This window comes from Hyaena hyaena, unplaced genomic scaffold (assembly GCF_003009895.1).
Source record: "Hyaena hyaena isolate Hyena2069 unplaced genomic scaffold, ASM300989v1 scaffold_330, whole genome shotgun sequence".
In the NCBI taxonomy this organism is placed as follows: domain Eukaryota; kingdom Metazoa; phylum Chordata; class Mammalia; order Carnivora; family Hyaenidae; genus Hyaena; species Hyaena hyaena.
The window spans coordinates 1,156,779-1,300,957 of NW_024080961.1; the positions used below are offsets into that span (position 1 = coordinate 1,156,779).

General features: G+C 39.4%; 3 protein-coding genes across 8 annotated transcripts in view; all 3 read left to right on the forward strand.

Moving 5' to 3' along the window:
- The first annotated feature begins 8,017 nt into the window (after positions 1–8,017).
- Positions 8,018–65,919, forward strand: PTPN22 (protein tyrosine phosphatase non-receptor type 22). Of its 2 annotated transcripts, XM_039249114.1 has the most exons (21): positions 8,018–8,219; positions 21,156–21,264; positions 21,536–21,612; positions 21,771–21,866; positions 22,292–22,330; positions 24,151–24,222; positions 24,339–24,398; positions 25,612–25,754; positions 26,258–26,324; positions 27,370–27,447; positions 29,975–30,061; positions 45,098–45,171; positions 45,306–46,111; positions 48,231–48,314; positions 48,466–48,512; positions 50,842–50,869; positions 54,278–54,361; positions 54,752–54,867; positions 56,063–56,093; positions 60,713–60,790; positions 64,630–65,919. In XM_039249114.1, exons 1-21 carry the CDS (start codon positions 8,133–8,135, stop codon positions 64,692–64,694), a joined length of 2,328 nt encoding a protein of 775 aa, XP_039105045.1. In that variant the 5' UTR covers positions 8,018–8,132; the 3' UTR covers positions 64,695–65,919. The 2 variants fall into 2 exon arrangements, with proteins under 2 accessions (XP_039105045.1, XP_039105046.1); XM_039249115.1 differs by lacking the exon at positions 29,975–30,061.
- A 937-nt stretch (positions 65,920–66,856) lies between these two features.
- RSBN1 (round spermatid basic protein 1) lies at positions 66,857–109,642 on the forward strand. Its single transcript, XM_039249102.1, has 7 exons — positions 66,857–67,562; positions 77,747–78,420; positions 99,549–99,686; positions 99,977–100,119; positions 106,792–106,959; positions 108,100–108,208; positions 108,834–109,642. Exons 1-7 carry the CDS (start codon positions 66,857–66,859, stop codon positions 109,302–109,304), a joined length of 2,409 nt encoding a protein of 802 aa, XP_039105033.1. The 3' UTR covers positions 109,305–109,642.
- Positions 109,643–115,330: 5,688 nt separating this feature from the next.
- The window catches only part of PHTF1 (putative homeodomain transcription factor 1), a 59,106-nt gene continuing 30,257 nt past the window's right edge, over positions 115,331–144,179 (forward strand). For 4 of the 5 annotated variants that reach the window (XM_039249113.1, XM_039249109.1, XM_039249112.1 and 1 more), the window contains exons 1-5: positions 115,331–115,830; positions 116,158–116,232; positions 116,855–116,911; positions 143,625–143,694; positions 144,177–144,179. The exon at positions 144,177–144,179 is cut by the window's right edge and continues 156 nt beyond it. In XM_039249113.1, coding sequence (XP_039105044.1) covers positions 116,188–116,232; positions 116,855–116,911; positions 143,625–143,694; positions 144,177–144,179 — 175 coding nt within the window. In that variant the 5' untranslated portion in view covers positions 115,331–115,830; positions 116,158–116,187. The remainder of the gene's footprint in view (positions 115,831–116,157; positions 116,233–116,854; positions 116,912–143,624; positions 143,695–144,176) is intronic. The other variant, XM_039249110.1, reaches the window with a different exon arrangement.

The following is a 144,179-nucleotide window of genomic DNA, read 5'->3' on the forward strand; positions in this document are numbered from 1 at the left end:
TATTCCTTTGTCCCTTACATTACTGTAAATTCAACAGGATGGGTTTTGTGGTGTCTTACTTCTTAGGTCAAATCACTATTTTCACTTTGACCATGCTATTTTGTTCATGAAATAAAGTCGTGTCTATGTATTTGAATGAATTCTCAGCAAGTGCAAACTAAATTGAATGATACAGGAACAGAATAGATTGGGGGTTGCCTAGGGCAAGGGGTAGTAGGTGGGGGAAATGGGTGAAGGTGGTCAAAGGGTATAAGTTTCCAGTCATAAGATGAAAAAGGTCTGGGGGAGTGATGTACATCATGGTGACTATGGGTAACAATACCATGTCGTGTATTCAAAAGTTGCTAACAGAGTCAATTTTTAAAGTTCTTACCACACCCACACCCACAAAACTATTTATTTATCTGTCCTATATTTAAGTATTTATTTAAAAAAAATTTTTAAAGTAATGTCTACACCCAGCATGGGCCTTGAACTCACAACCCTGAGATTAAGAGTCATATATTCCACTACCTGAGCCATCCCGGTATCCCGAAACACATTGTTTTACTAGGCAAGGTGATAGAGGTGTTAACTAACCTTACTGTGGTAATCATTTTGAAATTTATACATATATCTAATCATTACGTTGTACACCTTAAACGTATACCATGTTATATGTCAATTCTCTCTCTCAGTAAAGCTGAAAAATAAACGATAAATGTCAGAGGCCAGCAGCCTCCCCTTTGTCTTTTCTTTTCCCAGCTCGCTCTGCCAGCTCCCTACACTATCCTACACTGTCAGTAACACATCCGGGTAGGAATCGGGGCCAAGGACGCGTACTATCTTGACATTGTGCCCCTGGGGATTATACCCAGTAAGTGGGTAAAGCAGCTGTGGCTTGGGTGTTGTGTTTGTTCCCAGGAGAGCTGAAGTTGGGGGGAGGCAGGGACAAGACACGGCAGTAGCCCAGAGATGAAGACATTCATTCAGATGGTCTGATTTTAACAACGTAGTTTCACCAAGACTCATCAGTGACATTGGGCAAGTACTCCCTTGGGCCTTAGTTTCCACATCTTACAACAGAGAAGACCTGGTAGCCAATTCATAGGGCTGTGGTCAGGGATAAATGGAAGAATACACTGTGTAAAGGGCTTAGCCCGGTTTCTGGACTGTTCCAAGCACCGTGCCATGAACAATGCGGGGCCGCTGTGATTCGGGGTTTATCAAAGTCTCACTTGACTTTTTTCTCTCCACTCACGCTCTCTCTCACAAAGGTAAGCCAGTCTTCTGGCCTTACTCTCGCCTCAGTGTGGGTGATTCCTAAGATCCCTAAGTCTGACTTACTAACTCCATACCCATGAGCTCTAATTCTTTGTTATCGATAGAGCTTCCTTATCCCTACACTTTCTCAGCTAGCTCAAAACCAGCCATTTCGCCCCTTTTCCCTGCCTCCAGCCCTACTCACCCAGTCGGCCTTTCTCACTTCTCCCTTCCTTTTTGTCCAGATTCTCTCCGGGAGTTTGTTACCCTGTGCCTGGACTTTTGGTAACGTCTCTTGGGCTGTTAGCTGGCGGTCCTGTTCCAGGCGTGCACATTTCAGTCTGTTGTATATGTGGCCACCAGACTGACCAGAGCTGTGGTTTCCTTGTCTAGGCTTCCGAGTCATTTTTAGATATAATTCACTTTGAAATTTACATACTACTGAAGTTGATTATGAGACTTTTAAAAAATTTATCAGAGTGGCCATTTCTTAAAAAAAAAAGAAGTAAAGAAAAGAAGCATTGCTTTGATTGCCATTTTTTGAAGATCTTCCAGCAGAACTTTTGAAGCTGATTGGTTATATTCACTGTTTTGGTTGTAGGGATGGTTTCACAGGTGCATGTTATGTTTCAAACTTCTCAAGCCACACACGCTGAAATGTGTAGTTTGTTGTATGTCAGTACTACCTCAGTAAAGTTGTTATATTTATTTTATTTTTAAAAATGTTTATTATTTTAGAGAGAGAGGGAGACCGAGTGTGAGTGGGGGAAGGGCAGAAAGGAAGAGAGACAGAATCCGAACCAGGCTCTGAGCTGTCATCACAGAGCTTGACTCAGGGGCTCGAACCCACAGGCCGTGAGATTGTGACCTGAGGTGAAGTTGGATGTTTAACCGACTGAGCCACTCAGGCTCCTCCACTATAAAGTTGGTATTAAGAGAAAACAAAACCTTCACTGGTTTTCCATTGCCCATCAAACAAAGCCTGACTTTGTAGCCTGGTATTCAAATTCCCTCAGGCTCTGTCTCCAGCTGCCCTTTCTAGCCTTGTCGATCTAGACTCTTCTCTACATGACTAATCGTCCAGCCAGACTGAGCTGCTCACTAAGCTCTCCTCCTCCTGCTGTTCTGTCTCTCAGGTTCTTTGACATATTCAAAACCCAACTCAAAGGTCGCTTCCTCCATGAAGGCTAGCCAGATAACCCAAAGTGATCTTTGCCTTCTCAACATTTTGTTTGCATAACGTTTATGGTCTTACCACAAATGGCCTTAAGTTATAGTTATTTGTGTACTTCCCCCCGCCTTATTAGAATAAAAGGTCCTTGAATGAAGACACCTCGTTGTACACATCTGTAGCACCCCTCTTCCCCATTCTCTCACATACATATGGATCTCATAAATCTTCATTAAAGGAATAAATGAATAGACTCAATGCTGAGTCAACAAACAAAAGATTTCAAGTTTGATTATGTTTTGAACAAGATGCCACGTCTCACCAAGAGTCCCAACTCTGTCCTAAAAAAAGGACGCTGGGTCAATCGCAAATTCTCAGTTGACTTTAGCCTCCTGAGGACTGTGTTTCTGAAACCCAAGTCAGAGCACGATTCCCTGTGGGTGGTGGGAAGCTGACCATGAGGGCGAACGGGAGAGGCTGATGAGGCCTCAGAAAGCTGTAGTGACAAGAAGCCATCATGACAAGAAGATGGGTGGGGGACTTTCCTGCCGTGGCTGATGGTGCACCAAGCCTCATCAGAGGTGTTTTATAAGCCTCTTCTATGTCCATTTGTAAAAGGGGAAATGGATCTATTCTGGAGATAAAAGGGTTGTTTTTTCCTGGCCATTATGGCAGCACAGAGCTGCACGCTACTTTGGTGGTGGCCACCCCATTCTTTCCATAACAGTGGCCCTGCTGCTCGGGCGGCAGCTGTCAGGCAAGTGCTCTCTGCCAGGTCCCAGGACCTCCCTGTAGGGAAGGCCCATCTGCTCCTGGCACAGTGAGAAGTGCCCGGCCAGAGGCAGGCATGCTCTGTGCCAGGCAGGAGGCCTGGAGTAATTGGCAGAGACAGTGACCAAGTCAGGGTGGGTCTCCCACCAACACCTCACTGCATTATGCAGTGTACTTGATCACAACAGGTGTATTTCAGGTGTGCTTAAGGCTGCGCTAAGCATTGTGGGCACACAAATGCACACGGAAGACACTGGCATTGTCTTTGATCGATTTAAAACTACAGGGGGGTGGTTTATGTGTTTTCTTTTGAATGAGCTCTTTTAAACACACGCATAGAGCACAAGAAACATGTGAAGAAACAAAGCAAGCTTCCACAGATGACAATAAAGACTTTGGCCGGAAGGAGGCAGACAAAGAGAAGGCCTGTGGTGAGACGGAGTTGGGGCGGGAGTTGTGAAGAAACGCTTTACGGCTTTATTTTCATCTTGGGGAACATGAGGGGAAAGGTGAGAAGTAGCAAAAGAGGTGGCAGTAGAGAGAGTAAGGCCTGTGGCTGAAGGGGTGGGTCCCCCAGGGAGGGGCTCAGTGATCATCTGAGGAATCTGGATGGGCATTAAGTAGACCACCCGTCACTACTTTGGTTCTTTAGCATTTAAGAGGAGTTTTAAGAGCTTTCGCCCACCCTTGGTTCCTAGGAGATATAAGCATAGAATAATACTAGGAGCCTGTTGCTGGTGGAACCCACGTGTGACAAAAAGGGGGCAGAGGTCAGCATGGGAATGGAAGAGACTGGTTAAAGCTATGAGACATTGAGGAGAAAGGATAAGCAGGCCTTGGTGACCAAGAGGAGGCTCCCGAAGAACTGTGTGTGACACAGATAACACAGAGCCCGTATCAAATCAGTGACCCTGGGCGGTAGACAAAGGCAGGCCTAGTAAAACCTAAGCAAACATTGGTAAGCGGCTTCCCTAGGGTAAAACAGTCCTCCTCACAGAGAGAGAGGATGTTCTGAGAAACCTCCTGAGCGTATTTTCTATTAACCGATAATAAGTGTCCTAATGATCTCCCCTGATACTCTCTTTAGTTAAAGTGTTTTGTTTGTTTGTTTGTTTTTGGGGTTTTTGTTTTTTGTTTTTTTTTTGTTTTTTGGGGTTTTTGGTTAAGTGTTTTTGTTTTTTGGAGTTTTTAAAATTTTGTTTTTGGGTTTTTGTTTTTTTTTTTTTTTTTTTTGTTGTCTAATTCCAACCTCCATGACGCTGATGTCGAACATTACTCGGACACACTCCCCTCTTGTTGGCGCAGGTGACTACAAGGGGCACTCCTCTCTGCTGTCATTCACCTTCTGAATCAACAGCAGAACCACGGGAGGCAGCAGTGAGGTGTTCCTTCCTGGCTCTTCCTCAGGTGCTCATTCACTTTTACTTTCCACTAGAACTCGCCCCGGTGGCCCTGACAAAGTGCTCATGGGTCTTCCACTGCATGGAATTGTTGTGTTCACTTAGGGCTTATGCCAGATCAGCTTAAATGTTTCATCGTAAATTCGTCAATCCTTTTACGTATTTGCCAGTCTTCACTGTGTAACATGTTCCCCCTCCCCAGCTCTTGATCTTCCCACAAGATATAAATGAGTCATCAGAATCTAAATCAAAAAGCGCGATGCTCCTATTGCCTTCCCGTATCTATAGAAGGAAGTGTGAAACATTAAGTAGTGGCTTAGATTTGTTACAAATAAAACTGTTAATAAAAGTTTTTCGTTTTCTCCTTCAGTTGTGTTTTTTGCTTGCTTGAGTGGTCTACTCAGGAAATGGTCTTTCAGCGAAGTGGGTTTTTGAGGTTTGGTTATTTCACGATGTTTCTGTCTCTTTTGGTTTTAGTGTGGAACAGGCTCCTGAGAATTGCTGCTTGCTTTTGAAAAGAAATCTGCACTTCGGCTCAGACACTATTTTTAGATTTTTATACTTGGGGTAAAAGGAGGGTGTCTCAGTGAGGATTTCTCTATCTCGTAGCTATCACTATGTTAAGCTCTCCCTAAAACGAGAATAAAGTCAGACATTGTTCTGAGATATGAACTTGAGAAACATAGATTTAAGTCCTATTGTATTAGGTATACTTTTGCTTGTTAATTAGTAAAGTTCTGGTTTCGTTGGAAGTAATTACATTCTAAGGGGACAGAGGGATTGTGAAACTATCTCTCTTGTTCAAATACAGAAAATCATTTTTCTTTTAGGGTTATGCTTTGCTACTCTGCAAATTACCCAGTTTGGAACGTTTAAAAAAATTTTTTTAATGTTTATTTATTTATGAGAAAGAGACAGAGAGAGAGAGAGCACAAGTGGAGGAAGGACAGAGAAAGAGATGCGGAATCCGAAGCAGGCTCCGAGCTGTCAGCACAGAGCCTGGTGCAGGGCTTGAACCCGTGGACCACGAGATCATGATCTGAGCCAAAGTCAGATGCGGAACAAACTGAGCCACCAGGCGCCCCTAATTTGGAACGTTTTTATTTTAATTAGTAATTACATCCATGTCTTAGTCCTGAGATGCTTTATTAACCGGTTATGGGTGTTTTTCACTCTATTCTGGCTTGTTTGCTATTGTATATCCAGCCCTAACATAGTACGTAGCATTTAGTGGGTACTCAGTAAATTTGTTGAACAAATTAATGGATTCTTGTTTTTTTATTCTTTAAAAAATGGTGTTCAAGAATTTTAAAAAGCATCCTTAGGGGCACCTGGGTGGCTCAGTTGGTTAAGTGTCTGATTCTTGATCTGAGCTCAGGCCTTGAGCTCAGGGTTTTAAGTTTGAGCCCTGCATTGGACTCCATGCTGGCCATGAAGCCTACTTTAAAAAAAAAAAAAATCCTGGGGCACCTAGGTGGCTCAGCCGGTTAAGTGTCTGACTTCAGCTCAGGTCATGATCTCGCGGTTTGTGAGTTTGAGCCCCACGTCAGGCTCTGTGCTGACAACTCAGAGCCTGGAGCCTGTTTCAGATTCTGTCTCCCTCTCTCTCTGCTCCTCCCCTGCTCATGCTCTGTCTCTCTCTATCTCTCAATAATAAATAAAAACATTTTAAAAAATCCTTAATTCTAACACACAGTTCATTTTTTCCTGTGCCGTTTAGTCTTCATTTAATCATGTACATACTTTTACACGGTTTTAGTTATTGTGAACTTTCAATTTCATACTTTTATTTATTTTTTTATTTATTTTTATTTATTTCTAGGAGAGAGAGAGAGAGAGAGAAAGACAGCGTGAGCGGGGGAGTGTCAGAGAGAGAGGGAGTGACAGACTCTGAAACAGGCTCCAGGCTCTGAGCCGGCAGTCAGCACAGAGCCCGATGCGGGGCTCAAACCCACGAACCGCGAGATCATGACCTAAGCGAAAGTCGGACGCTTAACCGACTAAGCCAGCCAGGCGCCCCTCAATTTCAAACTTTTAAAATTTTTCCCATTTTTTTATGTCTTGAGATAGGCAAATCAAACACTGCAGTATTTAGTACCACAAAAAATTCCCCTTTAATGTTAGGTGGGGATTGAGAAATACTATCCTGCTTCACTTTAATTTATTATTTGGACTGGGATTGAAATTCTTAACTAGCTTCACATGCAGGACCCCTCAAAGACCTTTCCTTTCCTGCTGCGAGGCTCAGTAAAGTGGATGTAGCTGCATAGTGTCTGGAATTTCCTAAACAGAGTTTAAATAGTGCAACACAGAAAAGATTGCTAATAGAGGAAGTTCTAATGGCACATCTCCCAGTTTTCTCCAGGTTTATTTCAGACTAATTTTGTTAACAATTATTTACGGAACTACTGTCTTCAAACAGAGATGATACGCTGATCTGGGGTCGCTCTCACTCAGCAGGGGATAGTCTTAGGAAGGTTTGTACCCATTGAGGAGGGGATTTGTGCACGCTGAGATGTGGAAGCTTCTTCTAGAACAGCTTGTCTGTCAGGGACAAAATGCCACGCGCACAGCGTGGCTTCCTGAAGCAATGGCCTTTTCCAAGGCACTAGTTGGATAGTAGAACGCCTTCTCTAGAAATGATGCTTCAGGCTTTAAGCCTTGAACATTATACTGCTGCCAGCAAGGTGGCTGATTTTACTCTTTTTCTGTTCCTTTTAGTTTACTAGCATTGCCTACAGGAGATACTGTGCCGACTTCCTGGTCAGGTGCTTCTCATGGGGGCCACTGTCCCTCCTGGATCTTATACAGACCAACACTCAGTCCTGAAATCAACAACACTTCCCGTAATGGAGGTCCGCACTTCCCCAGCCTCGGGAGAGGCACAGACTGTCAGAAGCAGCTGACTTTGCTTCATCCAAAAGAGAGTTTGAGATGTAGATGGCAGACATGCCACTGCTGAGTAAAAATGCCTTCTCTGATGAACGGTAATTTTCCACAGATCGCATGGACAAGAAATTCTGGGGAGGACAGTGCAGGTGGAAGACGTCTGACCCTAACTGAACTTCACTGAGTTCATCTGGGACACGAGGAAACAGAAGGGACCCACAGGGCCTTTGTGTTCATGGAGGAAATGGGGAGAGGCAGACCCCATCCATCAGACCTGTAATTCTGCCCTTTCTCTAGGAAACAAGAAAAGGGGTGGCTTTGACTCAAAGATGCTGGAGTGGAACGGTGTCAGAGCTAAGCAGACCATGTGTTATGCTCTGGTTAGCCTTCTTGTTTATTAGAACTTGAGTTGTAACCAGGTTCCTTTCTTGAGAAGGAAGGCACTAGGGCCCTGGAGTGATGATGGCTTTGTTGTGTGACCACAGAGCCTGGTTGCGTACTAATTTCCTCTAGAGCTTGTGATGAAGTCAGTTAACCACAGCCTTCAACATGCTCTGCTCTGGCGGCAGTAGTGGCTTCTTGGTGATACCTCGGCCATGACATACATTTGACATGCCCTCCCCTAACCCTCTGAAACACAGCTTCTCTTGCCTTGCAGCATGGACCAAAGAGAGATTCTGCAGAAGTTCCTGGAGGAGACCCAGACCAAGACACCGAGCAAAGAAGAGTTCGCCAATGAATTTCTGGTGAGTCTTACGGGTGACACTCTCAGGAGTGGTGACACAGACTGTTTAACTGACCTGGATTGTCTAACTCTCCTAGACCAAACTGCTTGTGGGATGGAGAGTATCAGACCTTGCAGGGAAGAAGGGAGGAAGGCAACCTAGAAGTTGGGCTTTTCTGAGCAGTTTGTGTGTTTTAAGTATTCTGTCCAAAATAGGGTTTTATACATAGTGTTTGCTAGTCTTGGAGTTGGACCAGCATTCCCACGGAGGATGTACATAATTCCAGGTGTATAAACATTCATGGTGATTGCTCATCTGGAGCCCCCAGATTTCCGAGTTGTGGCTTATGCTTCAAATGACTACTTTTAATGAAGAGGAAGGAGACCAAGATTAACAACTCGTGTAGCATTAGGTTGTTAGTCCCCCATGGACTCCCACTCGGAGGACAAAGGTTCAGGAAGGGCACCAACACTACCTGCTGCCATGTTTCTTTATGGTTTCTTTTCTTTTTCTTCTAAGGAGGAAAATGAGAACACGTGTTTTTGCTGTTAAGTAATGGGGTCTCCGTGAGCTTCTTTTGCATGGAGGGGTGGAATTGGGTGACAAGTAGAGACAAGCGAGAGACGTGGAGAAGTACCAGCTGGCCTAGGGCCGGCTTTATCAGACCTTCCAGGGGAAGCCTGCGTCTCCTCGGAGGGGACTGTGATGATGGACGTGCTAGCAGCCTCCTGTAACCTCACATGTCCGGTGACATAGGATATCTGATAGTGTTACGTATTTTGGAATACTTACTTCCAGCTGTGGTTTCAGGGCTTTAAGAACCTGAAACCTTGGCTCTTCAGCTGTGAAGGAGTGGGAAGAACAAGGGAGTGGATGCAGAAAACCCGAAATCCAATCACGATTCTCTTGTCAGCCAGATTAGCAGCTCTTTGACCTGTCCCTTCATTCCCCCAAGTCTTCATTTTCTAACTCCCAAAATGGGCATGATCCCTCATGGCCTACCTGTCCTCACAGGCTGTTGTGATGATCCAATATCCGTGATAATTAAACGCGCTCCTCCATTCCCGTAATATGTAGCAAGCATCTGCTGTGCTCCGAGTTTGGTTCTAGGCATTAAGGGGACAGCCATGAACAAGACAAAGCCTGGGGAGCTCATGGAGCTGACATTCTGGCACCAGAGAGCAGAGGTGAAAACACTGTAAAGTCCTGGGTGATTAGATATCATGACTGAGTTATTCTACGTTATGACAGAGGCACCTGTGTCAACTCAGATAATATTCTGGCATTGTGAGAAATGTGCTCTCAGTGCCACTGGCCAGACAGTGTGAGTCCCTCTCAGTGGAGCTACCAGGGAGGGAGGTAAAGGGAAGTCCTGGCCTGTGTGTCTGTTTAGACATGTGTCTGCCTCTGGACTCTCCACACCTGAGCCAAATTCACCCAACGCACAGAGGCAGAAAGTGACTTGAGGGAGTAGTGCCAGCCTCTGTTTTCTTTTGGTTGTATTAAAAAGAAAAAAAAATATATAGACTATATCCCTAATTTTTTACCTTTTCTTACCTTGGTCATTATAATCTCCCACCAAATGACAGCAGCCTCCTCACCTCCTGTTTTCTCTGCCTCTAGGCTTGCCTCCACCTTCAATCAACTTTCCATTGAACACCCAAGTGATCTTCTAATAATAACAAATCTGGTCATTTTCCCCTGCTTCAAAACATTGTATAGTTTTTAATTTTTTTTTAGCTGTTTAAAATTGTGAAATATAAGACACGTTTAGAAAATTACATAGAGCATCTGTAAGCATAATTATAAAGCAACCACCGCAGAGGTCAACAAATGAAACATTCTCGGACCTGGGAAAACCTCTATATATCGCTTCTCAGTCAGGTCCCTCATCCCCACCCCCACCCCCACCCCAGCCTGCCCTGCCCTGCCCAAGGATAATCACTATCCTGACTTTTATATTAATCACTTCCTTGCTTTTCTAGCTCTTGGTTTTAAGGACCTTGTTTTTGGGTGGTGATTAAGTGGAACCTCACTGCTCACTGACTCATGTCCTCCAGTGGAAAAACAGAGTCTTGCCCTCAGCCCCACCTAAAGGCTCAGCTGAGATACCAGAGACATTCATTTTGGGGGAGCTAGGTAGTGGTGAATGGGGCTAGTTTGCTTGCTTGGACAAGGTAAATGCTGCTTTCAAATTGAAGGGCTTTCCATCTGGTCATTTCCCACTTCCAACCTTAAGCCCTTTAATTTCCCAGGACTGGATGTTTTTGGGGTTGGGTCACTGAATCTTTGACCCCAGGCCACTGCTAGCCTAAATGGCGGGTACTTTGTGGGAATGATGGAAAGTTTTCGCTGGTTCCAGGCATCCAATCTGTGCACCTTGCCCCACTGCCAGGTCAGTGGCTCGGATTTCAGCCCACACCTCCCCCTGGCTGTGTGGCTCTGGGCTGAGCAGTAGCCCTGCTAGAACAGCTGAAGGCAGCACCATGCTGCGTAGGGCTTTTCCTGGGCCAGCACTAAACCTGATTGCGTTTCTGGAGTGGGGGCTGCCAAGGGGTCCTGTAAGGTCTTCATGTATTTATCCACATGTTTACTGAGTGCTTACTACATGCAAAGCATTGTGCTAGAGGCTGCAACCGTATGCAGTGCAATCCTCGATTTGGTGGGGATTTCTAAGACACTAGAGGATGTCTTAGAAAGGCAGACGTCAAGGGCGCCTGGGGGGCTCAGTCGGTTAAGCGTCTGACTGCAGCTCAGGTAATGATCTCACGGTTCGTGAGTTTGAGCCCCGGTTCGGGCTCTGTGCTGACAGCTCAGAGCCTGGAGCCTGTTTCAGATTCTGTGTCTCCCTCTATCTCTGCCCCTCCCTTGCTTGTGCTCTGTCTCTCTTTGTCTCTCAAAAAGGAATAAATGTTAAAAAAATTAAAAGAAAAGAAAGGCAGACATTAAACAGCTTATTACTCTAGGAAATATTTAATTGTGATAGTCTTGGTGGAATATCAAGGAAGCATCATATTCATTATCTTACTACTCATGACGTGGTTATGTTCTCTATGATGAGGAATGTCCTCTCAGATGAGGAAACTGAGGCTCTGAGAGGTTAAGTAATTGGCCTAAGCTCGCTCAGCTGTTCAGCCATAGACATAAAATTGAATCCAGATCTATCATTGCAGAGCCTGCGAAATTAATCTTTGTGTAATAAGTGTCTTGCTTCAGCTAATAACACCGAGTCCCTCGAGGGGTCTAGCCCGAGGGTAAGTCCCTGGTTAGTATAGTTTCTACACAGCAGACACAGCAGTATGTAGCCATACTACTGAAAATTTCTATTTTTTTAATTTTCAAAAATTCCTCTATATTTGTAAATGTTTATTTATTGTGAGAGAGGGAGAGAATGAGAGAGACAGAGAGCGGAGAGTGAGTGAGCGAGCTGTGTGTGCATGGGGGAGGGGCAGAGAGCAAGGGAGAGAGAGAATCCCAAGCAGGCTCCATGCTGTCAGCGCAGAGCCCAATGCAGGGCTCGATTCCATGAACCGTGAGATCATGACCTGAGCCAAAAGTCAAGAGTCAGATGCCTAACCGACTGAGCCACCTGTGCGCCCCTAAAAAACTTCTTAAGGGTGCTTTTAAAAAAAGTCCTTATCATTGTTACTCTTACACAACAGGATTATTGCAGGTTAAAAGAAAATAAATTCACCATAGTACCAATATCCCAAAAAGACAGCCTTTTTGGTATGGGAATCCTAGTTCTTGTCCATTTATATACTGTCTTTTACAGTTTTGTAATTATAGCATAGATACAATTTTGTATTCTCATGTTTTCACTTAATGTTATACAAAAAACTATCATGTTAATTAAAATCTATATTTACAGCTTCTGCTGCAACACGGTGTAATGGAAGCATAATACTCTGAATAATAGCTAATACTCCTATGTCTCTTACAGAAATTATTCTAAACACTTTTATGTATCAACTCATTTAATCCAGTGAGGAAGGTACTGTTATTATTCCCATTTTATAGATGAGGCAACTGAGACAGAGAAGTCAATTGACTTGCTCAGGGTCATGTAAGTGGTGGAACAGAGATTCAAGTTCAAGTGGTCTTGCTCTGCCATCCATATTTGTAACAAGTGTGGAATCGTACAAACCGAAGTTTCAATGTAGGTTCTATCATTAGCTGTGTGACCTTCCACAAAGTCATTCAAAAGGGGGAACAAAGAAATAGTCACATTGCAGAATTGCTGTGAAGAAAATGGAGTGAATATATGAAGTGCCTGACATGTAGCAGGCACCCAAGTAATTTAACTTTTTATTTGACTTAGATTATTTCTAACTTTTCATGACTATTGATATAACATGCAATAAGTATGCTTGTCTATGTGGTTTTCCCCTTCTTTTGGATTATATCCTGAGGCCAGAGCCCCTAAAGTGTCATAACTGAGTCGAAGAGTATTAGCATCTAATTGACTACGTATAGCCAACTGGATTTTTCAAAGGGCTTTTCGACTTTGCAAAGTCTGAATTTATCATCTTCTCTACCACCTTCCTGGCCTTAATAACTCTGAAAGAAAATAAACAAATCTTTTTGACTGCCTACCAGTAGATTAGGCAATAAGTGGCTTACAATGTATGATCTTATCACTGCAACAACCCCAACAGCAAAGTATTATCTTCATTCAACCCATAAAACGGCAAGACCAGGATTGAAACTGGTCTGATTCCAAAACCTCTTAACCTATAAACATGTCACAGCAGGCTTTTATTCCCCCTAATTTACTTAGTGTAAAATAATACTTTGTTATGTTAATTTTCTTTATTTGATTTCAAAGCTTGAAAAATATTCAGGGTTCTTTTCTTTTTCTTTCTTTCTTTCTTTTTAATGGAAGTACAGCGGCACACAGTGTCACATTAATTTCAGGCGTACAACATGGTGATTCCACAGCTCTATACTCCATAGTTATTTTCAACCTGCTTTTTCTCATGTGACTTTTCCGTTCATCCATGTTCAACAGTAGCTAACCCATGGAGCTGTGCTGATGTGCTTCGCAAACAAAACCTCATTTGCTTCCCGAAGAATCATTTGCAATGGCTAACAGAGTCCTGAAGGGACCAGCCCTCAAGTGCTTCTGAGCAGCTTCTTACAGCATATTGAGTTTCTTGTCCTCGCCATGCTTCTTCTGCCACAGGGCCTTTGCACACATGCTGTTCCCTTTCCTTCAAAATCCCCCATAAGCCTCTTTACCTAATTAATGAACACTTCATAATTTTTCAGATCTCAATTTGGTGGCCATATCCTCAGAGAGGTCTCTCTTGACCTTCCCATAGATCGAATCTGTAACACGTTCTCATTGGCACCATCTGTCACTTATTTAAAGTTTCTTTTTTGGCCCCCAGCCTCATAGCATTTTTCACAGTTCAATTTTACATCTATTAGTGTGTTTATTTAATGTCTGCTCTCCGGTTAGACAAAGGGGAGGCTCATACTTAGTTCCCGCTTATCTTGGTATCCTCAGTGACTAGCACTAGCACGCCTTTGGCAAATAGTAGACCCTGAGGGACAGAGAGGCTAAACAGCTTGCCCCCGGCCACGCTCTTCATTAGGTGGAGGAACTTGGACTTGAAATAGAGCTATCTAACTGTTGAGCCTTTCCTCTTAGCCCTCCCTCCGACCCCCGACTCTATTGCCCCCAACTTGTGCGTTAGTCTTAGCCTTTTAAACTTAAAAAAAATTGTAGAATATAACATACACACAGAAAAGTACTTTAAACACACATATGCAATTTAACAACTAGTAATAAAGCAAGGCACCCATTCAAGCACCACTCAGACAGAGAAATAGAACGTTGCCCTGCACCTCAGAGATCCCTCCAGTGTCCTGGAACACATCTCCCTCACCTCCCACTGCCAGCCCCGGTCAGGTTACAGGTAGATGTTGCCCTGAAATGGTGATGATTTTTATTTATATTTTATCCCCTTCGCCTGTTTTGCCTATTCCCCACCCCTCCTCCCCTCTGGCAACCTCTAATTTCTCTTTATATTTATGAGTCTGTTTCTCTTTTCATTGTTGTTAGTTGTTTGCTCTTTTAAGATTCCACATCTAAGTGAAATCATATGATATTTGCCTTTCTCTGTGAAATTATTTTCTTTGTTTTTCTGAATAGCTTTAAGATATATACATGATATACACATGCTATATATGTCATATATCAGATATATGATATATCTTATATATAAGATACATATGTATACATATACACACACACACATATATACACACACATACACACACGTATCACTGAACAGTACAGGTTAATTTTACCTGTTTTGAGACTCTATGTAATGAAATCATGTTACGTATTTGGTTTTTCTAAAGGTCTTTTTCTTTTCACTCTACATTATGTTTATAAAATCCTTCCATTTTGTTACATGAAGCCAGGTCCTGATTTTTTTCTAATAATTTTTATGAATTCCATCAAGGTCGAATATATGCAATTACCAAACTGTTGTGATCACACAGTGCATTGCACAAGATCATGTACTCGCTTAAGAACTATCTTGGATCACCACAGCTTTAGTTTTGCTAGTCTAAAAATTCAGTTTTGGGGCGCCTGGGTGGCTCAGTCAGTTGAGTGTCCGACTTCAGCTTAGGTCATGATCTCACGGCTTGTGGGTTCAAGCCCCGCGTCGGGCTCTATGCTGACAGAGCCTGGAGCCTGTTTCAGATTCTGTGTCTCCCTTTCTCTCTGACCCTCCTCCCATGCTCATGCTGTCTCTCTCAGAAATAAATAAAACATTACAAAAATAAAATAAAATAAAATAAAATAAAAATAAAAATTCAGTTTTGTCACTATGCCCAGAGTTGATCATCAAGACTAGGCAAACATATAAGAAATTCACCAGAAACAAGATTGAAGGAGAAAAATTTTTCTTTCAAGGAGAAAAATCACCATGACAATAGAAGTTTGCATTGACTGACAGCATATCCCATAGTTTGGAAAAAAACTTACATGAGAAGCCAACTATAATCAGAAAGTTGTCTGCTGAGCATAATTATTTTGGTGGCCTCCACTGTGATGCCATGGTCTCTACGTCCTTGTCTGGACCCTCAGGAGTGGCTACCACTCTTTTCTGGACAAGACTAGGGACACAGTGACAGTGTTGGGCGTCTTATCTGTCTTTTAGGCTTAATTGGGACCATCTGCTTCCATTAGCCCATTCTTTATCAGATAGATTACAATTAATAGGCATCCCCCTTGGCCAATTACTGCAACTGATTGTGGTTTTATGATATGTACATTTCAGCCATTGTATTAAATATAGGTTAAGGCTTGGTTATATATATCACATGTTGGCCAATTTGCTGCATGTCTGTGTTTAAAACTCCTTTGATGTACTTTTCTTTTTCTACATTGGAGGTAGTTGCAGCATCTTCATTTAGAAAGCATGTGTAAAGGGGCACCTGGATGGCTCAGTCAGTTGAGTGTTCTACTCTTGATTTTGGCTCAGGTCATGATCTCACAGTTTGTGGGTTCAAGCCCCACATCAGGTTCTGTCTTGACAACGTGGAGCCTGCTTGGGATTCTGTCTCTCTCCCTCTCTGTCTGCTCCTCCCTCCTCATTCTCTCTCTCTCAAAATAAATTTTAAAAACTTAAAAAAAAAGGAAATGTGTAAAAGTATGAATTGTGTATAAAAAGTGAAAGCTTAGCAAATGTCAAGTATTGTGCTAAATATGCACATATGACCTCATGGATGTCTATATGTATTTGTACAAAGACTGGATGGGAATGCAGAAATACAAACATGGCTTTGTGTAGATAGGGTAATTTGATTATGCCACATCATCTTCCTTCTAAAAATATGTTTTAGAGTGAAGAAATTGCAAACAGAAATACAAATAACAAAAATATCACCAATAGATGTGCTGGGTGGCTCAGTCGGTTAAGTGTGTGACTCTTGATTTTGGCTCAGGTCATGATCTCACAGTTGGCGAGTTTGAGCCCCATGTTGGGCTCTGTGTTGATAGTTCGGAGGCTGCTTAGGATTATCTGTCTCCCTCTCTCTCTGTCCCTCCCTCATCCCTCTTTCTCTCCCTCAAAAATAAATAAATAAGCAGTAAAAACAATAGAACCAATAACATTTAACCTATCAGATGGATCTATACTTAAACATTATAGTCCTAATGTTGGTCAGAGTTCAGAAGTATGCAGTTTCATACATTGCTGTTGTAACCTTTCTGGAGGCAAAGTTTGTATACTATTTCTCATCTATATTTGATAATATGGATCGAAAGCCTTTAAAGTAGGCAAATTCTGGGTGCCTGGGTGGCTTAGTCGGTTAAGTCCAACTTCGGGTTCGGCCCCATGCTGACAGCTCAGAGCCTGGAGTCGGCTTCGGATTCTGTGTCTGCCCCTCTTGCACTAGCACTCTGTCTCTCTGTCTCTTTCTCTCTCTGAAATAAATAAACATTAAAACAAATTTAAAGTGGGCAAATTCTTTGACCACTCCTAAGAATTCATTTGAAGGAAATAGTGAAAGATATTTATATAGGTTTTGGCTACCTATAAAAATATTGTTTAGAACTATGGTTTAAGAAGATCGGAAGCAAGTTAAATGTGCAATATTAATATAAAGGAAGAGATTAAGTAATTTATATTATACTCCATAGTATGCAATACTCTACCATCATTAAAAATGTAGAACACAAATTCATAAGTAAAGTGAGCAAGTTGAAAACCTTTCTATACAGAGTGAGCCCATCTTTGTTATGCTTATAGATAAAACATTGGAATATAATATAAAATATTAAGAATGATTAAGTCTGGGTAGAGTGGAATATTAGGTGATTTTTAGAATTTTTTTTACTTCTCTGTATTCTAAAATTTCTTCAATGAATATACATTACTTTTTTATTTAAGAAATCTGTATTTTAAGTGTTGCTTTAGTGTTGTTTGATTCCATTGAAAACATAAAAAGAAAAAAGGGGGGTGAATTTTATGTCTCTTAGGGATGAGGTATATTTGTAGAAAAGGTAAATACTGTATTCATTAAATACAAAGAGATATTTATTAAATATGAAGGATTCGATGAACCCTAACAGAAAGAACATGTGCAGTTCTGAAGGCCATGACGGTGTTGGTTTGGAACACACTAGAAAGAAGTCAGACTGGTATTGTAGCAGCTTCTGGAGACTCATCAGAGACCAGAGAAGGCATGGATACATTTTTGTTCCACAGACAACTAAATATATCCTAGTTCTATATTTATTTGTCTATAAATAAATACACTGGGGTTTGGGGGTGATAGGGGGTTCATGGGGTCTGGAGTTGAAGCCAAGAAAGAATTCTTGAGACGTCTTTGCGGCAAAAAGGTGATTTGATGAAAGCACGGGGACAGGACCTGGGGACGGGGTCCGTGGGCAGAAAGAGCAGTGCCCAGGCTGTGAAGAGTGACTGGTTTTACACCATGGAGTTGGGGGAGGTAAAGGTATCAGGGAGGCCTCCAGAAGGACTTTCATATACTAAAGGGGACTCTTAAGATACCTGAGGCCTTGCTATTGTCAAGCTAAGGTTGTTTCCCCTCTAGTCCGGCACTAACCTTACTACAGTAGGGGTTCCTGGAGGAGTGTTCTACTCTGTATTTGCCTCAAGTATTTGTCAATAGGCTGCGGGCTATAAGGAAACTTAACTTTACCAGCCATTTCCTTCTTGCCTTTGTTCACTTCTATCACTATGGAGAGGTGATGCTGGGGCTCCAGGAACAGTCTACAGGCTTCTGGAGATGAGGCTATTGATAAGATTGCCTTTTTCTCATCATTTACTAAGATATTGGTAAACTGACGGAGACCCATGTCCGCTAAGACTGTGGTCTCTGTCAGCTGGCTATTTGTTTTCCCGTTTCCTTTGTCCTTGGGCAGGCAGGAGTGCCTGCGGAGTATCGCACCCCCCCCACTTGGGGCCGGGGGTGCGTGCACTAGCTCACACTTTGTCCTCAGCCCGCCCCACGCTCCCTCATCAAAATGACTCATTTGTGTGAACCGGTCAATTGCTTGAACATAGTTATCAGCATTTCTTGACTTTTGTGCATATTAAGGTGATTTTTTTTTTCTGCTACTGATGCGGTTTTGGAGTGGTGGTGGGGGTCCGGAGCCGAAGGCCAAGAAGGAATTCTTGAGATGTCTTTGGTGCAAAAAAGTAAATCACTTATTAAAGCACCAGGACAGGGTCCGTGGGCAGGAAGAGCCACTCCGGGATTGTGAGGAATGACTGATTATATACTTGAAGGCAAAGGGAAGTTTCCAGAATGATTTTCATATGCTAGAGAAGTCCAGCTGAGGTGATTTCTCCATCTAGCAGAGCACTAACACTAAGACAGTGGGGGCTCCTGGAGAAATGTTATACTGTGCCCGCAGCCAGGATCTGCCAGTGGGCTGCTGGTTGTAAGGATGTTTACTCTTACCTACCATTTCCTCCTGCCTTTGCTTCCCACGTCACCAGCACTGGAGTAAATACATCGCATCACAACTCCATCCCCAGCCTCTCACTAGGAACCATCAAGTCCCACATTTTCAGTTCTTCACAGGACACACACACACACACACACATACACACTTCTTGTCACACCCTCACATTTTAAGTATCTAAAGTTGACCTGATTCACTCACCCCACTTTGGACACTGCTTACCCACCTGCTCACTTCCCTGACTGCTGGACAGCAACCAAATCTCCAGACACTTGGCTGGCAAATTGGAGCAGATTGGAGGCTTGGAATAGATCATACTGAGTTGTAGTTGTAGGCCTTGCGGAACTACCTTGAGAAACATTTCCCCCGGTTCCCCCTCTCTCCTCTAGCATGGGGGGAGGGCTAGGTTTATCCCGCCCTGAAATGTAACGTACGCTGTGTCTTCTATACCATGAGGAAGTCCTCCAAGGCAAAGACTTTATGGTCGTATGCTTTCTTTTTCTTTCTGTTCTCTTTTGGGAGTGACCTTAATCCATTTATTAGCAATTAACTTGCTAGTCAGTGAGAAGTACACGCAAATGGCTCTGTCCTGATTTCTATTTTTATGGCCAGGAGCTTGGTTTTCCTGTCTTGAAAAGAAAAGGATAGTAGAGACCATAAACCAAATGCGCTTACTGCTAGCTCATCAGGCTTCATGCGGAATCTGGTTTGACACGCATCCCAACCAGTCAGGGCCCAGGAAGGGCCATGTCTTGTTCTCTCAGCAACTTTCCCCCTGATTTCTCTTGCTGGTGCTGCCTCTAGTGAATGCATATCCCATCCCTTGGGGTTGGCAGAGAAAAGCCTCCTGCCTTTGACCTATCCTTTCTCCCTCGGCCCCAGCCAACCCCATGGCCATACTTTCTCCCTTATGCCCTTTTGCTGTCTACTCGCAACACTCCTCCTTTTCTGGTGAGGCGTATCAGTTCCTCTGTCTTAATTCTGCTCTGTGTTGTTCTCTGTTGGGGGGTTTGAGCCCGTGGGTCTGGTAGGGAGAGAAGGGTAATTAATTAAAAAAGGCCTTCATGGTGGTCTGAGCCCAAGGTAAGAGGTCTAAAAACAAAACAAAACAAAAACAAACAAACAACAACAACCCCCCCCAACTTTCACACTTTCCAAATTAGTTGTTCCATAGACATTTCCTATGTGATATTTTGCTAAAAGAGCATCATCTCCTTCTGTCGTCCAGCAGGATGACTCCCGGAGGAGGAATGAGTGGGAAGGAAAAGGCATCCTGTTCCGTTGTTGAAGGCGTCAGTCAAGACGGCTAAACTAGCACAGGCTTATGAGCGCATGTGCACACACACACACACACACACTCACACACACACACACACACACTCTTTATCTGTGACATTTTACCAAATTAATAGAGGCACATCTTACTAAAAAAAAGAAGGGAGGGAGCGCTTTTTGCCTATAGCATTCTCCCTAGAAAACATTCCACAAATAAGCAAAGCAAAACTAACAGGTAGAAATGGTGTAACAAGGACTATGCTCAGGCTCAGTTCTGGAGATGTCAGAAAGGAACAGTCTCGGGACTTGACATTTTTTCAGCAGCGGGGAATCAGTAGCAGCCTCAAAGTGATCATTCACTAGTGCTTAAGAGCAGAGACGGCTGAAAAATCTGGTGTAGCTTGAGTGGAATTTTTTTGCCTTATTTTTAGAGAGAGAGTGCATGTGTGGGGTGGAGGTGCAGAAGGAGGGGGAGAGAAAACCTTAAGCAGGCTCCCTGCTGGGTGTGGAGGGATCTGCGGGGCTTGATCTCATGACTGTGAATTTAACTGAGGACATGCCACAGGCACATGGGAGACTATAAAAAATTTCCATTCAAGGCGCCTGGACGGCTCAGTCAGTGAAGCATCCGACTCTTGATTTCAGTTCAGCTCCTGAGCTCACAGTCGTGAGATTGTTGTTTGTTTGAGGGGTCAGCTTGCAGTTTGGGTCACAGAAAATTTTAAAAAAGACCGCTTCTGGGGACTGAAACCTTTGAAATTTTGCTATATATGGAGAGATTTTATTTGGCTTAAGCTCCATTTCTACTTTTTTTTTTTTTTTTTTTTTACAAATAGTTTATTGTCAAATTAGTTTCCTAGCTCCATTTCTACTTAAAATAACCCTGTAGTAGCTGTAGAGAAGGTAAACCTTTAATATTTGATGTTTGTCTGGAGCATATAGTTAGTTTTCAAAAAGACATTGGCTTTTAAAATATTCACTAGTTTCACCTCTAGGTTTTTAGCTATTTGTGGCTCAGCTGCAGTTAAGTGTGATCTTTTCACTTCTCCAAACTGAAGTCTGCTGACCTTATGCTCGGGGGCTCTGTCCTGAATTGGAGGTAGTTCTAGAAGATGCTACAGGGCAAAAGTGGACTGTTTGAGCCAAAGAGAAGGGATGGTCTCTACAGATAGCTTCTTACCTCTCTGCTCTATGAAGATTTAATTTTTGGAATTTTATTACAGAAGCTGAAAAGACAATCCACTAAGTACAAAGCAGACAAAATCTATCCTACAACTGTGGCTGAGAGACCCAAGAATATCAAGAAAAACAGATATAAAGATATCTTGCCCTGTAAGTTTTTGTTTCTCCCTATGAATTTGTACCTTCACCCCAATTCAATCATTGCTATTGCTTTTTACCCATTGCCTGCTGTTCCTAATCCTGGGACAATGCTTTGACAAATTAGTTTGTACTATATTCAACCATCAAAGAGCATGCACTCACTGACTCACCCATCCAACACTTTTGAGCATCCACGATTCACAGGGCTAGTTCCTGACTTACAGTAAACCCTCTGATCAAGCCCTTTTGGTTTCTACTATGTCTGTCTTTTGTATTATAGATGATCATAGCCTCGTAGAGCTGTCCCTGATAACCTCGGATGAAGATTCCAACTACATCAATGCCAGCTTCATTAAGGTACAGCCCGTATTCTGTGGTTCTCTAGATATCTAAAAAAGGGTGGGGATACTAGACCATATTTCTTTAGGTACCTAAAAAAGCGGTGGAGGCAATACTAAACAAGAAGAAAAGGATATTCTCTGTAGCCATCCCATATAATTTCTGTTCCCCTTTAGGGAGTTTATGGACCCAAAGCTTATATAGCCACCCAGGGACCTTTGTCTACAACTCTCCTGGACTTCTGGAGGATGATTTGGGAATACAGTGTCCTGGTAAGGGCAGAAATGCTTTTGTTACTATATTCTCTAGCTTTTAGAGATGGAGGGAGGAGGATATCAGGGTATGTGACTGAGGTTTCCTTTGTATTAAAATCAGTGACTTTTTGGGTCAGTCGCTAGATTTTGGGTGTTCAGGTACATTTTTGCCAAAAATCACAATGTCACCTTTATTCAAGGAAATGAAAGTTCTCATCTTGACAGGCTCATTTGTTAACAAGAATTTACCAATTTGAATAGAGAAAAGGGAAGTAAGGACAGACAGAAGAGTAGGGGCCACCTTTTAAAAATGTATCAAGATTTCTTTTTTCTTTCTTTGTTCAGCAACAAAGACAGAAAAATCAGTGACTCTGGGACCCATGGGTTAACGGCCTTTTCTAACCATATCGATGCTCAGGTTTCTATCTATTTCAATCCCACAGATCATTGTTATGGCGTGCATGGAGTTTGAGATGGGGAAGGTGAGTGAAAGATAAAGGAAAGAGAAGGGGGAAACTTGGTAGCAGATCTTTCCTTAAGTGTGCCTATGTGAGAATTATTCTGGGACGCCTGGGTGGCTCCGTCAGTTATGTGTCTGACCTGGGCTCAGGTCATGATCTCACGGTCCGTGAGTTCGAGCCCCACATCGGGCTCTGTGCTCACAGCTCAGAGCCTGGAGCCTGCTTCAGATTCTGTGTCTCCCCCGCTCTCTGCCCCTGCCCCACTCACACTCTTTCTCTCTCTCTCTCTCAAAAATAAATAAACATTAAAAAAAATTATTCTCATCTTCCTAGCTTTCAGTTTGGGAATGCCAAATGACCCACAAGTCTTTTTTTTTTTTTTTTTACCTCTAAGAACTCCTTTTGTCCGTTTGCCCAGTAGGCTTTATGTTTTTAAGTAAAAAAAGATATGCTTTTAAAGTAACAATTCATTTTCCCATTTTTCTTAATCAGGCATCTTTAACTGGCACTTCTAACTCTGTGCTGTCCAACATGACATCCATTAGCAACATGTGGCTATCGAGCAGTTGAAACAAAACTAGTGTACCCAAGGAAATATTTAATTTAATTTAATTTAATTATTTTATTAAGTTTAAATAAAAAAACTCTCAGTTTTCCAATTCAGTAATTGGAGAACTTTAAGCATGATTTGAACCACTTAGGTACAAGGATCTTTTTCAACTATAAATTTTATGAACTTTCAACTATAAATTTTGTGAACTTTAAATGAAAGTAAAATGTTCTGATGAAAATTGAGTGTATTAACTGAGATGTACTGTAAATATAAAATGCACACTGGAGTCTGAAGACTGAGCTAAGAAATGTCAAATATCTACTGTCTGTTTTATCTGGGTAACGTGTTTTGATTGGACTAAGATGTATTATTAAAATCAGTTTCATATTTTGATTTTTTAATGTGGCTATTAGAAAACGTAAAATTGCGTGTGAAGCTCCCATTATGTTTCCACTGGATAGCACTTATCTTACCTACTGTTGACATTCATAATTCCGTTAAATCCAAGGAATTTGATGTTCCACTTAGCTTGTGCGGCTTTGTTTTAGCAGACATGATTTCTGTTAACCCTTTTGAAATATGTAGTCCCTCCTTATTCTCGTGGGATACTCTCCAGGAGCCCCTGGGAGTGCCTGACACCACAGATGGTACCAAACTCTACATCCACTTTGTGTTTTCCTGTACGTACATACCAATGGTAAAGGTTTATTTGTAAATTAGGCACGGTAGGAGATTAACAACAACAATAGTAAAATAGAACAGTTGTGACAATACACTATAACTTAGTGAATGCGGTCTCTTTCTTTCTCAAAACATCTTACTATACCATACTCACCCTTCTTCTGATGGTGATGTGAGATGATCAGATACCTGCACAAAGGGAATGACGAAGGTGCTGTGACGTAGGGTTAAGGCTACTACAATATATAGTATCGCCAGCAATATGTCCCAGGCTGTAGGTACCTGAAAGACCGTGGGCAACTGAAGCCATGGAAAGCAAAGCCGTGGACGAGGCGGGGCTACTGTACTGAAAATGTCTGATCCCTATTACTACTTTTTCAGACTTCTCCGAAGTCTGCAATATACAGAACCTGTAGTGTCTTCCCCATCCTTGAAGATTCCAGACCACCATGACATTGGGGCTGAAGCCCAAGGGGGTAGGACGTTGTTAACCTGAGGTGAAGGACACAGAAGCTGAATTTGCTTCTCAATGAGAGGGTGGGTTTTGTTACCCTGGAGAGACTAGGATATATGGACAGAAATCATTATGTTCTGCTTTGTGTGACAGAAAAAGTGTGAGCGCTACTGGACAGAGCCGGGAGAGCTACCACTGCAAGTTGGCCCTTTCTCCATATCCTGTGTGAGTATGAGGGCTGCTTCCACTGTGGTTGAGCAAATGCTCCAGGATCTACTTTATAGAGACTAGTTTTTGAATATTAGTCTCTGACGTAACTAATATTTTAATTTACTTCTTAGGAAGCTGAAAATAGAAAATCTGATTATATAATCAGGACTCTAAAAGCCAAGCTCAATAGTGTAAGTATAGAACAGGAGTGGTAAACTCAAGAGCCTACAGAGGTAAAAACATATGTGGGGCGCTTGCGGTGGCTCAGTCAATTAAGTGTCTGATTTCGGCTCCGGTCATGATTTCACGGTTCGTGGGTTTGAGCCCTGTGTTGGGCTCTCTGCTGACAGCTTGGAGCCTGGAGCCTGCTTTGGATTCTGTTTCTCCCTCTCTCTCTGCCCCTTCCCTGCTCATGCTCTGCCTCTCTCTCTCTCAAAAATAAAATATTAAAATAAATTTTAAAAAACCATACGTATGTGACTCGGGCTGGGCATAAGACAATGAGGAGTGGTTGGGCCTTTGATGTTCTAGATAAATCTTCAGATGCAAAAGAGACCTTTTATGTAATCTCTGCTCTCCAATCTACTACACACAATGGTACACATATAAAATGATAATATCTGTAGGATGAATAGAGGCTTTGCAGTGAATAGAGACTGGGAATTGAGAGCCCACGCTGCCCAGTCTCTCTAAGGCAAAGGGATTTAATATACCAGCAAGCCTGTGAGCCACTTGGAGCACACCAGTTGGAAAGCTCTGGTATGGACTAGCTCCTCTTGTGAGTGGGGTAGAGAGGGACACACCAAAGGTCAGTGACCTAAAAACACTTTTTAAAAAAATTATAGTTTATTGTCAAGTTGGTTTCCATATAACACCCAGTGCTCATCCCCACAAGTGCCCTCTTCCATGCCCATCACCCCCCTCCCCCTCTCCCCTACCCCTATCAGGCCTCAGTTTGTTCTCAGCATTCAAGAGTCTCTTGTGGTTTGTCTCCTTAACTACATTTTCTCCTCCCCCTCCCCTATGGTCCTCTGTTAAGTTTCTCCTGTTCCACATGTGAGTGCAAACATATGGTATCTGTCCTTCTCTGCCTGACTTATTTCGCTCAGCATAACATGCTCAAGTTCCATCCACGTTGCTACACTTGGCCAGATTTCATTCTTTCTCATGGCCATGGAGTATTCCATTGTATAGATGAACCACATCTTCTTGATCCATCCTGGAAAACACTTGTAGTTGTTCTCAGAAAGCACATGGGCACCAGGGACCTGTAGGGAGGAAGGCAGCATAAGTTGCCAATGGGACAGAGATGCTACTTAGGACGTCAGAGTAATCTTGTGTTAGAATGAGCTGGGGAATCTATCACTGAACCCTCCCCTTATTCTGGCTATTTTTTTTTTATAGGAAACCCGAACTATCTACCAGTTTCATTACAAAAATTGGCCAGACCATGATGTGCCTTCATCTATAGACCCTATTCTTGAGCTCCTCTGGGATGTGCGCTCTTACCAGGAGGATGACAGTGTTCCCATATGCATTCACTGCAGGTATGACGCTGTTCTTCGAACCTTCTACGCAGAGCAAACCAAACATTGTGGCCTGGACAGAACTCTTGCTGTAAATGAAGGGAGGCTCACTTTGTTGGAATTTAAGCTGGTGCAGGCATGTAGGATACAGGCTCCTGACCCTTGTCTCACTTTCTCCAGTTGAGTAGAAAGGAATGAAGCTGAGAAATGAGAGTGATAGGAAGAGAAAGGCCAAGAGCAGAAACAAACCATAATACATTCAATCTGAGCATTACATTATTTTCTGACAAGTTGCTTGTGAACAGTGCTGTTCAAGAGACTCTTGTGAGAAGTTTCCGAGGATCTATCCTGAGGTTGGGTGGGTGCATGTGGAAGCTGACACATTTGCTCTGGGAAGTGGTGGGGTTTAGCATGTTCCACTGCCTCTAGGTTTCTTCTTCCTCATTCTGCCGGTGACATTTCCAAGATACTGTCAACGATCCACTGTCTGCAACTGTATGTGCCACTGTGATCTTTCGTTTCAGTGCCGGTTGTGGAAGGACTGGTGTGATCTGTGCTATCGATTATACCTGGATGCTGCTGAAAGATGGGGTGAGTTCCTCTCAGCAGGTGCTTCTCATTTGCCAGCCCTGCTACATGCAGACTTGGGAATTGTTTGGTTCTCCCAAACATCTATCTCCACGACTCCTCTTTTCTAGTATATTCACTTGTAGACCCACTCTGTCAGATGATTACATTAGTCCCTAAGTTGGTGGTCCTCAAAGTGCCCTTCCCAGAGAAGCAGCATCGGCATCACCTGAGAACTTGTTAGCAATGCAAAATCTCGGCCCTACCTTGGATGGACTGAAGCAGAGACTCTGGACATGGGGCCCAGCAAGCTCTCCAGTGCTTCTGATGCTGTCGAGTTTGAGAATCACTGCCCCAAGTTACACAGCTACCCTTCCTTTATCCAAATGGCTGTGATGGACGGATTCAATCTACCCCAATCAACACTGGTGTTCCAATCTATAAATGATTTTTTAAATAAAATTTTAATGTGTTGTTTATTATTCAGAAGAGAGAGAGACAGACAGACAGAGTCCACATGGGGGAGGAGCAGAGAGAGAGGGAGACAGAATCCGAACCAGGCTCCAGGTTCTGAGCTGTCAGCACAGAGCCCGACGAGGGGCTCAAATTCATGAACCGTGAGATCATGACCTGAGCTGAAGTCAGACGCTTAACTAACTGAGCCACCCAGCTGTCCGTATAAATTAGCTTTTAAAGTCTAATAATAGGAGGTGAGAAGTCTGAAATGTGGGAGTTACACCTATCCACCAATTTCTTTTGTTTCATAAAATTCTCATATTTGCTCACCTACTGAGGCTCTGCTTTCATTATACGTTTAACGTCAGACCTTTGGTCACCCCATGTGAAATCATTCTCAAGAGTTTCTGCAGTCTTTTCTGGGGAAAAACACCAGGCTCTAAATCATGACACAGTGACGAGAAACCTCATTCATTTTAAAAATGCATTCTTTTTCTGATATGATCAGAATGTTAGGAGAACAGATACCATAGGGGTAGCAAGACCGTGAGAAATAATTTCTTCACAAAGCTAGGAACAAAGGAGTAAGATACTTTTTCCTTTTATTTGATAGATCATTCCTGAGAACTTCAGTGTTTTTAGTTTGATCCAGGAAATGCGAACACAAAGGCCTTCATTCGTTCAAACTCAGGTATGCAGCTCTTGTGAATGGATGTGAACATGTCTCTGAGTCTTGCTACGTCTCTCTGTTTAATAGTCAGGCACCCCAAAGTAGCTGACTATTAGCTAAAACACCAGCTTACTATTAAGTGCTTTAGTCCATTTACATTTCCTCGAACTCTGAATATATCAACATTTTTCCTATATCCCTTGCGTGGGTCAAATTCCTCTCACTCCTTATATTTTACTATCTGTTCAAAAAATAGGAAGAAAGCAAACAGCTTTATATTTCTTATAAGGGATGTTGAAAAAATTCAACAAGCTGTTTGACTTATTAAAAATGTAATACCTGGGTGAGGTTAACTTGATGGTTTGTAGTAGTAATTCATTTCTGAAACAATGGAAAGTCAGAGACTAGTAATTTCTACGTCAGGAAGTGGTAACAGAATCTGAGGAATGGAGTCTATATACTCATTTTTTGATTTAATGAAAAATAAAAATAAAATCAACCATAATCCTATCACCTAGAGGTAGCCAAGATTATTATTGTTTTATAGTCTCTCCTGTTCCTTATTGTATGCATACTTAAAAAAACTATAATCCTACTATATATGATTATGTATATGTGTCACAATATGTATATATTATGTATGTATCTCATATATATGATCACAATATTACATGCATCACAATACATTATATGTATATGTATTATGTGTGTACATTTGTATGTATGTATCACAGTATTTTAACCCACCTGAAATTGCTCACACTCCTTTACTCCATTAGGAGTGCTCTTCCTTGGTTTCGTCCTCTCCTCTCCCACTCAAGGTCCCCCTCCTCGATGAAACATTCCCAGCACAGATCCCTCACTCTCTACGATATTACTTTCACCCAGGTTTCTACGCCAATAATTTTACCCACATTTCTAAATAAATGGTCTCCAGCTTTAAGATGGAGTTTGGCATTACCCGTTCATTATTCACCACGCATTTATTGGTATTTATAAAGTAACAGACACTTTCACATAATTTGTTACTACTACCTTTTGCTGCTTAGAGAGCAAGACCCTAACGTGTTTAAAGCACTTACAAAGTGAACTTGCACGTACATTTGGAGGTAAAATAATTGACAGTAGCACTTTAGATATTTTCATCTAGCATTCATGAATTGGAGGGGAAAAATGAGCTATTATAATACAAGCCTTTTGTTTGGCCCACACAGGTTTTCCACTAATAGCTAGTGGAAAAAAACATTTTTTTTTTCATGTGTTGACTGTAGGTGTTTCTATATTCAGCTTGTAAGGGAAAAAGTTTCTGTGAAATGTAAGCATTGGCTGGTTTAGTGCTACCAGACTTAAAAGAAGGCTGATCCAGATAAATGTATAAAGATTCCAGGAGGCCTACATCTTAGTTGTCGAATATTACATTGTGAAACTGCATCAAGAAATACCACTATACCCCGTTTCAGAGAAAGTTAATTTCAGGTCTACTTGTAAGAGTCAGAAGACAGCCAAAACGATTTCAAGTTAGCCTTCCCATGCTGGCACTATCGACAGCTAGCTGAACAAATACTTTACCAGTCGTAGCTGCTTTTTCTGACACTACGCTAACCAGGAAATCGCACTGTAACCAGCTGGTTGCTTCCTGTCTGATTTTTCTCTGTTCTTAAAAAAAAATGGAAGAGTGTACCAACAGATGTGTTGAATGATAGACTCTGTTGTTCCTTGCTAAAATTGTACTTGAAAAAGGTTGTGCTTTATTTGTATAGAATTGTGTAAAGTGTCAGGGGAAACCCTGTTTAGGCTCTTTCAGATGAAAAGTAGATAGAAAATCAAGGGCTCGGTCAGGTATGGCAGCAGAAACCCCACCACAAACCTTGTAATTGCGGTGGTCTAATTTTCTATGGTGACATCCTTTTACAAGCACAAAGCTCCAGACTCCCTTCAGTGCTGCTCGACATTGTTGCCGTTACCTCTGCCAGGAGACCATTGTAGCAGCTTGATCCAAGTGCTCTAAACTAAGAGTCAGACCATTCAAATTCTAATCCAAGTCTGGACTTTACTTCTGAATGACCTTACACGAAGTGCGAACAGAGATAATAGGCTACCTATGTTACAGATCCATTGTGAGGGTCAAGTTTGAGAGTACATATCTATGTACCTATCAACCACCATTCTGTCTAACTTTTTCTAGAAAAGAGGAAGGTGGCTTACAAAAAAAATGCCCAATACAACTTTTAAAATGTAAGCAAGGAAAACAGAACCGGAGGGATGATGGTGGACGGAAAGATAAGTGAGAAGGTGGAGTAGAACATAAAACATGTTGGAAGACCCTTGTATATTTAGAGGAGACCAAATATTTAACTGTGTGTAGCAGCCTACAAGTGCTTTGCAGTCTGAAATGGGCTAAGCAAACATAAAGGCACTGCAATTGAACTGCTATTGATGGTCTTCAGATTGGCTCTACTGGGATTTGACTGAGGTGCGTACTCCCGCATCTGTATTTCACCAAGTCTTTTGTTTATTTTCTCTCGTTCCGGCATGTGATGCTCTACAGGAACAGTATGAATTGGTCTACAAGGCTGTATTAGAACTATTTAAGAGACAGATGGATGCTACTGGGGGTAAAAACTCAGGAACGGAGGTAAACATTCAACTTGATATTTTCTCTTTCCTTTTTTTTCATATTTGATTTTGGTCAAGGGATCTCAGATCAGTTGTAGGACTTACCTAATGATCTGCTGTCACAAGTAAATGGGAGTGTCAGGTGTGCATGGGGCTATGCCGCCGATCTCCTGTGGAGAAGACAAATTAATTGAAGTACTTCAATGTAGGAAATGAATCTCTTGATTCACCTGCTGTATACAATTTTCAGCGAAATTTAGAAACCATAGGAGTGAGTGACAGAACAAGTGTATATTCTCTTTCCACGTTAAATAGCTGTGTGGCGCGTTAAAAGTGAGAGTGACAACTCCAGAGTGAAATCATAGTTGAGTACTGATGTGGATTTTCAGGTTCTTCTAGCTGCATTTTGACTGCATATACCTCATCAAATTTTGTGGAGATTTTAGACTACGTAGAGGATTTTTAGCTGAAGGTCTTAGGTATCAAAACAATTATGATGTAACCAAATTTCAGTTAAGAAATAATGAGCATTCTAGGATGTGCTACTTTGATCCCATCACAAAAATTGATAAGTCAAGTACTTACTCTAAACATAGTTATAAAGTATTGGGTTCTGATCAAACTTTAAGAAGACAAAATTACTGTTTTACCTTCCAAGGCTATATTTTGTTATATATACATATTAACTTAATTTTTAATATCACATTTTGGATTCTTCGTAAAAATTTGTTTTCAACATTTATTTATTTTTGAGAGAGATAGAGACAGAGACAGAGAGAGAGCGAGAGGGGAAGGGGCACAGAGAGAGGGAGACACAGAATTGGAAGCAGGCTCCAGGCTCTGAGCTGTTTGCACAGAGGCTGATATGGGGCTTGAACCCATGAACTGTGAGATCATGGAATTAGGAATACAAAGGAATACAAAGTATAGAAGACATGATTCTGATGGTAATTCCTGTCAGTGGAATGCTGAATCACAGGGAAAGGAAAGAGCCAGAAAAACTGTTGAGGCTTGAAATGGACTAAGTAATCCTATGGTTCGTGTCAACTTCAAGGAAAAACAACATGGTGGAAGGACATGGAAATAAGAGTATAGTTTTGCCAGAAATTGTTACTTGTGTCCCATTTATGTCTACTTCATAGGCCAGTGTTCCCAGGTTAAAGGATAGAGGCGATTAGGGACAACCAAATTTTAATGGAAAAGATTTCTCATGTTTCACTATGAAGCGTGATGTCAACTTGGAGACATTTGTTTGTTTGTTTATATCTTTAATCTATGTCACCCTTCCCCCCCACCCGCCCATGTCTCCCTTCTGACAACCACCATTTCTACTCTATAGTTAAGAGTCTGTGAGTCTGTTTTTGTTTGTTTATTTTGCTTTTTTGACTAGTGAAAGGATATGGTATTTATCTTTCTCTGTCTGACTTATTTCACTTAGCACAAAATCTCTAGATCCATCCATGTTCTCACAAAAGGCAAGATTTCATTCTTTTTTGTGGCTAGTATTCCATTGTATAAAAAATATATATATTATTGCATGTAGCTGTCCAGTTTTATACATATATATGTGCACATGTATACATATACATGTATATATGTATGTGTGTGTATATATATACATACATATGTATATACACACCACTTCTTTATCTATTCAGCTATGAATGGACACTTGGGCTGCTTCCATAATTTGGCTATTGTAAATAATGCTGCAATAAACATGGGGGTGCATGTATGCCTTCAAATTTGTGTTTTTATATTCTTTGGGTAAATACCTAGTAGTGTGATTACTGGATCAAATGGTAGTTCTATTTTTAATTTTTTAAGGAAACTTCATACTGTTTTCCACAGTGGCTGCACTAATTTACATTCCCATCAACAGTGTACAAGGGCTCCGTTTTCACCACAACCTCTCCAACACATGTTGTTTCTTCTGTTTTTGATTCTAGCCATTCTGACAGGTGTGAGGTGGTATCTCACTGTGGTTTTGATTTGCATTTCCCTGATGATTAATGATGTTGAGCATCTTTCTTGTGCCTGTTGGCCATCTGCATGTCTTCTTTGGGAAAATGTGTATTCATGTCCTCTGCCCACTTTTTAATCTGATTTTTTTGTTTGCTTTTTGTGTTGAGCTGTATAAATTCTTTATATATTTTGGATATTAACCCCTTGTAGATATATCATTTACAAATACCTTCTTCCATTCAGTAGGTTGCCTTTTTATTTTGTTGATGATTTCCTTTGCTGTGCAAAAGCTTTTTATGTGAGTATCGTCTCAGTAGTTTATTTTTACTTTTGTTTCCCTTGCCTGAGGAGACATATCCATAAATATTTTGCTAAGGCCAATGTCCAAGAGATTACTGTAAGAGGTTACCTATATTTTCTTTTAGGAGCTTCATGGTTTCAAGATTCACATTTAGGTCTTTAATCCATTTTTACTTTATTTTCTTATATGGTATAGAAGAGTGGTCCAGTTAATTCTTTTGCATGTAGCTGTCCAGTTTTCCCAACACTATTTATTCCCCATTGTGTATTCTTTTTACCTTTCTCAAGCATTAGTTGGCTGTGTAAGTGTGGGTCTGTTTTGGGGCTCTCTATCTGTTCCATTGATCTATGTGTCTATTTTTGTGTTAGTACCATACTGTTTTGATGACTATAGCTTTGTAATATATTTTAAAATCTGGGATTGTGATACCTTGGCTTTGTTCTTCTTTCTCAGGATTGGATTTGACTATTTGAGGTCTTTTGTAGTTCCACACAAATTTTAGGATTATTTGTTCTAGTTCTACCAATTGCTATTGGTATTTTGACAAGGGATGCATTGAATCTGTAGATTGCTTTGGGTTGTATGAACCCACATGTTAACAGTATTAACTCTTCCAATTCATCAGCATGGTATATCTTTTCATTTGTTCTTATCATCCGCAGTTTCTTTAACTAATGTCTTATAGGTATAGGTCTTTTCCTCCTTGGTTAAATTATTCCTAGGTATTTTATTCTTTTTGGTGTAATTATAAATCTGACTGGTTTTTTAAGTGTTCAAGAGAATATTTATTCATTTCTATTTGATTAGGAAATTTTAGAGAAGGAATGTGCATATTTTTGCACTCATGGAGTGAGCACATGGATGTTCCCCTTTAACCTACTGATACAGTCATATCATTGGATTTGGTGATATCAAACCATCCCTGTACTCTTAGAATTAACCCTTCTTGAACAAAAAATATTCTTTTAATGTGTTGCTGGAGTATGTGGGCTAATATTTTGTTTAGGTTCCCACAAATGACAATACTCAAATTTAGCCTGGTAGGAGTGTCATGGCTGCAGCTGAGTTACCTGAAGTGGGCCTTTAGTCAGTAAATGGGAACATAGGAACACAGCTCAAACTCCCACAGAGGGAATTGGTTAAAGTTAACTGAAGAGGATTTCTGTTTCTGGGAAGATCAAGTAGACATACTTCCTCCCCACCTCCACCATTCCTCCCACTAGGTGCAACTGGACCAAACAATTGACATTATAAATAAAAAACTATAAGAAGGCTCTGAGTTATAGAAAGAAGACAGACCAGCTCAGGACTTTGGGACCTGAAGAAAGACATGATGATAAGTTCCTTGGGTTTTCTTTTGCCTCATTTTCCCAGACTTGGAACTGAAAGTCAACAACCCAGAAATGCCGATGGTACAGACAAAACAAACATAAAACCAAAAAGAAAACAAAACAACAAAAGCCTGCTCTGTCTAGGCAAAGAATCAGTAAACGGGCAGTGCAGCAAGATAGAAAACTTTTAGATAGTCATCATTCTACTTTAGTCAACACCACAGAAAATAATGGCCCACAACCCCACCCTTGTCAGCAAAGGCTGAGTGGGATACTAGATTTCCAATTCTTTCTTTCTTTCTTTCTTTCTTTCTTTCTTTCTTTCTTTCTTTCTTTCTTCCTTCCTTCCTTCCTTCCTTCCTTCCTTCCTTCCTTCCTTCCTTTCCTTTTTTCTTCTTTCTTTCCTTCTTTCTAAGTTTATTTGTTTATTTTGAGAGGGAGAGTGAGCACAAGCAGGTTTGGGCAGAAAGGAGAGAAAGAATCCCAAGGAGACCCACACTGTCAGTGCAGAGCCCAATGTGGGGCTCAAACTCATGAACCATGAGATCATGACCTGAACCGAGATCCAGAGTCAGATGCTTAACTGACTAAGCCACCCAGGCGCCCCCTAGATTCTCACCTTTCTAAGACTGTAGTACAGTGCTGAAGTGGTGTCAGAGAAGGTCCGGTAAAGAGTGAGGACTCTCATCCCCATTGGCTTCCATGGTTTCCTGCATTGTGAGTTGGGGTGGGGACTGAATGGGGAGCCCGAGCTTCCACCAGAGAGTAACTTGGAAATAACACGCTCCCCACTGAAGTAGTGTCGGAAGAAGCCTCGAGGAGAGTTGGAACTTCTACCATCATCCATCAGTAATGAGGCCACCCCCAGCATGGTGTCAGGGAGCCTCTCCTGGTGTGTCTCTGCTTGGGTATCAACAGAGGCTCAGTGAGGAAACTGGGGGAGGTAAATTCTTTGTGGCAATAACAAGGCAATCATGAGGCAGCACCTTTGCTTCCCCTGTCAGAATGGAGTTAAAAATAGAAGAACCCAGTTAAAAGAGGCTTAACTAAGATCCAGAGCCTCATAATGATACAGAAATGTCTAGGTTTCACTTGAAAACTATTTGTCATACCAAGAATCAGGAAGATCTCAAACCAAATGAATAAAAGACAATCAATAGTTGTCAGTACTGAGATGATAGAGATGTTAGAATTTTCTGACAAAGATTTTAGAGCAGCCACAATAAAAATGCTTCAACGAGCAATTACAAACATGCTTCAAAAGATTTTAAAAATGGAAAATCTCGGGGCGCCTGGGTTGCTCAGTCAGTTAAGCATCTGACTTTGGCTCAGGTCATGATCTCACGGTTTGTGGGTCTGAGCCCTGCATCAGGCTCTGTGCTGACAGCATGGAGCCTGGAGCCTACTTTGGATTCTGTGTCTCCTTCCCTCTCTTCCCCTGCCCTGCTTGCGTGTGCATGTGTACTCTCTCTCTTTCTCTCTCTCACACAAACAAATAAACATTAAAAATTTGTGAGAAAAAAATAAAAATGGAAATTCTAGCAAAGAATTAATTAAAAGTTTCAGAAAAGAAGCAAGATATAAAGAGGAACCAAATGGGAATTTTAGAACTAAAAGAGGTAGTAACTGAAACAAAATAGCTTCGTAGATGGGCTCCAAAGGAAAATTTCAGGGTACCTACAGAATAAAAGATCTAATGAACTAGAAGATAGAATAATAGGAATTTCCCAGTGTAAACATCAGAAATAAAATAGACTGGAGAAGAGAAAAACAGTGCCTTAGAGAACTAAGGGACTATAACAACAACAACAACAACAACAACAACAACAAAAAACCCCTAACATTTGTGTCAGCAAAGTCCAAGAAGGAGAAGAGAAAAGAGTCAAGGCTTAAAAAAGCCTAAAGACTCATCATAATTGGGGCACCTGGGGGCGCTCAGTAAGTTGAGTGTCTGACTCTTGATTTTGGCTCAGGTCATGTTCCCAGTATCGTGGGACCAAGTCCTGTGCTGGGCTCTGCACTGAGTATAGAGCCTGCTTGCGATTCTCTCTCTCTCTCTCTCTCTCTCTCTGTCCTTCTCCCCTGCTCATACTCTGTCTCCCTATCAAAACAACAACAAAAGATTCATTATAATGAATCTTCTAAAAACTAAACAGAAAACTTCTATGACGCAGCCGGAGAAAAATGATCTTCACTATAGGGGGAAAACAATTTTAATGATGGCAAATTTGTCATCAGGAACATGGAGGCCAGAAGGAAGTGACATAATATTTCTCCAGTGCTGAAAGAATAATTGGCAACTCAGAATCTCACACCCAGTGAAAATACCCTTCAGGAATGAAGAAGAAATCAAGACCTTCTCAGATGGAAAAATAAACAAACAAACAACAACTACCAAAAACTAAGAAAATTTGTTAGGTAGACCTAGCATAAAAAAATGGCAAAGGAAGTTTTCTAAACAGAAAGGAAATGATGAAAGAAAGGAGAATATGATATGCAAAATCATGAGTAGATGTAATAGGTTTTATTTCTCTTCTTGAGCATTCTAAATTGTTGGATGATTGAAGCAAGAAAGTATACAGTCTTATAGGGTTCTAGATGTATTGGAGGAAATATTTAGGCCAATATAAACAGGGAAAGGTTAGGGACATAAAGGGAGGTTTCTATACTTGAACTAGTGAAACGATAACGCCTGTAGTCTGTGATAGGTTACATACATATAATGTAATACCTAGAGCCACCACCACAGAAACTATACAAAAACACACCTTAGAAAATGCTATAAGGGGGCACCTGGGTGGCTCAGTCAATTAAGTGCCTGACTCCGGTTCAGGTCATGATCTCACAGTTCGTGAGCTCAAGCCCCGCATCAGGCTCTGTGCTAACAGCTCAGAGCCTGGAGCCTGCTTTGGATTCTGTGTCTCCCTCTCTCTGCCCCTCCCCCACTCATGCTCTGTCTCTCTGTCTCTCTCAAAAATAAATAAACATTTAAAAAATTAAAAAAAAACCACTATAGGTAAATCAAAACAAAATTCTAAAAAATGCAGGAAAAAGAGAAATGAAACAGAACAAACAGAAAACAAAAAATAAAATGGCAGACTGAAGACCTAACATATCAATAATTATGTCATATGTAAATGGTATAAGTATACCAATTAATAGAAAGATTGGGGGGTACCTGGGTGGCTCAGTTGATTAAGCATCGATTGATTTCAGCTCAGGTCATGATGCCAGGGTCATGGCATCAAGCCTGGCATCGGACTCTGTGCTGAGCATGGGGCCTGCTTAGGATTCCCCTCTTCCCCCTCTTTCTCTTCCTCTCCCTAAGCTCCTCTTTCCTCCTTGTACACTTTCTCTCTTTATTTATTTTTTTAATTTTTTTAATGTTTTATTTATTTCTAGGAGAGAGAGAGAGACAGCGTGAACAGGGGAGGGTCAGAGAGAGAGGGAGTGACAGACTCTGAAACAGGCTCCAGGCTCAGAGATGGCAGTCAGCACAGAGCCAGACACGGGGCTCGAACCCACGAACCGCGAGATCATGACCTAAGCGAAAGTCGGACGCTTAACCGACTAAACCACCCAGGCGCCCCACTCTTTCTCTCTTAAAAAAAAAAAAAAAAAAAAAAGAGAGAGAGACAGATTGGCAGAGTGTATTGAAAACATAACCTGACTATATGCTGTCTATAAGAAACATAGTACAAATATATAGGTTGGTTTAATAATTGGAAAAAAGATATATCATTTATTCCTATGAATATGAATGAAGGAAAGCAGGAGTAGACTAGCTATATTAATATCAGATAAAGTAGACTTCAGAGCAAGAAGATTATCACAGGCAGGAAGTGACAACATATAATGATAAAAAGGATCAATCCACCAAAAAGACACAGATAGCAGTTCTAAGTGTGTATGGGCCAAACAGAGCTACAATATTTAAAAATGGACAAAACTGAAAGGAGAAATAGACAAATCTGGTTATAGTTGAAGACTACAGTAGTGATAGAAAAACTTAATAGAAAATCAGCAAGAATATAGGATAACTCAACAACATCATCAAATTGATATTGATAGGACACTCTAATCAAAAACACAAGAATACATATTTTTTCCAAGTGCTGATGGAACATATACTAAGATCAATCATATTCTGGGCTATAAAACAAGCTCAAACGTTTAAAAGAATTGAAATCATACAGAATGTGTTGTCTGACCACAGTGGAATCAAACTAGAAGTCAAAAACAGAAAGATAACAGGAAGAGATTCAAACACTTGGAAACTAAACTACATTCTTCTAAATTATCCATTGAGTGAAAAAGGAAGTTTCAGGGGAAATTAAGAAAAGCCCACATTGAATAAAAATGTAAATACAACATATTGAAATTTGTGGGACAGAGCTACAACAATGTTGAGAGGGAGGTTTATAGCACTCTGAATACAAACATTAGGACACAGAAAAGTCTCAAGTCAATAATCTGAGCGCCCACTTTAAGAATCTAAGAGGGATAGGGAGAGAGTAAAATAAACCCAAAGAAAACAGATGGAAAAAAAACAATGAGCAGAAATTGATGAAATTGAAAACAGAAAAATAAGTGGAGAAAAGAGCTGAAATGATCCATAAAATTGACAAACCTCTAAGACGACTGACTTTTTTTTTTTTTTTAAAAAGGAGAAGATAAAAATGACCAATATCAGGACTGAAATGAGATAGATCTACAGGCTCTGCAGATATTGGAAGGATAATAAAGGATAACAAACACCTATGAACTTGACAACTTAGACAAAATGGATTACTTCCTCAAAAAGAAAAACCAAACTCCCACAGCTTACTCAACATGAAATAGATCATTTGAATAGCCCCATCACAGTTAAGGAAACTGAAGTCATAATTTAAAAACTCCCCAAAATAGAAATCTCCAGGCCCACATAATTTCACTTGAGTATTCTACCAAATGTTTAGGGAAGAATTATCACTAATTTGACACAATCTGTACCAGAAAATAGAAGGAAACACTTCCCCCATTCATATTTTCTATTGTGGTAAAATATTTCATTTTAGCACAATGGAACAAATTCCCATTTTAGCCAATTTTAAGAGTACAGTGCAGTGGCTCCAAGTACCCTCCCTATGTGTGTGACCATCACTACTATTTATTTCTAGAAATTTTTCTTCATCCTAAACAGAAATTCTCCATTGTCCCTACTCCAACCCCCAGCAACTTCTATTCTACTTTTTGTCTTTATAAACTTGCTTATTCTAGGTACACCATGTAAGTGGAGTTGTGTATTTGTTCTTTTATATCTGGCTTTTTGATGTGGCACATTCTTAAGGTTCATCTATTTATTTTTTAGCATGCGTCAGACTTTCATTCCTTTTTACGGATTTACAATATTCAATTGTGTGTTTAGTCCACATTTTGCTTATTCATTCATCCACCAATTGACATTTGGATGGTTTCCCCCTTTTGGCTACTGTGAATAATGCTGCTGTAAAATTGATGTACCAATATTTGTTGAAGTCCCTAATTTAAATTATTTGTGGTACATACCCAGAAGAATCCAGGAATTGCTGGATGATACAATGATTTTAGGTTTAGTTTTTAAAGGTACTACCATACTATCTTTTTTACAGTGGCTGAAAAATTTTATATCCCCACTAGCAATGTACAAGAGTTCCAATGTCTCCACATCTTTGCCAATACTTGGTATTTTCTGTTTTGTTTTGTTTAGATACTAGACTTCCTAATGGGTGTAAAGTAGTATCTCATGGTTTGATTTGCATTTCCCTAATAAATAGTGATGTTGAGCCTCATCTTGTGTTTTTATTGGCAATTTTTATGTCTCCTTTGGACAAATGTGTGTCTGCAAGTCCTTTGCCTATTTTTTTTCATATTTTTCAAATTGTCGTAAAATATACATAAATTTACCACCTTAACTAAGTCTATGTGTATAGTTGAGTGATACGATGAACATTCATTTTGTTGTGCAGTTGTGACCATCATCTATTTCCTGAACTCTTTTTATCTTGGAAAACTGAAATTTTATACCTATTAAATAATAGCTGTCCATTCCTTCCTCCCTCCCAACTTCTCCACTGCCCTTATCAACTGCTATTCTACCATATCTATGAATTTTACCACTAGGTACTTATCAGTGAGATCACATGATTATCTGTCCTTTTGTATTTGGCTTATTACACTTAGCATAATATCCTCGAGGTTCGTCACTATCATAACATGTGTCAGAATTTCCTTCCCTACTAAGGCTGAATAATATTCTGTTGTATACCATGTTTGGTTTCTCCATTCTTCCATTGGTGATCAGATGGTTTACTTCCACCTTTTGGCTATTGTAAATAATACTGCTAAAAGCATGAATGTATAAATATCTTTTTGTGTCCTGTTTTCAATTCTTTGAGGTATGTATGCAGAAGTAGAAATGCTGGATCATATCATTCTATGTTTAATTTTTTGAGGTACTGCCATTCTCTTTTTAACAGCAGTACACCATTTAATGTTCCCATCGGCAATGTACAAGGGTTCCAATTTCTCTACATCCTCACCAGTACTTGTTATTTTGTATTTTTGTTTGTTTATGGTAAACATTCTAATGAGTATAAAGTAATACCTCATTGTGGTTCTGGTTTGAATTTTCCTGATTAGCAATGTTGAACATTGTTTCATGTGCTCACTGGCCATTTATATACCATCTTTGGAAAAATGTCTATCAAGTCTTTTGCCAATTATTAAATTGGGTTTTTGTTGCTTTTGAGTTTTAGGAGTCCTGTCTATATTATGGTTATTAGTCCCATGCCAGATATGTGACTTGCAGATACTGTCTCTCATTCTGTATGTTGCCCTTTTACACTGTTGTGTACTTTGACACATAAAAGTTTTTAATTTTTTCAGAAAGTTCAGTTTGTCTATTTACTGTTATTGCTAGTACCTTTGGTGTCATTTCCAGAAATCGCTACCAAATCCAATGTCATGGAACTTCCTGTGTTTTCTTCTAAGAGTTTTATAGTTTTAGTTTTTATGTTCAAGTATTTGATCCATTCTGAGTTAATTTTTATATATGTAACGTAGAGTCAAACTTCATTCTTCTGGGGGCACTTGGGTGTCTCAGTTGGTTAAGTGTCCAACTTTGGTGCAGGCCATGATCTCATGGTTCATGGGGTCAAGCCCCACAATGGGCTCTGTGCTGACAGCTCAGAGCCTGGAGCCTGTTTCGGATTCTGTGTCTCCCTATCTCTGTCCTTCCCCTGCTTGCATTCTGTCTCTCAAAAATAAATAAATGTTTAAAAAAATGTTTAGGGGCACCTGGGTGACTCAATTGGTTGAGGGTTGACTTCTGCTCAGGTCATGATCTCATGGTTCATGGATGTGAACCCCGCATTGGGCTCTGTGTTGACAGCTCAGAGCCTGGAGCTTGCTTCAAATTCTGTGTTTCCGTCGCTCTCTGCCCATCCCCCACTCACACTGACTCTGTCTCTCTCTCAAAAATAAGTGAACATGAAAAAAATTAATAAAAAATGTTTTAAAACTTCATTCTTTTGCATGTGGATGTCCAGTTTTCCCAGAACCATTTGTTGAAGAGTCTTTTCTCTACTGAATGGTCTTGGCACCTTCACCAAAAGTCAATTTCCCACAGAAGTGAATTTATTACTGTGCTCTCTATTTTATTCCATTGATCTTTATGGCTATCCTATGCCAGTACCATAGTGTTTTATTACTGTACCTTTGTAGTACATTTTTAAAAAGTAAGCTCAATGCTCGATTGGGGTTTGAACCCATGACTGCAAGGTCAAGAGTTACATACTCTACTGACTGAGCCAGCCAGGTGCTCAAGTATATTTTGAAATCAGGAAGTATGAGTCTTCCAAATTTGCTGTTCATTTTCAATATTGTTTTGGCTATTCAGGGTCCCTTGAGATTCCATATGAATTTTAAGATGAATTTTTCTATTTCTGCAAAACACCATTGAGATTTTTACCAGAATTTGATTGACTCTGTGCATCACTTTGAGTACTATTATTATTATATATTCCTATGAACAGAGGATGTCTTTCCCTTTATTTATGTATTATTTAATTTCTGTCAGCAGTGTTTTGTAGTTTTCAGTATATAAGTCTTTCATCTCCTTGATTAAATTTATTCCTAAGTATTTTATGATGCTAATATAATTAGAATTGTTTTCTTAATTTTCTTTTCAGATTGTTTATTGCTAGTGTATAGAGATGCAGCTGGGTTTGTTGTGATGATTTTGTATTCTGCAACCTTGCTGAATTTGTTTATCCTAGATTTTCTGTATGCATGTGTGACTCTTTCAACATATGAGATCATATCAGAACAAAATTAATGTTACTTCCTCCTTTCCAATTTTGATAACCTTTCTTTTTTCTTGCCTAATTGCTCTGGCTAGAATTTTAAGTACTAAGTTGAATAGAAGCTGTAAAAATTGGCATCCTTGTCTTATTCCTGATCTTAGGAAAAAAGCTTTTAGTTTTTCACCATTGAATATGATGTTAGCTATAGGTTTTTCATACATGGTCTTTATCATGTTGAGGACATTCTCTTATATTCCTAAGTTGTTGAGTGTTTTTATCATGAATTTTGTCAAATGTTTTTCTTCTGCATCAACTGACATGTCAGATGGGGGTTTTCCCCTTTATTTTATTAATTCGGTGTATTAGATCAGTTGATTTTCATATGCTAATCAATCCTTGCATCCTGGGAATAAGTCCCAGTTGGTCATGGTATATAATCCTTTTAATATGATGCTGAATTCAGCTTGCTAGTATTTGGTTGAGGACTTTGCATAATAATCATAAATGATACTGATCTGTAGTTTTCTTTTTCTTATAGTATCCTTGTCTAGCTTTGGTATCAGTGTAATGCTGGCCTCATAGAATGACTTAGCAAGTGTTCTCACCTATTCAGTGTTTTGGAAGAATTTGTGAAAGATTGGCATTAATTCTTCATTAAATGTTTGGTGGAATTCACTAATGAAACCATCTGGCCTGGACTTTTCTTTGTCAGAAGGTCTTTTGATGACTGATTCAGACTACTTACCAGTTGTAGGTCTATTTGGATTTTCTATTTCTTCTGGAGTTAGTTTTGGTTGATCACATGTTTCTATTTCATCTACGTTATACAATTTGTCAGTGTACAATTGTTGATACTATTGTTTGTAATATTTTTTATTTCTGTAAAATTGGCAGTAATGTATCTACTTATATTTTTGTAATTGGAGGTTTTAGTAATTTGAGTCCTTATCTCTGCTCTAATCTTTAATATTTCTTTCCCTCTGCTATCTTTGGGTTTAGTTTGATTTTTTTCTAGTTGCTTAGGTATAAAATTATTGATTTGAGATCCTTCTTCTTCTCCTTCTCCTTCTTCTTTTTTCTGAAAGAGAGAGGGAAGGGCAGAGGGCAAGAGAGAATCTTAAATAGGCTCCATGGCCAGCACAAAGCCCAACGTGGGGCTCGATTTCACAACTGTGAAATCGTACATGACATGAGCAGAAATCAAGAGTTAGATGCTTAACTGACAGCCACCCAGGTACCTCAAGATCTTTCTTTTTTAAAGAATTAGTGTCTATAGCTATAAATTCCCTCTGAATATCACTTTCATTGTATCCCATACATTTTGGTATGCTGTATTTTTATTCATTTCTAAGTGTTTTCTAATTTCTGTTGTGATTTCTCCTTTGACCCATTAGTTGTTTAATTTATAGAATTTGTGAATTTTCCAGTTTTCCTTCTGCTATTACTTTCTAGTTTCAATCCATTATAATTGGAAAAGATGCTTTATATGATGTCAGTCTTTTAAAATGTATTAAGACTTGTTTTGTGTCCTAACATATGGTCTATCCTGGGCAGGGTTCCCTATAAATTTGGGAAGAATGTGTATGTTGTTAGGTGGAGTGTTATATATGTGCTGTTCGATCGAACTGGTTTATGGTGTTGTTCATGTCTGCCTTCTATTTCCATATTATCCTCTGTCTGATGTATCCATTATAGAAAGTGGGGTATTTATGTCTCTCATCAGTTTCCTAGGCTTGCTGTAACAAGTATCACAAACTAAGGAGGACTTAACACAAATTTATTTTCTCATAGTCCTGGAGGCAGGAAGTCCAAAAGTCAAGGTGTCAGCAAAGCCATGCTTTCTCTCCTAGCTCTAGAGTGTCTTCCTTGTTTCTTTTTAGTTTCAGGTGTTTGCCAGCAATCTTTGGCATTCACTGGCTTGCAGCTACATTGCTCCAGTCTCTGTCTCCATTATCACATGGTATTCTCCCTGTTTGTCTCTGAGTCTCTGTTCTATCTTTTTATAAGGGCACAAATCATTGTGATAGGGCTCACTCTAATCCACTATAACCTCATCTTGACTAAAAATATCTTCAAAGACTCTATTTCCAAATAAGGTCACATTCACAGATATCAGGGGTTGGACTTCAACATCTCTTTTTGAGTCATAATTAAACGCTTAACAGGTGGAATCTGACAATTGCTAATAACATTTAAAAATAGATTTAAACGCCTCTAAAATCAGTATATATCTTACAAATGGATGGTATCTAAGATTCTGTGTAACATATTTCATAATGTGCTAATGGCTATGAGAAAAAAAGAGAGAGGCTGACAAGTGTGTGGGAGTATAATTTTGGGTTGAGTGGTCAGAGAAAGTTTTCTTATGCAGGTGACATTTAAGTAGAGAATAATTACTTAGAAAGAGCCAGCCATGCAAAATCTGGAGCCAAGAATATTGCAATCAGAGGAAACAGTAAGTGTAAAAGCCTTGAATTAGAAACAAGTTTGGTATGCTTGAGGCATGGCAAGAAAACCAGGATAGCTGGAGCATATTAAGGAAGAAAGAGGTAGAAATAAATCTGAGGACCTAATGAGCACTTATTAACATTAAGAGTTGAGATGATGTAATTTCGGAAGATAGGGTGTTTTTGAGAGTGAAGTTGCCCCCATAAACTCCCATATTTGATCCTATAAGTGAACCTTTTCTAGTTTCTATAACATTATTCCTTTTCTTGGATTCCTTTGACTTCAGTATGTGAACAAGTTCTTGTTGGGTTCAGTATTTTAGAAACTCAATATTTTGGAAATCTCTTTCATGAACTATTTAAATTCTTTATGTTTTCTGAAAAATAGCTTCTCAACTTTGGGAATTTAAAATACCTCATTGCTGAGGTGCCTGGGTGGCTTGGTCGGTTGAGTGTCTGACTTCCACTCAGGTCATGATCTTGCGGCTCATGAGTTTGAGCCTGATGGGTTTGTGAATTTGAGCCCCACAGAGCCCTCTTTGGGTCTTCTGTCCCCCTCTATGTCTGCCCCTCTCCTGCTGGCGTGCTCACTCCCCCCAAAATAAATAAAACATTAAAAAATAAAGTAAAATAAAATATCTCATTGCCATTTCTTCACTAACAACCAATGTCTTATTTTTCTTGAAGATTCAAGCAAAGTATTCAGTTCTTGAGCAAAATCCCCCCCTAGAAGCAGAGTCTTATTGTAATTTACCAAAAAGGTGAGTACAATTTTACACACCTCAATGCTAATTGGGTTGGGGAGTGCAAATCTCATGCTTATAACTCATCGTGATGCCGGGAAGAGTCCTCTTTGGGGTACTGGGGTACCATCATTGCTTCCTTTTTGTTTCAGTGGAATAAAAGAAGCAAAAATGATGAACCCACAGAACAAACAAAGGATAAGGCTGAAAAGTGCAGACGCTTCTTCCTTTGACCTCAGGACTCCTGAACTAAGTGACAAGGAAGGGTTAGTTTTACACCCTGCTGAGCAGAGCAGTTCTTTTGACATTTTGGAGCTAAACTGCGGTTGTAACAAAAGCGCCAGTGCGACCATGAAATGGGAGCCCAAGGCATTTCCAATCATTGGGGAGCCTCTTCAGAAACATCAGAGTTTAGACTGGAGCTCTGTTTTGTTTAGTTCTAAACCTGGGAGCATGGCAGGGGGATATTTTAATTCAAAGGGGCCGATAACGCGGACCAAATCAACTTCCTTTGAACTGATGCAACAAAGAGACCCCAAGGAGCTGGACACCAAGGAGAATGTTTTGTGTTTGGAATCCCAACCACACAACTCTTGTCTTGAGAGGGCTCAAAACGCGATGCGTGTTTCTTCCGCAGAATTGAATTATTCACTGCCATCTAACTCTCAGCACCAACTGTGCCAGGCCTCTAATGCAAAGCAGCAGGCCTCTAGTGCTCTTAAGGTACATTCTTACACGTCTTTGGAAGATCCTTTTTGTTCATCCTTGTCACCAAGTAGTACTGGTTCTAAGATGTCTCTTGATTTACCTGAGAGGCCAGATGGAACCGTTTTGCCTCGTTCTCCGTTGCCGGCATCCCCTACAACCCTCTTCTCGTACAACAATGCACATAATTCTTTAGCATTGAGCCCTCCGACTGGTTTTCCTCCGCCACTGGACCAAGATAAAGCAGTAGTCGGTAAGGTATTTTTAAGAGTGTGTGTAACATTTTAGATTTCACTTGGTTTCTATAGAAGATGTGGTTGCTTCTCATCCCTGCCCCACACCCGCCATCTTTCTCTGCTTCTTTCTCCTTCTTCCTTCTCCTCCTCAAAGAAATAAATGCCCAGAAGTGTTTTAATGATGTGGTAAGTTAAAGAACAGCAATAACAAACATGTAATAGTGGATGAACCAGGCAGCCGTGGAGGCAGTCAGATGTGGTGCAGGATCTATGCCAGTAAGAGTGCTTCTAAAGAAGGCAATCCTCATTTCTTGAAATGTGTATTAGGGGTCCACAATTTACCCTTAATATGCAGAAACAACTCCCAAAGGAACAACAGAAAGGATTTGGGCAACAGCACCACATGGTCACTGGGGATTTTTATTAAAGTTTTTTTTTTAAGTCTATTTATTTATTTTGAGAGAGAGCACGAGTGGGGTGGGGCAGAGAAAGAGAGGAAGATAGAGAGAATCCCAAGCAGGTTTGGCATGGACAGTGTGGATTCTGTTGTGGGGCTCAAACTCACAAACTGTGATATCATGACCTGAGCCAAAACCAAGAATTAGACACCCAGGTGCCCCAAACTTTTTCATTAAAACATTTTTTTTAATCTTTGTTTTTGAAAGAGACAGAGCGTGAACAGAGGAGGGACAGAGTGAGAGGGGTACACAGAATCAGAAGCTGGCTCCAGGCTCTGAGCCGTCAGCACAGAGCCCCACATGGGGCTCGAACAGTGGGATTAGTGGGAACAGTGAGATCATGACCTGAGCTGGGGTCGGACGCCCAACTGACTGAGACACCCAGGAGCCCCAATGTTTTCATTTCTTAAAAAAGATTTTATTTTTTAAAAAGTAATCTCTACACCCAATACGGGACTTGAACCTACAGCCCAGAGATCAAAGGTCACAGGTTCCACTGACTTAGCCAGCGAGGCGCCCCCACTCAGGATACTTACTGCATAATCATGTGGCTACACTTCTGTAGGTGTTGGAAGAAGGGGACCTGATCTCTTCCTGTTCTTGTGCAATAACTTAGTAGATGAGAATGTGTATTTGGTATTCTGTGTAGGACTTTAATCTTATATACACCTTTACATTCATACTTTCCCATTTTTTTAATTCTAGATTTTTGCAATTTCATGTTGTTTTTGTTTTATCAAGTGGTTTGAAAGTAGAAGTAAATATCCTGTTAGAAATTATTATAATAGCTTGATATGAAAGAAGGTGAAGAAAAGAGCAAGTGTAACTCTACAGCTATATTATCAGAAATTTACAAATAACATTTTACCTGACTAGGAAATGAGAACGCTTTTTTCCTATAACATTATTTATCGTACAGTTTAATAGATATATGGATATGTAGCTTTCTTACAAAAATGTTTTATCTGGATTTAGTTCCTTCTCTGATTATTTTATATACTTTGATCTTATTTTATAGTTTAAAGGAATTTTTTTGTTGTTTTTTTGAATACCCACAATATTTTAAACTTCTCTGTTCATGACCAGTAAAAACAAATCCTAGCTTTAGGGATTGTAGCAGCATTGACATGTGTGCCACCTGGTGGCAGTTTCTTATAATAGCATTTGAATTTTTCTATAAAAATTCTGAATTTTTCTACAGAAAAATAGAAAACCCTGTTATACCATTGTTTTGTAAAAAGGAAAAACATCCATATTCTTTATTGTGGAATACAGAAGGGATACTAAAATCTTTATAATTCTACCTACTCTTTAACTGAATCCTTGACGTCCTTTACTGTATATTGTATGTAAAACAAAGGGGTTGTATAGAAAACAATTCAAAACTTCCCAAATTAATATAACATTTTGTATTTTCTTAACTGGTACCCAGTGACTCAATCAAAATATTTTTGGGCTATTAAAAGAAATAATAAATTTTGAAGCAGCAGCAAAGCCTCCTGGGTTTGCAACTTAAATAAAATGGGAGAATTTATCCTGCTTTTTTCATGAGTAAACACATACAAGTTCAACTGTTGTAGTGATGCCTGATAGAATTTACATCGAGATTAGAATATAAGAATTTCCTTTGGATTTTTCTAATTAAAAATTATGATTATATTTCTGACATTTTGGATAGGAACTTCTCCAAGGATAGATGATGAAATTCCCCCTCCACTTCCAGAACGGACCCCTGAATCTTTCATTGTGGTGGAGGAAGCCGGTGAGTACGGTTTCATAAGTGTAAAATGAAGTGTGGATTACCTGGATTACTTTTCAGGTCCTGTCAATGTTCTGTGTGCTATTGCTAAGTAACGTCTGCTTTCTAAAAGAATTACAACACTAAGAATTGGACTATATTTACTTTCTTTCAGGAGAATTCCCGCTGAATGTTCCCAAATCCTTATCTTCAGCTGTGAAGGTAATAACTGGAACATCATTAGAAGGGAGTGGAACATCTGAGTCAAAGACATTTGATGACTCTGTAAGACTTAGACCAACTAAAGTCGATAACTTTCTTTTTTTTTCCTACTCATTTGGATTCAACTATTGGAGCAATAGTCCTGCTCCTTGTATTTTTGATACCTATCCACTCAGTAAGCACTAAGCAGGTACGATTTATAAAACAATGTGTTAGAGGACATGGGAATAAAAAGATGTGTGAGGCACAATTATTGGGACGCCGGGGTGGCTCAGTCAGTTAAGTGTCCAGCTCTTGATTTTGGCTCAAGTCATGATCTCACAGGTCAGTTTGAGCCCCATGTTGAGATCCATGCTGACAGCACAGAGCCTACTTGGGATTCTCTCTCCCTCTCTCTCTCTGCCCAACCCCACAAATAAATAAAGTAGCATAAAAAAAGACACAATTATTGCCCTTAAGAAACTTACAGGTTGGAAGTGACTAAGGAAGACTTAGTGAAAGAAGAAATATTTGAGCTGGTTTCTGAAGGACAGTTAAAGCAAAAATAGATGTTTCCTAAGTAGGTAGCTTGTTCATAGTAGTCATTTGGTAGGCTGCATTATGTTAGCTGTAATAACATATTGTGGAGAATAATTTTTTGAATGACGTATCCATATTATTTAAGATAAACTTTTTGGAATAATGCTCCCCACTTCTGGAAGAAAAACCTACACTTCAATAATCTGTAGTGCATTTGTATATTCTATGAACCAATTACCTTAAAATTTCAGAGATCAGAGAAGTAATAACTAAACAAACATTTCAAAGTGCCTACGACTGAAATGCTGGTAGGCAGATATTCTCTTTTTAATTACACTTTGAATTTATTAGTAATTTTTATTGTTAATAATATGTCCACATGTAATGGTCTTTATCTTAACAACGCCTAAAGCCGAAACAATCACTCCTTTTCCAATGTCATGAAGTAGCTTCAATTTCAACAATTTACCTCCAATTAAATTTCCTGGGAAATGTTCTGAACAGGTAGGAAATAAATCAAAAAAGATCAACTTAGGACCAATCATTGTGATATAATAAAAATCACTATAAGGTTTGGGAGAGGATATTTGCAAATGATATAGTCAATCAGGGGTTAATATCCAAAATATATGAAGAACTTATACAACTCAACACCAAAAACCCTCAAATAATCTAATCTAAAAATGGGCAGAAGACATGAATAGATATTTTTCCAAAGAAACATACAGATGGCCAGCAGACACATGAAAAGATGCTCAACATCACTCACTGGCAGGAAAATGCAAATCAAAATCACAATGAGAGATCACCTCACACCAGACAGAATGGCTAAAATAAAAAACACAAGAAACAAGTGTTAGCGAGGATATAGAAAACAAGGAATCCTCGTGTACTGCTGGTGGAAATGCAAACTGGTGCAGCCTCTGTGGAAGACAATATGGAGGTTCATCAAAAAGTTAAAAATAGAATTTCCATATGATCTAGTAATTCCACTACTGGGTATTTACCCAAAGAATATGAAAACATGAATTCAAAAAGATATGTGCATCTATATGTTTACTACAGCATTATTTTTAATAGCTATGGATTATATTATTTATAATAAGATATGGAAACAACTCAAGTATTCACCATAGATGAATGGATAAAGACACACACACACACACACACACACACACACACACACGAATATCATGCAGCTATAAAAAAGAATGAGATCTTGCCATTTGTGACAAAAAAAAAGAGGGTATTATGCTCAGTGAAATAAGACAGAGAAAGACAAATACCATATGACTTCACTTATATGTGGACTTTAAGAAACAAAACAAAGAAAAAAAAGAAACAGAAAAACAGACTCATAGCTGTAGAGAACTGGTCATTGCCGGAGGGGAGGTAAGTGGGGAGACAGTGAAATCAGTGAAGGGGATTTAGAGTATAGTTATCTTGATGAGCACTGAGTAACGTATAAACTGTTGGATCATATTGTAAACCTGAGGCTAATATAACTCTGTGTGTTAATTACACCTAAGGTTTAAAAACTAATAACTTTTAAAAAAATTCATAAGCTTGCTTTGAAAAAAAGAAAAAGAACAAAGAAATTTACAAAAAGAAAACAGAGCACTCTAAGAGTTAAGGATGTCTTTTCGTAATTCAGTGAGTGTATTTATAAATTAGGGAAAATAGGATCAACATTTCTTAACTATCTTTGTAGGCATATGAAATATGATTTTTAAAATGTCTTTTATTGCTTCAAGTTTGTAAATATGTGTACATTTTCCTCTTTCACTTTTCTTTTCTCTTTTTTTTTTAGAGTGTAAAACTGCAGAGTCCCAAATCAGGTAAAAAATTTCCCTTTGACTTTAGATGACATTTAGCCTTAAGAATTTATACTATAAGAATGACTCATTAAGTTTAGAGTAATTCACCTCAAGAGATGACATAGTTCCCATAATAGTTACCACTGGTTATTGATTTATTTCTGATTTTCCCAGGCTAGGAGTTTTGTTTTGTCAAGGGCAAGGTAAACACAGGGTTTTAGAATTCTGTTCCTTTATATATATTCCTCAGGAAAAAAAAAAGCAAAACCTCTTTCAGATAGAATCTCTTAAAGCTTTGCAGCATTTCTGTTTTATAGGCTTTACCATGGTTAGCAATTGATTCTTTATTATTATTTTTTTATTTAAAAAAATTTTTTTGTATTTATTTATTTTTGAGAGACAGTGAGACAGAGTGCGAGGGGGAGGAAGGGCAGAGAGAGGAGACAGAATCTGAAGCAGGCTCCAGGATCTGAGCAAACATTCAGCACAGAACCTAATGTGGGGCTCAAACCCACGATCTGTGAGATCATGACCTGAGCCGAAGTTGGACCCTTAATCAACTGAGCCACCCCAGTGCCCAGCAGTGTGATTCTTTAGATCTTTAACTTGCTGTTGCTTTTCCAGTACTTTCTTGAGCTTCTCTTGTTTTATACATTGAATAACAACAACCACAGCTAACATTTATGGGGCACTAATATGTACTTTACATACATTATAACAGCTAGTAGTTGCCCTTAACATATTTATTCATATGAATATATTATTTGATTATACATAGGTTGTTTAACATAGAGATTAATGAGCATGGGCTTTGGAGTCAGAGAGGCTTTAATTAAAATCCTTAGCCTATGAGTAGTTATTAAAATGAATAATCTTGGTTAAAGTATATACTTCTCTACTGATTTTTCTCATTTATAAAATGAAGATAAAAGGACTCATTTCTTAGAGGATTTTTGTAAAGGTTAAAAGTGAGATAATGCATATGAAGATTTTTAACACAGTGGTTGTCAAATAAGTTCTCATTAAATGTTGTCTATTATCATTTTTATTAGATAATTACTAAATGAGAAATTCCTAAGTAAGTTCGTACTCTTTATACAGGATTAGAATAGTCAGGATATATAAGAAACGTTACTGTTTAATGTTTATATGCAAACTGGGTAGACAAAATCAATACTTGGAACCATTAACTGGTAATTTGTGTATTATAACCACTGATTATAATCACTAGGAGTCTGGAAAAAGGGGAGGTATCATTGGAGTGGTTAGGAAAGGCTTTACTGAGGAGAAGAAAGAAATTTAAGAATATAGTTAGAGGAAAAAGGAGGGGATCAGGGTAACAACATCCCAGGAGCAGGGATCAGGATAACATTAACTTCAAAGGTAGCAATAAGCATGATGAGTAGAGAGAAATGGTGAGTACGTTAATTTCATTGCAATCGAGGCTCTACTTGGGAAATATGGAAAATAAATTTGTGTAGATAAAATGTGGAGAGATTCTAAAGGATTTTATTTATTTATTTATTTATTTATTTATTTCTGCAGGATTTTAAAGTTAGGCAGATGAAATATCCAAGTCAAGGAACTCTATACAGAGAGAAAGCAGATTCGTGGTTGCCAGTCTAATACGGGAGGAACGGGGTGTGACTGCTAAATGGGTACAGAGTTTCTTTCTAGGGTGATGAAAGTTTTGGAAATAGGTAGTGACCACTGTTGCACTGTCATTGTGGGAAACTTTGCTATGTGTATGCTATCACACACACAGAGAATTAGGCAGAAGGGTTTCAGTTTAGGGACTTTCAGTTTAGGTAGCTCAGTTGGTTAAGCGTCCGGCTTCGGCTCAGGTCATGATCTCACGGTTCATGACTTCCATCCGCGCATCGGGCTCTGTGCTGACAGCTAGGAGCCTGGAGCTGCTTCGGATTCTGTGTCTCCCTCTCTCTCTGACCCTCCCCAGCTCACACTCTGTCTCTCTCTCAAAAATAAAATAAATATTAAAAAAATTTTTTAAAAAGAATTTCAGTTTAATGCAACAACTGATAAGCATTGTAGGTTCTTCATCAGGGGAGAGGTAAGATGAAAATGGTATTTTAGGAAGATATTTGACAGGATATCATTAATCGAAAATTAGTGTTAGTTCCCAGTATATTTCCTAACGGCAAGCTGGAACATGGTAAGTGACGTCAGGGTAGTTACCAAACATTTATTAAGTGCCTACTATACGCCAGTTACTGTACTTGGAGCTGGAAAGGAGTATTGTACTTTACTTTTGCATCATCCAGTGTATAAGAAATAAACAAGAGAACTTGCTTTGGAGAAAGTCCTAAGGCCTAAAGAACCCAAAGACTGTAAAGAAAGGTAAAAACTCTAGCATTGAACCACATTTTCATTTTCAAAAGACATTTCTATAATTACACTCAGCACTGTATACAGAGAATCTTATACACCATTTCTATCTTTAAGACTTACATTGTGGGGAAATAGCTCTATTATTTAAAATTCTTTTATATCATGGTAAATCTCAAGCACATTTTAAACCTACCATAATAACATCATCACACCAATGAAGTTAACAATAATTCCTTAATATTATCTAATATCCAGATTTTATTCAATTTTCTCAAATTGTCTCAAAAAAGTCTTTTTACAGTTGGTTTATTTGAATATGGATTAAAGACAACACACTGCATTTGGTTTACAGATTTGTTAAGTCTTTTAAAATCTGTAACAGTTTTCCTTCCTTTTTATATCTTCTCATGCCCTTTATTTGTAGAAGAGCATGGGTCGTTTGTCAAAGACTATGACTATTCAGATTTTCTTGTTTGTATTCTCATGGTTTTATTTAGCATGTTACTCTATCCCCAGGATTCTATGTAAAATGGTAGTTGGAATTAGAAACTTGATTAATTTTAAGTTTAATTTCTTTGGAAGAATACTTTTCTCTTTTTTCCCCTTTTAAAAGAATGTTTATTATTTTTGAGAGAGAGAGGAGGGAGGGAGGAGGAAGGAGGCCAGGGAGGGAGGGGTGGGGAGGGGGAAGGGCTGAGAATGAGGTGGACAGGAAGATCTGAAGTGGGCTCTGTGCTGACAGCCGAGAACCTGATGCAGGGCTTGAGCTCATGAACCATGAGATCATGACCTAAGCCCAAGTTGGATGTTTAACCAACTGAGTCATCCAGGTGCCCCTGGAAAAATACTTTTCGAAGTGAGCTAAAAGTTTTTCATGAATCATAGGCTCATTGGCTAAAAAGCTAGAAGAACAAAATTCTTGCGGCTCCAGTTATTGTTCAGTAATTTTTTACTTGCTTGTTGTGGGTTAATATTGAAAAATTGGGAAAGTTATACAAAACCAAAAAGGGATCGTGACTTACAACTTTTGATTGATGGATTTGTTTTGTTTTCCTTTGTTGTATTCTCTTCTTATCACAGATCCACATCAGGATCGGTCTTCTCCCCCCCCCCCTCCACTCCCAGAAAGAACCCTGGAATCCTTCCTTCTTGCGGATGAAGATTGTAAGTAGAAGTACATTCCCCTTAAAAAGCTATTAAAAATGAGACTTCTAACAGATTAACAATAAAGTAGGACCTAAACTGAAAAGGTATAAAGAATGATTAAACAAGATAAAAATAATACATTAAAAACACCCAAAATGTATTGTAAAAACAATGCATAAAAAAGCCCAGATAAGAATTACCAAATATATAACTGTATATATCCCAAAGGCTTAAAAAGCTATGCAACACACTGGCTGTTATATGGAAACCAACTTGACAGGAAAAAAAAAATCCTGAGGAAATATAAATTGTAACCATTAACAATAGTTAATAAATAGTTAAATAGTTAAAAAATAATAATAAAAATAAAATTTAAAAAAGCTATGCAACAAAACATTTTTTTTAAAGGTGTGCAGGCTCAGTCTATAAGGACTTACTCTGCTAGCTGTCCTAACACCATGGAAAATTCAACATCTTCAAAGCAGACATCGAAGACTCCTGGAAAAACTTTCACAAGGACTAAGGTAAAGATGGGAGTTTTAAGAAACGTGCCAGAGGCTTTCCATTTCTGCAGGTGTTCATATCCTCCACCCTCCCCTGCTGCCAGAGTCAGGATGGGAATTAGGTTACTTATAAGAGCAGCTGATTGGAACAAGACTGATAATCATTAGGGGAACTGATTAAATAAATCATAAATCATAAATCATAGTGTATGCATATAATGAAATGCTGTATAGCTAAAAAAAAGAATGAAGACTCTCTCAGTGTATTTATATATGATTTATTAACTTTTCTTTAAAAGGTAGAAAATATGATCTATATTTGCATTATACATTCATAAGGGACTCTGGAAGGGATATATAAGTAATGTCTATCTGTGGGGGGAGGGTTAGAAACTGGGTAGATGGAGAACAACGATGGGAGCATTTTTTACTACAATATTTTGAATTGTAAATAAATGACTTGTGTTTAAAAATTTGAACAAAAATGTTCCAAAAATAATTTATTAAATAGGTACTATGTAGAAGAATACGGTTTTATTACATATTAGGAAAATAGAAATATAGGATATCTTCCTGCCCTTGAAAAGACGACAGGTAGTCTACTGGAATAGAATGCCTATCTGAGAAATAATGTGAAAATATAGAAAGAGAACAAAATACCATGGAACAGATTAAAATATACATGCTGAGGAAATGTGAAGAAAAGAAGAAATCTGGGTAGATTCCTGGCAGAGATAAGTTAGAGACTCAGCATAGAGGAGGCCGGGTGCATTTGCTGAGTGGAGGGAGAAGGGAGTGGTATGGTAACAGTATGGAGTGGACCTTCGTAAATTTCGTTTCGTGTATGTGTAGCCAAAGTTCTAGGCTATGATGGGAATGGCTGTGTATCGCAGCTATCTTCAGAAGCCATTGTGGATTCTGGAATGGTCCTAAAAAGAAGAGAAGTAGGAACGCCATCTTGTTCCTCAGCTATTTTGAAAACATTGCTTTGAAATACATAGGGTGATTCTTATGGAAAAATGGCAGAGATAAAATCAAGCAGAGACTCTGCACTGAGTTAAACGTAACAAGGTGGAAAAAAAATTTGTGTGTTTTGATGGCTATTTTTAAGGAAGTTACTTCTTTTGACTGCTGGCCATATTTCTACTTGATTAAAGTATTTTGGATTTCACAGGAAAACAAGAAAAAACTAACATTTCCCTTTTCGTTTTTGTAGAGTTTGAAAATTTTGAGAAATGTGAAAAAGAGTAAGTTTCTTTATACTTGTTTTTTAGAATACATATACCACGTCCAAAATTGTGTAGTTTTCCCTTTATAACCACTCTGTGAAAAAATTAACAATAGTATTCCTATACAGAGCCTTGCTAGGGCCCTGTGTGTTAGAACAATCACCTCGAGGCCTTGAACTGTGCTACGCTCTACAATACTAATACTAGAAGGGACTCAGGAGAGGGGGAGTTTCAGGATTAATAATAGGATGTTTGGCACTTTCTCCCCATTCTAAGATGCTGTCATGCAAGTGTGTTATTTAAAATTCCTAGCAGTCTAACCTCAGATGTATTTTCTTTGAAAATAGTCACAGCAAAGCATATTGTGAAACAAATGTGTTGATATAACGAAACAAGCAGAGTATTGACACGTTTCCATTTTTGCCAAGTATTATTAGCAATAAAAGTCTGTTGCTTATTTTGTAATGAAAACAAAACTGAAAGACTCCTGAAACTGTGGGAAATTGATTATCTTAGAAGTCCTTATTTACAACTAGAAGTATATAAAACATTGTGATATACTTTTTATAAATTTGATTAACTTGGTTAATCATCAAGGTCCCAATGGCTATTTGGTATCATACTGGTGAGATAGGGAACGACAAAGAACACTGAGAAACTGTGGTTTATGGTATTGCCTATATAAGAAGGTTTATAGCTGAATCTTACCCATTTCTTCTGAGTTTTCACTCTGCCTCCCTATCAATAGACTAGTGCTTGCCTGCTTTCATTATTGACACCACACCTAATCTCGGAAGTGAACAGATTTCTCACCTATGATGGCTAAAATATGGTTGGAAAATATACTCTTTCCTCTAACGTGAGTCAAAAGAGAATTTAAACATTTCAGAGGAAATTATAGTATAAAATAGGGGAAATAAAAACAGCCCAAAGCAAAGAAGTGACTAACTTGGATAGCTAGACAGGTTGGTTTGAAGAGCTTAGCTTATGAAACACCCAGTTTTCTTTCTGAAAAGAAAAGAGAAAAGAAAAAAACTTTTTATATAGCTCCAACCCTATCTTCAGAATATCAAACAAATACACGGACACTTGAAGTAAATTAAGGTTGGCATAGATTCAGTATGTGGTGAGGCTCTCAGAAACTCTGAGTCTTATTTCTAAGTAAGACCTCGCAGATCATTCTCTAGGTCTAGGCTAATTTCAGTTTCTCAGCTGCCTTTATCCTCTGGTCTTTTGTCCCTAAATGAAGAACAATATCTGGCCCTTAAAACTGATCCCAAAGCTTTGGATTTATCTGCCTATGCTTGGGAAAATGTCCTCTTCCCTTCCAGATGGTTTATGACTTTTGAATTCCAGATGTTCTCCCTTTAGCCTGGATCTCTAACTGGTTTGTAGTTAAAGCTGGTCCTATTTTTGATAATATGAGGATTCTTCATCTGTTGTTTTCAGCTAGCATTTAAACATAATGTCATTCATTCACTGAATATTCATTGAGTGCCTACTAGGGGCCAGGCATTCTGTAAGACACTGGGTATATGATGATGAACACAAGAGGTATTAGGCTATACCTCTGTGGAACTTAAGTCTAGTTAGGGACTCAGACATTAAACAAGTAAATTCACAGATACATGCAAATAACTCATGGTGATAAACGTTGTGCAGGAAGCCAAGAGGGTAATTATAAGAGAGAGTAACAGAGGGATCTATTTTAGAATGAGTGGTCCAGGAGGCCCTATCTAAGCGATGATTCAACCTGGACATGAAGGAGCAGCCAGCCTGGAGAAATGTGGGGAGAGGAGCCCTCCAGATAGAGGGAACAGAATTTGTGGAAGCTCTGGAGTGTCGGTTTGGTGTGTTGTAGGAACTGAGAGGAAGCCATCATAGCTGAGGGTATTAAGAGAGAGCAATAAAGTGTGGTGACTGACAAGATGGTGGAGGTGGGGGAGAAGGTAGGTAAAGCCTTATGGGTCATGTTAAGTAGTTTAGAGTTTATTTTAAGTGCAGTGGGAAGTGATTGAAGAGCTTTAAGCAGAGATGTTACATGAGGTGGTTTTTTTCTTCTTTTTTATAAAGTTTATTTTGAGAGAGAGAGAGTGAGTGTGTAGGTGTGTGTGCACAGGTGTGAGCACAAGTGGGGAAGGGGCAGAGAGGGAGGGAGAAACAGAGTCCCAAGCAGGCTCCATGCCACCATGGTGGAAGTCAAACCCATGCTCCGTGAGATCATGACCTGAGCCAAGATCAAGGGTCTCACGCCCGACCGACAGACCCCCCCGGGGGGCCCACATGATCTATTTTTTAAAAAGATCATTCTGTCTGCTGTGTGGAAAGTGAATCATAGGGTGACAAGAATTGAGCCATCGACCATGATGTCTGATGCCTACTCTTGCTGGGAAACTTTAATTACTCAGATACCCTTCAGTTGCAAGTGATAGAAAGCCCAGCGTAAGCCAGCTGAAGCAGAAGAGGGGAGTTCACTGGCTTGTAACCAGGAGCTCAACTGATATAATCAGGACCCAATCTCATTCCACATCTCCACCTTTGTGTTACTCTGTGTTAGCTCATTCATAGGCAGGCTTTTACCGTGTGGTTTCAGGCTGATGATAGAAGAAAATGAGCTCTATCCTGGTTGCTCAAGCAATAGTCTGATGACTAGTGCTGCTGATTTGGCCTGATGGTCTTGGTTTGGTTCATTTGCCCAACCTTGAACCAATTATTGCCAGTATATTATGATTAAGCAGAGCAGTGTCATACTGTTATTAAAATATTTAACAATCGTTACACATAGATACAGACCAAGAGGGAATGAGGTCAGACCTAACTGGTATGAATGACCATGGCCATGTACCCACTGAAAACTAGCCCCGGTCATAGGTCAGTTCCTTGATCTAAAGGGAGAATCACCTTCACCAGAAGTATGGGGGCTGAAAATTGGGGCAGGGCGGTTTCCTAAAGGAAAAGTCAAGTTCTGTTATCAGAAGGAGGAGGAATTAATGCTGGGCAGGCCACATAAACGTATCTGTGACATGATGTAGTTCTACTGGAGCTGCCATAAGAAGAAAATCAAGGGGCGCCTGGGTGGCTTAGCCGGTTAAGCGTCTGACTTCTGTTCAGGTCATGATCTCACGGTTCATGAGTTTGAGCCCCAGGTCTGGCTCTGTGCTGACAGCTCAGAGCCTGGAGCCTGTTTCAGATTCTGTGTCTCCCTCTCTCTCTGACCCTCCCCTGCTCACACTGTCTCTCTCTCTCTCTCAGAAATAAAAAAAATTTTAAAAAATTTAAAAAAAGATTTAAAAAAAGGAGAAAAATCAAGATATTTCATTAAATGAAAAAAGTAAATTATAGGATAATTAATCTTGTTTATGTAACAGCCTGATAACAAAACTAAGTCCTTACAAGTATATTAAGTTTAACCATATGGCATGGACATTTTCAAAACACAGAAACCAACCAAACAACAAAAAAACAAATTATGTCAAGCTAGTATGCAAAATAGCAGTTCCCTCTGATATATTTATTTGCAGAATCTTTTGTCTCCCATTATAAAAACAGACAATACTCCCTCCTGTTGGCATAACTGTTTTCTTTCGGTAGGATGTATCCAGCTCTCAGCTCACAAGCATCATAGCGATGATTGAAATGTCCTTAACTTTCTCACCTTCACTCATTGCTTATTCATGTCTCTACCCTCAGGGCCTAGCCCCATGCTTGGCACGTAATAGGTACTCAATAAATATATATGTTGATCGAATCTGATTGAAATTCATTATGTGCTGCAGTGCTTCCTACTAAGGTATCTCCCCAAAAAACGTTTTTTCCCTCAAATCCTAGCATTAGCCATGTGCTTACAAACATAGATGCAGTCCTCACGCTGCTTATTGAAAATGCTGAAAACCAAAAAAGGGTGAATATTTAATCATTTCTCCCTAATCCTATGCTGTTTGTACACAAAGTTTTACAGAAAGTTTGTACAGACCTGAAATTATTTTTTTCACTGCTAAATAGTGCACATGCAAAATGAGGACGATATGAAAACTGGATTGTTTTTAAAATTGGGCAGAAATTGATACATGAATATATTAAGGTGCTGGGGAGAGAAACATGCTTTTAAGTTTACTTATTAGTAGCTAAAATAGCAAAACAAGGTGATATAATAATGTTTTGGGGAGCTTCTGGGCCTCTATAATGGGAAAAAGTAGGCTGGAAAGTGGAGATATTCCAGGAGTAAAGGATGCTGTAAGAAGAACCATAGATGAACTCAGGTGGAAAACAAATGATTTAAAAGTATCTTAAGAGTGATGAGTGCAAAGTAAAATGAAATCAAAAGCCACAGTTTGAATCCCCTGCTAAGCTGTTTCACAATGTAGTTGAAGCTATTCCTGAATCCTCTGGTGATTTTCTTTAGTGTTGGGCCTTCCTATACAATGTGTTTGCAAAGAAAAGAAACTTAAAATATCCACACAAAAATGTGTTAACCCATTTGTAAATAAGCATCTGTATTTCGTGATATTTTATAGTGACATGTTAATTCAGGAGCCTTAATTACGCTCGAGGAAATATTTCAAAAGTTATGTGTTCTGATAAACAGTAATCAGAGTTGGTCTTCATTTTTTCCCTTACATTTTTTCTTTTGACTCCAGGTATCACTAATTCATCCCCCGCAAACAAGCCTGCAGAGTCTGTTCCGTCAAATTATTCCAGCTCCTTTCTGAACTTTGGTATGTAGGCGTGTTATTCTCCAGCAGGGTTAAAAACAAAAAAGTTTATCGTGTAGTCTGGGATACGACTTTAAATATGATTCAAGGTTGATATATTGGTCCTTATATTTATATTCTTTCCATGCAAGTTTTCCTTTTCTTTTTGACCTTAGCTACCTCTTAACATCTTTCCTAGGACTGAATTGCCTAGGAAAGCAGAAAATAAAGCTAGGTAACCAAATGACTACATTGCCATGTGGTAAATGAATGTGACTAGCCAAGTGAAGAAATTCTGAGATGCTAGGATACTCCCGTTCATATCTAATCAAAGTTATAAAGAATACGCAAGTGTGGTCATAAGAACAACACTTGCTAGCTAATTTTATATAATTTGTCTACAGGAGGGGCCGAAGCACAATTCTGACAGTTTAAAGGAATTGTTTGCCCCATTTTCCTTAATTATAAACTATAAGCTCAAAATGATTTTATATTATTTTAAGCATCCTATTCTAGATGGAAAATTCATGATACTACTTAAGATAGTATCACCTATAAATTTTTTGGTAAGAAATATGGTAACTAATATAGGCTATGATTACAAATTATTGTAAAAGCAGACCCCCTCCCCTGAAAGGATCTGGGAGCCCCCCAGGGTACCTTGGGATGAGACCTTGAGAATTATTGCTGTGTGGTATCGCCCTTACTTGTATGGTCAGAACTGGGTTGCTGCCACGTCCACATTGTGGGTGTTAAGAAGATGAGAGAAAAAGGTGTAAGAAGTGAGATCTCCTCTTCTGGCCGCAAGGTACTGACTGGCCTGGAAGTGGCAACATCATGTCAGTAAAATTCCCTTGAAGAGAATTTGGCATCTAAATGGCAAGGGTGACTGGGGACAGTAACGACAGTGGGTAGGCAGTTGCTGAAGTACAATTCTTTTCCTGGAGAAGCAATTCCTGGACAGGTTCTGCTGCACAGGTAGCAATCCCTGCCATCCCTGGATTATGGTCCCCATTTCACCGTGGCAAAATATTTAACTAGAATCTTTGGATATGGTTTTTGGGCTGTAAAATTTTATTTGGGGGCACCCAGGTGGCTCAGTTGGCTTAGTGTCCGACTCTTGGTTTCAGCTCAGGTCATGATCTCACAGTCTGTAGGTTCGAGCCCCACATTGGGCTCTGCGCTGACAGCTTGGGATCCTCTCTCTCCCTCTCTCTACCCCTCCCCCACTAATGCCCTCTCTCTTTCAAAAATAAACATTTAAAAAAGTTTATCTAGATTATATGGACTCCAAGGTTTAAAATGTTAGAAAAAAGAAGTTATTCTTATGAAATCATTTAGTTAAAAAATTCATACATATTATCATATAACCTATTAAAAACAAACAAACACCAAACTGCCTGGAACATAAATGTTCTCTTCCTTCCTTCTTTTCTCCCCATCAGTGATACCACTTGAGTAACTCATGACCCATCTAACTTTACAACAATCTGTGATCTAATATGGAGAGAAAATAGTACAGAGCTGTCTCCATATTAATATGCTTAGTTTGAATATTTACTTACTTAAAAACAATTCTTTCACTAGCCCCTCCTCCCCCTTTTTTTTTATGAAGGAAGCAATCTAAATTGTAGTAATAATTTACTTATAAAAGTATTTAAATTTGACTAAAAATTTTGTTTACAAACATTTTTATTTTTCCTGAATTGGCCTACATGCCAAAAAAGGTAGTTCGCTCTTGTTCTAAACTATTCTGAATTGATCAGTGAAAAAGACTGAATGTAGGTATTTCTTCAGATTTCACTTAGTACTTATATATTATGTTCTTACTTCTATTCTCAGTTCACTTGAGTTACACTCAAGCTATCTGGACTGAATGCACGAGTTTGTGATTGTTCGTGCGAAACTATTTAAACTGAAGTATTTTACCTTCTATTTTCTTTTTATCACTCAGCGGAGTAAAATATACATGAACTTGGCTGTGTACTTCTCCAATTTTTTTTTATCATCACCATTATTAAATTTAATATTAGTAGGTTTCTTGTTTTTATCTTCTTTTCTTCTCTCCTTCCATACCCTCCTTTTCTTCTAGTTCTGGTATAGTTTTTTTGTGGTTCCGATGGAAGCAACACTTAAGTGTTTATGACATGCCATGCATTGAGCTGGATACTTCAACAAATACCTATCTGATCTTTCCATCAGTTCTATACAGTATACAATACCCACAATTTTCTAAGATGATGGAATGAAAGGTTTTGGAATATTTTTAAGTTTTCCATTCTCTGTTCTCCCTTTGTATTTCAAAGCATTTGTTGTTCAGTTTGAGTGCCTAAAGTTGTTAAGTATCAGAGTACCTTGAAAATGTACCTTCATCAAAGAAAAGTCCTATGTTGCTGAAGTGATAGTTGATGTTATCAACCTGCAAATCTTTTAAAAATGATCCTGATATAGTTTTCATTGGTTGTACACAATTTCCTTGTCCTCCTTCTTTTGAGGAGAGAGAGGGGACAGAGAGGAATGTTTAAAGGAGACAGATAAATAAAAGTGATTACTTTAGTTGTTCACGATTGTTTATTAGTTTATTTTCCCAAGCTTTTCAAACAATCTCTTAGTAAATTGAGGGCTTTCTGTGCTGAAAGTAGAAATATAACTGAGTTTTTGTTTTTGATTTTTCTTTTTTTGAGAGAGAGAGGGCACAGGTGAGCGAGGGTGAGAGGAAGAGAGCGAATCCCACAAGGGGCAGTGAGACAGAGAGAAGCAGAGCTCACCCAGGGCTCTGTTTTACCCAAAGTGGGGCTTGTGTTCACCTGAAGCGGGGTTCGTGCTCACCAGATGTGGGGCTCAAACTCATGAACTGTAAGATCATGACCTGAGCCGAAGTCAGATGCTTAAAATGACTGAGCCACCCAGGTGTCAGAAATATAACTGAGTTCAATATAATAATTTTGTAAAGCAAAGCTTTACAAAGCTCAGGTCATGATCTCATGGTTTGTAGGTTCAAGCCCTGCATCGGGCTCTCTGCTGTCAGTGTGGAGCCCACCTGGGATCTTCTGTCTCCTCTGCCCTTCCCTGGTTTGCTTTCTCTCTTTCTCAAAAATAAACATTAAAAAAAAACTGGGAAGAAAAGAATATTACAGTTGATTCTTGAACAATGTAGGGGTAGGGATGCCCCCCTGACTCCCATGTAGTTGAAAATCTGCAAAACTTAAAATGTCCCAAAACTTAATTACTAATAGCCTACTCTCGACCTGAAGACTTAATGTTATCTTATCTATCTCTCTAGATATCAAAAACTATGTTTTTACAATAAAGTAAGCTAAACAGAATGTGTTCAAGGGTAAGCTGTATATGCTGAATTACTAAAGGTTGTTATAACCAGGGTTCTTCATCCAATTATTATCTTTATTAAATTTGTAAGTGTTCTACAAATTTAAAGCGTTGTTAGTATTCTGTTATCATTTACGCATTAACTTAATATGCCTTTTTTAAAAAAATGTTTTATTTATTTCTAGGAGATAGAGAGAGAGAGAGACAGCGCGAGCAGGGGAGGGTCAGAGAGAGAGGGAGTGACAGACTTTGAAACAGGCTCCAGGCTCTGAGCTGGCAGTCAGCACAGAGCCCGACGCGGGGCTCGAACCCACGAACCTCGAGATCATGACCTAAGCAAAAGTCGGACGCTTAACCGACTAAGCCACCCAGGCGCCCCCTTAATATGCCTTTATAATCAATTATTACACTGATCAAACATGCTGCCTAACTTTTTGGAAAAAAAATCCATGTACTTGCATACATTATAATACGCTCTAAAATCCAAGTATTCATTTCTACACTAAAAAACTTTTCCATGTTATTGTTGTTCCCAGGTTTCGCAAATCGTTTTTCAAAACCCAAAGGACCAAGGAAACCACCGGCGACTTGGAATATTTAACACAACTCCGGAATATGTAGCTGCAAGTGCATCTGCAAATAAGACTCCTAGAACACTGCTTGTAACAGAAGTGCTCTATAGTTACAATTTCAACAACGGAGACACCGTAATGTGTTGATAGCAGTATTAGAAAAGCCATATTCAAAGAAGTGCCGGAAATTTTCCATTTTCATCTCATTTGCATTGGGTTGGAAACTGGAAACAAGTTTGTCAACTGGGCTTATGTAGAGAATGCTGTATGAGAACATTTTAGAACGAACTTATTTGTGATTTTGGAAGTTATTTTTATTCTACTTTTCTACATAAATAGACACTTGAAAATATTTGTAAGAATTGGATCTCAACTGAATGTTTACATTGCCAGATTTTACAATAGCAAGTGTTTCACAAAATCTGACCTGTGGTTGTGGTAAAAAAATGATACAAAATGACTGCTCGTGACAATGACTGGAAGTTATTTTTTGCCTAAATGGAGTATGCACATCTTCCTAAAGGTGGAAAACCAGAGTAATAACAAAGGGAAAAGTTGTGATTAAGAGAACAAACTACGTAAATAGTAAATATCATTTTTGTATTTGGATATACCAACTAACAGGATGTTCAACTACATTTCTGATAAATTTCCATCAAAGTTCTTCAATTAACAAATACAGAATAATCAACAAAATAGTTACCTGTTGGTAGCATTTTCTTCATTTCAAAGGTCCTATATAAACATGTGCAACTTATATCCAACTAGTTTAAAAATTTTTTTGGAGGGGGGGAGAAATGAGGGAGGAGGAGGAGAGAGAGAGAATGAATTTAAGCAGGCTCTGGCTATCACCAGGCTCTCACAACCCTGAGATCAGGACCTGCGAGGAAATCAAGAGTCTTATGCTTAACCAGTTGAGCTATCCAGGGGCCCTAAAAATCTTTCTATAAAATTATGGATCTGCCTTATTTTAAGAAAATCTGATTTTTCAAATCTAATTTTATGTAACAAGTTAATGGGTAATTATTATTACAAAAGATTTCCCTGGGTTCCCCTCATGATTTAACTTTTTTTGAAGTTTAGAATAAGTTTCTTTTTAACTCTTAGAACCTAAAATACTCAAACAGCGTTTGTTCTTCAATGTCTTTCATCACAAAGCCAGAGGAGAGCGCAAACTGGATAAAATGTTAACCTGTTTATTGTAGTACTTTGTACACAATAGGTGCTCAATAAACTGTTTTGTCTTTAACTCTACTGTAGTGTTCACTTAGCTCAATACTCCAGGCACTAGTGGTATTTCTGAGTACTTTATTGTAATCAATGGTTTCCACATATCTCTATCAAGGACCAAAAACAGGAACAGAATCTTAGGGAAAATCTAAAGCGCCGCTGAAGTTGTGAACGCATTTCTGGGCAGCAGCCTTGGTGCACAGTGACGATTTCTGGAGAGTTCCGGGGTAGGCACACTTCTCAAGTTCACGCAACCTTATACTTGCGACTTGGAAAAAAAAACCCTACTCAAAAAGTTTAAAAACATGGGCTCTCCGTCTAGTGACGGATTCAGAAGAAGTGACGGCCTCTACCCTCCCAGGCGTCAGCTGGGATGTGGCTCTAGGCGAGGTGCGCGCCAGGATCCCAGCCGGCCGTTACTGCACCTGCCTTGTTACGCGGGGACCTGTAACCATGGCAATGACCACGAAGAGGTTAAAAAATGTCTTCGCTGCAGCCCGATTATATTCTAAACCCACATCGCCCTCGTCTTCCGTATGACCAAGTTCCCCTCTTCATTTCGTTGCTTGCCCAAGGATAAAAGGCCGGCGATTCCTCGAAAAGGTCAGGAGAGGAATATGAATTTGAAAAGTACCGACGGAGGCCACCTACTCCGTGTAAAATGACCAAGGGGACACGAAGGCCGCAAAGGGAACGCGCAGATGGGCTCTGAAAGCCACGAACACTGTTCCAGACGTTAAGGCAGTTGGCGGCAACTCTCGGCCCAGCGGCGGTTGCGTCGCCGCCCGAAGCGTGACTCCGCGCACGCTCTCTAGCGGCCCCTCCGCTCCCAGGGCCAGGGACGCGGCGGGGGCGCGGGGGAACTACCGCTCCCGTGAGGCTCTGCGCGGCCCAGGCCGCTTTATCACGGAGCTCGCTCGGCGAGGCCTGCGGGGAAGCGCCGGAAACTGCCGCTTCCGGCATGTTCGGCTCCGGAGGAAGAACGGCCGAGAAGCGGAGGGCGGGGAAGAGACTCCAATGCCCAGCGGGCCGTGCGCGGGCGGCGCCTGCGCGCTATGCGGACGGGGGGGCGGTCGGGCCATTTAAATGTGTGTTTGTGGGTGAAATGGCTGCGCAGGTCGGAGCGGTGCGCGTAGTACGGGCGGTGGCGGCGCAGGAGGAGCCGGACAAAGAGGGGAAGGAGAAACCCCATGCTGGGGTCTCGCCGCGGGGAGTGAAGCGGCAGCGCCGAGCGAGCAGTGGGGGGTCTCAGGAGAAGCGGGGGCGGCCGAGCCAGGACCCCCCTCTCGCTCCCCCTCACCGGCGGCGTCGCAGCCGCCAACATCCCGGGCCGCTGCCGCCAACGAATGCAGCCCCAGCCGTCCCAGGCCCTGTTGAGCCTCTGCTCCTGCCGCCTCCGCCGCCACCTTCGCTGGCACCCGCCGGCCCCTCTGTCGCCGCCCCGCTCCCGGCCCCGGGCACGTCGGCCCTCTTCACCTTCTCTCCCCTGACGGTGAGCGCGGCCGGGCCCAAGCATAAGGGCCACAAGGAGCGGCACAAGCACCATCACCACCGCGGCCCCGATGGTGACCCCGGCTCCTGCGTTCCGGGCGATCTCAAGCACAAGGACAAGCAGGAAAACGGCGACAGAACTGGAGGGGTGCCTCTGATCAAGGCCCCCAAGAGAGGTGAGAGCGGGCGAACTACCCCGAGCTTGGGCGCTAGGTCTCCCTCGGCTCCGACATCCCGCCCCTTTAGCCCGGAAAGACGCCAGACCCCTGCGTACCTCCTGCCGCTCTGCTCCCTTAAGCCCACTGGGGTGGACTCCGGATTTCAAACCGTTGACACAGCCTGACCTACTTGAGGCTTCTCGTTTCGAGGCCGAGCTGTCAGTTACTAACCCCCTTGCCCGGCTCCCCCCACCCCCACCCCCCGCCCTTCACCCCGAGCCTTTACCAGCGTTTGTTTTCAAATTCGCCAGGGTTTCCGCGCCGCGCGGTCCTTGGCGTGGGATTAGCTGCTGGGGTACTAAAACCTGCCTTCCTAAAGTAAAGGCTTGTCGCTAAAATCCTTTTCCTCTTGTTTTCTTTGCTGGAAAGCGTTTAATCTAAACCCACCTCGGCTCCAGAATATTCACAGGTACGGTGTGGGGCTTTGATGAGTTTGATGACCCGACTCACAGGTTGCTTTAGTTTTCTGCAAAGCAAAATATCAAGCGTAGTTCATGGTGGTTCTTTTTTTATCCGGAGGTGAAATAGTTATTAATTTAGTATGAAAACTTAATTCTCGATAGAGACGGGGAAGGTTTTCTTTCCCTTACGATCCTAGGAAAGAGGACCAGCCGTGCCTCTGAAAAGTGAGAAACGTGCTGTAGCGGGTAGTTAGAAGGAAGAATTCCCGTTGCGGTTTATCCTTTCTGGCACACACAGAAAAATTGAGAATTTATTTAATTCCAAGAACCCACACTGAAGTCAAGAATGCCGAACCCAAAAACATGTAGGACTACCTAACTGTGGAATCTAGAGAAATTTTTACTAACATTGGTGTCTTCCTGTTCCCAGGTGGAATATATTTGTATTCTCCGTAGAAAGGAGAGGATATGAATTTTGATTCTGCTGTGTGTACATGATTTCATATAATTTGTTGTATTTCTTTAGGAAGATTTTAATGTACTTACATGTTCATATTGGGCCATCTGCGTTATTACATGTTAATGAACAAGTCTTTCAAATCTAAAGTTTGCAGAGTCCTGGATTCCCTCCACTGTACTTAGACTTGACTCAGTAAGGCTTTTTGTGGTGCTGCTTACAAATAGTGCAGTTTTTTGCAAATAATTTATTGAATTAAATCTTTGCTCCTTTGGTGGTGGCCAGATGTTATTATCAGGAATAACACTTGTGCCATGCTGGCAGGAGTGCCAGTTTCCACCACCAGTATGCAGTGATCTTGATCTCTTTCATTTCTCACCTTCTCATTTCTCCTGTGCGTGTGTTTTAACCACAGATTTGGAGGGAATCTTAGAGATCATCCAATTCAAATTTGTATTGTGGAAGAGGAAAGTGTGGCCCAGAGTAGTGAAGTGACTTGTCTAATTAAGTCACAGTTAATTAGTCCCAAGTACAAACGTTAAAATTTTTTTCTTTTAATGAATCATTGTCATAATAGGGAGTAGAACCCAGATCTCTTGAATCCCAGTCAGGCATGCTCCCCTCACTGCGTGTTGTACCTCTCTTTATGCTGTTTACTTTCCCCTTCTTTGCTTACTCCTTCCCTGTGCCTTGGAATCAGAATGACGGTAGCCAGACCCATCCAGAATTTGTGGCCTAGCCCCTGTTTATGGAGGGATAGGGGTAATTACATGTATAATAAACAATGCGGTCCTTCTCTGAGGACTCACACAGGCCCAGTGCTCTTTAAAAAATAGACAAAAACGGGGCGCCGGGTTGGCTCGGTCAATTAAGCGCCTGGCTTCAGTTCAGGTCATGATCTCATGGTTCGTGGGTTCGAGCCTCCTGTCGGGCTCTGTGCTGACAGCTCAGAGCCTGGAGCCTGCTTTGGATTCTGGGTCTCCCTCTTTCTCTCTCTCTCTGCACCTCCCCTGCTCATGCTCTGTCTCAAGAATGAATAAACATTAAAAAAAATTTTTTTTAATTAAAAAGCAGTTAAAAATCTTTAACCCAGTGTTGTCTGACAGAACTTTCTCCAGTGATGGAGGTGTTCTGTGTCTGTGCTCTACAGTAGAGTAGCCACTGGTCACATGTGGCTCTTGAAACAAATCTTGAAGACTTAAATGTGGGTGTTCTGATTGAGGAATCGCATTTTAAATTTTATTTAATTCTAATTAGCTTATAATTAGCTTGTTTTGGCTAGTGGCTACCATATTGGACAGTGCAGCTTGAAGCATTTGTAGTTGGCCAGTATGTGAAGAAGTGGGTTAAGATCAAGTAATTTAAACATCTTACCTTTTTTTGTTAGTTGAAATACAATAAGCATGTAATGTTATGTTAGTTTCAGGTGTATAACACAATTCCATATATTTCAGAAGGATCACCATAGTAAGTCTATTTTAAACATTTTAACTTTCTAAAAAAATGTTTATTTTTGAGAGAGAGAGAGCACATGCGAGGGCTCAGGGAGGGGCAGAGAGAGGGAGAGAGAGACTTCCAAGCAGTCTCTGCTCTGTCTTGACAGATCACCTATCGGTGCTTGAACTTAGGAACAGTGAGATCATGACCTGAGCTGAAATCAAGAGTGGGATGCTTAAGGACTGAGCTGCCCAGCCGCCCCTAAACATTGTAACTTTTGGATGAGGAGGGACTGTTGGATTACGTTCTGCAGAGAAAGGGCTCCCTGGCCATATATACCAGAATATAGGAAAAACTATGTCCTAGAGCCTTCTAGATACATGACATAGTTCTGAGAACCCTACAGAAAACAAACTACCCAAATCCAGGCATTTGCACACACTTTGATGGATACCTTTTTTTTTTTTTTTTTTTTTCCTGAACATCTTTATATTTGTTACAGTGCTGTGGAGGAGGCCTGCCTCTGGAGTCAATCTAAGTTTACCTTGTGGCTCTGTTCCTTACGGTTTGATCATGGGCAGACTGCTTTCACCTCTCCCAGCTTCCTGTCTGTACAAAGGGGCTGTAGCATTTCCTCTTACAGGGTTGTTATGTGGATTAAATGGGGGCAATGGATGGAAAGAAAACAGTATCTGGCTGAGCCCAGCCACTTTGAAAACTGTCTTTTATCATGCTTGGTCCTTGAAACAACTCTACAACTAGTAAGGAGAGTGGCTAGACCCTTGCTGTTTACAGAGCGAGGTCTTCCCCCCCCCTCTTATCCTCAGATTTTCAGAAACTCTTCTTTTTATTTTGAGGTAATTATATATTCACCACAAATTGCAAAACTAGTACAGAGAAGTTTTTACCTTCATTGGTTTTTCCTAATGGTTACATGTGACATAACTATTTTATAATATCAACACCAGGAAGTTGACATTGGTATGATGGTATGTGTGTAATTCTGTGCCATTTTATCACCTGTAGATTAGTTTAACCACTACTGCAATCAAGATCCACATTTATTCCATCACCACAAACATCGTCCTTGTGGTGGGTAATCCCTTGAAAGTCTTAGACGCCTCATAGGCCTCTCCCCCTTCCCTGACTCCTAGCAACCACTGGGCTGTTCTTCAACTCAGTAATTTCATCATTTTGAGAATGTTGTAAAGGGAATAAAACACTATGTAATCTTTTCAAGCTTTTTTTTTTTCCACTCAGCATGGTGTCCTTCAGATCCATTCAAGTTGTGTATATCAATAGCTTGCTCCTTTTCATTGCTGAGCAATATTCTATGTTATTATGGATGTACCACAGTTTAACCATTCCCCTGCTGAAGGACATTTTGGTTGTTTCCAGTTTGTCTGTTAGAATAAAGCTTCTGTGAATGTTCATGTTCAGGTTTATGTATGGATGTAAGTTTTCATTTACTTCTCTGGGAATGCAGTTGCTAGGTCATATGATAAATGTATGTTTAGTTTTTTTTTCTTTCTAAAGCTATTACCAGACTATTTTTTAAAATGTCTACAATTTTACATTCCTACCAGCAGTGTGTGGGAATTTCACTTTGTTCACATCCTTGCCAGTATCTGGTATTGTTACTTCTTAAATTTTATTTATTTTATTAAAAAAATTTTTTTTTTACATTTATTTATTTTTGAGAGACAGTGAGACAGAGCATGAGTGGGGGAGGGTCAGAGAGAGAAGGAGACACAGAATCAGAAACAGGCTCCAGGCTCTGAGCAAGCGTTCAGCACAGAGCCCGATGCAGGGCTCAAACCCATGAACCGTGAGATCATGACCTGTGCCGAAGTCGGACACTTAACCGACTGAGCCACCCAGGTGCCCCAAATTTTATTTATCTTAATAGATGTTCAGTAATACCTCATCATGGACTTAAGTTGCATTTCCCTAGTGGCCAGTGATACTGAACATCTTTTTTGATCATCATTTGCTGGCCATATATGTTCATCAGTAAGATGTCTTTTGTCTTTTGCTCATTTTCTGATTGAATTGTTTGTTTTTCACAGAATTTTTTGAGAATTCTTTGTGTATTACAGGCATGGGTCCTTTGTCAGATATATGGTTTGCAGATATTCCCTCCCACTTGTGTTGCTTGTCTTTCTCTCCTTTTAACAGGGTCTTCTTTTACAGAGCTGAAGTAAATTTTGTGAGGTCTAATTTACTGATATTTTTCTCCTTTTTACATGCTTTTGGTGTCACGGCTTGGTCTCAAGACTTAGTTCCAAAGATTTTCTCCTATTTTTTGTCCTAACTCTTATAATTGTAACTTTTAATGTGAATCTCTGATACATTTAAATTAGTTTTGTGTAAGGTGTGAGGTGTTTAGGTCCACATTCGTGTTTTTTGCCTATGGATATCGAGTTTTTACAGCACCTTTGTTGAAGACCGTTCAAAAAAATATCTATTTTTGTATGTATTGTCAAATAAGAGCGGTTTTAAGTGTTTATTCATTTTTGAGAGAGTGAGAGAGCGAGCGAGCACATGCACGAAGGGCAGAGAGAGGAGACGGAAAATCCTAAGGCTCTGAGCGGTCAGCGCAGAGTCTGACACGGGGCTCAAACCCGTGAACCAGGAGATCACGATCTGAGCCAAATCAAGAGTCGCTCACTTAACTGAGCCACCCAGGCACCTCTGGGTTTTACATTAAAAATGGTTGAAGAAAATCCCCTGGTGTGGAAATCATAAGAAATTTAAGTACAGTGTCCAGAAGCAAAGTTTCCCTGCAGCATCACTCCGCTCATTCAGATGTATTGTTTGTGGTACTTTGCACACTGCAGTTGGCCAGCCTCGGCGATCATTCGGCTGAAAGACGCTCCTTCCTGCCAGTCCAACTGTACTCAATAAGTTAATCACAAATTTCAGAATCCAGATGTTTGGAATTGCTTATAAATAGTTGAAACAACAATTTGTCATCTCTAAAATGGGGACTAAAGTGAGTGTTTGAAGAGGTGAAGTGACGTGCTTAAGGTTTTCTAGTTAGCGATAGAACTGAATCTAGGACCCTGGTTGTTTGTGTTTGTTTTTGTTGTAAGTTTTTTATTTTAGAGAGAGAGCATGCAAGCAGAAGAAAGGGGCAGAAGGAGAGAGAGAGATTTTCAGAGGCTCCAAGCTGAGCACAGAGCCCTGTCACGCTCTATCCCACAACCCTGGGACTGTGGCCTGAGCTGGAGAGTCGGGCCCTTAACCACCTGAGCCTCCCATGCGCCCCAGGACCTTTTTTTTTTCTTTTTTGAGATTTGTGGTCCACTTTGCTTTTCACGAAGCACATTTGAATTGTTTAGTTAATTAAGAGATACTGAAATGTTTTTTATTTCTTGTAAGCAACAGGTTTGAGTTTCAGTTAAATTGATGGTTATCTTTGTATTTTGAAATCTTTTTCTCTTCCTCTATGGCTCATAAAAGGCATAGAACAAACTTGCTCAAAGATATTTTAAATTCTTGTTTAGTAGATTAATGATTTTAATAATATTTCAATATTTTATTTTAAAAAATGGCAAGTGGTGGAGTCCATCCCCCTGGCTCTCTTCTCCGGTGTCATTAAATGACAGGATTGCTCTTTTGTATTCACTGGTGAGTCAGCCTTCCTTTCTCACATTTTTTCATCTTAACCAACTGCCCAATTTCTATCACAGGGAGTGTCCCTAAGCCAGACAACTAATTGAAATTTTCTGTGGCGTCAGAAAACTCTTGGCAGGAATTTAAAATCCAAACCCTGTTTGATGATGGGAGTGAGCAATTATTTGGGGATTGATTATACTAGAGAGCTAAAGTTAACAGTTCATCTCATTTATCAGAGCAGCAGCATAAGGGACTGATACTTTCCTCACCCACCTAGAAAGGGGGCGGGGCCAGGTCCGTAAGACGTGACATTTTTGCATAACATAAATAATGCCATCCTTGTGACCACGTAGAGTTGCCATGTAATGGTCACTTGGTAAAATACTTGTTGAGTGAAGTAATGCTCCCTTTATTGGAGATCCTTTTAGGTCCTTCTACTTCGCTAGTCCCATTAATTGTAACCAGATGACTTGAGTTGGTCATCTCACAGGAGTGCTGCAGAGAGGGCTTAATGGAGAAGGTAGAAAGGAGGGGGTGTAGTGTGGTAGCACATGGGAGGGGGTTGAGTTTTGGAGCCTGACAGGGTGAGCCTGTGTGAGTGTTGGTTGTCACCTGCTAGTTCTGTGACCTGCGGGAAGGAGCATCTGATTTCAGGCTGTTTTCTTCTCCATAAAGTGGACTTACGTATCTACTTTGCTGCTTTGTTTGAGGATTGAAATGAGATCGCATATGATACCTAGTAGACCCTTGGTGAATAGTAATTTTCTTCCCTCTTTCAGAGGTTTTTGTCCTTTTTATGGGATTCTCTTGGAGTACATTAAATTGTAATGTAGGTCGGTAGTTCCTACCTCTGGTTTTGATATCCCAGAGTTAATTCCCAATTACTTAAGGAATGTTATCAAATATTGTGAAAATGATGATAAAGGTGGTGAGCACTTTCTATGTGTTCAGTACTTTGATGATGGCCTCATACGTATTGTCTTTTTAAATCCTTACCGTAGCTCTGGGAGGTAGACACTGAATTTTAATTAATGTCTTTATTTCAAGGCAGGACAACCTTGATATTCTCACAATGCAACAAGGGCTGTCTTACTTTAATAACCTTTAACAACTTTGTATATGCATGCCATTTTCAGTTAGTTGTCATCACAATAATTTAAAAGTAAATTTTGTTTATTCACTGAAATTCATTGGCTAGTATGACACAAGCAGGCGCAATTTCTCTGTAAGCAAAGGTGAGCAGCCTTAGATTAAGAATAAAAATTTGAAAACCAAGATTAGTATTAGAGGATTAAAGGAGAAAGATTGAAATTTATTTCATATTTAAACTTTTATCACATGGAAATGTGAGATTACAATCAATTTAAGGTTCTTTTCATCTCTTTGTAGACTGGTTTTTTTGATGGGCCATGTTGGAATGAGTTTGGAATAAAACCCACAGAGAGTTGGCCAGGTTAGAAATACCACTAGTAAGCTGATAGTAATAGAGAAAATGTGTTACAATCAAGGCAGCACCTTCTTGGTGTTAATTTCCATGGCAGATCTAGGTCACAGTTCATCTCCTGCATACCAAATACCTCCTCTAAAATAACAGGATCGATTCAGAGATACTTTCTTTTCTTTTTCATGAAATTGCTAAAACATTTAGCAGAGGGTAATTAGGTGACTCTTTCAAAATTGGTCTCACCTTTATATTTAATGGCATTAGCATTTAGTTGCTTGGGAGAATTGCCTAAATTACCAATTTTTAATGTGGAAAAAGTATTTAGATTAATTTTATTTGTAAGAAATATAAATGACTAAGTGTTTTAACAAATTCTCAAAGATTCGTTGTGTATAGAGTGAAAGATGAACCACTTTTTCTCTTGCCAATTTAAGCAATCTGATGACATGTATAACTTGGTATATGATCTCAGTTTAATTACAAGTGATGTTTGCAAATGAAGGGTTTTCTTTTTGTTGTTTAAAAACATATTAAACAGAATGAAAGTCATTTGGTATCTACACACTGTAAAGTTTTTGACTTCTCTGTTTTCCTTAGAAGTTTTTATTACTTGTAATGTCTGGTGATTTGGAGTAATTTTGTATAGAGTACTGCAACTATCATATTTGCATATTATACCAAATAAACTATTTACTGTAAATTTTGCTGAACTTGTTCTTCCCAGGTGTAGTGATAGGATTAATTGGAGTATCTGTCTTAACACTGAATTACTTGAATCATGTCGGAAATACTATTGTTAGGTGGACAGACTCTGTAGTAAATAGCACATCGAGCTTGAAAGGTTGGTCAGGACTACACTTGATATTTAATCCTGAAGATTTCTTGCTGGATATATTTTTCAACTAGTAAATGAAAGGTGCTATTGTACCTTGGCTTTGTCTATCCATGATAATCCCTTAAAAATTAAAAATTAATTTTTAATTCTAAAAGTAATGCATGTTTATGGTAGGAATTTAGAAAATACAGGTAAGCAGAAAAGACAGACATTTATAATCCCACCAGTCTAGATAACTACCATTAACACTTTGGTATGTGTTTCTTCAGGTATTTTTTGTGTTGTGTATGCGCAAAACATACTGTAGATCAGTCAGACTTTTTCTTGTCTTTAGGTCCTCTGCCTCTCTCCTAGAAAATATGCCTGGCTTGTTTTATTATTTAGAAATCAGCCTACATGTCACCTCCCATAGAGGAGTTTCTTCAGCACCTAGGGTAGTTTATCGACACTTCGTTTTTCTTGCCAAACTAGATTGTACAGTGAAGAGAGTGGAGATTAGATTGTGTCTGTCTTAGCACCATTTCCCCAGTGCCTGGAAATACCCCTGCACTTAGTGGGTGCTTAATACACGTGTGAATGCTTATTATAAACATGGAGTCAGATTTTACCCATGTTAGATGCTCTGGAGAGAAAGGTAAGGTCTGTATTTCTGACTTTTGATTCTTTACAGTCTAGAGGAAAGGTAGATGAGATACGCGATAACCCAGAATGTGGTTAAGTGCTGTGATAGGGACGGACAGCGCTAGTGGAACACTTGGTAGGAGTAGCTGTCCCGGTTGGGTAGAGATGATTTGTTAGAGGATGCTTTCTGGAAGGTTGGCGACGTAATAAGCATTTTATAACCTTGTAATCCATCAGTTATTTCATCTGTAACATAACTTGTAGTGGGTGGGTAGTATTTTGTCAGTATGTGATTACCAGAGTTTAATCAATATCCGATTACTTAGGATACACATTTAGGGGGCGCCTGGGTGGCTTAGTTGGTTGAGCGTCTGACTTTCGCTTGGGTCATGATCTCACGGTTCGTGGGTTCGAGCCCCGCGTCGGGCTCTGTGCTGGCTGCCAGCTCAGAGCCTGGAGCCTGTTTCAGAGTCTGTGTCTCCCTCTCTCTGACCCTCCCCTGCTCACGCTGTCTCNCGGGCTCTGTGCTGGCTGCCAGCTCAGAGCCTGGAGCCTGTTTCAGAGTCTGTGTCTCCCTCTCTCTGACCCTCCCCTGCTCACGCTGTCTCTCTCTCTCTCCTAGAAATAAATAAAAACATTAAAAAAAATTTAAATAAAAAAAAAAAAAGGATACACATTTAGGGGAGTCCCTTAATAACTTCCGGGATATTTTTGTGTATCTGCAGTTATTTTCTCAGGCAGTTATTACTTGGGAGTGGAATTTCTGGGAGTGGAATTACTATTTCTAATAATTTAAAATATTAAAATATTTTCAAGGCTTTTGGTGTGTATGCCCATTTTGGTGGGTGCCAAATTGCCCTCTGTGAAATTTGTACTGGTTTATCCTTCCAGCAGCAGTATATAAGAATGCCTCAAAAAGAAAAGTTTATGCCAGTTTGGTAGGCAAAATGGTGTCTTACAGCTTAATTTACCTTTGTTTGATTTGCCTGTATGTGTCTTGGCAAAATATGACAGGCTTCAGTTTAGATTTTACAGTGGTTACTAAACGGATATTCCATACAGTATGGCATATGTGAAATTGTTTATTTCCTTTACTTTTGATTGCAAGTCATATTAAATTATATGCTTACATTTCCATTATCTACTTTTTAGCATAGTTTTCAACCCAGAATATTACTGTATTTTAAGCTCTGTCTCATTCATTCTACAAACATGGCAAATTCAGAGAAACAGAATAGGCCATTTAATTTGAGGTCAGGTACCTTAAGAACTTTATATGTTGACACGAGGCCTAGCAACTAACTTCTTTTTAATTATTGTGGCCAGAAACGCCAGATGAAAATGGTAAAACCCAGAGAGCTGATGATTTTGTCTTGAAGAAAATAAAGAAGAAAAAGAAAAAGAAACACCGAGAAGATATGCGAGGAAGACGCCTTAAAATGTACAATAAGGAAGTACAAACCGTCTGTGCTGGCCTGACCCGCATCAGTAAGGAAATCCTCACCCAAGGACAAATAAATAGCACTTCAGGAATAAATAAGGAGTCCTTCAGGTATCTGAAAGATGAACAGCTGTGCCGATTAAATTTGGGCATGCAAGAATATCGGGTACCCCAGGGAGTACAAACACCTTTTATGACTCACCAGGAACATTCTATTCGTAGAAATTTCTTAAAAACAGGTACTAAATTTAGCAACTTTATTCATGAGGAACACCAGTCCAATGGTGGTGCACTTGTCCTTCATGCTTACATGGATGAACTCTCATTTTTGTCTCCAATGGAGATGGAGAGATTTTCTGAGGAGTTTCTTGCTTTGACATTCAGTGAAAATGAGAAAAACGCTGCTTACTATGCTTTAGCAATAGTGCATGGAGCGGCTGCCTATCTCCCAGACTTCTTGGACTACTTTGCTTTTAATTTCCCCAACACTCCTGTGAAAATGGAGATTCTGGGCAAGAAAGATATCGAAACAACCACCATTTCAAATTTTCACACTCAGGTAAGATGAAATCACCGTTAAATTATTGAGTAAATATAGTATCTTGACAGTATTAACCTCATTCTGTTTCGTTTGCCATATCAGCACACTTGATAAAAATTCATCGGGGTAAAGGGGATTCAAGTTGTTAGTTTATTGCTCTGAGAAATCTTAATTGCTGGAATTCTTTGGGATGTGGCTTGTTACTGGGTCTAAGAAATGCTGATATATGTTCTACATCATCACAAGTCTGTATGGAAAACCAGCTTGAGTTTGTGAATCCAGTCTTTCACAAATCAGGTGATGTGAGTATGGAGGATGTGATTTAGATCTGGGAGCATCAAGGTAACTTTAGTGAAGACTGACTTACGGCATGATAAAACACATGAGGGCATTGACCTGTTTATTTGCTGGGTTTTGCTGTTTCTGTTTCTCTTCTTTCAGTAACTTGTTGGCAGTCTATCCCAGAAACATATCCCATTTATGTGACATGGAAGTGTCACTAGGAAGACCGCCATAGCCTCTGCTCCTTTGGCCTATGCACTGTTGTGGGTGAAGACATTTTCTAAAGCCTTGCTTGGCCAGCTAGGCTTAAGTCAGCAGGGAAATCTCTCCTTCCTAACCAGTGGTTTTTAACCAAACATTTTTTTTTCAGTGGAGTTATTTTAGGGCGTACAAAGAAGTTAATAACATGTCCTAGTTGTTTTCTTACTTCCTTTTCTCATAAGGATTGTGAACATGAATGGTCAGCTATAAGTTTGTGTCATAGATGTAAATTCTACGCCAAGTTTAGTGGAGAATATTTTGCTTTTTAGAGATTTATGATCATATAACCTGTTTTTTCAGGTTATCTAATAATTTGCTGCCATTCTTAAGACTTTTTTTTAGGTAAATAGACTGTTGCATAATAAGACTCTCAGCTGCCTGCATTAGAGTGGTTTTAAGCCACTTGGATTTATTTGAAAGCTCCTGTAACTTGAATCTTTTTACTATTCTTACCATCCTTGCCTCCAGTGAGGGGAGTATCCAGTTTAGATTTATGAGCTTCAGAATTTCTCTAATTGAAGTTCTCTCTGCAGTAGAGAGAGCAGGAGCAGCCAATCTGGAGAGGTCGCAAGATGGGGCTGCCCAAGATGTTGGAACACGATGTGCAATAAAGGGCTTCGTCTTGGATTTTGGCCTTGTTACCACAATCAGGTACCGAAGTGCTGACTTTTGTAGTAGATTTTCTTTTTTCTTTTACTTTTTTTTTTTTTTTAAGGAGTTTTGCCCTTTGAAGGTTAAGAATCCTATTTTTATACATATTGCAGAGGAGGGACTGAAATCATTTTCCTGATATAGGCCATAATCCCCATAAGTCCCTATTTAACAAAGATATTGCTGAGAGCAGAATTAACATGCTTCATCACTTTTTTAGTTTAGAAAATGCAGCAAATTTTCTCTTATTGATAGACCAACAAGCATATTTGAGAAATAAACCAGAAATTTGGGTGAAAAAGCCTTGGTTTTGTAGTGGTGGCTTTTTAAATTTCACATTAGTTTATAGTGGATCAAGCTTATTTGTCAATAGTACCCAATCTAAATAGGTAATGAAAGAAGGTATCTCTAAATATTCCCTGCTGATTTTTGTCCTCCGATTAATTTTTTTTAAATGGAGCTGAAATTTAAAGGACTGTACCAACAACTTACCTTGAGATTTATTTGAGATTTATAAAATAACCACTTAAGAGCATACCAGATTATTATTAAATTAGGTATCATTAAGCACTTCAACTGCATAAGAATATCGAGGACTAGTGACTAAGTGTGCTCTGGTAATCCTGGAACTTAATTTTATTTACGAATTTCAGTCATTGGAAGAAAGATACGGGGTGGGTATAGGAGATTGAAGTAGTCCATGAAACTTGAAATTTGCACCTGTCAAATCTTTAGCAGATGTTAGAATGGAAACTAACACAGTAATTGAAATTAATCCAGCAGCTCATGGTTTACCGAAATATTTTTACATTCACATCTGAATATTTGAAACGACCTATGGTGTAGGTAAGCAATTTATTCTTTGTTTTCCTCTGAAGAAACTGAGGCTTGGAGATGTTCATTGTTTTCTAAGTTAATGTAGCTAGTCAGTAGAAGTCAGATCACCTGAACAATATGTCTATCATGTTACCATACTTCTTTACTTCAGCCATTGGAGAAAAGTCTAGTGCTTTTTATTTGTCTAACACTGTAGTTAGTGAAATGAAAATATCCCGGTTTAACACAGTATTCAGAAAGCTATTAATTTTTAACCAATACCTTTAGATTTTGGGAATTAAGTGAATGCCTTAAATATTTTGCACTTCATCTAATAAAGTCTTAAGAAGTTCTGTTAAGCCTCTTAAATAGGTGAAGATACTTTTTTGATACTTTAGACAGTTTTTAGAAGTATGTAGTTTAAATATGTAGCCATAATAATTATGTATGACTGTTATTTCAAGACAGTTTATTCAGCAAACATTTATTGAGAACATACTGTGTTCTTAAAAGGACTAACTGACGAGCTCATTCTGATGGAGGAGATGAATAGATCAACAGTTAAAACGCAGCTTCATAACTACTAGAGTAGAAGTATGCATAGGGGAAGCCTTGTAATAGAGGGAGCACAGTTTCTGGTGTTACCTAACAGACTTGAGGTGATTAGAAAAGGCATTTTAAAGCATGTGATAAGCTTGAATAGAGTCTTGGAAGAAGATTAGTACTTAGCTTAATAAAGGCATTTTAAGCAAAGAGAAAAACAGCCTGTGCAAACACACAGAGGCATTCTAGAATGTGGTACTTGCAGGGAGCTTGACGTGGCAAGAGCGCATGTTGACTGTTGAGGGAGAGGTGGGAGTTAAGACTAGAGACAAGGTCAAGATCGTGAGGAGCTTTCTGAGACGTGCTAAAAGAAAGTTAGTACTTTTTCCTAAAGGTAATGGGGAATTTTAATAGGGGAGCGCTGTCGAGTTATGTTTGCCAAGATTACTCAGTAATGTGAAGAATGGGATTGAGGAGGAGAATGAGATTGGAATCTAGAAGACTTGTTAGATGACTATGACAACCAGATCAGAAATGATATCGACATTAGAGAGAAAGGAATGAAATCTGAGAAATAATGAGAAGATGAGATAATCACATTTGGTGAGGGAGAAGGATAGAGTCTTGAAATATGGTTTGAATAAATGGGCAGATGATGGTTCTGGTGACAGAGTTAAGACAGTTGAAAAAGCTGGTTTTTAGGAGTGGAAGGAGTTGATGAGGAGTTCAGGTTGTGTTGGAGGTACCTGGGAAGACTGAAGATTATAAGTCTATTAGGTACTTGAAGATATGGATCTCAGATTGGGAGACATGTGTAGGCTGGAGATGGAGCAGCTGGACCCATTAGCATATAGGTGATCCAGGGACAGCATTAGAGTGGAAAAGAGATGAAGCTAAGTGTGAAATCCTGTGATGCAACCACTTGTAAGTACGAGGAACGTAGGAAAGAGACCAGGAAGAAAGAAAGGTATAGAAGGAAGATTAGGATACAAGTTTGCTGGGTTTTAAGAATGATGGAGTAATTAGGTATCACACTCATGGAGGGATCAACTAAAACAAGGATGGGAAAATGTCAAGTTACTCAGTAGGAATCTTACTGGAAACCAGTGCTTATCAAGACCAATGCTTTGCAAGCCATGGCTAAATATTGTAAATTATGGGGCTTTTTGCTCTGTGTATGAATTTGGCATCACAAAGGAGCTTTCTAGAACTGCAGACACTCAGACTCCTGTCTCCATCTTTTGAATCAGAATCTGCATTTTTTTCAGGTGATTTATAGACCCATTAAGGTTTGGGAAGCATTACTTCAGAACTTACCTACACTAGTTTGAGGAATGTAGGTTTGTTTTGTGCAAGAATAATTCTAGCTCTTGTAATTTTTATATTTTTAAGTTATTCTAGTGGCAAAGCTAGGATGCACGTAAAGGTAGTTTTTGTTTCTTTTCATATTCTATAAAACTCAAATAATTCTAACACCAGAGGAGGTAAGTTCATGATAAACACCAATTGAAGCACTAGACTGAGCCTCAGATTTGATTACTTAACTCTCAGCAGTTGATACAGGGTAACTTTGTAAAGTTCAGCTTCTGATCTAAAGAACTACATACATATTGACACAGTATGGTATTTTTATAATTCTGTAGGATTATGTAGGATTATTCAGATCTAATTAAAATTTTTTAAGTTTGTTTATTTTGAGAGAGAGCACGTGTGTGTGCACTCGCGCACACTCGTGCACAGAAGAGAGAGGAGAGAGAATCCCAAGCCAGTTCTGTGCTGACACAGAGCCTGATGCAGGACTCAAACTCATGAACTGTGAGATTATAACTGGAGCCAAAATCAAGAGTTGGACACTTAACCAACTGAGTCACCCAGGTGCCCCAGATCTAATTAAGTTTTAAGTAGTCATTGGCTAAATAACAGTTTGATCAAAAAGTTTGTGGAATCTTTTGGTTAGTTAATGGAGAAAAATTAGTGTCCACTTAGAATATGTTTCTCCCTAAAATATATATATTGTAGAAATAAGTATAATTTATAATTTTTTTGCTTTGGTATTATATCTTGTAATTATTGGCTTTTTAAAAAACTTTTTTTTTTTTAATGTTTGTTCATTTTTGAGAGACAGAGAGCATGAGTAGGGGAGGGGCAGACAGAGGGAGACACAGAATCCAAAGCAGGCTCCAGGCTCTGAGCTGTCACCACAGACCCTGACATGGGGCTCGAACTCACAAGCCATGAGATTATGACCTAAACCGAAGTTGGACGCTTAAATGACTGAGCCATGCAGGCGCCCCTTTAAAAACTTTTTAAAGGGTTTTAAATTGTGAAGTGTGATATTTCTGTAATAACTGTATAATCATTGGCTCCCCTCCTTATAAAAATCCTATGGCAGTTGATAAACTGATTAAAAAGTAAAATAGTCTTCTAGTCATCTTATGGACTAACAGGATTTTAGAGTAGGTGGGCGCCATTTCCAGGCCTTCATTTTATAGATGAGGAAGGTCACATTTTGATTGTGACCTTTCCCAAGTTTAAATAGTGATAGATCTTCAAAGAGGAATTGTTTTTTCTTTTGTCACTGAATGGAATTAAATCCTAGAGGTGAGGGTAAGCAAGTTTTAATGTGTATATAAAATGCAGATTTTGATTTTGTAGGTCTGGGTTGGGGCTTTATAGTCTGCATTTCTGATGAGTTTCCAGATGTTTCTGATTTTGCTGGTCACAAACCAGTAAGGCTATAGACTGTAAATTCCGTACATGAATTGCAAGCCAAGGCAACAACGAAAAAACACTAAAAATATAGTGAAGTTAAATCAGGAGTTGTTTTAAATATCACCATCTGAGACTGTTTTCACCTTAGATCAATTAAGTAATTGAAGGATGTATACAGAGAAGGCTGTGTATGTACATGTATGTGCTAAGGAGAGAGGCAGTTGGTTTAAAAAGCATGTCTACCATAGTAAGATTTTGTTTTATCTGGCAAATATGCATATGTTCAGTTCTACTTAAAAATTTTTTTTGTATACCTACAATACTGAAGTCTGTTATTGAGGATCAGAGCCCTTTAACTTTATTTAGGTGGCAGTAGAAGTTCTTAGAAATATTACCTTTATTACTATAAAACATTAATGTCTACTTCCCAGAGAAAATCAACAACTGTTATTTCTTCATTGTGGGTTGTTGCAAGGTCTAAAATGGGCTTTGTAGGTGCTCCTCATTTTTGATTAATATAATTAACATTTTATGGTGAATTGGTAGTACTAATTAATAGAGTCGGACTAGTAGAGTGCTTTGTAGCTTGGTAAATAACTGGGGAACTCTTTACCAGCTACACATCAGTGTGTTATATAAAGGAGAAGTAAATGTTTTAAGTAGCTGGCTTTATAAAATAAACCATAGGAGAGGTGGGTTTGGTTCTTTTTTCCCTCTCATTCTAAGTACAGCTTATGCTAAACTCATTTTGACTCACAACTGCTTTTTCACTGTATGTTTTAAAGCAGGAATGCCTTTCTGTTCACAGGTCACAAGGTTAGAAAGATTGCCAGCTAGTTTTTTCCTTTCTGTGTTTTAAACAATCAGCTTGAACAGGCTTCTTCCTAAAACATGAGTTCCCTGCCCTCAGTGTGGGGCAGGATGAGAAATACACATATATTTCTAGCTTGATGTTCCTTCTGAGTTGTGGTTAATTTTTAAAATTTTTAAAAAGTTTTTTAAAAGTATATTTATTTATTTTGAGAGAGAGGGGAGAGAGAATCCCAAGCAGGCTCCACACCGTCAGCATAGAGCCCAGCGCAGGGCTGGAACTCCAAACCATGAGATCATGACCTGAGCTGAAATCAAGAGTCAGACACTTAACAGACTGAGCCACCCAGGCACCCCAAGTTTTATTTTTTTTGTTTTATTTATTTTTTTAAAGAATTTCTTTTTAAAAAAATTTTAAATGTTTATTAACTTCTGAGAGAGAGAGTGAGCGAGCAAGTGAGCACAAGCAGGGGAGGGGCAGAGAGAGGAGACACAGAGTCCAGAGCAGGCTCTAGGCTCAGAGCTGTCAGCACAGAGCCCAGTGTGGGGCTTGAACCTACAAACCATAAGATCATGACCTGAGCTGAAGTCAGATGCTTAACTGACTGAGCCGCCTAGGCGCCCCTAAAGAATTTCTTTTTTAGATCAGTTTTAGGCTTACAGCAAAATGGAGGGCAAGGTACAGAGATGTCCCATATACTCTCTGCCCCGGTATAAGCACAGCCTTCTCCATTGTCACATCCACCTGCCCACCCCCGTGGTATATTAAATAGCAGGTGATGAACCTACATTGATTCATCATAATCACTCAAAGTCCATAGTTACCTTACAGTTCACTCTTGGTGTTGTACATTCTGTGGGTTTGGATGTGTGTCCATCATTATGTTAGCATACAGAGTATTTTTGCATTCTAAAAATCCTGTGCTCTGCCTCTTCTTCCTCTCCCAAGCCCTGGCAAGCGCTGATCGTTTTACTGTCTCCATAGTTTTGCCTTTTCCAGAATGTTACATAATTGGAATCCTGGTGTGTAGCCTTTTCAGATTGGTTTTTTTTTTCACTTAATAATATGCATTCAAGGCTCCTCCATGTCTTTTTCATGGATTGATAGCTTTTTTTTTTTTTTTGAATAATATTCTCCTGTCTGGATGTACTACAGTTTGTTTATCCATTCACCTATTGAAGGACATCTTGGTTGCTTTCAAGTTTTGGCAGTTATGAATAAAGTTGCTGTCTTCCAAGTTTTTAACTGACTTAGGACTGTCTTTATTAAGAAGTGTATGTATATGGAGCACAGTGGAGTTTATGTCACTCTCAGCAACTGATAGAGGATGACTTTGTGAAGTTAAGTTTCTAATCTAAAGGGCTGTGTCATCTATTGACAGAACAACATGTATATTCAATTATAATTGCTTAAACTTTTATAGATATTATATAAATTATTTTTAATGCACGAGAAGCTAAATTTTCTTATAGGCATTTTCTCCCTTGATTACACAGTCCTTCTCACCTCCCGACTTTGCCTTCTGATTTTTACTAAAGGTTGTGCTTTCTCTGGCACTATGTCTCTTGCTTCCATGGTAGTTTTGTTTTTTTCTGTTCTTTGGTCTCTATCTACCTCCCTCCAATCCTCCTACTACTCCTGTACCCAACTTGTTCTTTGCTTCCGAGTGCCATTTCCAGGCCAGAGGTTTTCAAACATGCTAGATCCTAGGAAGAATCTGGGGTTGCTAGTTCCTAATACATATTTAGAATCTCAGGTTCCTCTCCTGGAAATTCTGATTCGTTAGGTCTGGAGTGAGGCCTGAGATAAATATTTCAAGTAATTCAATTCCTGTGAATAGGCAAGTTTAAGAAACTCTTTTTTTTTTTTTAAATAATTTGTCAAATTGGCTTACATACAGCACCCAGTGCTCATCCCAACAAGTGTCCTCCTCAGTGCCCGTCACCCACTTTCCCCTCTCCCTTCAGTCCTCACTTTGTTCTCTGTATTTGAGAGTCTCTTATGGTTTGCCTCCCTCTGTGTAACTATTTTTCCTCCCTTCCCTTCTCCCATGGTCTTCTGTTAAGTTTCTCAAGATCCACACATGAATGAAAACATACGGTATCTGTCCTTCTCTGACTGACTTATGTCACTTAGCATAACACCCTCCAGTTCCATTCTTGTTGCTGCAAATGGCCAGATTTCATTCTTTCTCATTGCCATGTAGTATTCCATTGCATATATAAACCACATCTTCTTTATTGATCAGCGGATGGACATTTAGGCTCTTTCCATGTTTTGGCTATTGTTTACAGTGCTGCTGTGAACGCTGGGGTACATGTGCCCCCATGCATCAGTACTTCTGTATCCTGCAGGTAAATTCCTAGCAGTGCTATTGCTGGGTTGTAGGGGAGTTCTATTTCTAATTTTTTTGAGGAACCTCCACACTGTTTTCCAGAGCAGCTGTACCAGTTTACATTCCCACCAACAGTGCAAGAGGGTTCCCCTTTCTCCACATCCTCACCAGCATCTATAGTTTCCTGATTTGTTCATTTTAGCCACTCTGACTGGTGTGAGGTGGTATCTCAGTGTGGTTTTGATTTGTATTTCCCTGATGAGGAGGGACACTGAACAGAGTTTCATGTGTCTGATGGCCATCTGGATTTCTTCTCTGGAAAAGTGTTTATTTATGTCTTCTGCCCTTTTTTTTTTCCACTGGATTATTTGTTTTTCGGGTGTTGAAGAAACTTTTAAACTCTATACAGTCTACCATTACTCTGTTTTCCTTCATTTGACCTCTAGATATCATTCTTTTAGATTTTGGAGAAATCATATATCAAGGACTGTTAGAGATAATCTTGTCTAACCACTACATAGTGCAGATGTGTTAGAAAATCATTTTGGGGTCGATAATTATTTACAAACTTGTCTCTTCTTAAGGACTCATAAGGCTGCCAGTGGGCCCTCACTGTTGTCTGGAAAGCTTGCTTCTTTTCTTTGGTCACCTTGCTTACTAGTTCATGAAGACCATTCATACTTTTTATCTCTATACATCCACATTCCCTCCTGGTAAAATAGAAGCCACATCCTCCTCAAAAGCTAATCTTTCACCTGTCTTCTAGGTTCTGTTCCTCACTTTGCTTAGGATTGTCACAAAATATACATAACAAATTACTATTTAACTATTTTTAAGTATGTAATTCATTGGCATTAGGTGCTTTCACAATGGTATACAATCATCACCATTATTCATTTCTAGAACTTTTTCATCATCCCAAATAGAAACTGCTCATTTGCTTAGGATCTTTACCCACACACACCCCTTTAATTTTCCCCCCTCCGTTCCCATATAATGTGCAAATTAGGTGAATTCTTTGTTTCCTTCATTTATAATAAAATACTAAGCTTTTTCTTTCTCCCCAGAAACAAATCCTTCTGAATTTGTGGTTTATTATTTCTATGTATCTTCTAACACTTTGCTATGCATGTATGGACATATAAACTACATATAACTATTTTGTGTGATTTTATAAGGAGTGTTTTGGATTGTTTTGGTTCAGTATTGCTTTAAGAGAATTATGTTGATACATCTAACTGTAATTCATTTTAACCACTGTATTTGCATTTTGTTGTGTGATTATATTGGTATTTATTCTCCTGTTTTGTACATTTAGGTTGTTTACAGTTTTGTAATATTACCATGTTACAATAAGAATATATGTAGAGGTATTTATCCTATATATATCTGCCCTGAAATTTGTTTGCCTTTTTCTCCTGTCCTGGGATTCCATGACTATTCAGTTGATTGAATTTAGTGACTCCAATAAGATCTCACATGTCTGAAGTCTTTATTCTACCATTACATTTTTTGGTAGTTCAGATAGGTGTGGAATTCTACGTTGGAGATCATTTTCTTGAGATTTATAAAAGTATAACTCCAGTATCTTTATTTAAGCTTCTGTTGCTGCTATTGAGAAATCTAGTATTGTAATGATTCCTGATGTTTTTAGGTGTCTTGTTTTTTCTCTTAGGAATCTTACCTTAAAACCTCTTTGCTGCAGAATTTCAGAATACTGAGGATAATGTGCCACGAGATGGGTTTTTTAAAATTGGGTTTTGTTTTTTAATTTATTGTGAAATATCTCAGACATAAATAGAGGCATGAAGAATAGTAAAAACCTGTATTACCATTCTTACCACCCAAGAAATAAAATGTTACCAATATAATTGAAGACCACTTCCAACCCACATGATTTTCTCAGATTTCATTGTATGTGAGCCTTTCTGTATTCACTTTGATGAGTAGTTAAGGCCTTTTCAGTATGGAAATATATATCCTTTTGCTTGGGTAAGTTTTCTTGTCATATTTTTGGCAATTTCCTTACCTCAGTCTTTGCTGTTCTTTTTTCCTGAAACTTTTGTTAGTTGGATGTTAGGTCTTCTGATTGAATCTCCAAATTTTTCCTATCCCTCCTTTTATTTTTCTTCATCTTTTTTGTTTACTTTCTGGGGAGATTTATCTATCTTCTTTTCCTCCAGTTGATTTATTTATTTCAGCTGTGCTGTTTAGAATTTAAGACCTTGTTCTTTTTTTTAATTTGAATAATTTTTTGTTTTATGGATCCAGGATCATCTTTCATCTCTTCGATGGTATTAATCATCCTTGTTTTGAAATTTTCTTATAGTTTGTTTCATCAAGGTTTTTTTTGTTTGTTTTAATCTTGTGTTTATGTTAGATTTTTTCTTCAAATGTCTGGTGATCTGTTGATGTTTAAACATGAGTCAGTAGAAAACTGGCTAGAAACTGTGGACACATAGGTGGGGGTTGCCATTTGATGACTGGGTCAGGAATCTGGCCATGTGATTATAAGAAAAGCAACAAATACCAACATTTGGAGATCTTTTCTGTGGGGCTTTTAATTTGTACAGCTAAGAATCCACCACATTTTTTTTTTTGTCCGGAGAGTAGATTAGTTTTTATCTATCTGTTAGAATTCTTGGAGCTGAACTATGAAAGTAGGTAGGTGAGTTCATTGTTTAATATATGGAATTTAACTTAATTGTCTGGTGTCAGTATAATGGCCCTCATATCTTTGTTTCATAGTCTCTTTGGTTTGTTTTTTCCACAAAATAGGATAAAGGAATATGGGAGGGTGAGGAGTGGGAAACATAGGTGGAGGGGTCTAACTAATTCTTTTACAGATTTTAAACCATTAGGTCCAAGCTTTGTTTCCTACCTTCTACTTAGCCTTTCCATGATTCTGTAGCACAAACTGCCTTTTTTTTTTTTTTAATTTCTAGGAGAGAGAGAGAGAGAGACAGCGTGAGCAGGGGAGGGTCAGAGAGAGAGGGAGTCACAGACTGAAACAGGCTCCAGGCTCTGAGCTGGCAGTCAGCACAGAGCCCGACGCGGGGCTCGAACCCACGAACCGTGAGATCATGACCCAAGCGAAAGTCGGCCGCTTAACCAACTAAGCCACCCAGGCGCCCCACAAACTGCCTTTTTGGTTGTCTTCTATGTAGGTACTCAGTATTCAGAGTTCTCCTAATTCTCCTGTACACTTTTCCTCTTATAAAAAATGGTTTGCTAGCTTGTATCTGTCATATTTTACTTCGGTTCTCTGAGCTTCTGGGATTTATAGCCTTTCTGTTTTACTCTCATTTGACTGGGTTTTGATAAGGTGTAGACCTAAGTCTTTTGTCTGCCACGTTTGAATAGCAGTCCTCTTCACCTTTTCACTTTTTATCAGGTTCTTCCTATTAACATCAAACCATCACTTAAAAGAAGACTTAAATGGAAAGATACGTTATGTTCTTGGATTAAGAAGAGCCAACATCAAGATGATGAAAAAGAAAAGCAGTAGTGGAGGAGTGCTCTGTCAGATACCAATACATTGTATAGATTTAATGATTATGGGGTACCTGGGTGGCTCAGTTGGTTAACCATTTGACTCTTGATTTTGGCTCAGGTCATGATCCCGCAGTTTGTGAGTTCGAGCCACAAACTTCCAGTGCAGAGCCTGCTTGGGATTCTCTTTCTGTCCCTCTCCTGTGCACATGTGTGCCCACTCTAAAAAATAAAGAAATAAAGATTTAATAATTAAATAAGTTATTAGTTTATGAAAATTATTCAGTGAAAAGGAAAAGTAAGTCTAGAAGTAGGCCCAAATACATACAGGCATCTGATACATAAAAATGATAATATCTTAAATCATTGATGGCAGAAAGATGATCATGTTGGGACAACCAGGTATTTATCTGGAATTCATCTTTGTATCCATATCACTGGTACCAAGATAAATTCCAAATGGGATCAAAGATTTAAATGTAGAAAATGGAGACCTAAATGTAATAGAAGAAAACATGGAAGAATTCTTTCATAACCTTGGAGTTCAAAAGGTACTCCTAACTGTGACTAAAGCAAAACAGAAATCACTATAAACACAGTCAAAAGACAGGTTATGAAAAATTATATACAGTTCATATCACTGACAGAAGATTAAGAGTTCTAGAAATAGGTAAGAGAAATAAATACTAGCACCCCAATTTAAAAATAAGCAAGCATTGTCAATGGGTAGTTCACAGAAAAAGAAATACAAAGGGCCTTTAGTCTCAAGAGTGAAATTAACATGAATAAGATGGCAGTTCTTACCAAATTAATAAAAATCCAAAAGCTCGATAACATTCTAATTAGTGAGGTTGTAGGGCAACACATACTTCCTTATAGTGCTGGGGGGAATGAAAGTGTATACTCCCCTATAAGGTTTGCTCGGTCTTTCCATTTAAAAAATTCTCTCTTGATCTTATTTTCTCCCCTCTACCAACCTTTTTTATTTCCTCTTTTATTTGAAAGAGTTGTTCACGCTTGCTGTCGTCATTTTTTAGTCTCTCAGGCCACTGGTTTTGTTTCTGCCCTCATGATTTATCTGAAAAACCTCTCGTGTTAAGGTCACTTAACAGTGGGTATTTAAAAATTTTTTTTAATGTTTTATTTATTTTTTAGAGAGAGGGAGACAGAGCAAGCAGAGGAGGAACAGAGTGAGAGGGAGACAGAATCCAAAGCAGGATCCAGGCTCTGAGCTATCAGTACAGAGCCGGACTCGGGGCTCAAACTCATGAACTGTGAGATCATGACCTGAGCTGAAGTCAGATGCTTAACCCAGGCGCCCCTCCATTTTTCATCTTCATCCATTGAAGTCTCAGCAACAGTTTGACCAGACTTCTTCAAATATGTTTTTATTTTGACTTTCATTATATTGTGCTGTCTTGGTTTTCTTCTTTATTTGACAACTACTTTATGTTCTTTTTTGTCACCTTTTTTTTTTATTGTATCTTCCCCAAACCCCTACTTTTTGAACACTCTATATTTTCTGTAGCCAGTGACTAGGATTTATATCCTCAGTCTGAATCACTTGATTTCAGACCCAGCTACCCGCTTGACATACCCACTTGGGTGTGTTAGTGGTTAGTGTTAGTTTGCTTTTAATTCCTATTGCTTCTGTAACCAATTACCATAAACCAATGCCTTAAAACAATACAGATTTATAGTTTTTTACAGTTCTGAAGGCTCTGAAGGAGAACCTGGGTTATATTTGTTTGGTTTTGCCTACTTTAGCCTCTAGTAGTCTTCTGTATTACCTGGTTCATGGCCTCTTCCTTCGTCTTCAGAGCGCATCATTCCACTCTGGTTCCATCATCACTTCGCCTTCTCTTCTCTGTAGTCAAATCTCCCTGTGCTTCCTCATAGGAAATGAGAATGCCTGTGCTTATGTTTAGGGCTCACCTGAATAGAAGAGGCTACTCTCCCCACTTCAGGATTCTTAATTTATTTACAACTGCAAAGTTCTTTTGTTGTGTAAGGTAATGTTCACAAGTCCCAGGGATTATGACCTGGGTATCATTGGGAGTCATTATTCAGCCCACCACACACTTGAAGCTCCTCATGTTCAAAACTGAAGACCTCATCTCCCCACCCAAGGAGTGGTTTCTCTATCAGGTTGCTAAGGGCAGAGCCTGGGAGACCTCTTTGCCACTCATCTCTCTGCTGTATTGTATCCAGTCTGTCTCCAGGTTCTGACAATTTTATGTCCTCAATATTTTTTCAGATCTTTTTTCTTTACCTTTTTCTAATCAGCTCCACTGTTACTAGTTTAGTTTACTGTTTCTTATGTGGAATGGTACAGAAGCCTAACTGGTTTCTTTCAGTAACTCTCTGAGAAAATGAAACAAACGAAAACACCAAGCCCTCTCTGTCCTGAAGAGACACATCGGTAACTTTCCTTTTACTGCTTTAGATCCTTTAGTGGTTTCCCAAAATCTTTAGTGTAGTCTTCAAGGTTCTGCATAATCCAGTTACAGCTCATTTGTCCAGTCTCCTCTTTATTTTTTTCTTTTGCTTTCTGTGTTTAGCATCATTAGTTTTCTTCATTGGAAAAGGTGATTCTTAAGGGATTTTGTTTCCTTTAAACTTGTTTTACACATTTTAGCTCAATGTGACTTCGAAGAACACTTTATTCTCTAGATCAGCATTCTTTGTTCTCTTTCACAGTGTTTTTATTCGTACCATTCTGAGGACTTGTCACAGTTTATAATTAAATATTTGTTTAGATTAGTGTTTGCCTGTCCTAGACTGTAAGCTTCCACAGGCCAGGAGTGGGTCTGGTTTGGGATAGCTCTGTTCAGGACAGTGTCTGACATACCATAAACAGTAAACTTTTGTTCAGTGAGTGATGTCCACTTCCTGTAATTTCTGTTTTTCATTCATGTAAGCCCACTCTTCGACTTCAATCTTCTCAAATACTTTCTTTGTTTTTTAATGTTTGAGAGAGAACGCGTGCATGTGTGCACAAATGGGGGAGGGGCAGATACACACGCACACACGCGCGCGCGCGCGCACACACACACACACAGAATCTGAAGCAGGCTTCAGGCTCTGCTCTTCCAGCACAGAGCCTGGCACAGCACTTGAACCCACAAACTGCAAGATCATGACCTGAGGCGAAGTCCGTCACTTAATCCAGTGAGCCACCCAGGTGTCCTAGTTACAGACTTTTAAAAGCTGAGAGCAGGAGCTTATACTCTGGATGTCATCTGTTTAGTACAGAGCTGTGTCTCCCTGACTATACAAAGTAAGGGCATATGTTGTGGGTTTGGTTCCAGAGCACCATAATAAAGCAAGTGAAATGAATGTTTTCATTTCCCTGTGTACATAAGAATTATGTTTGCATTGCACTGTAGGCTAGTGAGTATGCAGTAGCAATATGTCTAAAGAAACAATGCACATACTTTAATTTAAAAATACCCTATTGCCAAAAAATACTGACTGCCATCATCTGTGCTTTCGGCAAGTTGCAATTTTTTTTGCTGGCAGTGGGTTTGATGTGGATGCTGCTGACTGAAGAGGGTGATGGCCACTGAAGGCTGGGTGGCTCTGGCAATTTCTGAAGACAGCTGTGAACTTTGCCCCATTGATCGACTCTTTCTTTCACAAACAATTCTCTGTAGCATGTGAAGCTGTTTGACAGCACTTTGCCCACAGTAGAACTTCTTTCAAAATTGGAGTCAGTCCTCTCAAACCCTGCTACTGCTTTATCAATGAAGTTTCTGGAATGTTCTAAATCCTGTGTTGTCATTTCAACAGTCTGCACAGCATCTTCACCAGGGGCAGATTCCATCTCAAACCACTGTCTGCACATCTGTCACAGGCAGCTCCTCAACCGTTCAAGTTTGATCGTGAGATCGTAGCTGTTCAGTCCCATCTTCAGGCTCCACTTCTCATTCTAGTTCACTTGCTGTTTCCACCACATCCACAGCTACTGCCTCCCCTGGAGTCTGCAACCCCTCAAAGTCTTCCATGAGGGCTGGATTCAACACTCCAAATGCCTCTGTTAATGTTGTATTTTCACCTTTTCCTATGAATCACAAATGTTCTTTTTTTTCCTTTTTTTATGTTTTTTTAATTTTGAGAGAGAGTGCATGTGCACGTGAGCAAGGGGAGGGGCATAGTGAGAGGGAGAAAGAGAGAATCCCTTCTGCGCTGTCAGTGTAGAGCCTGATGTGGGCTTGATGTCATGAATCGTGAGATCATGACCTGAGCCTAACTCAAAGAGTTCAGGAGGTAGATGGTTAACTGACTGAGCCACCCAGACACCCTATGAATGTTCTTAATGGCAACTAGGAATGGTGAATCCTTTCCAGATTTTCCATTTACTTTGCCCAGCTCCATCAGAGGAATGAATCACTATCTGTGGCGGTGACCTTTTACAAAATGTTTTTGTTTTTGTTTTTTTAAATAATAAGACTTGAAAATTAAAATGACTCCTTGAGCCATGGACTGCAGAATAGTTGCTGTGTTAGCAGGCATGAAAACAGTATTAATTTCATTGACCATCTCCATCAGAGAGCCCTTGAGAAGCCAGGCACATTGTCAGTGAGCAGTAGTATTTTGAAAGGTATCTTTTTTTTCTGAGCAGTAGGTCTCAACAGTGAGCTTAAAATATTCAGTAAACCATGCTGTAAGCAGATGTGCTGTCATCCAGGCTTTGTGTTCCATTTAGAGAGCACAGGAAGAATAGATTAGTGTAGTTCTTACGGGCCCTACATGTTTTGGAATATGGTAGGTGAGTGTTGGTTTCAACTTAGAGTCACCGGCTACATTACCCTCGCATACAAGAGTCAGCCTGTCCCTTGAAGCTTAGAAGCCAGGCACTGACTTCTCTAGCTGTGAAAATCCTAGATGGCATCTTCTTTCAATATAAGGCTATTTTGCCTGTGTTGAAAATCTGTTACTTAACGTAGCCACGTTCATTAATTGTCTTTGCTGAATCTTTTGGAGAACTTGCTACATCTACGTAGGCCCTTGCTGCTTCACTGTGTGCTTTTCTGTTATGGAGATGGCCTCTTTCCTTAAATCTCATGAACCAAACTCCTTCCTTACCTCTCTCAGCCTTCCTAGAATTGATAAGAGTTGGCCTCTGCTCTGAGTTAGGCTGTGGCTTAAAGGAATGTTGTCTGGTTTGATCTTCTATCCAAACCACTAGAACTTGCTCTGTGTTAGCTGTAAAGCTCTTTCTTATCATTCGTGTGTTGAACTGTAGTAGCACTTTTAATTTCCTTCCAAAAATGTTCCTTTATTCACAACTTTTGGCCTGTCTTGGCTTTTTACCTGTATTACAAAGCTGATTCACTTCTCGCTCTTGGGGTGCCTGGGTGGCTCAGCCAGTTGAGCATCTGACTTTGGCTCAGGTCATGATCTCGCAGTTCGTGGGTTCAAACCCCATGTCGGGCTCTGTGCTGACAGCATGGAGCCTGCTTCGAATTCTGTCTCCTGCTCTCTCTCTGCCCCTTCCCTGCTGATGTGCTCTCTCTCGCTCTCTCTCTCTCTTTCAAAAATAAACTTTAAAATAATAATAATAATAGTCTCTTGCTCTTGATTTAAAATGAGACACCTGTGGCTCTTCCTTTCGCTTAAACACTTCAAGGCCATTGTAGAGTCATTAAATGAACTAGTTTCAGTTTTGTTGTGTCCTGGGGAATAGGCCAAGCCTGAGGAGGAGAGAGAGAGATGGGGGGGATAGCTGATCAGTAAAGCTGAGCACACAATATTTATAGATTAAGTTCACTATCTCAATGTGGTGTGGTTTGTGGTGCCTCAAAACAATTACAGTAATAACGAAAAAGAGCACTGATCACAGATCATCATAACAAATAAAATAATAATGAAAAAGTTTGAAATACTTTGACAGTCACCAAAAATTTGCTTACAGAATGAGCAAATGTTAGAAAATGGTGCTGATAAGCTTACTCTTGGCTGGGTTGACTCAGACATTCAATTTGTAAAAAATGGAGTTATCTGTGAAGCATACTATCTGTGAAGTGCAGTAAAGTGAAGTGCAATAAAATGGTGTGTGCTGCTATGCAAGATCTGAGACGTAGGCTAAACCACCATAACAAAGAGATGTCGCATACAGTGGCTAGAACAAAATAAAAGTTTCTCTAGAGTAGCAAATCCGGAGGTTAGTCAGCCCTGTTCTGTTACATTATGTCATCCAGGATTCTCCTTTCCTTTTAAGTTTTGGCAGTCCCGTTGGTGGTAGTGTCTGCATAGTTGAACCTGACTCTCACCACAGAAAGAGAAAGTAGAGGTCAAGCTGCTTACTTACAAAGGCATGCTCTGGAAATTGCATATGGAATTTAGAGTAAGATCTCATTGGCCAGAACTTAGTTCCAGGCCATACTTGGTTGCCGAGGAGCCTCGCTCATTGGCTGTATGCCCAGGAAGTTCTTTTTCTAAAAAGAAGAGTAGAATTAATTGTTTGGCATTGGTGTCACACATTTGGTACATGTCGAGTTTCTGGTCATAAGTGCTGTCCATCTTCTGACTTGTGTATTAATTATAATGCTTTATACATGTTAGCATTTATGAGCATTTTTACACAAATGATACACTTTATCACCTTTACTACTACTATTATTTTTTAATTAAAGAAAAATTTTTTTTACTTTTTTTTTTTTTGCCCCAGTTTAATGGCTGCTTTTTACATCCTTTCTAGCCACAGGATAAATTATAAGTTTATAATACTACATTTTTATATAAAAAATAATTCAATCCCCTCTTTTTAGGTTTACTTCCTTTCTCTTTCCAAATAGGAAAGGATGCTTTATATTTATTCATGTCACATATTAATTACCCTTGGTGTTTGCATTTTACGTTGTCTTCAAGTTCATTGCCATTGATTTAATTGGGTTTAAATTAGGTAAACTTCAAACACTGTGATATAAAAATATTCAGTCTTACTTTGTGTTTAATGTGAATTCCTTCAATAATTAATGCATTAAGAGTTGCATCATCTCAAAGCTGGCAAAACTGGCACACGGCAGTGTGCTTTCTCAGGATTAGTTCCCAGGTCTGTAAACTTTAAATTGTGAGGTGTCTCTAGGGTCATTCTCACACAAAATGCCGCTATTCTGTATATTTGAAAGCCTTTCTTGGTAAAGGAATTTCTGATCATTGGGAATAGTTGGTGGGGGTGTTGTGGGAAGATGATACTTCTCACAACTCCTGAAAGCATGCGATTCCTAGAACTGGTACTGAAGGTTAGTAAATCTGCTTTAGTTGTTTTAGGGTACTTGGCTAGGAAAGGTTAGAGTAAGGCTTAGAAAAGCTTCCCTACTTCTCCTTCGTTATCTCTGCATCCCATGATCGTCCTCTTCCCGTCTGCCTGCCCTGACTTTCATAGCATGATGGTCGTATGAATGATTGGAAGGTAACTTGTACAAATACATGTGCAAAGTAATTTTGTCCTGAGTAGTTGCTGCTTAATGATCATGTAAAGTGATTCGGGGAAAGATTTGTAAGGAATTAATAAATCCCTGATATTTGAGAATAGGATCTAAGACCTTTTTTTCTGTTTGCATTGCATATGTATAGGGGTGCTATTAAATTGTCACAGAAAAAGATAGTGAGTTCTGAGAATGCTGCTAAAGAACTAATAGTAAAGAACGGTGTAAGAAATACTAGATGGTCATTTATGGCCTGTATTGAGGCAAAATGATATTTAAAATAATCCCAGTTGATTCTTAAAATTTTTCTAATGTTCAGTAGAGACCTGCCTTATAAAGGTACAACTATGTGTTAGGCTTTTCAATCTAATCTGCACTATAACTAAGATAAAGAATGCTTGATTACTGATCCAAGATGGAAATTCTGGTTAGAATGTAGCATTTTTAGTTTAGTTATCTGTATGCATGGCTTGTCTTCACCCTTGAGAAACATTTCATTCATTCATTCATTCATTCAGTTTTAAGTTTGTTTGAGAGAGAGAGTGCAGGGAAGGGGCAGAGAGAGAGAATACCACTGAGAAACTGAGAATCGCCCTGAGAAACAATTCATTTTAAATTGGAGGTGGGAAAGGGCACCTGGGTGGCTCAGTCAGTTAAGGGTCTGACTTGGTTTCAGCTCAGGTCATGATCTCACAGTTCTGTGGGTTTGAGTTCCATGTTGGGCTCTGTGCTGACAGGTCAGAGCCTGGAGCCTGCTTCGGATTCTGTGTCTCCCTCTCTTTCTGCCTTTCCCCTACTTGTGCACACTTGTGCACATTCTCTCTCTCTCTCTCTCTCTCTCTCTCAAAAATAAGTAAACTTAGAAAAAGAAAAAAATTGGATGTGGGAATATAAGAAAATCTAAAAAGTGACAGAGAAAAATAATATCACATTGTATCGAATCAACTGGTAGATCCCATTAAAAATTTTTTTATTCCAATTAGTTAACATACAGTGTAATCTTAGTTTCAGGTGTACTAGTAGATTCCATTTGAACACTTGGATTCACTGGGCTACAAATTGGCATAAAATATGCCCTGAGTTCACTAGAGAGTTGATATAAAGAAAATGTCTATGTGCTTCAGAAAAGGAAAAGATCATGAAGGAAGACTTCCAGAAGGAAAGAACTGAACTTTGAAAGATAAGATTTGGGTTGACAGAAAAGAAGACATTCCAGACAGGGCATGTTTAACAGAAAAATCATTGCAGGTCAAAGTAAGTTTGGCGTAAGTTGGGTAGACAAACAGACCAGTTTGCCTAGGGTAGTGGATCTTCTGTACAAGTAACTGGAGGGAGATTGGGTTTGATAACAACCTGGTACCTTGCCTCATGTGAAGGTGTTCACTAGGGAGTACAAAATGGATACGGAAGATTTATCTGACTGTGGTCTCTTTTTTCTCTGCCCTGCCAATTTTACTGTTTGTCAGTTTTTTTCCTAAATAAAGATCAGTTTAGAGTTTTCAAAGTATAAAAATCATCATTCTCAGAGACGTTTAAGTACATCTTAATGTCTTCACTGTTTCTTTGAGATGTTGGGATCATAGACTAACTTGCTCTTTGAAATTTCTGTTTGTGGCATTTCATCAGATGACTGTGTTTGTCAGTGTGTTAGGGCACCTGTCCGTGACTATGGTCTTTATCCAAGGTGCTGACCATTGAGTTCATAGTAGGTAAAAGAAATAGCAACATTGGAAACAGTACTCTTTTCTACTTCTTGAATGATATTACAGTGTATTTCATTCCTTTCTTTTCCCTCTGTACTTTATCTCAGGTCAACAGGACATACTGCTGCGGCACCTACCGGGCAGGCCCCATGCGGCAGATAAGTCTTGTTGGAGCAGTAGATGAAGAAGTTGGTGACTATTTCCCAGAGTTCCTGGATATGTTAGAAGAATCACCATTTCTGAAAGTGAGTATTAATTCCAATATTAGAGTTCTGATCATTACTTAAGTGGATACTTTCTATTTAAAAAATGTTACGTTAATTACATTCTATTGAGTGTTTTGAATAGACATGTTTAAAAAATTAGTTCAGAATAATTAACTTCAATGATTCTTTTTTTCATATAAATTACTATCTAATACAGCATTTCTTTCTTCGTACACACATACAGAATCAACTTCTGAGCTTTCTTTTGGGTGGTGGTGGGGTTAGCTTGTAAGTAGTCATTTAACGTGACTCATTTATCTGACTTCTAGATGACTCTGCCCTGGGGTACACTGTCCAGCCTCCGACTCCAGTGTAGGTCCCAGAGTGATGATGGGCCTATCATGTGGGTGAGGCCAGGAGAGCAGATGGTCCCGACAGCAGACATGCCAAAGTCGCCCTTCAAAAGACGACGGTAAACATTTGTTTTTCCCAAATAAGCAAATGCACTTTTTAAGAGTTTGGTTGCTAATAAAAATGATTGAGACCTGAGCACAGTGTGGAAACCACTGTGAGAGCTCTCTGAAGTAAATCTTTATCGGTCAGTTTCCTAGGCCAGCCTTCTCATTATATAGTCATTAGAGTGAGGCAGCCTACTAAAAAACCAGCTTTAATTTTTGCCTGTTTTCTTAAAGCCTGAGTCCTAACTGCCTACAAAATGAAAGTCCAAACTCCATTGTGTAGTCTACAAGGATCTTTCATTATCTGGCCCCTACGGTTCTTCTAGCTAGATCGTTTCCAGTCTCCTCCAGCCAGGCAGAGTTCAGTTTTCAGACCGTGGTCCTCCATAAATCCGTGCTTTTGCACTGGTCTTTTTACTTGCAGTGGCTTCTCCCTCATTTTCCTCTCTGCCTGACAGGTTGTTAATAAATTTTCAAAACTGAACTTAGGTGTCACTTCCCTTGTGAAGCACTGAAAATTAATTGTTCCCTTCTCTGTGTTCACACATCATTCTTCATTAATGCTCTGTTTACATGTTTTTGTTCTTTTACTAAATTTTGAGCCCTGAGGACAGTGACTGTGCTTTGTTCTTCTCCGTCTCCATGACACACAAGCAAGTGCTCAGTGTTTGCTGAATGAGACCAGTGATGTAGGTCTCCTACAGTAACTCGCACTGGGCTAATGTACTTTGTGTTTCAGACAATACGTGTAGATTAACGTATTCTAGTACTGTGAAAAATCTAATCTAATGATACTGAAAATGATTCATATTTGCTTAGGCTATGGAAATAGCAACCTCAGATAAGTACCCGGAAGTGAGTGTTAATGGACTAGCGTAGACCTTACCTTAAAGCTCATAGGGGAAAGGTGCTAAAGCTAAGTATGGAATAACCTTAGGTACTTTAGATACTGCGCAAAAATAATATATGAAAACTGTATGTGAATGTAAGGTGATTGCATGGAGGAACATGGCAGTAAACTAAAATTTCTGTACATTGCTAGACCACAGCAGGTTTTGTACATCATGATGATGAGTCTTGAAATTCTAAATTCTTGGGGCGCCTGGATGGCTCAGTTGGTTGAGCGTCTGACTTCGGCTCAGGTCATGATCTCGCAGCTTGTGAGTTTGAGCCCCGCGTCGGCCTCTGTGCTGGCAACTCGGAACCTGGAGCTGCTTCAGATTCTGTGTCTCCCTCTCTCTACCCCTAATCCATTTGCATTCTGTCTCTGTCTCTCTCAAAAATAAATAAACATTAAAAATTTTTTAAAAAATTCTAAATTCTTAAGTCCTGTATATATACATTTTTTGTTCTATGATCTTTCCAAAAAGGAAATGACCATTGTTTGTTTCTTGATTATTACAAACTTACTGAAAAATCAGATAATAGTAAAAAAAGAAGGCAAAATATAGCCATAATCCCGCTCATTGAGACATATCAACCTTTCAGATTTTAGTTTGTGTTATAAACTTTGTACACAAATGAGCTCATTCTTTAAGACTTGGTGTCTTTTTTCTAACCCCTTAAGTTTATGTGTTCTATTAGATGCAGCTAATTTCTTTTCTTTTTTTTTTTTTAATGTTTTATTTATTTCTGGGAGAGAGGGAGTGAGTGAGCAAGCAGGGGAGGGTCAGAGAGAGAGGGAGACACAGAATCTGAAGGAGGCTCCAGACTTTGAGCTAGCCGTCAGCACAGAGCCCGATGCGGGGCTCAAACCCACGAACGGTGACATCATGACCTGAGTCGAAGTCAAATGCTTAACCCAGTGAGCCACCCAGGTGCCCCTATATTGTCATTTCTAAGGGACTACATTGTTCTCACTGAGTGGTTGTATCAAGATTTATTTAACCAATTCTTTTTTAGTGTAAATTGCTTTTAATCTTTGACAAACATGACAGTGGTATGCTGGAGCCAGCCCACAGGGCCATTGTTAGCCTCCCAGTTCCACCATTGAATGAGGTCACATTAGTTGCTTGAAATTGGCCATGTTGGGAGTATTTATACCACAGAAATCAGCTACAGTCAGCCATCTTCCCCCAAAGCCAGTTTTAGGAAATGTGTAACACATCACTGATTAGGGGGTCCTTGTGGGCTGGCTGCATGGATGACTGGTTGGTAGGTAGCTAGATATATATCTTTGTGCATATGCATGTTTATTTTCTTAGTACAAATTTAAAGGCACAGAGTGTAGGGGTGCCTGGGTGGCTCAGTCAGTTGAGCATCTAGCTCTTGATCTCGGCTTAGGTCTTTATCTCAGGATCATGATTTCAAGCCCCTGTATTGGGCTCTGCACTGGGCATGAAGCCTCCTTAAAGCAAACCAAACAGAAAAAGCAAAAGTGCAGAGTATATACGCCTTTCTAATTGTTCCAGTAGTGTATACTCAAACCCAAGTAGAGCCCCCCCTTAACATTTTGCTTTTAACTTTGTTGATCCTATTGGGCAAAAATGTCTCATTTTAATTAGTTTTTCTTTGAGGGTTTGTGTTTCTTCTTTAGTGATTCTTTTTTCATTTTACCCATATTTCTACTAGGCTGTTTTTTATTTAAAATTCTCTATATATTATGACTATTAACTTTTTTTTAATGTTGGACTTTTCCTCATTCTTTTAGCTTCAGGTTTTTTCCTTAGTTACTCCCCCTACCGCCTTATTTTTCTTTACTCAGAGAGATTTTTATGTGTTGTCAGATCTACCTTTTCCTCTGAGGTTTCTCTTCTACTGGTAGGCTTAGAAATGCCTTCTCTCATTTAGTATTATAAAATACTCATCTATATTTTCTCCTACGACTTTTGTGATTTCAGTATTTACTTGTTTTACTTACATAGTATTGATTTCATGATGGAGGGATTGATCTTTTTTTCGAAGTAGCTAGGCAGCTGTACCAACATCATTTACTTAATTATTTTTTCTTCACTAATCTGAGGGGCTGTCAAATTTTATTTTTATTGGGGTTAAATATTCTTATGAAAAGCATCCAAAGGCACTTTGAATTAGAGTAAATCAGAACTTAAAACACTAATGTCCTCTTTTTGCGTTAATGAGAATGCTCTGTTGCTGAAAATGGTGGAATCAGTGTGAGAAGGCTCAGGTGATCAAGGGCACTGCTAATGAAGATGGTCTTTGAATTTATGGACTTTAAAGATCAAGAGATAACATGCACAGGGTTTTCAAAAATCAAATAGTACGGTAGGGTATGTAATGAAAAATCCTGGCCACCTTTCCGTCCAGATGCAGATACCTTTTTACCAGAGGCAAAAACCATTTCTATTTGTAATGCCTTTCGTTTTCAGACTTTGGCAGGAAATTTGTCAATTTCTTGGTATGATAGATAAGGGCTCCTTCCCTTCACCTGTTCTCCAAATAGTTAGATGACTCTCTACTTTCTTCCTCCTCCTTTCTGCTTTTTGTCAAATGTGCTTATACATTGTTGAGGTTAATTCATATTCTGCTTTAAAACCATAATTAGGTTTTATATACTTTGTCAATAGATGTATTGTAGGATTTGAAAGCCAGTAAATGTCATTTATGTTATGGGAAGGTAAGTTTATGCAGCCCCAACCAATAGGCTAAAAAGTTATGTTTTAAAGTTCCAGTGTTACATTATTACTCAAAGTGGTAATATTCAAAAGAATCTTTCTTTCCTGTATTTCACCTAGATACTGAAAATCATGCCACATTTTACGTAAATAGTTTCGTGTTTGGATTGTGCTTTTTTTTTTTTTTTTTAATCTGTTTTCTCTGCAGTTTCTGGTTGCCCCTCTTTTGAAGTGGGGGACATATACTTTTCTTGCCTATACCCCTAATATTTTCTGTTCTCTTTTTTTGCTCCAAATACATTTCTTTCTTATAAAATCACACCTTTTATTCTGTGGCTATGACATTGGCTATGGTTTCTTTATACAGTCCTTTTTGTTTTCTGTTGTTTTGAGAAGGTCAGTAATTACCTTGGATTCTGTGCTTTTATCATATCCTCAAGAATCCAAAACTTTAATCATACTGTATGCTCTAACACATAACATTTTTACCTGGAAATCTTTTGGAGCTCTTTGTTCTCTTAAATGTGAAGAACTTCTTTCAGTTATCAACCTGGAACTTCCCACTTAATGCATTTCTGCATTAACCTGCAGTTGTCTCTTGGGTTTATTTCTTTCTTTTGATTTAGGACATTCTCAAGTAACATTCTAAGAAAAGGGAGAAGGAATATTCTGAGTCATGATATGTCTGAAAATTTCTTTTTCTGTCATTAAATAGGATTGATAGTTTAGCTGGATTCCAGAGGATGTATTTTCCCTTAAAACTTGTAGCATTACCACAGTATCTTCTGATACCTAGTATTGTTTACGGTAAGTCTTAATGCCAGTGTAATTTTTTTTTTTTTATAGGTAACCTATTTTCTTTTCCTCTCTAAAAGCTTAATTTCACAATGATAGGTCTTTGGGTCTTTCATTCTTATTATATTTAAACTTTGTGATTTGATAGTTCCCTTAAAGATTCTTGTCTCCTTTCATTTCATTGTCTCCTTTCATTTTCTGTTATTTCTTTCTGAAACTACTGCTGGCTGAGTGATAGATCTCCCAGTTTGGTTATCCTTATATTTCCTATTATCTGTTTCCTTTTGATTTGGGGACATTCACTTGACTTTGTGTCTTTTGAATTCTTACATTTTCAGCATTGTTTATTTTAGTCTTTGTCAGGCTGCTGCAGGCTGTCTTCACATATTTGGTGATTTGTGGTTGTTGTATTCATATTTAGAAATAAAGCATTGGGCTTACTGGGCATTCTGTTTGTATTTCAGTGAGGCTTATCACTAGGTAGGCTTCACCTTAGAGTTAATAGGCATAGAACTGGGCATGAAAGGGTATGGCCACATGCCAGAGGGTTACATTAGTCTATGAATATGGTAAGTTTAGTGTGTTTGGAGAAGAACATGAAGGGTTTTTTTTTGTTTGTTTCTGTTTTTCTTAGAGTTTATCAGGATGCTTTTGCCTACAAGCAACAAAAATTTGATTAAAACTGGTTCATAAAATATTATTGTGTGTATTGACTCTAGAGAGCTTGGCTCTAGGCACTATATATATATATATATATGTGTGTGTGTGTGTGTATGTGTGTGTATATATATGTGTGTGTGTATATATATATGTGTGTGTATATATATGTGTGTGTATATGTGTGTGTGTGTATATGTGTGTATATATATGTGTGTGTGTATATATGTATATATATATATATATATATATACATATATACACACACACAGTCAGTGACTTAGTACTTTCATCAAGGAATCTGGTGTTTTCCTTTTCTCTGCTCTCATACTCTCAGCCTGGGCTTTGTACTCACAGTGGCTTTATGTTGCTGGATGATTGTTGCAGTTCTAGGCATTACATATGGATCTGGTTATATGCAATAGAAGAAGAAAAGCCTTCTTTTCTTTTCTTACTTCTGTCATAGAAGCTAGGAAACTTCCCAGAAGTCTCCTTAGCAGATTTCCTCTCTTACTGCTGGCCAGAATCAGTTTGTATCCATTTTTAAACCATTTCACTGTCAAGGGGAATGCGCTTACCACAGTTGGTCAGGATTCGTCAGGATCTGCCTTTGAAACTTGTAAATGAGGTCCCTTATGGGCCAGGAGCAGACACCTAATGAGAATCAGAGTTCTGTCAGGGAAATAGATAGGATAGGTGAGTGCTGCATGGGTCAGCCATAGCATGGGGGTCAGATGGGTAGCCACAGCGGTGGTGGGCAACTGGTTTATTTGCAGAATTTCACTTTAATTCCCCCTTTCTCAGCCTTACTTCATTTCTGTCTGTAACATCATTATAATGTGTGTGTGTGCGCGCGTGCGCACGCGTGTGCGTGTGTGTACGCCTCTTTGTGTACTCCAAGGTCTTTGGGCAGGCCAGCTGCCTTTTTAGGTGCCATTCCCTTCTAGTGTATTCTAGGCCTGTGGCTTTCTCTGCTCAGTTTTATTAGACCAAGACACTTTTAATCATTTTCTGTCTTCCAGAAGTTTGTTGGTATTGTTCATTTACTAATTCATTTTGTTGTTTCTTATTCATTCCTTTACTGTCACCTTTCAAGTATTATATTTAGAAATTTTGAGCACATAAAAAAGCAGAAGGTAAAGTCTCACGTATTCAAAGTCAACAGTTTTCAACTCACAGCCAGTTATGTTTCATCTGTATTATTATCCATTCGTGCATCTCCTCTCCCCCACCCTTGCCATATTAGTTTGAAGCTTTTTACTTTCATTTTAATGTGGAAGGAGATCATGTACATGCTCAGTTTTCCATCTTGAATCAAGTCTAGTAGAGTGTTTTGAGAGTTAAGATGACTGAGGGTGAAGAAACATACAGCCTTGAACTTTGAATTGTGTTCTCCATTGCTTGAAAACTAAATTTTATAGATTGTAACACTACATTTGAGCCAAATCAAAAATATACCCTCTATATTATCATGGCATCCCGAGAGAAGGCAATGACGTTAAGCATTACAGTATATAGTGTGTTCAGTGTTAATGATCAAAATCATTGACCCCTTATCAGTCCTGATCTTATTTAAAATTTGATATTTTAGCAGACTTTTTGCCTTACTGGTATTAATACTTTCCCCTCTCCTTTACTTTGCAACCAAATCAACTCCAGATCAATGAATGAAATTAAAAATCTCCAGTACCTACCTCGGACCAGTGAACCCCGTGAAGTCCTCTTTGAAGACAGGACGAGAGCACACGCTGACCATGTAGGTCAGGGGTTTGACTGGCAGAGTACGGCTGCTGTTGGGGTTTTGAAAGCTGTTCAGTTTGGTGAATGGTAAGTTAATGAAACTCAGCTGCAAGGTTGGTAATGTTGTCTGAGAAAATGTGGACTCAGTTTAAAAGGTTGGGGCCTACTTTTTTTGAAAGAAATTGTGGCTCACTACCTATCACATACAATGGAAAATCTTAGCCATTTTAAGTGTATATTTCAGTGGTGTTAGGTATATTTACATTGTTGCAAAGGAGATTTTGAGAGCTTTTTTGTCTTGCAAAACTGTAACTCTGTGCTCATTAAGTAGTAACTCCATTTCTCCTCTCTTCCCAGCTCCTGCTAACCTTCATTGTACTTAGTGTTTCTATGAATTTGACTACTTTAAATACTTTATTTAAGTGGAATTATAGTAGTTTTCTGAGACTGGCTTATTTTAGCTAACATAGTATCTTCAGGGTTCATCCATATTGTACCATTTGTCATAATTTCCTGCCTTTTTCATGCTGACTAGTATTGCATTGTATGCATATGGTACCTTTGGTTTATCTGCATTCATTCGTCAGTGGACACTTGGGTTGCTTCCACCTTTTGGCTGCTCTGAACAAATAAATGTCTCTACTTTCAGTCTTTTGGGTATATCTCTCTTTTGGGTATATCTTCCAGAAGAGGAATTGCTGGATCATTTGATAATTCTATTTTTAATTTTTGAAGGAATTGCTATACTATTTTCCACAGTGGCTGCATCCTTTTACACTCAGTTGGAACCCAAAGCTCAGAGCATGGAATTTAGTTTATCTAAAAACTGTTTTGTTTTTCATATTTATAACTTCAGGGCCTTCAGTAGTACTGTAGAGTTTGGTCTGACCTTTTTTTGGAAGCATAGTTCAATCACAGCTTGACAGTAAGTATTTCAAGTTAAAGATCATTCCGTTTTTCCCCCCCTCTCTATTTTGAGAACTGGGAGGTGTGATATTTATGTGGCTGGTATGTTTTTTGTAACAACTAATCTAATTTTAACTTTTTTAAACAGCTTTATGGGTGTATCATTTATTTTTTAAATGTTGGTTAAAGAAGCAAATGTATATTCCTGTGCATCTATTTTTGTGCTAGTAGTAACAGTTCCAGGAATAGGAGAACTGTAATTTGTCATCATTTTCCGTTACGAGATACACATTTCTAAAACTTAATTTTTGTTAATCTTAGGAGTGACCAACCTCGTATAACCAAAGATGTGATTTGTTTTCATGCTGAGGATTTTACTGATGTTGTACAGAGACTTCAGTTAGACCTTCATGAACCTCCAGTTTCCCAGGTAAAACTCTTGGCTTTTTTGTTACCTTTTGGGTGAGATCATAGAAATAAATATCTGTACCCAGTTTATTTTGCATTTGATCTCGTAGTTGGATACACGGGATGGTAAATTTAATTTCGGCACTCTTAAAAGCTATGTGTGGAGGGAGTCAAAAATCATTAATACGGAGCTTCTCAAGCAGAATGCCTGTGATCCCTTTGATCTTTGGGATGCCAGGTGGGCCTAGATGGCCAGAGGGCCCAGACTGGTCTCTTCTGGCCCTGAGCAGTCTCAGCTGATGGCCCCACGGAGCACTGTGTGCCCTCAGCTATAAAAGGCAGCAAATACATGTTGCCCTGCATTGTGGCAAAGAATACTTACTGATATTTAGCTGTACTTTGAGATACTTGTCTAAATGATTCCTTAGCTCCTGACTTCTACCTGTACTTGTTATTAGAGAGGTAGTAAAGTATGAGGAAAAATGTTTCCCAAGCATTGTAGGACATTTTAGAAAGTTGTTACTTAGTGTTGCTTGCCTCTAATTTGGCTCTGCTCCTGTTTTCCTGTGCTAATTCTAATACTTTATTGGACTAAATTACTACACTACATATTTTGAAGTCTCATGCAACTTTTCTTTTTTCTGCAGTGTGTACAGTGGGTGGATGAAGCTAAACTAAACCAAATGAGGCGGGAAGGCATTCGTTATGCTAGAATTCAGCTGTGTGACAATGATATTTACTTCATCCCTAGAAATGTCATTCATCAGTTCAAAACAGTGTCAGCAGTGTGCAGCTTAGCTTGGCATATAAGGCTGAAACAGTACCACCCTGTTGTGGAAGCCACTCAGAACACAGAAAGCGCTTCTAACGTGGACTGTGACTTAACTGGAAAGCGAGAATTAGAAGTCGACTCCCAGTGTGTGAGGGTAAAAACTGAATCTGAAGACACATGCAGAGAGATGCAGCTTTTGACCACGGCTTCATCGTCCTTCCCTTCGTCAGAACTTAATCTACAGCAAGATCAGATGACTCCGCCTATTCCAGTTTTAAAGGTGGAGAGTAGACTGGACTCTGACCAGCAACACAATCTGCAGGAACATTCGAGCACTCCTGTGTGATATGTACATATTCAAACACTTTTTTTAACTTTTTTAAATTTTGATGTGAAGTTATAGTTTTATAACTGGCTTAAGTTAAGTTTTATTGGAGAAATCTTGCCTATAATTCTATAAAGAGAAATGACATTCCACAAATGTCAAGCATATCTTTTTTACACAGATTATGCAAAGTTAAGAGTTGTATCTTATCCCGTTAGTACAGTATGTAATAGTGGGTCTGCTGCTACTTTCTGTTTTAAGGTGTGAGGTAACAATTCAATCTCTTCTTCAAATCAAACTGAGAATTCTCTGGAATAACAGATTCTTATTTGGTAAATTATTCACTTCCCTTAATTTTACCTTGCCTCGTCTCTTGCCATATTTGCTGTTTTTATGATAGAAGATCAGATTTATGCTTTAGTACTTGTGTCTTCATGGCACAGCTCCAATTTCTACAGTAAAAATGGCATAGGTTGCAGGAAAGAGTTCCTGCATCTTGTACGTGGGCAAGTAAGTTCCAACCACAGAGAACAGGTAGTTTCTAAGGAAAATTCAGTGGCTCTCTGGTTTCTTAACAAAAGAGAAAGCACAGCACTTTCTGATCCAAACTGTCTTTTTTTTTTTTTTTTTTTTGTATCTGTTATTTAAAGCCCAGTGGATATTTCAATTAAAATTATCTAAAGATGAATAGTCCTTGGTCATTCATTATCCATGGTTCATGAATCTCTTCTAGAAACATGGTAACTGTGGAAGATAATTGGGGAAAAGAGATCATGTTGACATGATCCTCTCTCATCCTGCCACGTCGCGCCCTCACACTTTGTGTGGATATTTTGCTACTTAAACTGATCATGAGTATCAGACCTAGAGAGCGAGATCCATCCTGGTGATGAGGCCCATGTTTTGTGCACGAAACTTAGGCAAACCTATTTTTGTCACTTGGCTTCGATCTCTTCATGATAAAGATCTGTTGAGACACTTCAGTTCACAGTTGTAACTGGTAAAAAGCTGGGTTTATTTACTATTACCATGTGTGGCTGGGGCCTAGTGACGGCACTAGGCTTCGTCCTAGAGTTTCAGGTAACTGAATGCTTCGTGCCAATTTACTTTTTTTTTTTTTTTACCAAACAGGCACAGTTCATATAGCTAGTGTAGTCTTCACTTTCCATTATTTTAGAACGTTAACATGATACACATTTCACTTTCTCTCAGTTAATAATAGGCCTTTTGTTCATTAAAGGAAGAGTATTCCCCACACCTAAGACCAGATTCTTGTATCTACCTGGTTATAGTGCAATTTGGAGATTTTTTTTTCCTGGAGGGTGAGATTTGGAATATTTACATTAACATAGGCAAAAAAAAAAAGATGCTGCTTTATTATGTCTGTCACCATGAAAACTTAGCTGCATCTTTTGAAATATCAAATATGAATTTTCTCTAAAATATTCTGAAATAGGCTAAATCTTATATAAGTATTACTTTGTGCAATATTGTTGTGTAGTTAAATGCTATTAGCAAAGTATAGAGGTCACTGTGTAAACCGATAGAAAAGTAACCATCAGCAAATATTGCAGTGATTAGTTAGAATCTGTATTATTCCTTATATATATGTATATGTATGTATTCTCTGTTACAAAGGATGAAGACAAATAGAGAAACATTTCAATGTAAACCATTTATGAATTGGAAGTGATGTTGGTTTTAGTTATCTTTGTAAATAAGGTAATTAGAATGGTATGAAAAGTAATGTGATTATTGCAGGGGTGTTTTAAAATCTTGGGTGTAAATTCTAGTTTATCAGGACTAGTTTTTAAAGGGACCTGCCTTTGAGGGTGTTTTTTGTTATTTTGGAAGGGGGGAGGGGTTAATCACAAAAGTATGTGGCTCTGGGTTTTCTTGTTTTCGTTTTTCTGTCCAGAAGAATTTCCTAGAGCTTTACTAGGCTGTGCAAAGTAGAATTCTTCTCAGGCAACATTTGCTTTTTAAAATAATCATGAAGAACAAGGCTGTTAAAGCAAAAACTTTTTTTTTTAATTTTTCTTGTCTTCCAAGATCCGATTTCCTCCATCTCCCACTTGCCATCCAGCAGATGCCATCTGTCATCTAAGCTGGCCATTACTAATAAATGAGGAGACTGTCTCCTGACAGCCAGCACTGTGTGTGATCACTCAGGAAGCAGCGGATCTGCAGGGACCTACAATCAAAAGCAAATCCCCGTTTTCCTTTTCAGAAAACATTCTACCCTCACCTCCAGTATAAACACATGAAGAGAGTATACAAATGTTTAAAATCATGTACTAATAAATTCATTGTATGTTAGAATTGCAATAGAATGGAGAGAGAAACATTTAGCTAGTGATGTATCTGGAAACTGAATGTCCTATGTGAGTATTAGATTTAATAGCATGCTTTAAAGACTGATGAATATAAAAGCTCAAGTTTTGAGTTTCTTACTGCTTTCAAAGTTGTATCCTAGTTCAGCGATACAGATGATTGCAACTTTTCTAAATCTTCGGTGGAGTGAGGCATGGAGCAATCTGGCGTCTTCTGATTTGTAAGGTAGTGACGGCAGTGACGTAACTGAAATTTAAGCTGATCTTTCTTTTTGGTATATTATCTGTTGTGCCAACCCTTTGAAATTACTTGCAGAATGTGGCTGTAAGTTTGAGTATTTTGTGGAGCAGAGGGCTATTTTAAAGGTGTGCTTATGGAAAGGACCCAATAAATGAATATTCCTAAGTCAGTAACTAGAATGGTTTTATGGTATTCGTAAATAAGGATAAAAGTCTTCCCCCAGCCCCAGACGTCATTCTGTAATTACCACGGTATGTTCGGAGTAGCATTATGACTCAAAGAGGTATCCCAAATTCATAAAGCAATAATTTAAAGAAACAAAAACAACCTACATATTGGTTTTCACCTCCAAAGTTTTAACTCTTTAAAAATGAATGCCTAAGTTTAACTGTACTTTTACTTTGTTTATTCAGTACTTAGGAGGGTTTGTCTCACTGCTACTTTATTTTTAATTAAAAACTTGAAAGGTGCCCTTTCCCCTCGGAGACAGTTGGAATATCAGTTGACTAACATTACAAGCTCTTGTCGGGGGAGCATGGAGCTTGTCCAAATAGCATCTTTACCAAACCTGAGGAAAAGATGCCCTTCAGCATCTTGCGTCAGTCTTAACAGGCATAAAGTTCACACTTCATGCCTGGAGAAACTTTTGCTTATTGCCTTTCCCTCTATAAATAGTGTCTAGAATAAAAACTAATTTAGAAACAAGCCTCCAAGATTCAAGAAAACCCTTAGTGAATATATTCTTGATCATTAATAGTAGCCCTTAATATTTTTGTCTGTATTTGCCATTAAAAATTTATTTGCATTTATACCTTTAGGATAATTGAGTTTGTGTCTAATAAATCTCTATTTTATCACTGCTACAGGTTTAAAAAAAAAAGCTTTTCACTAGTACATGGCAGGAGTTCCTATTTCTGCTAAGTTTTTTTTTTTTTAAACAAGTTGTAGCTGTATTTATTGATCATGCAGTAAGTAGGGGAAATGTTCAAGACAAACGTTTTTCTTTACCACATAAGGGACCTACCCTTATCCTGAAAGTTTGTTGCTTTAGAAGCAAGTATCCCCATAAATATTATGGCCTTCCATTTTCTTCATACATTTTTTATGATCCACTTGTGCATGTAGTTGAGACCACTGTCTCTTAAAATAGCACTTTTCAACTCTCTAAATAAATACTTACGTACTACTTCTATCACACGTTGTAAATTTTCATGTAATAGTGTTTTCTGTGACTAAACTCCATTTTGATTGGCAGCTAAGACTTTTTTTTCCTGTGGCTTTAATTTATCTAAGAGGTCTTTGCATATAGATGAAATGTATAATTTGCCTGGCGGACTATTTGCGTTGTGTGGCCTTAGTTTGTTTATTGACATTAACGAGTGTTTTAAAAAGGTTTCTAATGAATAGTCTTAAATCTAAATTTGTGTGAATAATAATCCTTTTAACACAGTGCTTTTTTGTAGCTGTCTAAGTGTGTTAAATTGTTAAGCTATTTCTTTGTAAAATAGGACAATGGAATGCATAGAGGTTTTTTCCCCCCTGTAAAGTATTTTTTTAATAAACAAAAGTCTGATTTGTCCTTTACTTCTGTTTCATGAGAAAATGAATAGTACATGTGAATTCTAGCTATCTGGAACTTGTTTTTAAAGCATCAATCTCCCACCTTCTATGTCCCCTGCTAGTTTCTAGTATTTTAGAAAATCTTGTGACTTTCCTAAAGAAAAGGTCATAGATAATGAGGAAATGGCATCGTATTGAGGTTGAGCTACCTTGGGGTACGAAAAGCTACACTTGGCATTTGTGGTAGTTGTGCCTTCTGATGCTTAAATTGGTTTTTATGTACTTGAGGACAGTCTTAAATTTTTATCTGGCTATGTCCATATTTTTCAAAGTACATGCATGCAGTTTTCATGAAGACGGTGAGCCTTCCTTAATGATTTTGTGTGAATTTTTCTTTGAAATACTTGTCCTAAGCCCTGATAGACTTTGGTTCTGATTAGGAAAAGAAGAGGAAGTTTTTTGAGTAACTTCTGTGGGCCATTTAACATTCACAGCTTTCAGTACTTACTAGGAAGATAGCAATAAATACAGGGGAGAAACCAGTCTTGTTAGGTTCCGTGAATTGCCTAAAATCACACCGCTCTCTAATTGAACAGGGATTTGAAAGCAGTTCTGGTTTGAAGCCTCTGCAGTGTTGAGTGGCAGTCTTAGAAAGCACTGAAAAGTTTGTAAGGTGATTTGCTACTTCTGCTACTCCTTAATGCAACTTACCCGATTTCAGTTCTTTCATGAATTCCCCAGAAAGTCTCTGGGTGCTAAGCAATGAAGTAAAATGTTTTTGTTATGAATGTAATTTAGGCCTTCAAGCAAATATTTAGATAGACAAAATGGCTTTCTCATTTGTCATTTATGGTTTTTTGTTTTTTTAAGTTGGCTATTTGTCTTGAACCCCAGCAGAATTAATGTTTAAGAAAGGGGAAAGCTGTCAGGAAACAAGCCAGAAAGGGAACCACGGCCTATGCGTGCCATAGGAAAATAAATCAAGCCTGGATGAAATTATTTTTAATTAGTTCTGTGGGAGGTGCTTTCACTTGTTAGTGGATTTTCCTTAGCTTAAGTAAAATGGGGTAACTTCACCTTACCCCGATTTAATAGATAAGAAATAATGTCTGTAAAACATTTAGAACCTCCCTTCTCAGGCTTTTCGAAGTGGTAGCTGATGTGACCATTCTGTGTCATTCATTAGCTTTACGTGACCCAAATGCCACATGCTGGGGCGAGCAAGTGGGGTGGAATGGCCGTTAGGGGTCAGTGTTCCATTAATGGCCCCAACCCTGTGCACCACAGAGGGAAGAAGCATAAAGGTCTCCTTAAATACTCAGCGCGCAGTCATTTCTTTCCCCTGACCTCTGTCAGCCTGCTCCAGCTCAGCCTCGAGACCGTTGTCGCCGCCGCCACCCTCCCCTCCCCTAATTTGGGAAAAGTGCCCTGGAGCTGGCCCAAGCCGTGGCCCTCCTCCTCCCTCAGCCTCGAGCACCCCGAAAGTTTACATCTCAGAGCTGCTGAGATTCACGCGTGGCGAAGAGCCTGACGCGCCCTTCGTCCGGGGACGCCGTCAGTCCAAGAGACCTGTGTTCACCCAGCGCAGACTGACTGCCTGCGCCTGGCTCCCGGCGGGCCCCGGGCTGCCACCTCCCGGAGCCCGCGGACCGACCGTGACCGATGGAGCACGAAGAAACCTGTAAGACAAAGAACGAGAAGTGTTACGGAGGACGGAACGGGCAGCTCTTCGGACGTCGGCACCGACCTCCTTCAGGTCGACGTCTGGGCAGGTCCTTTCTCAGCAAGTGACCTGAAGGGTGACCGGACGGGTCGTGCGGTCGTGCAGACTGGCAGAGGCCCCGGGGGCCGGGCCCGGGCGGGGGCGGAGCCACCTTCGTGCAAAACCCGGAAAGCGGAAGCCGCGGCTGGGCCGCACCGGGGTGTGCGGCGCTTCCCTGGCTCGGCTCCCGGCCGGCTGAGTCCCGGCCCGCCCGGCGCCCCCGCAGTCGCTGCCTCCCGCGCCGGGGGGAGGAGGGGAGAGGGGTGCGCCCCGCACCCCAACAGCGGGGCGCGGAGCCTCCGGCCGTTGCCGCCGCCCCTGGCGGCCAGCGAGGACCTCCTGCCCTTCGCATCCCCCTCCTTTCCCAGTTGATTCCTGGCTTCTTTAGGGGTGTGTGTGTGTGAGGGGGTCCGTCCGGTGACCCTGAAGGTCGGCTTGGGGGGCGCGGGGTCTGCGGCACTGGTCTGCCCACCTGCCTCTGAGGCCCGCGCGGCCTCCGCGGTCTCCATGGTAACGGCAGCGCCGGCGTCTCCGCCTCGGGGGGAAGATGCAGCCTGTGGCGCCCGCCGCCTCGCCCCCGGCCTCATGGGGGACCCGGGGCCACTGAGGAGGAAGGTCCCGGCCGCCGGCCTGTGGGGCAGCGGGCACCAGGTGAGTGCCCGACGCGGGCGAGCGGGGGAGGGGCGGGGGGAGAACAGCTCCAGCCCCCCCCCCCCCCCCCCCCCCCCCCCCCCCCCCCCCCCCGCAGCCTCGAGCACACTCGCACCAAATATCGCAGAAACGCTTCTCCGGGCGCCACTGCGCCAGAGGTTTTGGGTTTGCTTCTGTTTTTGTCCTTTTTTTCCCCCGGCTGTGTGCCGGGGAAAGGGAGGCAGCGGCTCATGGAGAGGCCGAGAGAAGCGGTTTTTGAGTTCTACGCAAACTGGGAGAGTAGCTTTCGGCCACCGGACTCACCGACCGGCTTTCCTTCATTTTCAGTGAGATCCCACTCTCCGGCTGGAGACCCAGATGGCCTCAAGTGAGAGAGATGCTATATCGTGGTACCAAAAGAAGGTAATACCGATCTTTGTTGTTTGTAAAGCAAAATGCTCCCGCAGAGAATCTCCCGTTAGGTAGCGCCGGGAATTCTGCACCGTATCTGTCTCTCAAGGTCAACGGACAAACCGAGGCACAAGGTCATTAGGTCGGTTACACTCACTTCCAGGTCCCGGAATGTGAGTTTCAAGGCCCCTCCCTTCTCCAGGCCGCACACACCGCGCCACCGCAACGCTCTGAAAGTTTGCTTCTGATCACACTGCTGTTGTTTTGTTTTTAGACGTGAAACTTTTCTCTTCACAGCTCAGATTGGTACGGTCCCCAGTCCTATCGAGCTGCCCGTTACCTTTTATTCCTCTCTAGTTTTCCTACTGATGTTTTCCTTGTGAAGTGGAAATATCTTGTAAGGTAATACTTAATTTGAAATATTTTGGACATTACTTTTTAACTTTTAGATCCGGCTACTTTAGAGTTTTGAATGAAACAGTCCTTTAAATAATAACTTCTTCTAACCTCGGAGAAGCATAAACATTTTCCAGATATCGTGTTGATGCTTAATAGTTTCGTTGACGTTTGTGAGATTTGACCGAAGTGAGAGGATTTCCTTTGCATCATTTAAATAGCCTGCTCCCTATTTCAGATTGGAGCATATGATCAGCAGATATGGGAAAAGTCAATCGAACAGACTCAGATTAAGGTAAATTGATTTCTTTGATTCTAGCTTTGTTTTACTGAATTAATGTGAAGAGTGGATTGCACTTTTTTTTTTTTTATAAAATCTGCACTTATCCACCAAGTATGGCGTTCTTTATTCTTTGAAATCTGTAAGGAAAACAGCCCTGCAAGCAGAATGATAAATGACAGTTGACATCTGGCCTCAATATCAGGGAAATAGAAAGGAGTGGTTGGTCTGTGATGAATTAGAGGGGACAAATGTCTCCTCAAAGGGAGCTGTGACTGCTTAACTCTGGTCAGTTCTATTCTGTGGCAATGCAGGCCCAGGTTTGCCAGAGACTCCGAGTTTTCAAGAGAAGCTGGGAAGATGCATTTTTATGCTGAAATATCCAGATTTTTTCAGAGCATCTTCCCTTCCTCCCCTCCTCTCCTTTCCTCCTCCTCCTCCACCTCCACTTTCACCTGCTTCTCCCTCTTCTTCCTTTCTTCTTCCTCCTTTTCCTCTTCCTGTGCAAACCAGATCACATCCATTTGTGGCCTGAATCACTTTTTCAATTACTGATTTTGAGTGTGGTCTTACATTTTTCAGGTCCTTAAAACTTTTTTTTCTATGCTGCTCTTAGAACTGAGCAGATTTCTTGGGCTTATTTCATGTTAACCACCCAAAAAACTGAGGTGTGATTCCGAATGCCAGCTTATTAATTTATAATAGGGCGGGGTGGGGGTAAATAATCCAGTGTTCCAGAGTCAGGGTTGTGGGGTCGATATGTACCAGGAGGGGGGAAGGGTGGTGCAGATGAGTCATGGGAAGGTTGCTTGGCAGCCACATGTAATCAGATAGTCTTGAGGCATGTGGAAAAGCCTAGAGACCTTCCCTGCCCCTAAAAGACTGTCTCTCCTTCTTAACTTTAATACTTAGCTCTACAGATTCAGGGCCTCACTTCTTTGGAAAGTGCTGAATAATGGCCGGCAGATTCTCGTTTCTGGACCTTGCTATTTTAAAGATATGTTGCAGGTCCTTTATTAACACTTACAAAAATATATGTATGTGTGGGTATAATACAATTTAATAGTTTCATTTATCTACAAGTCACTGATTGCCCTGGGATGTTTAAATCTCTGGTGAAATACCTTGAACCAACACTAGTAGGTGCATAAGAGGCCAGTCAGCTAGGAAGTTGTTAGAACTACATGGTACATGGCAAACTCTTACAGTTTTGTATTGTCCTTGATTTTTTTTATACTAAAGGGACATGGGATGGGGTAGGATGAATAACGCCCCACATTTTAGTTTGTTACTCTCTAAATCCTGGCCTGTTAGTCTTTTGTCCATTGCTGTAAAGCACTGATAGAAAGTAAGGTGTAACAGGAAGAGCACGCAACGGGAAGATCCTCATTTTGTGATCTCCAGCCTGTGATCGGGACGGTGCTGTAATGTCCCTGGGTTTTGGTTTCCGTATCCTTAAAAAGATTTTATTTACTGCTTTAGAGTTGCCTTACCTACCTCCTTCGCCTACCCAACTAAAGATTTTCTCAACTCTTCTTTCCATGCCATTTTATGCATACCTTCCTTTTAGCATACCAAGTCAGAAGTATTTGTTAACCTGTGGTCCTCGTAGGCCTCAGGGCAGGAACTGTATTTGCAGCCTATTCTTAGACCTCTTGATTCATACTAGGACCTCAGTATCTGTTGCCCTGTTTAACTAACCCCATCTATTATATATGTTTTTATTCGTCATTCTGTCACAAGGTAATCTACCTAACAACTCCTTAATGTATACTTCTACTTTAGCAGCAGTGAAAAGAATCCAATTAGAGACAACTCTAAAAATTTACTGAGTTCATGTATCAACATGTTCTAGGCTCTAAGAATACAGTCAATAAGAGAGACCTGAATTTCACAGTCTATTGGTGGTGGGAGATGAGCCAAGAAATCTTTTAAAATATGTTTGGTCAATTTTTGTCTAAGACGTAAAGTATAGGATACAAAGTATTTCATGCAATTTAAAAACCAAATACACAAATATAAATATTTTTGATAAAAAAATTAAAGAAAATTTAAAAAATAGTAAACAATATTAACATCAGATCACAGTACAATAAAATTAGAAATTATGTGATACAAATTAATTCAAGAGGCAAGAATATACAGTGGGGAAAAGGCAGTCTCTTCAACAAATGGTCTGGGAAAGCTGAACAGCTACATGCAAAAGAATGAAATGGGACCACTTTCTTATGCCATATGCAAAAATGAATTCAGAATGCTTAAAGACCTGAATGTGAGACCTGAAGACATAAGAAGAAAACATAACCTATAGTTTCTCTGACATTGGCCTTAGAAATTCTCGATATGTCTCTTCAGGCAAAGAAAACAAAACCAAAATTAGACAGTTGAATTGACTCCAAAATAAAAGGCTTTCACACAGCAAAGGGAACCATCAACAAAACAAAAAGGCAATACTGAATGGGAGAAGATATCTGCAAATGATGTATCCAGTAGGGGTTAACATCCCAAGGAGTCATGACCAAAAAAAGCAAATAATTGATTAAAAATGGGCAGAGGATTTGAAAAGACACATTTCTAAAGAGGACAGAGAGGTGGCCAACAGAAGCTTCACATTTCTAATCAGCAGGAAAATGCAGACCACAATGAGATACCACCTCACAACCAGTCAGAATGTTAAAAATCAAAACGCAAGATACTGCAAGTACTGATGAGGACATGTTAAAAAAGGAACCCTCATGCACTGTTGGTGGGAATGTGACTTGGTGCGGCCACTGTGAAAAACAGTATGCAAGTTGCTCAAAAAATTAATAATAGAATTACCACATGATCCAATAATTCCACTACTGGGTATTTACCCAAAGAAAACAAAAACACTGATTTGAAAGGTTGCCTGCACCCCTATGTTTATTGCAGCAGCATTGACGATAGCCAAGATATAGGAGCAACCTAAATGTCCATCAACAGATGAACGGATTATTTATATATATATAATGGAACGTTAGCCACAAAAAAGAATTAGATCTTGCCATTTGCAACCAGGTGGATGGACCTGGAGGGTATAATGCTAAGTGAAATTAGAGGAAGAAAGACAAATAACATATGATTTCACTCATATGTGGTTTTAAGAAACAAAAAAGGAGGCAAAAGAGACTCTTAAATACAGAGAACAAACTGGTAGTTGCCAGGAGGGAGGGGGTTTCAGAGGGCTGAAATAGATAAAGGGGGATTAAGAGGATACTTGCTGTGATAAGTGACCTAGTAACATACAGAATTGTTGAATCATATTGTAACCTGAAGTTTATGTTAATTATACTAAAATAAATAATAAAACAGATTAAAAGGTTATTACCACTGAAAAGAGAAAAATTTGCAAATGTGAGAACATGGCAATAAAAATAGTGCTTGCTTCGATTAAACAAAATCTTCAAAATTATAAAAGATGTAAATTTAAAAACCCTTAACTTGGGTTATGAAAAGTGTATGTACTCTTCCACAAACGTTTTTTGAGCTATGTTTAAGGATTTTGCTAGGTGCTGTGCATAAGAGGAAAAGTACTGACAAACAGAAGTATAATAATACTTGTTTAAGAGAAGGGCAGGTAGCCCCATCTGACTGGTGTATAAGGTACATAGATAAGAAGATAGGCCATAAATCAGTCTGGAGCTGACTTGAACGCTTTGCTTAGAAACTTTGATACTGTTCTGTAGAAAACAGAAAAATTTTCATGGTTTTTGAACAGAGGAGCCACGTCGTATTTGTGTTTTTGAAGGAAAGAAAGATAGACATTACAGCAAAATGTCTGGAGTGTTTCTGAAGTTAATACTTGATAAAATTATATCACTGGCAAAATGTCTATATGAACAGAAAATGTCTAGATTGACTAGGAAGAGTGACAGAGATGCACGTTACTATATGAAGAATCTAGAGAAAGAAAACAGTAATTCCGAGAAGGGAAGGAAATACCAAAACTAAATCTAAAGCAGTCATTATGTGTTCTTCAGTTGCTAAATATTTGTTGAGTACCCACCTAAAGTATGTCAGGTAGTAGGCTAGGCACTAATGGCTACATAATGATGAGCAAAAACACTCAACATTTTTCTTTTCATGGAGCTTAAAATGGGAGAAAAACAATAATAAAAATCCCATTAATGAATAAAAATTACTCCATAATAAATGCTAAGAAGAAGAGCTATTCTTTACAAACTATTATAGGGGGCGCCTGGGTGGCTCAGTCAGTTGAGCCTCCGACTTTGGATCAACATGATCGTGATCAGGTCATGATCTCACAGTTCATGGGTTCAAGCCTCGCATCGGGCTCTGTGCTGACAGCTTGCTCAGAGCCTGGAGCCTGTTTCAGATTCTGTTATTTCCCTCTCTCTCTGCCCCTTCCCTGCTCACGCCGTCTGTCTCTCTCTCTCAAAAAAAAAAAAAATAAATAAATAAAACATTAAGAAAAAAACAGTTATAACAAGGGAAATGGACTTAGTCAAGGAGTTCAGAGAAGCCTTCCCTAAGGAACTGATACTTCAAATGAGATCTGAAGGATGAATAGCACTTAATTAAGTCAAGAAGGAATATACTAATGCTACACAAACTCTTTTCAGAAAACAGGAGGAAGTATACTTCCCGACTGATTTTATGAGACCAGTATTATCCTGATTCTAAAGCCAGACAAAGACCTCACAAGAAAATTCATTGTGAACATAGGTGTGAAATCTTTAAGAAAGATTGGCAAACCAAATTCAACAACATATAAATTGGTTTATCTGCTGGGACCAAGTGGGGTTTATCCTAGGAATACAACATTGGTTTAACATTTGAAAATAAATCAATGTAATATACCATATTAGTAGAATGAAGGAGGAAACTGCCTGATCTTCTCACTAGAGACAGAAAAAACATTTGACAGAATTTAATGCCCACTAACAATGAAGTAGAAATAAAAAGTAATTTCCTCTAAAAAAAGTAATTTGCCCCTAAAATCAGGAACAAAGCAAGGAACTTGTCTTACCACAGCTATTTAACATTGCTAACCAGTGCAGTAAGGGAAGGAGAAGAAATAAAAGGCTTTGAGATGGAAAAGAAAAAGTTGCCTTCACTCGCGATGACATGATCCCATATTTAGAAAATTCTAAGGCCTCTACAAAAAATTACTAACATTAGCAAATGAGTATAGCAAGGTCTTTAGAATCCAGATCAATTGACAAAAATCATTTGTATTTTTATTAACTAGCAATGACTAATCCAAGATTAAGAAAAAGATTCATTCGCAATAGCTAAAAATGAATAAAATACTTAGGGGTAAGTTTAACCTAGAAAGTATAAGACCTGTACACTGAAAACTGCAAAGCATTGCTAAGAAAAATTAAAGATCTAAATAGAGTAATATTTTATGTTGCTGATCTGAAAGGCTCAGTATTGTTTATTGTTAAGGTGGCAATTCTCTCCAAATGCATCTACAGATTCAATATGATCCTTTCAGAATTCTAGCAGCCTTCTTTTCTTTTTTGATAGAAATTGATAAGCTAATTCTAAAATCAATGAAGAATGCAGAGAACTTAGAATATTCAAACAAGTTTAAAAATAAGAAAGACTTGGAGGACTTAGATTACTAGATCTCAAAATTTACTATAAAGCTATAGTAATCCAGGAGGTATAGTATTGGCATGAGTAATAGATCAATGCATCAGGATAGAGTACCCAGAAATAAATCCTTATGGTTTTGATAAGTTGATTTTTGACAAAGATGCCAAAGCAATTCAAGGGAGGAATGATAGTATTGTCAACAAATTGCACTGGAACAATTAGATATCCACATGTATAAAAATGAGATTTGATTTTTTACCTCACATCTCACACAAAAATCACTTAAAATGGACCATACACTTACCTGTAAAAACTAAAGTATAGATTTTCTAGAGAAAAGATAGAAGATCTTTGTGACCTTGGAATAGGACAGACTTCTTAGAAACATCTATAAAGGGAAGATTGATAAGTCAGTCTTCATAAAAATGTAAAATGTGTCTCAGAATATTGAAAAATGAAAAGACAAGCCATATGCTGGGAGAAAAATACATATGTAAAAATAGAGTGTTTGTATGTACAATATATAAAGAACTCTTATAACTCAACAAAAAAAACCTCCTACAACTCAACAAAAAAACATAAAAATGGGCAAAATATTTGAATTGATATTGAATAGATATTTCACCAAAGAAGGTAAATGAATGGTTAATGGTCATTTCATGGGCACATGAAAAGATGCTTCAACAGTATTAGTCATTGGGAAGTACAAATTAAAACCGTAGGGAGATACTACCATACACTTGTTAGAATGGCTAAACTTAAAATGACTGACCTTACCAAGTGTTGACAAGGGCATGGAGGAATTAGAATGCTCATACAGTGCTGGTGGGAGCGGAAAGTGGAGAATAGTTTGGTGGTTTCTTAAAAAATTAAACATGTACCTCACTAGCGCCTCCACTCCTAGGTATCTATCCAGGAGAAATAAAACTATATGAGCACATGCAAATGTTCATAGCAGTACTGTTCATAAAAGCCCCAAACTGGAAAGAAGTCCAAATGTCTGTCAACTGGTGGGGGGAAGAACGGATGTGTTATATTTCTGCAAGGGGCTACCAACGCAGCAGTTAAAACTATCAGTGCACGGGCTCCTCGGTGGCTCAGTTGGTTAAGTGTAGTTCCTTGTGAGATTGAGCCCAGCGCAGGGGCTCTGCGTTGTCAGTGCAGAGCCTGCTTAGGATTCTCTCTCCCTTCCTCTCTGCCCCTCCCCTGCTCGCATATTTGCGTATGCGTGTCCTCTCTCTCTCAAAATAAACCAACTTAAAAAAAACTATTAATACATGCTACAACATTAGATGAACCTCCAAAATGTTACGCTAGTGAAGGGACCGGACACAAATGACTAGAGTATAATTCAATTTATATGAGATTTCTACAAAAGGTGAATTTATGGAATAGGAAGCCGATTAGTGGTTGCCTATGGCTGGGGGAGAGGAACAGAGATTTACTGCCATTCTTGTTTTTGAGTTTATGGAAATGTTCTGAAACTTGAATGTGACGATGGCTGCCCAACTATACAAATATACTGGAAATCTACTAAATTAGTTAATTACTAAAACTTCACATCTAAGAATGGGTGAGTTTTATAATATGTAAATCATATCTCAATACAGCTATTTTCTTAAGTCACACCAATAGAAAAAATTAGGCGAAATCATAATGTTATACACAGGAATTTCTCACAGATTCCCAATGACCGTTGTCTCCTAAAATTTCTTTTTAAAAAAAATTTTTTTTAATGTTTTATTTATTTCTGAGAGAGAGAGAGACAGCGTGAGCAGGGAAAGGTCAGAGAGCGAGAGGGAGACACATAATCCAAAGCAGCCTCCAGGCTCTGAGCTAGCTGTCAGCACAGAGCCTGACGCGGGGCTCGAACCCACGAACCGTGAGATTATGACCTGAGCCAAAGTTGGACACTTAACCCACTGAGCCACCCAGGTGCCCCTAAAATTTCTTAATTGGGAGAATATATTAAATTTAAGGTCTAACATTATTTTCAGTAATGAAGCTCATCTCAGTCACTCCCATATCCCTTGGGATATATTTGCTAAGATGAGCATTCTAATTATACTATTTTTTCTTATTTATTTTTTATTTAAAACTTTTTAAAAGTTTAATTTAAATTTCATTTAGTTAACATACAGTATAATATTAGTTTCAGGTTTGCAATATAGTGATTCCACACTTCCACGCACCCCCCAGTGCTGCCCACAAGTGTCCTCTTTAACCCTCTATTTCACCCAACCCCTCACCAACCCCCCACTGGTAACCATCAGTTTGTTCTCTATAGTTAAGAGTCTGTTTCTTAGCTTGTCTCTCTCTCTTTCTCTTTTTCTTTCTTTCTTTCTTTTTCCCCCTTTGTTCATCTGTTTTGTTTCTTAAAGTCCACATGACTGAAATCATATGGAATTTGTCTCCCTTTGATGTATTTCACTTAGCATAATACTCTCTAGCTCCATCCATGTTGTTGCAAATGGCAAGATTTCATTTCTTTATATGGCTGAGTAATATTCCAGTGTGTTTGTGTGTGTGTGTGTGTGTGTGTATACACCACATCTTCTTTATCCATCAGTTGATGGACTCTTGGGCTGTTTCCATAATTTGGTTATTGTAGGTATGCTGCCATAAACATCAGAGTGCATGTATCTCTTTGAATTATTTTTTATTCTTTTTCTTTGATATAAAAAATTGTTTTTAAATGTTTTATTTATTTCTGAGAGAGAGAGAGAGACAGCATGAGCAGGGGAGGGTCAGAGAGAGAGGGAGATACAGAATCTGAAACAGGCTCCAGGCACTGAACTAGCTGTCAGCACAGAGCCCGATATGGGGCTTGAACTCACGAACTGTGAGATCATGACCTGAACCGAAGTTGGACGCTCAACCAACTGAGCCATTCAGGCACCCCAGTCTTTGATTTTTTTTCTAATTAGCATTAGAATAATGAAACTCAGTGTTTGAAAATGATATGATTTTATACCTAGAATATTTTATTTTATTTTTTTTTTACAACTACAAAATTTTAAAAGGCTAATCATAGGCACAAAGGTTACTTCAGCTATATTTGTAATGTTTTATTTCTTAAGCTGGATGGTAGGGACATGACAGATGAGATTCCTCATGGAAGATGATGATTTGAATATGTGCCTTAATCCCTATCTGATCTCTTCTGAAACCCCTCTAAAATTATATGCATAAGGGGCACCTGGGTGGGTTTAGTTGGTTAAGTGTCCAACTGCGGCTCAGGTCATGTTCTCACAGTTCGTGCTGACAGCTCAGACCCTGGAGCCTGCTTTGGATTCTGTGTCTCCCCCTTTCTCTGCCCTTCCCGCTTGCGCTCTGTCTCTCTCAAAAATAAATATTAAAAAATTTTTTTAAATTACAATGAATACAAAAAAGATACCAGCCCACAAGGATGAAAAGAATGGGAAAGAGGACTACCGTAAGTGAGCGCTATTAACACAATTTTGAAAGTTGGGAAGTGAAGAAAGTAAAAATGTAAGTGTCTGTACTAAGGAATGCCAGTAGGAAACAAGTGAGCTTTCTGTTCATAAGTCCTCTATTTAATCTCTAAAGGACTCAGGAATTAATGAGGTGGAACTGGATGGTTTGAGTTTATTTATAAGTGTCAGTTGATCTGTCCCCAAATCATCTTCTTTATTCTACATGGTCACGTAGATATACCCTTATCTTTTTCTGACAGAAGGTTGGATTGAAGCTTGCTTTCTGGAGAGCCCAGGCCAGAGAAGTTCTGGTTTCTGAAACACCAGACACGAAATAAGAGTGGGTTGAGATACTGCACTGATGATGGAGAGTACGTAGAAGTCAGGTGGCCAGGTTTATAATCTCCAACAGAAGACTGGAATTGACTTTTGCAGAAACCAGCCAGCTTCAAAGTCCTAAAGATACTGGAATGAAATGGCTGTTTACCGTGAGGCCTGCTGTTTAACAAGCCTCCCCCGTTGCACGCTGAGCTCACATTCAGCATGTTAGTGCCTCACTTTTTGTTTTTTTAACGTTTGTTTATTTTTGAAAGAGAGAACGGGAGGGGCAGAGAGAGAGGGAGAAAGAAGATCCAAAGCAGGCTCTTGGGCTGAGAGTGGAGGGCCCGATGCAGGGCTTGAACCCATGAACCTCAAGTTCATGACCTGAGCTGAAGTCTGATGCTTAACTGACTCAGCCACCCAGGCATCCCTTACTTTTAAATGTAAAGGGGTAGTTGACGATCATCAAATATTTGAGACCTAAAGAAAAAGAAGGAAACAGATAAATGATAAAGGAATCACAAGGATGTTATTTTTAAAGATATAATTAATATATATAAAGAACTGGATACTTAAAAAAAGGGGAAAGAAAGAAAAAAATGCACTGTTGAAGAAAAAATAAGAACCAAAAAGCAAAAGTAACCAATAAATTTAGTAGAAAAGTTGGAAGGTAAAGTTGAAGCCATTTCGCTGAAAAATTGTACAAAACAACAAGGAAGATGAAAATAGAGGGGAACCTGGGTGGTTCAGTCAGTTAATCTGACTTCAGCACAGGTCATGATCTCACAGTTTGTGAGTTCGAGCCACATCGGGCTCTGTGCCAACAGCTGGGAGCCTGGAACCTGCTTTGGATTCTGTGTCTCCCACTCTCTCTGCCCCAGCTCACTCATTTTCTTTCTCTCAAAAGTAAATAAATGTTTAAAATTTTTAAAAAATTAGAAAAGTAAATACAGTTCATAAAGGAAGCCTGACATCTAGTTAATAGATGTTCCAGAAAAAATGAAATACGTGGAGAAGAAATTATCAAATAAATAATACATTTCCCAGAACTTAAATACACACATTTCCAAATTGGAAGGATTTTTAAAAATATTTATATTAGTTATAGGTGTATAACACACTGATTTGACATTTATATACATTATAAAACGCACCATGATAAGTGCAGTTACCATTTGCCACCAAAAAAAGTTATTATGACATTCTTGACTATATTTGCTATGCTGTACTTGACATCCCCATGACTTACTCGTTCCATAACTGGAAGTTTGTACCTTTTAACCCCCTTCACCTGTTTTGCCCAGCCCCACCCCCCTTTCCTCTGGTGACCCCAATTTGTTCTCTGTATTTATAAGTCTTTCAGTATTTTGTTTGTCCATTTGTTTTGTTCTTTAGAGTCCACATATAAGTGAAGTCATGTGGTATTTGACTTTCTCTGACTTACTTTACTTAGCTCTAGGTCCATTCATGTTGTCCTAAATGGCAAGATTTCATTTTTTTTATGGCTCATTAATATTCCATTGTATGTATTTACCATATCTTTATTCGTTCAGCTGTCAATAGACACTTAGGTTGCTTCTATACCTAGGCTGTTCTCAATAATACTGTGGTAAACATAGGGATGCATATCTCTTTTCGAATTAGTGTTTTTGTTTCCTTTGGGTGTACACCCAGAAGTAGAATTGCCAGATTGTATGGAATTTCTACTAAGTTTCTAGGGAGCCTCCATGTTGTTTTCTGTAGTAGCGGTGGAGGCACCCATTTGCATTCCCACAAACGTTGCACAAGGGTTCCCTTTTCTCCACAACTTTGCCAACACCTAGTATTTTGTCTTTTTGATACTAGCCATTCTGACAGGCATGGGGTGATATCTCCCTGGGTTTTGATTTGCTTTCCCTGATAATTAGTGATTTTGAACTTCTTTTCCTGTGTCTCTTAGCCATCTGTATGCTTCTTTGGAAAAAATACCTATTTAGTTCCTCTGCCCATTTTTTAATTGGATTATTTAGTTTTTCGGTATTGAATTCTATGAGTTATTTATATATTTTGGATGTTATTCCCTTATTGAATATATCATTTGCAGATATTGTCTTCCATTCAGTGAGTTGCCTTTTCATTTTGTTGATGGTTTCCTTCACTGAGCAGAAGCTCTTTATTCTGGTTTAGTCCCCCTTGTTTATTTTTGCTTTTGTTGTCCATGCCTGGGGAGACGTATTAGTAGATATGCTGCTAAGACCAGTGGTCCAAGAGTTACTGCTTACGTTTTCTTTTAGGAGTTTTTCGGTGTCAGGTCTGACATTTAGGTCTTTAATGCATCTTGAGTTTATTTTTTGATGTGGTATAAGAAAGCGGTCTAGTTTAATTCTTTTGCAGGTAGCTGTCCAGTTTTCCCTAACTGTTTATTGAAGGGACTCTTCCTCACAGTGTACTCTTGCTTTCTTTGTTGTAGATTAACTGACCACACACGTGTGGGTTTATTTCTGGGCCCTCTCTTCTGTTCCACTGATCTGTGTGTCTGTTTTTGTGCCCAAACCATACTGTCTTCATGACTGTAGCTCTGTAGTATACTTTGAAATCTAGTATTCTGATACCAGCTTTGGTTTTCTTTCTCAAGATTGCTTAGGCTATTTGAGGTCTTTTGTGGCTCCCTACAGGTTTTAGAATTAGTTTTTTCTAGTTCTGTGAAAAATGCTTTTGCTATTTTGATAGGGATTGCCCTGAATCCATAGATTGCCTTGGATAGTATGGACATTTTAACAGTATTAACTTTCCCCATCTGTGAGTCATGGCATATCTTTTCATTCATCAGTGTCCTCCTCAGTTTGCTTAATCATTGTCTTAAAAGTTTTTGAATACAGGTCTTTCACCTCCTTGGTTCAGTTTGTTCTTAGGTATTTTATTCTTTTTGATGAAATCAACAGTGAGGTTGTTTTAAAATTTCTCTTTAAGTAGTTATTGATTGAGAGAAATGGAACAAATTTTTGTGTATTAACTTTATGTCCTACAACTTTACTGAATTCATTTATTCTAATAGTTTTTTGGGGGAGTCTTTAGGGTTTTCTAGATATAATATCATGTAATCTGCAAATAAGGACAGTTTTACTTCTTCCTTCCCAATATGGATGCCCTTTATTTCTTTCTCTTGTGTGATTGACATCGCTAGGAGCTGCAGTCAACACCGTCTGGCATCAAAGTGTGGAGAGGGGACATTCTTGTCTCATTCCTGATTTTAGAAGGAAAGCTTTCAGCTTTTTACTGCTGGTATGGGGTTTGGCTGGTATGGCTCTGGGTTTGTCATAGACGGCCTTTATTATGTTGCTGAAAGGACCTTTTGAGTGATTAACACCTTTACCAAGGAACAGTATCATATTCCAGAACTTAATTTAAAAAAAAAAAAGGACTCAGTTCAGTCTACCTTGTTTTTTCTCCTGTGAGTCTCTTACTATTCTCACACCAAACACTTTGCTCTGTCACCAAACACGTGGAAGTTTTCCCCAATACCATGCACTTCTCCCTGAGACCACCTGGGAATCCTACAGTGTAACTCGGTGCTGACACTGTCTCCAGGTAGATAATTAAAGGCTCAGTGCCACGAGACTACTGCCACCCCACTCTGGATACCAGTCGTAAGTAGTAGGCCCCCAGGTTCCCCACAACTTCTGTCCTACTTGGCTACAAATCAGGTTCCCATGATCTGCCCCTCAGGCTTGATTAATTTGCTAAGGTGGCCTACAGAACTCAGAGAAACACTTAGATTCACAGGTTTATTAGAGGATATGATAATGGATATGGATGAACAGCCAGATAGGGAGATACATAGGGCAAGGTCTGGGAGGATCCAGAGCATAGGAGCTAACGTCCCTGTGGAGTCGGGGTGCATCACCCTCATGCTGTGGATGTGTCCAACAGCCTGGATGCTCTTTGAAACCCATGCTCCTGGGGGTTTTATGCTGAGTCGATTAACCAACTGTAAGGCACCACATGGAGATATATTCAGATTTTCAGAGTTTCAAAACTTCATGCCCCCTCCCAGAAAGCATGGGAAGACACATCGTGTATTATAATGAAGGAGTAACCCAAAAAAGAGGAATCCGTAGTACCAGGAGACAGGATAGCCAGCACAGGGAGAGGTAAAGGGAATTCCAGGATAATTAAGAGATGTCCCAGGATGACAGTTTGTATCAGGCTTAGAACAGACTGGAAAGAAGCAAGAGGACAGGAAACTGTGATGCAGACATTTTCCAGGGGGAAGGAAAGAACCTGGTATTCATTGTGTTTTAAGCATATTGGGAGCAGATTTGTAACACTTCTAGGGAGTTTCAAGATGAATTAGTAATATGTATGTGTCAAGTGAATGAAAAAATGAGGCTTACCATACATGACCTTTATTATGTTGAGGTACATTCCCTCTGTACTCATTTTGTTGAGAGTTTTTATCATAAATGGATGTTGAATTTTGTCAAATGTTTTCTCTGCATCTTTTGAGATGATAATATGATTTTTAGCTTTAATTTTGTCAATGTAATATATTACATTGATTGATTTGTGGATGTTGAACCATCCTTGCATCCCTGGAATAAATCCCACCTGATTGTGGTGTATGATCCTTTTGATTTATTGTTGAATTCAGTTTGCTAATTTTTTTGAGAATTTTTATATCTGTGTTCATCAGGGATATTGGCCCGTTTTCTTGTCTTGTAGTGTTCTTGTCTGGTTTTAGTATTAGGGTGATGCTGGCCTCATAAAATGAATTTGGAAGTATTCCCACCTCTTCTAATTTTTGAAAGAGTTAAGGATTGGTATTAATTCCTTGAATGTTTGGTAGAATTCACTAGTGAAGCCATCTGGTACAGGAATTTTTTTTTAAATATATAAATTTCTTTTTTTTTTTTTAAAGTTTATTTATTTTGAGAGAGCGAACGAGCATGAGCAGGGGAGGGGCAAGGAGAGGGAGAGAGAGAGAATCCCAAGCAGGCTCTGTGCCTTCAGTGTAGAGCCCGATGTGGGGCTCGAACTCCTGAACTGTGAGATCATGACTTGAGCTGAAACCAAGAGTTGGATGCTCAACTGACCGAGCCACCCTGGTGCCCCTACAGGAATTTTTTTTTGATTGAGAGGGTTTGATTACTGATTCAGTCTCCTTACTATTAATCAGTCTGTTCAAATTTTCTATTTCTTCCTGATTCAGTTTGGGGAGTTTGTGTGTTTCTAGGAGTTTATTATTTCTTTAGGCTGTACAGTTGGTTTGCATATAATTGTTCATATTAGTTTTTTTAATGATCTTTTTTTCTTATGATATCAGTTGTAACATCTCTTTCATTTGTAGTTCTGTTTGAGTCCTCTCCTCCCCTCTCCCCCGCCACCCCCGCCTTGGTAAGTTTAGCTAAAGGTTTGTCTATTTTGTTTACCTTTTAAAGAAACCCACTCTTGGTTTGTTGATCTTTCTATTGTCTTTTTAGTCTCTATTTCGTTTATTTCCACTCTGATCTTTGCTATTTCCTTTTGCTAACTTTGGGCTTGTTTGTTCCTCTTTTCTAGTTTCTTGAGATGTGAAGTTAAGGTGTTGTTAATTTATTAGGGTTCTTTTCCCAATGTAGACATTTATCACTCTGAACTTCCCTCTTAGAACTGCTTTTGTTTCATCCCATAAGCTTTGGTATGTTGTCTTTTCATTTTCATTTGTTCTCAAAGTTTTAAATTTCTCTTCTGACTTCTTCTTTGACTCATTGGTTATTTAGTAGCATGTTGTTTGTTTTATTTATTTTTTAGTAATGTGTTGTTTAATCTCCACATATATCATTTCATTCTTCTTAAATTTATTAGACTTGTTTTGTGGCCTAATGTCATCTAGGCTGGAGAAGTGTTTTATGTACACGTGAGAATGTGTATTCTGTTGCTTGTGGATGGAATGTCCCACACATATTGGTTAAGTCCGTCATATCTAATGTGTCTTTTGAGGCCAGTGTTTCCTTATTACCTTTAATTTTTATTCCACTTATTTAAACCAATGGAAAAATCCAGTCAACCATTTCTCTCACCCCTGTCCTCAGCTCTTGCAAACACCAATCTGTTTTGTGTATCTATAAGCTCAGTTTGCTTTGGATTTCGTTGTTGTTGTTGTTGTTTTTAGATTCCACATTTAAGATAGATCATATGTTATTTGTCTCTCTGTCTGACATATTTCACTTAGCATAATGCCCTCAAGGTCCATCCATGTTGTTGCAAAAGGCAAGATCTCACAGCCCACAGCTAACATTATACTCAATGGTGAAGAGCTGAAAACTTCACCTATGATCAGGAACAAGACAGAATGCCCATTTTTTTTTCACCTTTATTCAACATAGTATTAGATGTCCTAGCCAGAACAGTTAGGCAAGAAAAAGAAATACAAGGCATCCAGATCAGAAAGGAAGAAGTAAAACTGTTACTTTTTGTTGATGACATGATACCATTTTTAGAAAACCCTAAAGACTCCACCAAAGACCATGATAATAAGTGAATTCAGTAAAGTTGTAGGATACAAAAATCAATATAAAAATCTGTTGTATTTCTCTACACTAAAAACAATCAGAACAAGAAAAAGAATAGAGTATATAATTTATAAATATTAATGCACCCAATGTAGAAGCACCCAAATATATAAAGCAAATAGAAATAGGCCAAACACAGAAAACTATGAAACATTGATGAAAGAAACATTGATGAAAGAAAGTGAAGAAGACACAGATAAATGGAAAGATATCTCATGTTCATGGATTGGAAGAATTAAGATTGTTAAAATGTCCATATTACCCAAGTGATCTACAGATTAAAAACAATCTATCAAAATTCTAATGGCATTTTTTTGCAGATGCAGAAAAATCGAGCCTAAGATTCATATGGGGCTACAAAGAACTCCATATAGCTAAAACAGGCATTAGTAAGAAGAGCAAATCTGGAGGCATCACACTTTCTGATTTCAAATTTTTATTGCAAAGCTTAGTAATCAAAACACTATGATACTGGCATAAAAGACACCTGGACAAATAGGACAAAAGAAAGACTCCAGAAATAAACCCATGTGTACACAGTCAACTAATCTTTGGCAAAGGTGCTAAAAATACACAACGGGAAAAGGAGTCTCTTCAATAAATGATGTTGGGAAAACTAGATAGATATCCTCGTGCAGAAGAATGATATTGGACCTTTATTTTATACCATACATAAGAATCAACTCAAGGTGAATTAAAGACTTAAGTGTAAGTCCTGAAACTGTATAACTTCTAGAAGAAAACAGGGGAAAACCTCCTTGACATTGGTCTTGCAATGAGTTTTTTTGGATTTGACCGCAAAAGCCCAGGGAACAAAAGCAAAAAGTAACAAGTGGGACTACATCAAACTAAAACATTTTTGCCTAGCAAAGGAAGCAATCAACAAAGTGCAAAGGCAACCTAAGGAATGAGAGAAAATATTTAAAACCGTATATCTGATAAGGGGTCAATATTCAAAATATAAGAGAACTCACACAACTCAGTAGTTAAAAACAAGTAATCCAATTAAAAATGGACAAAGGACCTGGACAGATATTTTTCCGAAGAAGATTTATATATACCAATGGGTATATGAAAAGGTGTTTAGCATCACTAGTCATCAGGGAAATGTAAATCAAAACCATAATGAGATATCACCTCATACCTGCCAGGATGACTCTTATCAGAAAGTCAAAAGAGAGATGCCTGGGTGGCTTGGTTGGTTAAGCGTCCCACTTTTAGTTTTAGTTCAAGTCATGATCTCGTGGTTCATGAGTTCGAGCCCTGCACTGGGGTCTGACAATGTGAAGCCTGGTTGGAATTCTCTCTCCTTCCCTCTCTGCCTCCCCCACCCCGCCTCACTCTCTGCCCCTCCCTCTCTCCCCTTCTCTCAAAATAAATAAGTAAACTTAAAAAACAGAGTCAAAAGATAGTTAAGTTTTGGTGAGAATGCACAGAATAGGGAAATTTTATATACTGTTGGTGGGAATGTAAATTGGTATAGCCATTATGGAGGCTTTTCAAAAAATTAAAAATAGAACTGCCATTTGACCCAGCTATCCCTTCTCTGGGTATTTGTCCAAAGGAAATAAAATCCCTATCTTGAAGAGATATCTGTACCCCCATATTCATTGTATTATTCATAGTAGCCAAGATATGAAAACAACCTAAGGGTTCGTTGATGGATGGATTGATAAGGAAAATGTTATGTGTGTGTGTGTAATGGAATATTACTAATCTTGAAAAAAAAAAAAAAAAAGGAAATCCTGCCATTTGCAGTCACATGGATGAACCTGAAGGGCATTATGCAAAGTGAAGTAGCCAAACACAGAAAGCAAATACTGCACAATCGCACTTATATGCAGAATGTCAACAAGTCAAATTCCTGGAAACAGTAGAATGTGGTGTATGTGGTGTATATCTTAACTCCTGGTGATACAGAGGTTAAGATCTAGAGGAAATGGAGAAATGTTGGTCAAAGGGTACGAACTTTTTAGTCATAAGGTGAGTAAGTTCCAGATACCTAATGTACAGCACGATGACTATAGTTAATAATACCGTGTCATATGCTTTAAATAGGAAATCAAGCATTCCTAGCACGCAGCTATGTGAGGGGATTGGCTATGTTAACTAGCTTGATTCATGATGTCAACGTATATCAAAATGTCACAAATTATACCTTAAATATATGCTACTTTTGTAAATTATACCTCAGTTAAGGTGGGGGGAAGAAAAAAATGAGGCAGTCACAATTGTAGGACAAACAGTTTCTAAGAAAGGAGATATTATCATCCTTTATTACCTGGCTTAGCTGGTAACAATATTTATATAATCAGGATACTCTAAACATCAATCACTGATTGAATTAAAACTGGGGTAAAACTGTATTTGAGGGAAACATTGTAGTTTGCGAGGGCGTGGGTATTTGTGTGCAGTGGTGCAGTGAATACCCAGCATGTAGTATGTGCCTGGCTTTCTCCAGCACCACATACACACTCCTGCTCTTTTCTTACTGCAGTCCTCCAGAACTAGATGCTTTATTCTCACCCTGCAGGCTAACTAAGAAAGCTGTTTCCTCATCTACGGCAGTAAGAAATGAATGGATAGTACCCAAAGTTGATGAAAGCACTGTACACATATAATTTAGAAATAAGAAAGAATAATGAGGAATTAGGGGTAAGGAAGGGTATTTTTTTTTTTTTTTGTTATTAGCCTTGTAATATAAGTATTGTAATAAAATAAAGATTTGGTTTAGGAGAATCTCCTGCCCAAAAAAGAGAAATAAAGTTACCTGAGTAATAAGATAGATGTGTATATGGAATCCATTTGAGATAAAAGGACAGTTTGACAGACACAGAGGCATATGAATGGTTATGAAAATACCATTATCTTTTTATTTATACCAGTAGCAAAACCCCTCAAATCTCATCAACATTTAGGCATGAACTTTGGAGTTCACTAGACTTAAATGTGTATTATCTTTATTTTCCTAGTTGCTCAGTGCCTTCCTGTGGGAGGCAAATCCTTCCCTGCCCCACAGACTTGCAGCTGAGCGGGTGGGGTGTGAGCAGAACGTGACCTTCCTTCCCTTGATCCAGTCCGGTCCTTTCTCGTGCCTTCCCTATCCAGTGAGCAGCCGGAGTGCCAGGGCTGGGCTTTGGCATTCCTCCGTGGCTTCGTCGTCACGCTGCCCCCACATTTTCAATCCCCAGGACTTCTGGATTCTGCCTTCTAAAGCTTTTGACGATGAATACTTTCCCCAATTTATATTTCCGATTCCCTGGACGGATGTATCGTTTGCACCCTGCTGCCTGCAGGCCAATCCGCTGGAGCGCAGTGGCCTCTGTGTTTTACGTATTTATTGTCTGTGGCTTAGTCAGCTGTCGTGCAGCAGTGGCTGAGGTCAGTAGCTGTCACAGAGGTGAAGTCCGCAAGGCTGAAAATGCCGTCTGGCTTTTTACAGATAGTTTGTCCACGTTCCATCGAAGTTACTGGAAGAGCATTTTTGTCCATTGAAGTTACTGGAATAGCATTTTTGTTTTGAACGCCGTTCTCTCTCCCCAGCCCTCTGTCACTGAAACCGGCTGGTTACTTTGTTTCTGTTTTAACATAAATCAGATTGTTTTTCTCCTAAGTAAAGCTGTTCGCTGACTTGCTGGTACCCTTATGACGGACACTCTTAACGTGGTTATAATCCTCACAGTCTGGGTTCTTCTTCCCCTTCCTGCTTCTCCCTCTCATACCTTTACCCCTTTTCCCTTCCACTCTCCTTTGGCCTTCTTGAACTTTCCTAAGTTTTTGTCATGCTATCTCCTGTTTCTGGGTCTTCTCTTAGGCTTGTCTTTATTCCCCTTGTGCTACGTCCCTCGTCCGTCTTCGCAAATCCTCTTACCCCGTCGGGTCTCCGTCAGATAGGAGTTGCCTTTGGAAATCTTTCTTTGGCTTCTGAATCGACCGAGTGGCCCTTCGTGCGTGTTCCAGCAAGGCCGTGCAGGCTTTAACTGCTGCTTGGTCGTCCACCGGCCGCCCTTGCGCTGGGCGCCTTCCCTCTGTGCCTGACCAGACAGTGAGCCGACTCTCTCCACGGCGACAGAATGGGAGCTGTAGCGCACTGAAGGGCGGGGGTGGGCTGCAGGGCGTCACTGCAGAGCCGCCAGGACTTCTGTCCCTGTGCCTACGAGGAGGAGCCCCGCAGGAGCGCCGCGGGTCAGGGGACCCTGGCTGGGGCGGCGGGTGGAGAGGCCGCAGCCGGGCTGGGCGGGGACTTTCCAGACCGCCAGGGCGGGGTGGGGGCGGGGGTCCCGCTTCTCTCCTGCCATCGCTACTCGCCCCCCCACCCCCCCACCCCCCGGTTGTTAGGGTGGAGGTTGTGGCCGCTAAGGAAATGGAGTCACAGCTCCTGGAGCTTAATCCCACTGCACCTTTGGGAGGCCAGCACTCCCCCGCCCCCCCGTTGCTTTGGAGCGCATCCGGTGCCCGCCAGTGAGGCGCAGGCCTCAGGCCGCGGGCTGGCTTGGAGGGAGAACGACGACGGGGTTGGAACGTCTGTACGGCGAGGGTAATCAGCGGTGCCTGCCCCACACGACAGCTCTGAGGACCAAATGAGTGGAACAAGTTAATGTCAGTATAGAAAGCGCTCAGGACAGAGCGTGCTGTTTCCCGTCACTGTACCGGACTATGGCACGTGCAGGACAAAGCCGAAGAATCCTGCAACGAGAGCAGGGTGTGTGTTTTTTGTTCTTCTCTGTACAAACATGTACAGGATTGTAGGGCCTTTCTCATGTCTCTTAGGAGCACTGGTCAGATTTATTGGTGACTTCTCTCCCTTTAGGAAAGAAAACATGGTAAGGGAGGTTCAGGGGGCGTTTTCCTGAGCAAGCCTCATACGCTGGCTTTCTTGTGAACAGAGCCGTGATGTGACTGACTTACTGCTGTATACCTAGCTCAGCTAGAGTGTCAGGCGTGTAAAGGCACATGTTGAATATTTGTTGACTAAGTGAATGAATGAATGTATTTCTGTTGCTAAGGGAGGTTTTCATATTTAGTAATTGCCTCCAGTTAATACTAATTCTAATTCAGGGCGCCTGGGTGGCTCAGGCGGTTAAGCATCCGACTTTGGCTCAGGTCATGATCTCACAGTTCGTGGGTTTGAGCCCCGCATCGGGCTCTGTGCTGACAGCTCCGAGCCTGGAGCCTGCTTTGGATTCTGTGTCTCCTCTCTCTGCCCCTCCCCCACTTGTGCTCACTCGCTCGCTTTCAAAAATAATAAACATGAAAAAATGTTAAAAAATACTAATTCTAATTCTATAATGTTAAAGGTGAAAATGTTAACAAATTTAGCAAAGGAAGCAGAAAAATTAATTTGCCTCTAAAGTTAAGGCTCTTAAAGCTTCTTCAGTTGAGAGGTACTGATGTAATGTCCACAAGGTCTTTGTCCATTAGAATACAATGCAGTGATGTTTTTACTTTTGAAACTTTAATTTCTGCTTTTGAATGTAGCCAAGATAATTGTTATTCCCATGGATATTATGTGGATTTCAAAAATTAGTGCATGTGTTTTTTAAAGGATTATTTGTTTCTCTGAAATGTCTAATTTTCAAAATTTGATTCCTTCTAAGATTTAATTTAAAAAATTTTTTAATGTTTATTTTTGAGAGAGAGAGAGAAACAGAGACAGAGCACAAGTGGGGGAGGAGCAGAGAGAGAGGGAGACACAGAATCTGAAGCAGGCCCCAGGCTCCAAGCTATCAGCACAGAGGCTGATGTGGGGCTTGAACCCACAAACCACGAGATCATGACCTGAGCCGAAGTCAGACACCCAACCAACTAAGCCACCCAGGCACGCCCTAAGATTTAATTTTATTACATTTAAGGTGATAGAACATTCTTATGTAAAATCTATAGTTTGAGTTGAACTGTATAGAAACATAGGGGGTCGCCTGGGTGGCTCAGTCGGTTAAGTGTCCAGCTTCGGCTCAGGTCATGATCTCACAGTTCATGGGTTCGAGCCCCACGTCAGGTTCTGTGCTGACAACTAGCTCAGAGTCTGGAGCCTGTTTCAGATTCTGTATCTCCCTCTCTCTCTCTCTGGCCCTCCCCTGCTCACGCTGTCTTTCTCTCTCTCTCAGAAATAAATAAAACATTAAAAAACAAACAAACAAACAAACCATAGGATCCACTTGAGAGAAACTGGGTGGATGGAACTAGAGGGTATTATGCTAAGCAAAATAAGTCAGAAAAGACAGATATGTGACTTCACTCATGTGGAATTTAAGATACAAAACAGGTAAACATAAAGGAAGGGAAGCAAAAATAATATAAAAACGGAGGAGGACAAAACATAAGAGACTCCTAAATACAGACAACAAACCAAGGGTTGGGGAAGGGGCTGTGGGAAGGGGAGGGGCTAAATGGGTGAGGAGCACTAAGGAAGACCCTTCTTGGGATGAGCACTGCGTGTTATACACAGGTGATGAATCACTGGATTCTACTCCTGAAATCATTATTGCACTGTACACTAACTAACTTAGATGTAAGTTAAAAATAAACAAAATTTTTTAAAAAGCTAGAAATTTGCAGCCCTTTAAAAATTGGCTACAGAGCTGAAGATCAAAACTGGCTCAATGTGTAAAATAGGGAAATAGCAAATGTCTGTAACCTTTAATTTTTACTTTAATTTTAAAGGTTAAATACCTAATTTTTAAAAACTTGATTAGCATTTAAATATGTTGATTATGAAATTAAAATTAATCTTTTAAAAGTTTTGAAGTAGTGAAGCAAAACTGTTAGGCAAACCAAGAGTTTAAAACACAAAAGATAGGGGCGCCAGGGTGGCTTAGTCGGTTAAGCGTCCGACTTTCGCTTAGGTCATGATCTCGCGGTTCGTGGGTTCGAGCCCCGCGTCGGGCTCTGTGCTGACTGCCAGCTCAGAGCCTGGAGCCTGTTTCAGTCTGTGACTCCCTCTCTCTCTGACCCTCCCCTGCTCACGCTGTCTCTCTCTCTCTCTCTCTCCTAGAAATCAATAAAACATAAAAAAAAAAAAAAATTTAAAACACAAAAGATAATTCACAAACTTACTTATGATTCATAATATACAGCAAGGTTATTATGACTGTTAAACCCTGAGGTTTTTTTTGTAAAAACTCTTGTCTATATGTTAATAAAATTGAGTAAATGCCATCCTTTTGGAGCAATAATGATTAAGAAACATTAGAAACTTGGAGATGCAGAAAGTACTTTATCGAGGTCCACGCATTTTTATCTTTTAGGAGAAATGAATACATGTCTACTAACATCACAAATGAAGCTCCTTTAATTTGAGGTGGTAGAAGATAAAGCCCTGAAAGGATTCTTTCTTCATGCTCTGAAAAAAAGTTTAGGACTAGATTTTTGGTTAAATGTGGTAGATTGGCCATACACATTTATAATCTCTCCCTTCTGAATCACTGCTAAGTTACATGAAAGGAATCCATAAAGGGGTTGTATAAAGTGCATATGCCACAAAGGCAAGGAAAAAGATTAGGAGGAAGGTGTCTGCAGATGAGAAATCTACACATATTTGGAAGATAAAAAGTGAACGGAAGAGAGCATTAGGAGAGCAGGGAGAATGCCAGCTGCCCCCGTAAAGCCCCCCAGAGGGGCTTAGGACTTGAGTGCACCAAGGTTCCATGTGAGGCAGAAACGAGCCACAGGGCTCAAAATAGGGGATCGAATAAAGTTTGTATACAGAGAGGTCGGACCTCCTGCCTCCTCATCAGTCCCTTAACGACACAGGCAACGGTGCCCCTTATGAAGGAGACTGCTCATGTCCTGGGAAGACTCATTGGAGGAGGTCTGTGGACACTGAAGAGCAGGGAGAATCGTGATACTAAAACCAGAATTATGAGCCCCCCTTGGTCTAATCTCAGAACTTCTACCACAGAAATCTGTAGCCTTCCTATCCCTCTGGATACTGACATTTGGTGGTTACCTCTAGCTGGTTGATCACACTGCAGCGAAACTCCAAATCTGTAAGCCATGTTCATATACACAGAGCTTCCAATAAGTTTTAAAGAATTTCTAGGCATATCGGATAAAGGGTTAGTTTCCAAAATCTGTAAAGGAAGTTCCCAAATTCAATCCCCAAAAAACAAATAATCCAGTGAAGAAACGGGCAGAAGACATGAATAGACACTTCTCCAAAGAGGACATCCAGATGGCCCAACAGACACATGAAACAATGCTTAGCGTCCCTCATCATTAGGCAAATACAAATCAAAACCACACTGAGATACCACCTCACGCCGGTCAGAGTGGCTAAAATGAACAACTCAGCAAACAACAGATGTTGGCGAGGATGAGGAAAAAGGGGAGCCCTCTTGGCACTGTTGGTAGGAATGCAAACTGGTGCAGCTGCTCTGGAAAACAGAATGGAGTTTCCTCAAAAAATTAAAAACAGAATTACTCTACGACCCAGCAATAGCACTACTAGGAATTTATCCAAAGGATACAGGAGTGCTGATTCACAGGGGTACATGTACCCCAATGTTTATAGCAGCACTCTCAACAGTAGCCAAAACATGGAAAGAGCCTAAGTGTCCATCAACTGATGAATGGGTCAAGAAGATGTGTTTTATTTATACAGTGGAATACTACACGGCAGTGAGAAAGAATGAAATCTTGCCATTTGCAGCAACGTGGATGGAACTGCGGGATATTATGCTAAGTGAAATAAGTCAGGCAGAGAAAGACAAATATCACATGATTTCACTCATATGTGGAATTTGAGAAATTTAACAGAAGACCATGGGGGAAGGGAAGGGAAAAAAATAGTTTCAAACAGAGAGGGAGGCAAATCATAAGAGACTCTTAAATACGGAGAACAGACTGAAGGTTGATTGGGGGGTGCTGAGGAGATGGGAAAACAGGTGATGGGCATTGAGGAGAGTACTTGTTGGGATGAGCACTGGGTGTTGTATGTAAGCGATGAATCATGGGGATCTGCTCCTGAAGCCAAGAGCACACTGTGTACACTGTATGTTAGCCAATTTGACAATAAATTATATTAAAAAAATTTCTATTGAAGCAAAATGTGTTCAGTAAATATGGATATACTTATACACACACATATATAACAGAATTTTAAATGTACAGGTTGAGGAATTGCCACAAACTGAACATAACTGTGTAATAAGCACTAAGATCAAGAGATGGATAATTAGCAGTACCATAGAAGCTTTTCTATGTTCCAGTTACTGCTGCCAGCAGAGGTAGACCAATATTCTGATTAGTAGCACTATAGATTAATTTTGCCTTTTTGAACTTTATATAAATGAAATTACCCAATACATACATTTTTGAATCTAATTTCTTTTGTTCAGTGTTATGTTTGAGATTCATTCATGTTGTTGTATAATTATAGTTTATTCAGCACACCACCACAATTGATCCATTCTACTGTTGATGAGCAATAGCCAATTGTTGTTGATGGGTAGTTTCCAATTTGGGTTTTTTATAAATAATTCTTCTATGAACATTTTATCCACATTATTTAGTGAAACACATACACATTTGTCTTGGGTATATACCTTGAAGTAGAATACTTAGTCCATCAGGTTTTCAGCATCTCATTCTAATATATAAAGAAATGGCCAATGATTACTAGATATTTGAATAAATTCCCAAAGTAAAAGAGAATAGAAAGGGACGAACCCAAAAAGGAAAAATGAAAAATTTAATAGAAAAATTAAAGGAAATTTCCAGAAAGCAAACCAAAAAGACAAAAGAGGTAGAAAATACAAGAGAAAGTTAAGTCTTAGAAGGGAAGAAATAAAAAAATAAATTATAGGAAAACTTCCCTAAAGCTGAAAGGCTTTGATTTCCTTAGAAGGGATTCTCAGCACAATAGATGTAAAAGATTCCTATCAAGGCACATCATTCTGAAATTTCTGAACACCATGAATAAAGTAGAGATTCAGAGGAAAGAAACAATTCATGCTCAAAGAATCAGGGATCAGAAAGGCACTGGAGTTTGCAAGAGCAACATTGGAAGCTAGAAAACAGTAGAACAATGTCTTCATTCCTGAAGGAAAATTATTAACAACTTAGAAACTAATCAGTTTTCTGGCGTTTGAGTATTTGGAAAATGATAACTATTTTAACTGACATCATAAGAATATAAAATATGACTTACAGGGAATAACACTTCATGATTATAACTACTGATTACTGATTTATCAAAAATGAATATAACTATATTGTAAGGGTATATGTTTTGGGGGATGGAAGTTAGGATGTGGGGATTGGTTGTGCAAGACAGCTAAATTCTCATATGCTGTATTAGGTATTGGTAAATTATTTCTCAAATCGATAAATGACATGATGGCAGCATAAACATATTATTTAGAAGTATGGAAGTAAAAGCCCAGAGAAACAGGTTAAAAAAAGGATGAAAGTTTTGATGAATTTGTTTTTGATGAATGAAACCAGGAGGAGGAGAGAGGGACCTATTATTTTATTCTTACTGATCCTTTGGCATTGTTGGATCTTTTTTTTTTTTTAATTAAAAAAAACCTTTTCTTTTAAAAAAAAAAACCATCACTAAGCTCCACACCCAACATGGGACTTGAACTCACGACCTCAAGATTAAGAGTCCTCCGCTCTAAGCCTGAGCCAGCCAGGTGGCCATTTTAAAAAGTGATAAAAGTATATATTTACATTACTTGATAAACTAAGAACTAAAACAAACATTAATGCTAAGCTTTTTAAGGACCATTAGGATTAAAGTGTCCCCAGTAAAAGGGAGTCAGTTATAAAGAAAAAGAGATGTGAGTTTCCCTTTTGTATTTAAAAGAGCTTTTTAGCCTTATCTCTGGTTTTGTTTTGTTTTTTATGTAGGGCTTCAAAAACAAACCAAAAAAGATGGGTCACATAAAACCAGATTTGATTGATGTGGATTTAATCAGAGGTGAGTTCCAACTTTGGTTCGTTTCTTATGTATATTATTATTTCATATATCTTCCCTTTATGATGGTGTGTTTTAATCTCCAAAAGGAATATTCTTCCCTCATCATTCAGGCCTTTGGATTTTTTCCCCTTTTCTTTGGTACCTTGTGGCTATATAAATTACATGCTGTCCATATACTACATGTCCATATAAGGCATGTCCTTACCGTAGAAGGGTAAAAGAGGGATGAACTTGGAAACTGCTGCTGTGTAATTGAGGAAGATATACTGTATGACCTTGAAGCAAGCATGATTTCTTTGGAGCTCCTATCCTAGTGATGGAGGCAAGAAGCTATATTTAATGAACATCTAAGAGGATTCTTTTTCACTGAACCAGTTACGTGTTGATTTTTCCTCTCTGCTGATTTTAATATAATGTTACAAGGAGGCATTACTGCAGTATATGTAAAAGGCTTGATGTTTTGCTTTCTTGTGTATTTAAAGGCT

Excerpts from the sequence above, each read along its gene's own strand:
- PTPN22 (XM_039249114.1), top strand. The coding sequence starts at position 8,133 with ATGGACCAAAGAGAGATTCTGCAGAAGTTCCTGGAGGAGACCCAGACC. Across the intron at positions 25,755-26,257 it reads CCCATATGCATTCACTGCAG|TGCCGGTTGTGGAAGGACTG; the intron begins GTATGACGCTGT and ends CTTTCGTTTCAG. Across the intron at positions 26,325-27,369 it reads GGATGCTGCTGAAAGATGGG|ATCATTCCTGAGAACTTCAG; the intron begins GTGAGTTCCTCT and ends TTTATTTGATAG.
- RSBN1 (XM_039249102.1), top strand. The coding sequence starts at position 66,857 with ATGTTCGGCTCCGGAGGAAGAACGGCCGAGAAGCGGAGGGCGGGGAAG. Across the intron at positions 78,421-99,548 it reads TTTCAAATTTTCACACTCAG|GTCAACAGGACATACTGCTG; the intron begins GTAAGATGAAAT and ends ACTTTATCTCAG. Across the intron at positions 106,960-108,099 it reads GCTGTTCAGTTTGGTGAATG|GAGTGACCAACCTCGTATAA; the intron begins GTAAGTTAATGA and ends TGTTAATCTTAG.